This window comes from Myotis myotis, unplaced genomic scaffold, assembly GCF_014108235.1.
Source record: "Myotis myotis isolate mMyoMyo1 unplaced genomic scaffold, mMyoMyo1.p scaffold_m19_p_6, whole genome shotgun sequence".
Lineage (NCBI taxonomy): Eukaryota > Metazoa > Chordata > Mammalia > Chiroptera > Vespertilionidae > Myotis > Myotis myotis.
Genome location: NW_023416368.1, coordinates 81179151 through 81320071, shown reverse-complemented (window position 1 = coordinate 81320071; position 140921 = coordinate 81179151). Strand labels below are relative to the sequence as shown.

The following is a 140921-nucleotide window of genomic DNA, read 5'->3' as shown; positions in this document are numbered from 1 at the left end:
AGTCTCTGAGTTGGCGACGGAGGACGAGAGTTGCTGCACCGCCGTCTGATGTTGTCAGCTGCACACCAGCTGTGAGTCCTGTTTCTTTAACCTCATCAGTAACTTAAAATAGATATATATAAATATATTCATATTTATATATATATATATATATATATATATATATTTTAAAGAGGAAGAGAGAGATAGAAACATCAATGAAGAGAGAGAATCATTGATCGGATGCCCCTGCACGCCCCACACTGGGTATCAAGCCTGCAACCCGGGCGTGTGCCCTGATCGGGAATTGAACCGTGACCTCCTGGTTCATAGGTCGACACTCAACCACTGGCTGGGCTCACCCCATCAAGACTCGATTCCGTCCATTCCCCCCAGTTTTTTCCCAATCCGATCAGTGCAAAATGATGTAGTTCTGGTTCTGTTTTCCATTTCCTTGACTGCAATGACTTTTCCCTCTCCCTCCTCTTGGTAGACTGGACATGCCCAAGAGACACGGCTGTTGTCACCCAGACACAACACGGGTGTGTGTGATGCCTGGCCTGCCAGCCAGCAACTCAGCTCAGGAAGGAGCAGGAGGAGGCTGGAGAGAGGCTGGTGCGTGTGCTCTGAGCTGCTGGTGGGGCCCCCAGTCCCCACCTCCACCCCCCATCATCGCGGTCACAGCGTGTTCTGGTTAAATGGGGAGACGCGCCCCATGGGGCAGCCTCTGCATTCGCTGACTGTTGGGAGGTCAGAGGCAGACTGCCCACCGCCGCTCAGCAGCCCCCAGGCCCCGCAGACCTGGAGTGTGAGCGGGGAAGAACTGAGGCTGCCCAACCAGGCTGATTCCCCATTTTCCTACTGACGCCATGGGACCTGGAGTAAGTAATGTCCCCTCCCAAACCACCATGTCCATGTCTGTGAACGGAGCACTGACAGCCTTCCACCTCCCAGAGCGCCTTCATTTATTCATTCCTTGAGCCAAGCTCTGTTCTAGGCCTTGCAGTTTAGGGCAGTGAGTAAGACAGACAATATTACTATAGAGACGAGACAATCTGATGAGGTCACAGGCAGTAACCAATAGAGAAAATAACCAATTGTTTCGAAAGGGATGTGAAAGGGGAAAAACGCAGGCGAGAGAGTAGGAAGTGATGGGGACACGGTTCCTTTAGACAGAGTAGTCAGGGAGGGCATCTCTGAGGAGGTGACACTTGAGCAAAGATTTGCAGAGGGTAAGCAGAGACCCAGGTTGGGAAAGCACTCCAGGCAGAGGGAACAGCCAGTGCAAAGACTCTGAGGCAAGCCTGCGTGTGGAGAGAACAGGGAGGAGGCCCGTGTGGCTGGAGCAGAGTGAGCCAGGGGAAGAGAGGGAGGAGGTGAGGACAGGGAGGGGACAGGGGCAAGCTGTGTGGTGCAGTGGTTAGGCCTGGGGAGCCAAACCATTTAAGTCTCTGGCTCCTCAGTGGCTGGTGACTTCGGGTCCAGAGAAGCCCATACAGGTGCTTAGCATCCCCCAGCCTCACTTTCCTCATTTGCCAAGTGGAGGTGATGAAACCGTCAGTACCTGCTTCATAGAATAGAGGAGGGCCTGAGCAGGGGAGGAAGAGATTCAACCTGTGACTGCTTTTAAAAAAACACACACCGCGACTCTCTCGGGCTGGTGGTCCGGGAGGTCCGGAAGGTTGGTGACCGCTGCTGTAGACAATAGTGACACTTCCTGTGAGGGGCCCAATGCCTGACACGGCTGGTCTTGTCAGATCCTCACTTTAACCCCCTGTGGTCATGGACACCCTATTATTTCCACTCCATGGCTGAGAAAACCAAGGCCATTTCTTTCTTTCTTTTTAAATATAGTTTTATTGATTTCAGATAGGAAGGGAGAGAGAGAGATAGCAACGTCAGTGATGAGAGGGAATTATTGATCAGCTGCCTCCTGCACGCCCCCTACTGGGGATCGAGCCCACAACCCCAGCATGTGCCCTTGACCGGAATCAAACCTGGGACCCTTCAGTCCACAGGCCGACGCTCTGCCCACTGAGCCAAACCAGCCAGGGCCCAAGGTCATTTTTATTAGCATTCCACCCCAATGTTACCTGGGTTTCCTTTTCCCCTCTTCCTTTAAGAACAAGAATTTGTTGATGCCCCTTATCTCGGCTCCAACCACAAAAGTAACTAAACAGACTGAAATGTAGTAATAAACTTGGCTGTCATCTGCCCCAAGGAGCCAACATGTGTGTTTCCTTGTAGTCTTTTTTTCTATGCGATTATATACATTGTAATCTATTTAATGGCAGCCTACTGGTTTTTTAAAAAAATACGTTTTCATTGGTTTCAGAGAGAGGAAAGGAGAGGGAGAGAGAGCTAGAAACATCAATGATGAGAGAGAATCATCAATCGGCTGCCTCCTGCATGCCCCCCACTGGGGATCAAGTCTGCAACCCAGGCCGGGATTCGAACCCTGACCTTCTGGTTCATGGGTCGATGCTCAACCACTGAGCCACACCGGCTGGGCAACAGCGTTTTTTAATTGATTCTCTATTGTTAAGTGTTTAGGCTGTGTTTGAGGGGTTGCTATTATAGACAAGGAAATAACACCCTTATAGCTGCATATATGCTCACATTCACTATTATTTTTTTTGGAAAATGTCCTAGAATGACTAATCAGAGGGCAGGCATTATTATAAGCTTTTCCTCCTTTCCTCCCTCCCTTCCCTTCCTTTTCTTTTACTAATTTAAAACAAATTTATAAGAATCCTTACAGAGACCTCTTTGTATCAAGTCGATTTTCACATGCAAAACACACACAAATGAAAGAATAGTGACATACTTCCTTTTAGCAAAGTGGGATGGTCAAGGTTCTTGACGCAAAATATTGTGTGATGAAGTCCTTGCTGTGAGTGACCCTGAATGAGGGGACCTGATTTCCTCTTTGTCCTTAGAAATATATTCTTCCCTTATTGATTCTTTTTAAAAATGTTTATTTATTTTTTAAAAATCTTTACTGTTGAAAGTATTACATATGTCCCCTTTTACCCCCATTCCAGTCCTCCCCTGTCCCTCTGACTCCTTTTTTTAAATAACTTTTTAAAAATATGTTTCATTGATTTTTTTTAGAGAGAAAGGAAGGGAGAGGGAGAGAGAGAGAAACATCAATGAGAGAGGAACATCATCGATCAGCTGCCTCCTGCACTCCTCCTACTAGGGATTGAGCCTGCAGCCTGGGCATGTGCCATGACTGGGAATCGAACCAGTGACCTATTGGTTTCTGGGAAGACACTCAACCGCTGAGCCACACCAGCCAGGCCCTCAGTGACTCTTGCTTTTGAGATGTATCCGGGCTGTCCTCCTCTAAGAACTCATCCCCGGAGATATTCATCTGTACTATCAATTTCACCATCAGCCTTTGTCTCCAGGGCTGCTCTGTCTTTGTCCTCATTGTTTTTATTTTATTTTATTTTTTAAAAATACATTTCTTTATTGATTTCAGAGAGGAAGGGAGAGGGAGAGATAGAAACATCAATAATGAGAGAGGATCATTGATTGGCCGCCTTCTGCACACACCCCACTGGGGATCGAGCCCGCAACCCGGGCATGTGCCCTTGGCCAGGATCGAACCTGGGACCCTTCAGTCCACAGGCTGACGCCCTATCCACTGAACCAAACTGGCCAGGGCTGTTTTTATTTTTATTGCGGTGAAATTCCCACAATGATCATAGATTTGGGATGTGTCCTTTTGATGCAGATTGCCCAGTTCTCACACATCCCTCTGCCCCTGGGTTACCGCTGTTACTGTTTTGCTGCATTTCCTTCCAGTCTTTTTTCTGTTCATGTAGGATGTGGGTACCTGGTGTCTCCACATCTGCTTCATTTTCCCCCTCATTACAAATCTAATTTGATCAATCACTAAAGTGAGGGCAGGGGTTGTTGTCTTGGACACTGCGGCGCCACTGGTGCCTGGCACAGCCTGGCACATGGACACGCGGTAAATACGTGGTGGGTTCATTCATGAGCAACATCTCAAGACTTGCTTTATTTTGCAACGCAGTGTACTGACATTATAGGACTCCCCTCCCCCGAAGCTTGTGAATATGGGCATGAAAGGATCAGTACAGGCTCAAGAACAGATGACCCTTATTCAAATGGAGACTTAAGGCGCCCCCCCCCCCCCCAACCAGTGTCTCCTGCTGTCACACTCCTGCTTAGTGGAACCTCAAGGTATCACCACAGGGTCTTCTGGAAACATCCAATCTATTCTCCATTACAGTTGGGGAAACTGAGGCCCAGAAAGGGGAAACGTTCTGCCCAAAGAGCCACAACAAAATAACAACAAGAGGGTCCCTTTTGCTTTTAAAGGACAGTGACTCGGATGGTGACATTCGACTGGGATGTTGCCATTTGCAGTCACCTGGTTTTAGTGGCTCATCACTCACCCTTTGGGTTATTGTCTGCGCTCCCAGGCTCAGGCCCACTCTTGCTGAAAACTCAGGTCCTGCAGCCTCACGGGATTGAGACTAATAATACGTATTGTTTTTTGGAGCACTTATTGAGCACCTGCTGTGTGCTAGGCCCTGTGCTTCACGTACATTCTCTCTTTTGCCTGTGGCAACATTCTAGTAAGCTTGGCACCGTTATTACCATACCCATCTTCAGAGCAGGAAGACTGAGGCTCAGCGAGGAGGAGGGAATCGATTCAAAGGGTGCGAAGAGAGAGAGGGCAGCCAGGAGGGAGGCACAGCTCCTGCAGAGACTCGGAGGTGGGCCAGCAGATGGTGCACAAATATGATCAGAACCCTCTGGGCAGGTGCTCCCGCACCTGGTCTCCATCCTCCTCAGATGGCCCCAGGGGTTGGTTTGACAGACAAGGAAACGGGCTTGATCTAGAGAAGTGGTTTGCTTAAGCAGAGAAACCGAGGTCCAGAGAAGGGAGCGAGAGTGGGGGGCTCAGGTGAGGGGCCCGTGACCCACTGGCGAGGAGGGAGGCTCTCTGGCTGCCTGCCAGCTCTGCGGAGAGCCCAGGGGAGGTGATGATACATCTTCCCGTGTTGAAAATTAATAGGGAGGAAATTTATTTCAGTGCCATGTGGATGTACCTTTCCTGCTTTTCTCCCTCCCCCAGGCCACACACATGGTGGGGCGGGGGGATTTCAGAACGGGGGACAAAACAGGGAGCCCAGATTCAACAAAAGAAAGGGTGAACTCTCTAGAAGGACAGAGAGAGCATCGAGTCCCGTACCAGGAATAGGGAGGGGAAACGGAACCCAGAGGCGAGAACACAGCCCCCCTCCCCCCTCCCCCGGTCACCTCCGCGCAGTGTCCATTCCCTCAGGCCAAGCCCCGCTGGAGCCCCGTTGCCCCGTAGCACGGAGTCAGCACACAGGTGGAGCGCTCTGTGAAGTGCGCTCACACGCGCAGACACACCCAGGTCACACGGACAGAAACTGTGGCCCAAGGGGCTTGGGTGCATGACATGCCCAAGGTCACTCAGCCAGGGGTACTTGGCGCTCGGTTCTGCTTGCGACCCGTCTGTGATTTTTAAACTGCAGGCATCTCTCTCTCTCTCTCCCTCCCTCCTTCCCTCCCTCCCTCTCTCCCTTCTTCCCTCAGAACCATTTAAACGATTACAAAGATGCTATTTTTATCTCGGGGAAAATTCAATTATAGACATTGACCTTTATGTTTTTCCCCAGGCTCACGTGCTGCGGGCCCAGGGTGTGGAAGGCTTCTGTGAATGTTCGCAGAAGAGAAACGTCTTCAAAAGCAGAAGCAACTCAGAGGTAAGAGGAAGAGCAGAGGCCAAGGGTGCGGGCCCAAGGCCACAGAACCGGAGGCTCCAGCCCCCAGGGTGAGACCGCAGGGCAGGAATTCCCTTGTTGTTTCCACATTTGGGGGCCAAGGTCAGGCAAATCCAGACTGCATTAGTTTTGAGTGTGGTCTCTTCATGGGTTCCCCCCTCACCCCCACCCCCCTCATCATATTTCCTGTTTCCCTGGACACATATTTCAGGGGCTAGCAATAGCAGAAGCTCAATGGGTTGGGGCTTCCCTTAAGTATTTAATTATTCAACAAATACGTTGATCGGGAGTCAGACGCTGTCCTCGGTGCTGGGAGGAAATGGCCCACAGAACAGAATGAAAGTGGCCAGAGCTGATATCGCTGAGCTACTATTGTTGTAGGTAGGAATGCTATCTGTCCATCCATCTACCCCCCAACCCATCCACTCATCCATGTATCCATCTGCCCATCCAGATACCCACTCATCCATCCACCCATTTACCCACTTATCCATCCATCTACCTATCCATCCCTTATCCATCCACCCATCCATCTCTTATTCATCCATCCATCCCTCCCTTATCCATCCACCCACCCATCCACTTCTTCATCCACCTACCCATGCATCCATCCATCTATTCATCCATCCATTCATCATCCATTCTCCCATCCATTCATCATCTACCTACCCACCAACCATCCATCCATCCATCCATTCTTCCTTTCAACCCTTCTGTGTCTACACCTGCTGAGCTCAATGTTCTGTTCCCTCTCGGCCTGTCCTGCTAACTCCCCTGCCACCTCTGGCCATTCTCTTGATGTTCTCAAAGCAGGCCCAGGTTTGACTCCGTGCCGCCCTCCCCTACATCCTGGGCACTGCACACCTTCATCAGCCTGAGTTTGTTGAAAGGACCAGAGCCAGCCAGGCTGTCCCTCTTGGTCCCGGGCTCTGGGCTGTGCTGAGGGTGGAACACAGAGCTCCCTCCCACACAGCCCTTCTCTGCAGGACCAGCTCTGGGGTCCAGGCTCAGGATCCACAACATTCATATCAGCTGGAAAATATCCCTTTGGGGGGATTTTTCTGGCCGGGGAGCCAGGTTGGAGAAACAACCTGCCCATGCACCCCAAACTCCACTCGCTGATGTCCTCCTCCTTGATCAGAAGACCTCTTAGCGCCAGCATCAAATCTTTCTTTGAATTTTGAAATTTTTCTTGTTTCTGTTTCTCTCACCATCCCCTGAGGAGTGGACAGAACTGAATAGAGAGAGTGGAGACCAGCACAGAAGAGTCTTGTCCCAGCTCGGCCCTGCTTTCCTGCAAGAACTTAAGGCACGTCCTCAATCTAGGCCTCAGTTTCCCTAATGGTGGGATGAAGCAATGCTTTCTTGCAAGGAGGTGAGATTATACAGACGTGCCCACCTGTGGGGGAGGGGGGACCTTCAGCTGGTGCTTGACGAATGGCCTTCTCATCTTCAGGTGAGGAGATGTTTACAGACAGGACCCCGATGAAAATGACATTGCATGAGAGTTACCCACAGCCCCATGGTGGGCACAGCATGCTGGGTCAGCCACCTGGGTTCATGTCCCCGCTCTGTCATGGCGCACTGTGGGCAAGCTGTGCTCCCTCTCTGAGCCTCAGTTTCTTTATCTGTACAATGGGGTTACAGCCCCCCACACCTCAGGACTAAATGAGTTACACATCCAATGCCCTTAGGACATGTTCGGTGATTCGTAAGTACCAGCTGTTATTATCATTTCTATTGCAGCCCCCAGACATCAGCAGTCCCGGCGTCGTGATGTGTGGTCCTCAGATATTTTTCTATGCTTAGAAACAATTTGGGGATCATAAGTGGGATTCTATTTAAAACCACTTTCTCCCAACTGATTAATAACTGCAATAATAGTTAGGCCTCCTAACCCAGAGCTGGGCATTTATATTTCATTATATCCTCCTAGCAGCGTAGAAAGGAGATGTTTTTATTAGTCCTCATCCACAGAAGAGGAAAAGGGTCCTGCAGCGAAAAGAAAGTCTGGCTGCCACCCCAGATCACCCCGATGCAGAGGCTGGGTGGTTGGCTAGGCTGCCACTGCGGGGAGGAGGGCGCCCCTCCCGGGGCAGCCTGGCCAGGCTCCACCCCCGTAGACTTCCTCCTGAAGTCATGGCAACCTGCTCCTGTGAGATGCTAATTAAGGCAAATAGGAGAAGATTCCCACCCTGGACTCTTACAGAGAACTAGATGCCCAAGGTGTTCCGGGAGCAGCCGGGGCCTGAGGGACTCGGTTTCCCCAGGTTGCATCACTTGCTGGGAGGCTGGGTTCCTGTCTGGGAGCAGAGAGGAGAGGGAATGAGCTCACCAGTTTGGAGACTGTAGATGCCAACCATGGACCAGGTGCCAGGCACTAAGAATTACATGCACGATTCATTCAAAGTACAAAAAATACAGTCTTACATACTTCTTTGTTTGGATAGGGAAGGTGGGGCAGGGTATACAAGGTATTAAGAGTAAGGCTTGACGGCACCTGCCTTATGCCAAACCCTCTGCTCAGCACCTGATTGGTGTTAATTCATTCTCTCCTCATCCAAACATCCCTCTGGGGGGCGAATCACCATTTTTGTTTTGTAGGTGATGACACTGAGGCACAGAGAGGTTAAGTCACTAGCCCAAGGTCACACAGCTGGTCAAAGGCCAAGCTGGGCTTTCCACCACTGCCTTTTGAGGTATGAGAGTTCAGGGAGAAAAAAATTCTCCTCCCCACCCTGGGCCCAGTCATCCAGCGCCCACCCCTAGAGGCAGCCATTGTCACAGGTCCCTGTTCCTCCCGGCAGCGTGTGCGCACATAAGCACCTGTGCACTTTCCCTCCCTGCCTGCTTTTCTCACACGCGCGTGCACTCAAGTGCCGTCCTGCACTTTCCTTGCTATCACTTAGCAATACACCTTTGAGATCATTGCTCCTTGGTACCTGGCTTCTCCTTCTGTATGTTGCTGTCAGTGCCTCTTCTAAGATAATAAACGGACAGTTTTTAATATGGTAAAAGACACACAGTATATAATTTACCATTTTAACTATTTAAAATGTTAACATGTACAACTCAGTGTCATTAGCACATTCACAATATTGTACAACCACCACCACTATCAAGATCCAGAAACTTTCCATCTCCCCAAAAAGAAAAAAAAATTTAATGTTTTAATCCTCACCTGAGGATATGTTTATTGATTTTAGAAATAGAGGAAGGGAGAGAGAGAGAGAAAGAGAGAGAGAAAGAGAGAGAGAGAGAAAGAGAGAGAGAGAGAGAGATCAGTGTGAAAGAGAACCATTTATCGGCCGCCTCCCATCCGCACCCCGATCTGGGTATGTGCTCTGACTGGAATAGAACCCGCATGGGCAACACTCCAACCAACCAACCGAGCCACACTGGCCAGGGCCCGTCTTTGTCATTGTTAAGTTTCCAGCTATATGGCATTAAGCACATTCACACCCATGCACAACCATCCCCACCACCTCCAGCACCCACCACCCACGTTCTGTCTGTGGAGCTGACTCTCCTAGGGACCTCCTGTGAGTGGAATCACACGGTCTCTGTCCTCCTGTGTCTGGCTGATCTCACTGAGCACCATGTCCTCAAGGTTCATCCGTGCTGTAGCACATGTCCGAACTTCCTTCCTTTTTTGTTGTTGTTAATCCTTACCAAAGGATATATTTTTCCCATTGATTGTGAGAGTGAAGGGAAGGGGGGGAGGGGGAGAGAGAGAGAGAGAGAGAGAGAGAGAGAGAGACATCAATGTGAGAGAGACACATCGATTGGTTGCCTCCTGCATGCGTCCCAACTGGGGCGAGGGATCAAACCCGAGACCTGCTCTAACCACTGACCCACACCAGCCAGGGCAGAACTTCCTTTCTGAGGCGGAATCCCATTGTCTGGCTGGACCGGGTCGTGTGTACCTGTTTGTTCGCCCACGGACACCTTTGGGCTGTTGTGAGCAGCGCTGCTGTGAGCGTGCACGTGCAAGTTGCCTTCGGAGCACCTGCTCGCAGTTCCTTGGGGGATCCCACTGGGCTGTTATAGCCAGGCCCCGCGGACGGACAGTTGGGCCGCTTGCACTTTCCTGTTGCCATCGCAGGCAAACTGCACTCGGCATTCTCACCAGCGCGGGGCCGCGGGCAAGTCCCCGCATCTCTTGGCGCGTCCGCTTCCGCACCTGTGATATGGGCTGATCATACTCCCTCCCTCACAGGGCTGTGGGAGAACCAGCTGTGCAAATGGTGACACGGGGCTTGGAACAGGGCCTGGACTCAGTCGGTGCTCAATGAGCGCCCGTCCTCCTGGGACCGTCGGAAGTGCTTTGCTCTTCTGCCCCCTTCGGAGTGTCAGCTTTGGAAACTCAAGATCCAGGAGGCGGCTGGCTGATTGAATGTGGGTGGCAGGGAGGAGACCTATGGGAAGGAGGGCAGGTGGGTACTTCACAGGAGTGACAAGGGCCCAGGCGGCCCCGTGGGGCCTGGCTCACACTCCCACCTGTGCCCTCGGACACGCGGCCCGGGCATATGCCGGGTCCGGGAAGTATCGGCCGAGATTCACTGGACGTTATGAGCTCATCTGCCTTCCAGCACAGGCAGGAGAAGGGACACAGGTGGGGATGCCACCGTGACATCTGTACGGGTGCCTCTTCAATCAGACCGGCTCACCAGCCCCAGAAAGGCAGCTCTGCGAGGCAGCCGTGCTGGGCATGAGAGTGAATGAATCTGCTACTTGGTCCGTCCAGTCATTCATGCGTGCATATACTGGGCACTTACTGTGTGCTGGACGCTGTCCTACGTGCTGGGACCCAGCAGGGAACAGGTTAGCCGGTTGTGGTGTCTGGTGGCTCATACTCCCATTTGACAGATGAACAAACTGAGGCTCGGGAAGGCAGGGACTTGCCCAAGGTGACACAGTGCTAGCAGGAGAGACAGCCATTGAACAGGTAAATCATCCCTGACAGACGCATGGATTTTTACCAGATGGGAATTAGAACTGAGAAGGGAGTGAACGGGCAGAGAATAATTGGGCGTGAGCTCAGAAAGGGAGGTCAGGAAGGCTTCTCCGTGGAGATGACATTTAGGTGGAGCGCTCAGTGATGTGATGAAGCTGGGGGTTCAGTCAAGAGTTTGGGGGGCTTCCAGTCGAGATGGTGGCATAGGTACATGCTGTGCTTGCCTCCTCCCACGACCGCATCAAAATTACAACTAAACTGCAGAACAGTCATCGTGCAGAACCGCCCGAAGTCAAGCTGAACAGAAGCCCTGTAGCTAAGGATATACAGAAGGAGACACACTGAGCCTGGCAGGAGGCCGGAGACCTGGACCTGGCTGGCCCCACCCGTGTGGTGGTTAACAATCAAGAGGGATATCTGGAGGAGCAAGGGGCTCCAGCCGCCCCCCCCCCCCGCTTCCCCCCTCCACCATCCCACCTCCCAGCCCAGGGTAGTACCAGGAAGAGAAGTCCCCATAACTCCTGCCTGTGAAAACCAGGGGGACTGTGGCTGAGTGAGAGAGACCGAGGGCAGCTGGAGTCCCAGGCTTTCCTCTTAAAGGGCCTGTGCACAGACTTACGGGGACCCACAGCAGCTCCTAAGGCGCCAGGGACAGACAGGGAGAACGGCATTGCCTGGTGAGGACTTTCTCCCAGACAGAAGGCCGGGCAGAGGGCATTGTTCTCTTGCCGAGCCCTCCCCCGACAGAGCCAGCAGACAGGCACCATAGCTAAGTCTCCATCCATCTGGTTGACACTGTTCGCCCCCTCCGGTGATTTCCTGAGACCCCATCCAACTTGCAGGCCCTTTCTGGTCGCTTTTCCATGCAACCGGCCTATCTTGGCTCATGGTGTGGACTTTCCTAAAATCTCTCAAAAGGGCAGTACCCGGCTTCGATGTACCACAGACCTCTTGCTAAGTGACCCCTGGTCCGACACTCGTGGCAGCCAGCCTTGTTTGAAACGTGGCCTCTCCTGGGCACCTCCAAGCCCAGGACAAGTAGCAGCCTTCTGCAGATCACCCTGTGTCAAGGCCCAGTGCCCCCAGGCAGAGCACAGATGGTGGTTGACCTTGGCCTGCACCTCCCAGGAGGCCCCAGAGCCAGCGGACCTGGTGGACAGCTTTAGACCAACCACGCTGAAGCACCGCCTGACCACTCCACAGGCAACACACTCAAGGGGTGGACTCAGCAGGCACCGGAGCCCTGATCAAGCCAGTCCTCCTCCGTGGAGTCAGCCCCTGCTCATATAGTCGTGAGCAGTCCTCACAGCCCATTGGCCGGGGGTAAATCCCTCCTCTTGATGTACCTACAGCAGTCAGGGCTCAGCCCTAACAGGAGGGTGCACATAGTCCACACAAGGGGTGCACCCAACGCGCCCAGCTCAGGTGACTGGAGAGGCTGCGCCACTAGGCCCTGCAGGACTAGGCCCTACTGTATGAGGCCAAGGAGACATGGCAGCTCTACCTAATACACAGAGACAAACATAGATGGGCAGCCAACATGAGGAGACAGAGAAACGTGTCCCTGATGCGAGAACAGAACAAAACTCCAGAAAATAGAACTAGACAAAATGGAGACAGGCCATCTACCAGATGCAGAGTTCAAAACACTCGTTATAAGGATGCTCAGAGAGCTCCGTGAGAAATCCAACAAAGAGATAGAAACATAAAAAATGGAGACAGAAAACATAAAAAAGAACCAGTCAGAAATGAAGTCTACATTACAAGGACTCAACAGTAGATGAAGCAGAAAATAAAGTCAGTGATTTGGCAGATAAGGAAGCATCGACCTATGGACCAGGAGGTCATAGTTCAATTCTTGGTCAGGCCATATGCCTGGGTTGCAGGCTCAATCCCCCATGTGGGGCATGCAGGAGGCAGCTGATCAATGATTCTCTCTCATTATTGTTGTTTCTATCTCTCTCTCCCTCTCCTTTCTTTTCTGAAATCAATAAAAATATATTTTTAAAAGAGAGACAAGGAAGGACCCAGCAATTCCACTTCTAGGTACTTATCTGAAGAAACCCCAAACACTAAATTGAAAAGGCATATACATCATATGTTCATTGCAGAATTATTTACATTAGCTAATATGAGGAAGCAACCTAGATGTCCATCAATAGATGAATGGATATAGAAGAAGGGAAATTATACACACACACACACACACACACACACACACACACACATATACACACACATACACATACAAAGGAATATGACTCAACCATAAAAAAGAATGAAATCTTGCCATCTGCAATAACATGGATGGGCCGGGAGGGTACTGTGCTGAGTGAAATAAAACAGTCAGAGAAAGACAAATGCCAGATGATTTCCCTTATATGTGAACTCTAAAAACCAGAATAAATGAGCGAGCGAGCAGAATAGAAACAGACTCGTAGATACTTGCCAGGTGGGAGCGGGTTCGGGCTGCGGGTGGAAAAGGCGAAGGGATTAAGAAGTACAAACCGGTAGTTACAGAACAGTCATGGGGATGTAAAGCACAGCCCAGGGGTTATAGCCAATACTATTCTAATAACGCTGCGTGGTGTCAGGTGAGCACTAGATTTATTGGGGTGATCTGTGTGTAAGTTATATAAACGTCTAACCACTGGGCTGTACACCTGAGACTAATACAATATTGCACATAAACTGTAATTGAAAAATAAAAATTTATTTATTTATTTGTTAATCCTCACCCGAGGATATTTTCCCATTGATTTTTAGAGAAAGTGCAAGAGGGAGGGAAAGACAGAGAGAAATATCAATTTGAGAGAAACACATCGATTGGTTGCCTCCACCAGGGCCCAGGCCAGGGAGGAGACTGCAAGTGAGGTATCAAACCTGGGACCCTTGGTCCACAGGCCAACGCTCTATCCACTGAGCCAAACTGGCTAGGCTAAAAAAATTATTTTTAGAAGAGAATTTGGGAAACAGTGTGTCAGGCAACTGACACAGCCAGTGCAAAGGCCCTGGGGCAGGACCATGCTGGCATGTTGGAGAAAGAGTGAGGCCCATGTGGCTGCAGCAAAGTGAGCAAGGGGGAGAGGGAGGAGTTGAGGGCAGGGCAGGGGCTTGTGGGCCATGTGGAGAATGTGGACTTTATTAAGAGCACTGGAGACCTGTGGCAGAGAGGCAGGACCCAGTGACCTAATATTCTGATTCAAGCTCTAGAGAGACTTCTCTGGCTCCATGTGTGAAACGAGCTGACAAGTGCAATTAATTCATTCATTAATTCATTCATCTATCCATCCATTCATTTCCCTGGGGGCAAGAGCAGCCACAGAAGGCACTAAGCAGAACAGGGGCAGGATACAGTGTGTGTTGAAATGTTCCCTCTGACTGCTGAGTGGAGGGTGGAGTGTTGGAGTGAGAGGTGGGGATGGGAGTTAAGGGACCAGGTCAGAACTGAGTAGCAGAGGGAGGTCACCTCTGCCCCTTGTATCCCAGGGTGGTTCAGCCCGGTCTCAGCCTGAACATAGGTTGCTTCCCAAAGTTACCCCGGCCCAGGCACTAGCGAGATGCTTTGGCGGTACCCCCTCCTCCTCCTCACAGTTCCCCAAAGTCCCTCTAGTCCATGCCAGGTAACAAAGGAGGTAACGTGACCCCAGTCACCTGCAGACATAAATGTTGAGGTTGGAGCACCAGGCCAAGGCTTGGGAGGCAGCCAGGCACAGGGACAGCCCTCACTGTGGTTGGCAAGGAGCACCCTCCGGGCAGGCCCAGGTGGAGGGAAGTGAGTTGGGGCCAGGTGTGGGACACCCCTTCCAAACTGAGCCCCAAGCCCATCTGTCCCTGTGCCTGCTTGGCCTTATGCGCACTGCCACCAGGTGGGGGCGTAACTGGATGGTGGATGCCAAAGCTTGGAGAGCTCTGGGGACAGAACCCAGGTGCAAGATGCAGCCGAGGGTGTCTGCCAGATTTGGAGGACGGAGTTGGAACCAACCCTGGAGCTGGGTCTGGAGATAAAACCGAGTCGGCTTTCGCCCCTGGGCTACAGGGAGGGAGGTCTGGGGAGCCGACACCGACCATAGCCAAGCACGGTTGCTTGCTGGGCACGTCGCACACACCACTCAGCCCACAGAGCAGCCCCGGGACGGGGAGATTTCTGCTCTTTCTTTGCAGAGGAGGGGATGAAGCTCGGTGACCGGAGGGGACTTGCCTGAGGTCTTATAGGGAAGAGGCAGTTCAGCCAGAATTTGAGCCCTGGTCTGTCTGCGTGCAGGGTTCATCCCACTGTCTTTCCCAGGAGGGTGCAGAGCAGTGGCTCTCAACCTGGGCTGCACATTAGAATCGCCTGGGAATCCTTTTAAAATCCTGATTTCGGGGCCTCGTCCTCCGGAAATTCTGTTTCTTTGTTATGGGGTGGGGCCACAACATCAGTAACAAAGAAACAGAATTTCCGGAGGATGAGGCCCAGAAATCAGGATTTTAAGAAGATTCCCAGGTGATTCTAATGTGCAGCCAACCTTGGGATGGCAAATGCGACACACAAATCACAATATTCCCCTCGGCTGCCCGTGGCAGGCATCACTAACCAGTAACAAAACTATCCCGCGGAGACAAGATCCAGGCATCACTAATCAATTGCAGCACCCTTTCCCTGCAGAACTGGACACGGGTTCAAAATCCAGCCCCCAGTGAGCAACTTCCCATAAATGAGTGGGTGTGCAGTCGGAATTGTGAAGGGAACACAGACTGACAAAGGTTCCTTCCTCTTCCAGGTGGACAGATTTAATCCCATCCCTGTTAAAAATCCCTTTAGTTTCTTTTCATTGCCTCGAGGATGAAATCCAAATTCCTGGCCCTGCCTTTGATCGTGCTGTTCCCTCCTGCCCTCCGTGCCATCTCTTAGCTTTTCAGAGAGCTCCCCACAGCCAGCCACTCTGCTAAAGTCTCCCCAACTTCTACCCTCCCCCTATGTTACCACTAGAGGCCCGGTGCATGAAATTCGTGCACAAGTGCAGTCCCTAGGCCTGGCTGGTGATTGAAGCGCAAGTGTCTGGTGTGGAAGGGCAGACCCCCCGGGCCCCCACGCACCCCCCTCCACCTGAGTCACTGGGCCCCTGCCTGGCTCCCTCAGTGCCTGGGAGCCGGTCAGTGGCCCCACCACCACTGCTGGTCGCCATCTTCTGGGTGATCAGCGGGGCGATGGGGCCCCGCTCACACCCGCCTTGGCCTGGCGCCTCCTGCTCACCTGCTCCACCATCCTGCTGCAGTCCCTCTCTCATCAGGGCCTATCAGGGCTGGCAGTGCTTCCACTGCCACCTGCTGCCAGCACCACATCGCCCATGCCTGCCATGCTCTGTGCTGCCCCCTGGTGGTCAGCGCATGTCATAGTGAGCGGTCGAACTGGTCGAACTCCTGGTTGAGGGGACAATTTGCATTTAGGCTTTTATTATATAGGATGCTTTTGTTTCTTTGTAGCAATTGTCACAATTTTCAACATCATCTTTATTCCTCAGTGTGCTTGTCCCTCCCACAAGGCAGGGGTGTGGTCTGAAGTGTCTGGAACCTGGAATGGGTGTGTTGGGGTCCTCGCTCCCAACTCCAAGGGGAAAGAATCTGATTGGCTCAGCCTGTGCCCTGGTCCACCTGTCAAGACAGGAAGGTGGGGGTCCCAGTGTGAACGAGGCAGGGGGTGCTGTGTTAGTGAGGTGGAGGGTCAGGGCAATTCTCAGGAAAAGTCCATGGGCTGGGCAGACACCCCACTTGGGCTATGAAAGCAACAACCAAAACAGTAAGAAGAGCTAATAATAGCAGCCAATAGTCATAGCCAATATTACAGTGTTAACATGAAAACATTGCTCATATTTGGCAGATGGGAACCTGAGACTAGGAGACGGAATGCGATGTGCCCAAGATCACACAGGGAGCACTCAGATGTTCACTAGAGACCTCCCCCCCAGGAGGAGATACGCTCCTCAAGACCCGGCCAATAGGAGGACGCCCTCCACCCCCTCCACCCCCACCCCCACATAATGTGCAACAGGAAATGAGAATCCCTTCCCCAGGAGAGGAGCCCGGGCCTTCCTATCTCCTGAAAGGGCCTCAAGGGCAATTCCCTCCCACAGCATCGCCATCCTCCGTGACCTTCATTCCATCTTGGCATGGCCCCAGGAACATGTCGGGCTTCAGCTTCGAGCAATTACGTTCTCTTTGTGGCTACTCTGCCTCAACCCGGCGCCGACAGCTGTGGGTGAAGTTTGCGTGTGGAGGACAGGAAGTGTCTATCTTTATATTCCGGCATTAACAAGCCTCTGTCACATGGAAATGGCATTTTATTTCTCCTCCTAATAAACGAGAATGTGTTTTTTTAGCTCTTCCGCGATCACTTGATTCTCAAGTTTGAATTGTTTGGAAGCTTAAAACACGTCTGACTACATCAACACATTTTAACATTTTCCTCTCCTGAATGAGAGAAACATAAAAAGGGGAGAAAAAAGGGCAAACGCTTTGATTATATTAACAGGAGCATGGAGTGAAAAAATAGGGAGGTGACTGTGCCACTTTCTCTGCTTGGAACCTCACTAAGAGGGGTGGGTTTAATTCGAAAACTCTGATAAGCTGGAGCGCAGGGAGGAAGCAGGTAGGATAGTGTATAACATGTGGCTTTCATTGAGGACTTATCGAGGACTTAGTGCAGTGATGGCGAACCTTCTGAGCTCGGCGTGTCAGCATTTTGAAAAACCCTAACTTAACTCTGGTGCCGTGTCACATATAGAAATTTTTTGATATTGGCAACCGTAGTAAAACAAAGACTTATATTTTTGATATTTATTTTATGTATTTAAATGCCATTTAACAAAGAAAAGTCAACCAAAAAAATGAGTTCGCGTGTCACCTCTGACACGCGTGTCACAGGTTCGCCATCACTGACTGAATGCGTGCCAGTTGCAGTCCAAGGTGCAGAAAGAGCAGATAGCAAGCCCTGCCCCCCTGACATGGAGAATGTGTGGGAGAACAGGAGTTAAGCAGTCAATTACATAATTAACATCACAGTTTATTTATGTATTTACTTATTCATTTTTGTTAATCCTCACCTGAGAATATTGTTTCCATTGCTTTTCAGAGAGAGTGGAAGGGAGGGGTGAGGGGAAAAGAGAGAGAAACATCGATGTGAGAGAGATGCCCTAAGTGGGGGGTGGGGTACAAACCCACAACCCGGGCACATGCCCTGGACCCAATTTCAAACCAGCAACCCTCAGGTCAATGGGCCAACGCTCTAACCACTGAGCAACAGGCCAGGGCTATTTTTAATTTTTTTAATTGATTTGAGAGAGAGAGAAGAAGGGAGAGGGAATGAGAGATAGAAACACCAATGAGAGAAATATTAATTGGCTGCCTCCTGCACACCCCCTCCTGGGGATTGAGCCTGCAACCCAGGCTTGTGTCCCGACTGGGAATCAATCTGGTGACCTCTTGGTTCATGGATTGGCACTCAACCACTGAGCCATACCAGCCGGGCCATCACAGTTTAAATGTAAACCCCTGGACATGGGAGGGGAGGGAGCACAGGGGGGAACCTCATGTAACTTCTCAGCTGTCCTATTAAGGACGAAAAGCAAAGCAGGTGAGTGGGAAGAGCATTTCTGGCAGAAGGAACAGCATGTGCAAAGGCTGTAAGTTGGGAAGGAGCTGGCCTTGGTGAGGAGCAGAGAGATGTTGGCTGGGCCTTGCAGGTCCTGGTGAGGAGGTGAGTGTTACTCTGGGAGTCCTGGGAGTTTCCTGAGAAGCGTCAGATTTGGAGCATATGAGGAGGAATCAATGGACGAATAATTGAAAGGGAAAACATCCATTGGATAAACATTTATTGAGCATCTGCTGTGTGCCAGGCTCAGCTAGGCGCTGGGGCCACAGGAGCAACCAAGATAGGGGATAGGGCCCTTGTTTTCCTGATGAGGAAACCAAAGAGCATATAGACAACATAGATTGTCCAGGGCCACAGAGCTGCCAAGTGGCAGGAGTATCTGACTCTAAACCTTGGGAATCATCTGTCCCCCAATTCTGGTCCCTAAAGTGAAACTGGAGGGCTGCCTGGAGGAGGAGAGAAAGTGGTAAGGGGAGGAAGGAGAGAAGGAAGGAGGAGGAATGAAGAAAGGTGGAGACTTTCTGAGCAACCTACAGAGAGTAGGACCAGGGCCAGAGGAGGGAGGTGAAAGGGAGACAGAGTAAAGGAAAAACTAACCCTTGGCATAACCCCAAACCAAGGTGGTTCTGCCATGCAGGGAATGAGTGTGCAAGGCCAGCCTGTGTCAGGGAGCGGTTTCCACTCTGCGAAATCCCCTGACCTCCCAGGCCCCTCACTGGGAGGGCAGAGGGGACCCTGACCTGAGACTCCAGGGCAGCCTTGGCTGAGCGCGACTCAATTCTCAGAGTCCTGGTTTCCAATCCAGGCTCCGCTGTGTGGGTCTAGGCTGGTCCTCAGCCTCTCTGTGCCTCACCAGAGCCAAAACAGCACAGACCTCCCAGGAAAAACATTGGGGACTGTGTCTGGAACAGAGAGTGCACCCTGGAAATGCTGATTTTGCTGACACTTCCAGCTTCGGTCATCAGGAGCTGTGGCTGCTACTAAGGGCTGGTTGGGATCTGGCACACCTGGGGAGGGCTGGCAGCAGTAATTTCGCTGTGTTTCCAACTCAGCCCTCTGCAGACTCCTGCTCAAGTGCTCAGGGCAGAGTGGGCTCCTGTTTACTGGGCATTGGGGGCACAGGCTGCCCGGCCTGTGGGTGAGGGGCTCATGCGCCTCAATCTCATCACACAGCCCTTGGGGCAGCAGCCGCAGGAGTCAGAGGACTCGGGGCTGTGTGTACACCGCTGACGAGTGCATGCCTGGGGCCCAGTCCGGGGACTCCGTCATCTGGGTTAATGATTCAAATGTGCCCCCATTTAGTCCCTGCAGGTCATCTAGACCAAGGGTCACTTCGCCTCCCAAGTCTGTCCCCAGTCTAGCTACTTTCCCCCCTAAGCTGCTTGCATCCTGGTCCACCCTGTCATCACCCAGCTGGGGCAGCGCTGTCACCTCCAACCTGGTGTCCTAGCTCCCTCCTAGCTCCCACCCTCGCCCACCATGGTCTGTCCTCCCTGCGGCCGCCACCAGAGGGCGCCGGTGAGCACTTTAGTCAGGTCCCCTTCCTCCTCTGCCCACTCCCTCCCAGCCGTGGGCAAACTAAGGCCCGCGGGCCCGGATCCGGCCCGTTTGAAATGAATAAAACTATTGAAAAAAAAGACCATACCCTTTTATGTAATGATGTTTACTTTGAATTTATATTAGTTCACACAAACACTCCATCCATGCTTTTGTTCCGGCCCTCCGGTCCAGTTTAAGAACCCACTGTGGCCCTCGAGTCAAAAAGTTTGCCCACCCCTGGATAAGCCCAAGTCCTCCCTGTGGCTCCTAAGGCCTTGCGCAACCTGCCCTCACCTCCTCCCTCTACACCTCCCCCCCAACTCTGCCACACACACACACACACACACACACACACACTCACTCACACACAGACACACACATAGGCCTCCTTGCTGTTTCTCCAACACACCAAGCACCGTCCTGTCCCAGGACCTTTGCACGGACTGTTCCTGCTGCCTGGGGTGTTCTTCACCCACCAGCACTTCTCACCATAGGTTTATTCATCTGGTTTCACGTTCATCTCTCCTGTTAAGAAGGCAGCTTAGGTGCCCGTAATTGTCTGACGGATGCATTGATAAATTTAGAATGAGCTGAATCAGACCTGGGGCCAGAAGCCCAGCCCTGTCTCTCCCAAGCTATGCGAATGCCAGTACATCCTTTTCAACTCTGAGCCTCAGTTTGCTTGGCTGCAAAATAGGGAGAAATCACCCTGGGGAGGATTCGTGCTGCTCAACTGCCTGGGAAGCTCTCAGCCTACCACCCAGCACACGGCAGGTGCTCATCAGATGGAAGTTTCTGTTGTGCTATGTCCTTGACCTTCCCCCTTCCTTCAGCAGCCTGTTCCCAGCTTAGAAACAGGTCTCATGTTTTGGTTTCTCTCTGTTACAAGAAAAGTTATGTCCTCTTAGGGGACAAGGACAGTGACCCTAGGTTGGGGGGTCCGTGCACTGCTTCTGAAACACTGTGAGTCTCTGGGGCACAGGAAAGGCACCCCCCACACACACACACACATTTGAGGGCCCCAGAGTGCCAGGCACCCGGAGAGAAGCTTGATGGGTAATTGGGACGCAAGGCGAGCAGATTTATTTAGCACTTCCCGTTTTATCCTGCACGACATCTCCGCTGCCAGGACGATCCCACTCACAGCGGCATGGTTGGGTGGGAGCCGCAGAGGGTGGCAGGTGGAGGGCTAAGCTCTAGCAATGTGGGGGCATCCTTGCCCCCTCCATGTCTTGGCCAAGCTGCCCCCTCCCCGAGGCTGGGTTTCCTTTGGAGGTGTGAAGTAACACTATAGTATCTAGTAATTGCCTACTACGTGCCAGGTACGTCTCTGATAACTGCACTTGATTAAAGGCAACTAGAAGCTGCTCTCGGATGTTTGTTAACTGACTTAGTGACGTGCAGAGTGGTTAACACAGCCTGGGCAGCAGTGCCTGGCAGTGGCTGCTGCTTGATTGGATTTTGGGAGGGAACCATGTGTACAAACTATAGATAGGTAAACTGGGGACAACTTTATAACGTCCTGGGGTAAAATACACACCTTTTGGATACACACCTTGTGGTTGCCTAGTGATGGGGAGAAGAGATGTCACTTTGATCCCACAATTAGGACTCTGACCTCACCCTGGCTCCCCCCAACCCCTCCCCCCAAGCTCATAGCCTTCTAGCTCTGCCCAGAATAAGCCCGTTCCCCTTCAGCCAGGACTCCCCTCCACCCCACCCCCACCCCCAGCTGTGGTGCAGTCTATTCCCAAGAAGCACCTCATCTGGGTACAGTATGCAAATGAAGTGAGCTAACCCTTTTCACTCTCAGGAAGGTCCCACACCTGGCAGCTTGGCTCAGTGGATGGGTTACCAAGCTTCCTGCCCATCCCGGCCTCCAGCCCAGCTGTCACAGGGACTTAAGACCAGGGGCTGCTCCAGCTGGAAGGGTCCGTGGAGCCTCCTGCAGGTGCTTGTAGGAGTCAGGGAAAATGTGGAATGACAGGAAGGGCAAGCCCGAAGTAGGCACAGCCTGGGAAAACTGTCCCGAGGCAGGACTGTCGGAGGAAAGGGGACAGCTTCTGTCGTCAGGCTGGTCTTTGTTTCAGACTTGTCCCTGGGCCAGTGACGTCACCTCACAGGGCCTCTCAGCTTGAGCTATAACTTACACAGCATACAGGTCACCCGTTTAAAGTGTACAATTCAATATTTATAGTATACTCCCAAATGATCAACCACCCACAGTCTAATTTTAGAAGATTTCATCACCCCAAAAGAAACCCCAAAAGGACTCATTGCCCAATCTACGATCATGAAGATTTATGCCTGTTTCCATCCAAGAATGTTATAGTTTCACCTCTTACATTTAGGCTTAGGATCCATTTTGAGTTCATTTTTATATATGGTGTGAGGTAAGGGTTCAATTTCATTCTTTTGCATGTGAATATGCAGTTTTCCCAGTGCCACATATTGAAAAGACCATTCTTGCCCCACTGCATTGACAACCTTGATGAAATCAATTGATCGAAGATGTGAGGGCTTATTCTGGACTCTTAGTTCTATTCTATTGACCTGTATGTCTATTCTGATGCTAGTACCATGGTGTCTTGATGACCATAGCTTTGTAATAATTTTTGAAACTGGGAAGTGTGAGCCCCTCAGTTTTGTTCTTTTGTAAGATTGTTTGGCTATTCTGGGTCCTTTGAATTTCTGTATGAATTTTAGGATCAGCTTTCCAACTGCAAAAGAAGCCAATAGGGATTTTGATAGGGATTGAGCTGAATCTGTAAGTCTTAACAATATTCCATCTCCTGGTCCATGAACATGGGTTGTCTTTCCATTTATTTAGGCTTTCTTTCAACAATGTTTTGCTGTTTTCCTAGTATAAGTTATACACTTCTTTTGGTAAATGCATTTCTAGGTATTTTATTCTTTTGATCAATTGCAAACGGAATTGGTTTCTTAATTTCATTTTGTTTGTTCATTGCCACTGCATAGGAAATAAAATGGATTTTTGTGTATTGATCGTGTATTCTGCAGCCTTGCTGAACTTGTTTCCTAGTCTTAATAGTTTTTTAGTGGATTCCTTAGAATTGTCTACACACTCAATTATGTCATGTGCAAATAGAGATAGTTTTATTTCTTCCTTTCCAATCTGGATGCCTTTTATTTCATTTTCTTGCCTAAATGCCGGGTTAAAAATTCCAGTAGTTTGAACAGAAATGGTGAGAGCAGACATCCTTATCTTGTTCTTGGTCTTAGAAGGGCAACATCTAGTCTTTCACCATTAAGTATTATGTCGGCTGTCATGCCCTTGAAGTGTCAGGCTGAGGAAGTGCCCTCTGTGCCTAGTTAGTTGAGTGCCTTATCATGAAGGGATGTTGAATTTTGTCAAGGGCCATAGTCACAATTTGAACCCATGTTTCTCTGATGCCAATGCCCCAGCCCTTACCTGCTACACTAAATCAGCAGACTCCCAAAGGAGCCCCCCATGGGACCCAGTAAAGAGCTGATACTCAGCAAATGGGGTGCTCCCATGCGCCCCTTTTCTCTTTAGCATTTGAAGTGAACTTGGAGGGAGAAGGAGAGGGAGAGGGGGAGGGGGAGGAGAAAGGGAGGGAGAGGGGGAGGAGAGGGGGAAGGGGAGGGGAGGGGGAGAGAACCGTCTTTAATTTGAAGGAAGTGTAATGGTGGTGGCATCTCTGGCACACCAAAGTCACAGGGATGTTTTAGACCTGTCTCACAGGGATGTAAGGCTGGGTTCTATGCAGACAATCCTGAACTTGGCAGGAGGAGTCCTGTTTGTACGGGGCAGCTGATGGCTTCCCTGGAGTTGTCTCAACAAAAACACACTGGAGCTAATGACTAGGTTCTGGGAGTCACTGGGGGTGGGCAGGCTGGGCTGGAGGAGGAGGAGGAAGAGGGGGAGGAGGAGGAGGAGGAGGAGGGGGAGGAGGAGGAGGCTGGGAGCCGGGGAGAGTTCCCCACCCCAAGCAAAAGATGGAAATGTCCAGTGACTGAACTTTTCACCCAACGAACAATGAGTTACACCCACTGCTGGCAGAGGTTGAGACCCAGACCCCCTCCCGACCCCAGCGTTTTGCAGTGTGGAACTTTGAGGTTCAGCCATGCCCCCCGGGGAGAACATTCTCTCCTTGGTTCTCTTCAAGCTCTGGCTTGCAGGACGTCTTGGTTTGGTGGGACTGAATCCTTAATGCCTTTCTGACACTTGTTGACCTCCTGCAGCTGCCCGGAGGCTAGCACAATATCAAACTAAAATGTTCTGTTCTCCTTGTATTGATCTTTATGGTCACCTGGCCAGCCATCCTGACTTTCCCACTGACACTGGCCGCATTTATCAAGCAAGTCTTTCTTGAGTCTATACCTGGTGCCAGGTGCATGGCGTTATGCAGCTCACTCCACTCCCCCCACAACCCTAGGAGATGGAGAATACTTCTATCCCCCATTTATAGATGGGCAAACGGAGGCCCAGCTAGGGTGGGGAGACAGACAGAAACTAAGCAAACTGGCCCAAATACAAAATCATCCCAAATGATAATAAATAATCTGGTCCCAAGATGAAGGGTGAGGAGCATCCAGCCTTGGAAAGAGCAGGAGGAACAGCCAGTGCAAAGGCTCTGAGGCTGGATTGACTGATGTTTGCGAGAAACATTGAAGAAGAAGAGATTTTGTCTATCTCTTCCCCTGGACTATTAATGCCTGGAGGGCAGGAATTTGTGTAACCTGTTTTGTTTACTTCTGTGTCCCAGAGCATAAAAAAGCCTGGTACAGATTAATGGCCCGAAGGGTTGGGTTTCACAGGCACACACTGTACCGTATTTATACCCATTTTTCTTTGTTGCTTGAAAGAAATAAGTAGATGTGGTTGTCCTCTTTTATTTTTTCTTCAATATTTTTATTGATTTCAGAGAGGAAGGGAGAGAGAGAAACATCAATGATGAGAGAGAATCATTGATCGGCTGCCTCCTACACACCCCCTACTAGGGACCGAGCCCGAAACCCAGGCAAGTGCCCTTGATGGGAATCAAACCTGGGACCCTTCAGACCGCAGGCTGACACTCTAGTCCACTGAGCCAAATCAGCCAGGGCCGGAAGAGTAAGGCTCAGAGTGACTTGTTCAAGGTCCTACCCCTTAATAGGCAGAGCTGGGACTCATGCCACATCCATCAGCCTGCAGTCTCATTTCACTCTGCCTCCATTGAGCAGGCAAGGCCCGAGCGCCCATTGTGTATGAGAAGCCATACTCAGAGTGTGTGGGACCATCCACTTGATCCTTCAAAATGGGGCTGTGTCCCCACTGCTCGGATGATAAAAACCGAGGCCAGATTGCCGATGGCTAGGTCATGGAGCTTGGAAGGACAAAATAGGCTCTGCAAACCTGGCCGCTGCACTGGCCGCTGGGAAACTCCAAGCTTAATTTAGGTCCCTTGTTTAATTATTCATTCTCTCCTCTCCTCCTATTTATGACTTCCGCCTTCTCATTTTGTTCCCCAGTTAATGCCTCTTGTTTATATCTGCATCTTTGGCCTGGAATGAATGAATCAACGATTTTGGAAGAAAAAACCTCAAATTCTAAACTTGAGTTCCTTTGTGGGTATGAGGCCCTCTTCAAATACATACCTTGAAGAAATAAAATTCTTTCAACATGTGGGACACAATGACTCCACGTGCAATCTTGTTTGGTGTCAGAGCACTCACATCTCCCATGGTAATCCTTTCCTTTTATTTTTATTTTTGTCTTGTTGTCTCCTTATCCCATTTTCAAGCATCAACTATGGCTAGGCAGGCACCTTATCACAATTCATCCTTACACTTTCTCCATGTGAGCAGGAGGCTACCTTGCCCATTTTACAGATGGGCAACTGAGAACCAGAGAGGGAAACCCAGTTTGCAGGTGGCAAAACCCAGCTCAGAGTCCCACACAGCTGGTAACTTCCTGAGCTGGGGTTCCTGTGGTGGTTTGTCTGGACTCCAGGGCAGCTGACGATGATACTTAGGTAGAATGTTTGTAAAGTGTTTACTCTGCAGGAAATGCTCCCTCATCCATCCCCTCATTCATTCAACCAATACACAGGGATCCCAGAGTCCATGGAGTCACATCCTAGTATGACCAGAAAAAAACCAGGATGATGGATAGAGAATGGAGCGTGAGATGGTTGGTGGCCCAGGTCAGGGAGGGCTTCTCCGAAGACTTGCTATTTGAGCAAAAATGAGGTCTTGGAGGAAAACCACTTCAGACAAAGGAACAGCACGGACAAGGTCCCTAAGTCAGGAGTGAGCAGTTTGTTTAAGGAGCCAGCTTGTTTGGAGCATGGAGCTCTAGGGACAGAGTCGTGGGTGCAAATGCGGAGAGATGGCTGGGTTTTATTCGAAGAGCACTGGGAGCCTTGGCGGAGTTTCCAGCAGGGCATGGCAAGCACCATGGCCTTTGTGCCAATAGCCCTGGGGCTCACGCGCCAACCGGTGATCAGAGCGGTCCCTCGCGCTAACGCCGCCGCCCACGTGTCACGCGAAGCCCCGCGCCCCACGTGCTCCCGCGGCCCTTTAAACGCCCGCGGCCACGTGGCTCAACTCCGCGACCTCATTGGTCGGGGGGGGCGTGGCGGCCGCGCGGCTGCGCAGTGACGCGCGCGGGCCGGCCCCGCCCCACGGCCGCCGGCGGTGGCGGCGGCGCTGGCGGAAGGGATGACGTCACCGGCTGGAAGGGGGGCGCGCGAGCCGGCGCGAGGGGAGCGCGAGCCGCAGTGAGTGTCCTCGCGCCGCCCGCCCGGCAGCCCGGCCGGCGCGCGCATGCCGCGAGCCGCTGGCGCTTGGGCTCCGCTCGGATCCCTGTAACAGCCAGGATGTGAAGCGGGGCAGAGCCGGGGGAGCCCAGCCCAGCCAGCCTCCAGGTAAAGGGGGGAACAAAAATCCCGAATTACCCTAAAATTGCGGGCGCCCCAATGGGGGTCTCGGAGGCAGCGGAGTGGGCAGCGCGCCGGCTTTGTGCTGGGGAAGCCTGCACGGCCATTGTGCTCGGAGGACGCTCCGCTGCAGCCGGCTGCATGCCCAGTCGCTGCGCCCCGCCAGCTGCGTCCGAACAATGCCCCCGAGGGCCGGACTGGGCGGGGGCGACGGGAAGGCTCCGCGGGCGGGGCGGGGGGCTTCGCCGCGGCCGGGGAGGGGGCTGGGCTGGACTCGCCCGGAGCGCGGCGTTGGAAGCTGCCCAGCGCCGCCGGCTGCATCACCCCGGGCTGCGGGCGCAGGGGTACGTGCGTGTGTGGAGCGGGTGCTGGCCCCCTAAGCACCGGCGAGGGACCCCGGGCGGGCCCTGAAGGCAGGGGGCGCTGTGCTGGGGGCTGGGGATGCGGGTGCGCGGGCGCCCCGGAGTGGAGACCAGCCCGGGACTGGCGGCTCCAGGTGGGAGCAAGGGAGGACCCGCAGCTGCGCCCAGCTTGGCTGCTTTGCAACGCCTTCCCTCTCCAGTCCCCATCCCCTGGAGACCCCCGACTCAATGCCGTCTCCCTCGAGCGCCTTCCCGGCCTCGTCTCTCCTTTGAAAGGAGAGCGCTCCTCCATCACCCCGGCCTTGCCCCACCCTTCTGCCGCCCTGGCTTCCCCTTCCAGCCCCCCGGGCGAGGCGAGGCTTAGCCCCCAGCCCCAGGGACTCTAGCGGGCGGACGAGCGTGCGCCCGGCACCCGACCTCCCCTGGGCGCCGGGGGTCCCGGGAGAGGAGAAGCCGCCCCTACATCGCGTGCCGGGGGGTTCTGCACGCCGCTGGAGCCCCCTGGGGGCTGGGAGGAGAGGGTCGGTGACGTCATCCAGGGGGGCGGAGTCGTCGGAACGGGGTTGAAGGGGGCGTGAGGGGGATGGGGTTGCCCCGAGGGGAGGCTCCCCGAGTTCCAGTGTCCGCGCCCTGGCTCAAGGGTTTCGTCTAAGCCGCGGCCAAGTTCACTGCTCCTTATGGAAACCTTTCAAATTCAGGACCCCCCCTTAGTCCTTACCCTCACAAATCCAGGAAACTTACCCCCCCCCCCCCCCCACGGAACCTCCCTAAATCAGGGAACTCCCCGTCAACCGCTTTCTCTTCAAAATTTTCAAATCAGGGAACACCCCGCAAACTGGATATTCTAGCCACACCCCCCAATCTGGAACCTCCTCCAAAGTGACCCTTTCCCGGTTCCAACGCCTCCTCGAGTAGCTGCGTAAATGCAGCGTTTGAGAGGCCCCTTGCTCTGCAGCCCTTCTTCAGATGTAGCCCCCCCACCCACCCTGGGGACCGTCCCTCAAATGAACGAGCCTCCCCAGCGCCTCCCTCTGAGGGGCACCTCCCCTCCCTCGCCTGGGCTCAGCTGGGATTCCCCGGCTCCCCCCGTCTCCATCAGGGGGAGTTCCCGCTCTGAGCATGGGGCCCCTCTGCCGCTAGTCAAACCCCTGGACAAACAGCCTGGGAGCGGGGCTGGTGGAGCCGGGGGGCTGGTGTCCAGGCTGGGCGCTAGGACTGTGCGAAGTGGGACAAAGTCCGAGGGTTCTGGAGGGTCCCCGGGATAGGGATCCGCCCGCTCTGGGCCCCCAGTGGCCTCCATCCAGACTTTGATTGCTGAGGTTCTGGCTTTCTTTCCATGTCCCCCATTGTAGTTTTCCCTGGGGTGCAGGGGACGAGGGCCCCTCTTTGTTTGGGGCACACTGCTTCCCTGACGAGCCGCCTTCCAGGAGAGGAAGCCAGCCCTCCCCAATACTCCGATGATACCAGCTGCTGCTGCTGAAGCTTTATTAATGGCTGAGAAACCCAGTTGATTCTGCCATTTGCATAGCTCCCCTCCCCCTCCCAGGGTCCCTTTCCTTTGTGCCCCCTCCCCCTGCCAATCTCGCCTGCCTTCTGCCCTTCAGCGCTTTTCTTCCTCTGCCAGCTGATACTTTGGCTGAGGATGGTAGGCAGCTGGGGCTAGGGGTGGCTGCGTCCTGTGCCCCCAAATCCCAGAGACCACTAATTTGGGCCGATGTCTCTGGCTGGACTCCCCTGCCCCCTCCCCCCCCCCAAGATGCCCTTCACTGGGCATCTTTTGCTGCCTGTGCTGCCTGCTGTCCGTCCAAGTCTCTATTCTTCCTCTTCAGGAAGCTTTATTCTGCCCTGTCCCCGGGGCCGTGGGGTGGGGGTGGGGTGGGGGCACCTTCACCATGACTCTGCACTTATTCATGGGGCCCAGCCCCTTGGGGGCTGCCACCCGCCATGCTCTGTCACACTGAGACTTGGTATAATTGGGCTCAGGCAAACAAAACATCGAGGGAGACCTGGCTTGCCTGGTGAGCTCATGCGTTTTTCTATTCTTGCCACCTGGGCTGGTGACATCGACCCCCCAGGGGGTAACTGTCATGTCAGTGGACTTTGATAGCCTGATCCACCCGCTTTGGGAGATGGGGGATGGGCCATTCCGGTGTGGCCCAGGCTTGGCACTGGGGGGCAATGCTGGGGTGGTGTGCCTGGCTCCCCAGGGAACCCTCTTTCTGCAAGGTCCTTGCAAGCCCCTGATCTAGGCCTGTGGTGGGTGCCAAGAGGGGGGCACTGAAAACCAGGTGCCTGCCTGCTGCACAGAAATCATCGTCCGTTGACCATGCTTCTGTCTTCCCCCTCAGAGCCCTGCCTTTTCCCCTGCTTCCCGGGGGATTCCGGGCATCTCCACACGTCCGTGGATCCACTTGGAGACACGAGGCGTTCTCCCAGCACGGGGACCGCGGCCCAGGGAGCGGGTGGAAGGGAGACGCTCCCTGGGTGTCAGGGGGGAGATTTGGGAGCCATCACTATCCACCCATTTTCTTCTGTATCTGGGTCGCACAGAGTGTGCGCCTCTGGCTGGCATTTCCCGGGCCCTGGCCTGGTCAAGGAGTCAGATCCACCTTTGCTGGACAGAGGTACTCCCAAGGATGACTCAGTTTCCCCTCCTGTTTTCGGGATCAGCATTGAGCAGCATTCATTTCACAGGCGTGAGAGCGCAGCGCACACTTCCAACTGCCGCTTCCAGCATCCGGGCGCCAGGAGACCTGTGGCTCTGCTGATTATGTCTGCTGCCACATGGCCTGAGCGAGGTGGCTGGGCAGGGACGGGCAGGGACGACGTGACTCTGAGGCACAGCGTGACGTTTCCACCCGGGCGCCCTCTGCCCTGCGTTCACCTGCTAACCGTGACTTTAGTACCTATCTCGACCGTGCGAGGGGAATTAGAGCGGGAGCATGGGAAGAGTTCCGGGTGGGGAGGAAAACCCTAAAAATAAAAATGGATATTTATAAACCCAGCAGGTTTGGGCAATAATTGACGAAGCTTAATGTTTTCAGCTGAGAGCAATTTCCCCCACCCGACTGCATTAGGCTCCATTTGTGGAGTCACTCAGAGCCAGCTGAAGGTTCTTGAAGAGTGCGGTGGGCTTGGCGGGCGCCTTGCAGGCCGGGCTTCTCTTTGTGTTTGGGGGGGGTCTCGTGCTTCTGGGGGGGCGGGCTTGGCAAGGGCACTGAGAAACCAGAGTCTCCGGCTTCTCTTCGTCCAGGGCAGCCTCCCGGAACACCCTCTGGTGGTGGGCATCCCCTTTTCCAGAATTTGCAAGGAAGCGGGTGTAGGCTGCCCTTGCCCTGTCCTTCTGTGCAGCGAAAGATGCCGGGGGTGGGGTATTTGGAGAGAACTCCCCCCCACACACCTGCTCACCAGGTAGGGTGGCTCCGTCTTCAGTGGGGACAGGAGGGGACTCGATGAAGGCTTGACTGCTGTGCCTGTACAGGATCCACGTGCCAAGCCAACAAAAACCCGCCATGGGTGCTTGGACAAAGGCACATCATTTCCTGTATGAGGGAGAACCCGGGTACGAGGGTTTTCCAAACGGTGTTGAAATGTTGTCTATTTCCACCTGGTCTGGGACCAGAAAGCTGCCGGCTCGCAGGTTGGGGAAGAGGGGAGTTGAGGTTCAAGTGCATGCTACCCTATTGCGAGGATGACGGACAGTCCAGAGGCGGGCAGGTCTTAGTGCTGAGATACTCAGGAAGTAGTGACACCTGGGTCTCCTAGCCCTGTGGTTCAGTTCGTCACCTCCTCTGCCTTTCAGAAGCTCAAGGGTACGGAGTATAATATGTGGGTTTATTTTTTCCCTTTCTTTTTTGCTTTAAGGAAATAAAAGACACTCAAAAAAAAAAGAGGGGGGGAGAGTCCCGAGGTACCATTTCTGTCTTGTCTCTGGCTGATATTTCTGAAGTGTTGTGTGTGTGTAGGGGGTGCATGGGGAATATGAAAAAATCAATTGGCTTACACTTCTGCAAAGGCGAAAATTAGCGAGCGGGTGGGAGTGACTCACGGATAGGGCCTGGACTTTTCATTGCTTTATTTTTGTCTCCTTGTCCCCCCGCCCCCGCCCCCTTCTCCAAGGAGCTGCCGATCCCCCTTGCCCCTCCCCAGGCCTGTCCCGGCTGGACCTTGGGGCTGGTGTGTTTGGCCTGGCCTCGGAATCCCCGCTTTTCTTTCCTGGAATCAAGGCACCCCCCCAGAGTTGCCGAGGCCAAAGGGGTCCCAGACCTGAAAATCCTTCCAGTTTTTTGTCTAGCATCCCTTTTGGTTCCTTCTTGGTCCCATGGATTCCACTCTGGGGAGGTTTCTGGGTTGCGGTGACCCTCCTCCCCCGAAAACGTGTGAACTGGAGCTGAATCGCAAAATGTCATTTTTCTTTCCAACAGGCAGATTTTGTTCAGAACGCCCTGGGTGGTCCCTGCGACTTTTGAGATTTTCTTTTTTTTTAATCTTTGCTGTTAGCGCCTTGCAGTAAGGTTGGGAGTCCCCGGTCTTCCTACTGGGGCAACTGAAAATCCCCATTTCTTTCCCGATTCTCTCCTTCCTCTCTCCCTCGCTGTATGGCCTCGCATCTGCCCTGTCACCTCTTTGTGCGGAAACCTTCTCGCTTGCAAAATGAGGTTAGGCCTCTGGCTTCGGGGTCAGAGCCCTGACTTCTACCCCATACCCTGCTTCTTCTGTGCACACTCAGGCTGGTTAGCTGACCTCTGTGTTGCTTCATCTCCAGGATCAGGGCAGTCACAGCCTGTTTCTTGGCGAGCTGGTACGTGAGTGTGTCTGACGTAGCCCCGAGGCGTGGGACCCCCGGAGGGAGGCGGGTGGAAGGGGTAGGGGGATGGGGCAGAGAGGGCTTGGGAAGATGCTCTGTTGTCCCGCTGTCGTGTGGGTAATTGAGTGTTGGTGGAAATTTAGGGGTTCCGGGGAAGCAAGGTCGGCGCATCTGTGTGTATAATTTAGTGCCGCTTACAATTAACCCTGTGATCGGCAAATGAGGGGGTGTCGGGGGCATAATAATGGCTGCTCCGACGTATTTGGAGTTGGCGCCCGTGTCGGGCCCTGTGCCGAGTAAGCACACGAAGCAGATCCTCATGTCCTTAACCTTCACACCCCCTGTGAGCGCAGTGGCTGTGCTGGGAGCCCAATTTCTCAGGGAAACGAAGACACAGAGAGGGGTCTTCCCCGGCCTGGGGTTGCACAGCTTGTAAGTAGCAGAGTGAGAAATTGTACCCAGGGCCAACGGATGCCAGAATCTGAAGTCTTAACTGCTGCAGAGTCAGGTGCTCTGCCCAGTTGTCAAAGAAGTCATTTTAATGACATTTCACCTGCTGGGGGCACCTGAGAATGACTCTGGAGGCTCTGGGCTCCCAGTTGCCTTCCTCAGAGGGTCAGAGAAGAGCTTGGATGCTGGGCCAAGGCTGCCTGGGTTCAAATCCCAGCTTGGCCACTCGCTGGCTGTGTGACCCGAGGCAAGTTGCTCACCGTCTCTGTGGTTCCATTTTCACATCTGAAGAATGGAGAGTAATAGTACCCACCAAGCAGGTTATTGGGAGGATTACATGAGTTAATATGTATAAAGCAATGCATTGTGACTTAGTGGGGACCTGCCTTGCGGGGGCTCCCTGGCGGCCCCCCGTCCGTCCCTGGGGTTCAGCACGGGAGAGATGTTAGGATGACTCAGCCACTGCAAACTGGGGCGTTCCCCGTCGCTGGCTGCCTAATCAAGGCTGCCCCACTTCTGTAGCAGGACCGGGCCGGGCGCCTGGCAGGATCCGAGCCGCGGGAGGCCAGGGGAGGCTGGTGTGGAGAGGGCAGGCGGCTGCTTCCGAGGCTGTGGGTGCTCCTGAGATCCCAGGCGGTGGCCTCCGACCGCCCGGATCCAGGGTGGCTTTGAGCAAGGGCGGGGGCGGTCAGGGACACGTCACAGCTGTAAGGTCTCAGCTTTGACCACGGCCCCTCTGAGGGGTGCTCAGGAGAGGGTCAGTTTACAAGCTTGATGTGCAAGCATTCATCCGTTCATTCATTTGCCGATTCATTCCTTCAGCCAGTCAGTATTTGAGGGAATACCAGCTGCCAGAGAACTTGAGAGCCAGACTCTGGGTTCAAATTCCAGCTCTGCTGCTCACTGGCTATGGGCCTTGGGCTAGTTACATAAGCCGTCTGTGCCTCAGTTCCTCATCTGTAAAATGGGTGCTTTGGCATTGCTTCACTCAGGATAGGGGTATTGTGAGAGGCATGTGAACTAAGCCTGGCAGAGAAGGCACTATGTAAGTACTTTTTCTTTTTGAAAAATAATAGCAAATTAAAACGAAGTTCTGAGACTACAGCAGGGAACAAAGCAAGCTGGGTCCCTTGGGCCCTGCGGTGTTTTGGGGGCGCTAGTGAGCACATAAACAGGGTTCTGAGGCTGAAATCCGGTGGCACCTAGTATTTCACCTGACCACTGTTTCGTCTGGGGGCACATGGAGAGCCTCTCTGAGTTGAAGTTGGGGCAGCAAGGGCAAAGCCGGGGGGTGGGAGGCACCCACTTGTGTGGCTGGAGGTGAGGGAAGTGGAAGTGAAAGGTGGAGGGCCCCACTGGAAGGTGGGCTGGGTCCCCTCACACTGTCTGGAAGGGAAAACTGAGGCAGAAAGGCAGCAGGAGCATCATTCTCAAACCCACTGCCCATCAGGGCCCAGCAGGTAATGCCAGTGGGTGGTGTGGGCCAGGCAGGCTCCCCCAGCCCCTTGGGCAGCCCCGAATGGCTCCATAGCCAGATCTGCCAGTTTTTCTGAGAAAAACCAGGAATCTAGATTTTATATGAAATTGCCCTATTTTACATCTTTGGATCTTTTTCTTTTTTTTATTGATTTCAGAGAGGAAAGGAGAGGGAGAGAGAAATGGAAACATCAATGATGAGAGAGAATCATTGATCGGCTGCCTCCTGCACGCCCCCTACTGGGGATTGAGCCTGCAACCCGAGCATATGCCCTTGACTGGAATCGAACCCGGGACCCTTCACTCCACAGGCCGACGCTCTGTCCACTGAGCCAAACCAGCTAGGGCTGGTTCTTTTTCTTAAAGCTCCTCCATTTGCTGATAGTGTTACCTTGAACCACCTTACTTGCCATCGCTGAGCCTCTGTTTCCTGGGCTGTAAAATGGGTTTAAGATTGGAAATCACTTCGATGGGTTCTTTAGAGGCACTGGCCCGATAACTCCCGGGAGGGCCGAGAATAGGGCCTGGGCCAACGTCCGCGCTCGATAAACGTTGGCTCTGATTATATTAATATTGGTCATAACGATAAACTTGACTTAAATTAAATGCTGAGCAGAAGGAAGCGGCTGGCCCCGTGGGGCAGGGCTGTGAATTATCTCCTGGCTGCAGGACCCGTTCCTCACACTCTCGTCTTTTCCGGAACATACCTGTTTGCTCTAAAGGCCGGGGCATGGGGGTCACCAGCGTCATTTGTAGCACTTATTGGAGCGGTTTGCAACCAGGGGTGAGTTTGCTCCCTGGGTGGCACGCGGCTTTGGAACATCTGGGATGGTTCTGGCATCGAGTGGTGGTGGTGGTGGTGGTCGGGGGGGCAGGGAGGCTGCTCAGCACCCCCCATAGGGAATGACCCGGCCCCAGTGTCATCAGTGCTGATGAGGAGACAGACCCTGGTTCATGCTCAAGTTCCGCAGCAGCCTGAGAAATCAGGCTGTGGGCTTGTCCGTGGATGTCCACCTCCCACGCTTCGCAGGGTCCTGCTGGACTTGAACGCTGAGATTGCTGATGGGTTCCCTGTGCACCTGTCCTGGCCCCATGGCCCGGGTGATTGTCACAAGCGTGTAATTGCCGTGACGTGTGATCTAGAAATGGGGAGCAGTGGAGGTTTCTGGCGATGGCGCTGCATCTGGAATGTGGAGGGGCTGTCATGTCCAGGTTTGTTTCTTTCCCTTTCGTCCCACCTGGTCCTGGGGGCCTGGACTCCGTCCCCACTGGGGAGGGGCTTGTGGAAACGTGAGACTCTGATTTCAAATTCTGACACTGACCTTCCCACGCTGTGTGAGGCAACCTGTGGTTCTGACCACCAGGCCTTGATTTTCCCATCCGTGAAATGGGGACAAAGCTTGGCTGCTGGGTCACTGGGGACTAAGTGGTGTGATGCTGATATGGTGCCAGGCACCTGGGGTGCACACTTCGGGGCTGAATGACTGTGTCCTCCTCCCCCGCCCCCCATCTTCATGAACAGCTAGGGCAGTGGTTCTCAACCTTCCTCATGCCGCGACCCTTTAATACAGTTCCTCATGTTGTGGTGACCCCCAACCATAAAATTATTTTTGTTGCTACTTCATAACTGTAATGTTGCTACTGTTATGAATCGTCATGTAAATATCTGATATGCAGGATGTATTTTCATTGTTACAAATTGAACATAATTAAAGCATAGTGATTCATCACAAAAACAATATGTAATTGTATATGTGTTTTCCGATGGTCTTAGGCGACCCCTGTGAAAGGGTTGTTCGACCCCCAAAGGGGTCGCGACCCACAGGTTGAGAACCGCTGAGCTAGGGGGATGAGGACGAGCTCCAAACCCACGGCTTCCCAGCAGTTACAGGGAAGGGAGATCGCCTCAGCAGACACGAGCCCCTGTCATGGCCCCCACACTGCATCCCTGGCCTTGGGCTTCAGCTTCTTGGCATTTTCTCTTTTCATCCTTAGAACGGCCCTGAGAGGGGCGGCTGTGGCCCCGCTTGTGGATAGGGACATGGAGGCACACAGTGGGGGTGAGAAACTGGAATGGCTGCAGCCTTGTGTCGGGGCTGCCCCTGCCCCAAACCAAACCGAGGTGTCATTTCTGTGCTTGTGGAGGTTCAGGAGGGTCTGCACTTGGTTTACTGCTTTGCTGTTACTGAAATTCTTAATAATTTTCGGTTGCCCTGCGGTTTCATGTGGCAGTGGGCCCCGCAATTATGGAGCAATTATGGAGCCAGAAGGCTGCTTCCCATGGCGGTTGGGAGCAGAGCAGAGGGAAGGATGTTGTTGGCCAGGTCTGGGTTCCAAATCTGTTTTTGCCTCTCACAAGCTGTGTGCCTTTAGGGAAGTTGTGCCTTTAGGGAAGTTGCTTTACTTCTCTGGATGGCACACCCAAACATCCCCCTTGGCAACAAAGTCCTGCCGGCCTCCCTACCCTCTCCCTCTCCCCCTCTTGCTCATTCTGCAGCCACCACCATCCCATACTAATTGTCCTAGCCCCACCTCAGTAGCTCAGACAACCCTGCTCAGCTTACTCTGCCCTGGGCAGGGAGGCTAGGAGACCGGGAGTGGAGGTGCTGTGTGACTTTGGCTACTCACTAGCCGTCTCTGAGCCTCTGCATGTCTGAGGTGTCTGGCACAGAAGCAGTGATGAGTGGCCATTGAGAGCCAGGGATTTTGAGGATGGGGGCCAGGGAACCTCAAAATAGTCCAAGAGATTTCCATCTGGGAGAGGCCCAAATGAGCCGAGACTCCAAAAAGTGCATAGCAGCCAGGCGAGGTGATTTTAAGACTCAATTTGATACCTTTTGTGTCTAGCCAGATTTCTGGAGAGGACACAAAGGAGGCCCCCAGGAATGGGCCAGGCTTTCTTTGGGGGATCAGTTTTGACATTTGAAGAACCCACATTGGAGTCTTGACTTGGCCTCATGTGTGGTGAAACCCTGAGCCAGTGGATCCACCTGCAAGGGCCTCAGTCTGCTGGTCTGTAAAATGGGTGTGAGACTCTCTTGGGTGGTTAGAAGGATCCATACCGTGGATGCTGGAAAGTACTGGCACAAACATTGTACAGTACCATGTGATGGTTAAGGCCTTTGGGAGCAAATTGGGAGACCTGGGTATAGGGTTTTGGAAGATAGGGTTTGGGGGAGCTGGGGAGCTGTTGGGCCAAGTCTGACTTCTCTCAAGGGTGTGGAGTCATGCCTAGAGCCTCCTGCTGCAGTGCCAAGAGCAGGCTGGCAGGAGCCAACAGCAAGCCCTGGGCAGATAAAACCACAGGCCAGGCTGACACTGCGATTGACGCTGGCAGGGGCCTACCCCAGAACCACCTGAGCCATGGTGGGGAAACTGAGTCACACTAGTGTGGCCAGAGTCGTGGGAGGTATGGGGGCGGGGGTCAGTTCTGACCTTCTAGATCTGTGCTGAGGTCACCCTGCAGGCTGCATCGAGACCTCTGGACTCCCTGTCCAGTGCTCTGCCGGACACCACCCACATTTCAGTCACTCACTATGACATGTGCTTCTTGCCCTGGCTGCCTGGTCCTCCTAATGACTGAGTAGTTTTCTTTAAACCCATTCTCTTTAAAAACTTAAAAGACAATTCTTTGTCTTAACTCGTGGATGGGAAACTGGAATACCCTTGACATAAGTAGGTGGAGCTTTACAAAAAATGTGATGGGAGGAAAAAAAGACATTAAATCATTTAGCTGCTACCACAGGCTTAGAGCAGAGGCCGAGGGCTACCGAGACATTAAAGCCACATCAGACGCACCGCACCGGAGACTTCCCACCTCCGGAGGCTGTGAAACGCCTGGGATGGGAGCCGACCCCTGCCGGTTGAGTCATGGCTGCCGTATGCGGGCGGCTAGAACCGTTTGGGGGTCTCCCAGCCGCGCAGGGAGGCCAGGCCCCCTCCTGCCTTCCAACTGAGCTGCTTGGACTTTCTTGTTTGCATCTGAGTATTTCCTTCTCAACGGCCTGGGGAGAAGGTTATTTCTCCCTGAATTCAATTAATGAGCCTATTAAAAACTATTTATTTTCCCTGACAGTTGTTTACTGTGGAGAAGGAGATGAATTGGTCAGGCGTCCTCGCCAGGCAGGCAGGAGGGAGGATGGGGATGCCTGGTGCCTTGGGCGCTGGTGCTTGGGGAGTGCAGACGACGCGACGCGTGGGGTGCTGCCTTTGGGGGGCCTCCAAAACGCAGAGCCTGGACTCGGGCTGCGGGCACTGTTCCTGACCTTGGAGTGTTTGGGGAGGTGGATCCCGGGGTGGGCGTGGAGGCGGGTGGCTGGCCCCAGTGACCTCCATCTTCACTTTCCAGGCCAAAGTGTCCCAGATGCACTGGTTTGGAACCTAAGCCCTGACCCCACTGGGCCATATGATTGTGGCAGGGAGTCCCAGGATCCCTTCTCTTCCCCAAAGCAGTTGAATCCTATGACTTATCTGGGCACATGGGCACCTGGTGAAAAGAAACATTTTCCATTGTACTTGAAGCTATCTGTGCTTTATGATTCAATTCTGAGCAGCGGGCTAAATAAGCAGGAATTCCGGGAAATGCCTTCAAAGGGAGGTGGTGCTTGCTCCCTTTTACCCCCCGGCTGGAATATGGATGTGATGGTAGGCACTCAGGCAGCCCTTTTGGACCATGAGGCAGGTATCATGGATAAGAATGAGGGAATGAAAGAGATGGAAGGAGCCTGGGCCCCTAGGGTTGTGGGGTGGGCACAATAGCCCTGAAAGGCCAGCCTCGGAGCTTACTTGATGTAAAGAGAGGTCCGCCTCTCCTGTGAGTTTTTTGGCACCCGCAGCTCAACTTCATCTACCAGTAGCAGTACAGTGCGCCGCAGTGAACGGTGCTTTTCTTATCTCCTTCAGGTCTCTTCTCTTCAGATTTCCTTTTTTTTTTTTTTTTTAAATTGAGTTTTAGAGAGGAAGGGAGAGGGAGAGAGAGAGAGAAACATTAATGTGAGAGCAAAGCATTAATTGGCTGCCTCCTCCATGCCCATACCAGGGATGGAGCCTGAAACCCAGGTATGTGCCCTGACCAGGAATCGAACTGGCAGCCTTTGGGTACACAGGATGACGCCTAAACCACTGAGCAACACTGGCCAGGGCTCTGCTCACATTTTTTTTAAAATATATTTTTATTGATTTCAGAGAGAGAAACATCAGTGATGAGAGAGAATCATTGATCGGCTGCCTCCAGCACACCCCTCCAGTGGGGATCGAGCCCACAACCTAGGTATGTGCCCTTGACCGGAATTGAACCCGGGACCCTTCAGTCCGCAGGCTGACGCTCTATCCACTGAGCCAAACCGGCTAGGGCTCTGCTCACTTTTAAGTGAGGCCTCCCCTCACCTCCCTATTAAGATTTGCAAAATTGGCCTCTCTCCCCAGCTCCCCAGCCCCCGCTCCGGCTCTGCTTTTACTGGAAGCATTTGTCACCACCTCCATGTTGTCTGCATCTTATCATCTGCCTCCTGCCCTGGCTGGGGCTCCCCAGGGAGGCGCTGTGCCTGTCTTCTCTGCATGTCCACAGCAGCGCCTGTGCACAGTAGGGCTCAATGCCTATATTTTGCACAAACAGAGCGCTGGTCACAGGGGAAGACATGAGGTCTGAGGTCTTCCACCCGCCTGGCGGGCGCGCCCACACTTGCACCAAGCGTGGCTCCCGAGTTCTCCCTTTTCACCCTGCCCCCAGCCAGTTGGCCGGTCCAGGCGGGCCGAGTCGGTCCCAGTGGCTGCGCCTGATCCTTTCTCTCGCCCCCATGTTCTCACCTCAGCCTCCAGAAATAGCCCCTTTAAAATAGCCGTGTCCCTGCGAGCCTTCCGGGGCCTCTGCCTGCCCACGGATGTGACGCCTTGCTGACGGGCCGGTCTCTTTACTGCTGTGGGATTTTTAAAAATATAGTTGGTGTGAGGTTGGTTTTTTTTTTCTTTTTTCACCCCTCTTTTATGCCTGAAGAAGCCCTGTCATTCACAGGGCTGCTTTCCCATTCCTGATACTTGTCATGTAGGTTTTGCTCTGTGTGTCCCTGTGACTGTTCCATCGAGGCATGGCCACTGAGGGCTGTCTGGTTTGTAGAGCCAAGAGCTTCTGCCATAGGCTCATGCCAGCTCCAGCATGACCATGTGGCCCACAGTCCTAAAGACCGGTTGGGAAGCCCTGAGTTTGAGTCCCAGCACTGTCTCTTGCTGGCTGTTTGACTTTGGACAAGTGCCAGAACTTCTCTGAGCCTCAGTTTACCTGTCTGTGAAATGGGGGCATCTCAGGACTTAGGCAAATGGCTAAAGTTCTCTGGGCCTCAAACACAGCTAACACTCTGTAGAAGTTATAGGCATTTTCTTATGTTTTATTCTTGACATTTATTGAGACTGTGTAAATGAGTGGTTAAGAACTGGACTCTAGCACCAGGTGGCCTGGGTTCAAGTCCCAGCTCTATTCCTTATTTGCTGTGATTTCACCTCTCCTGGCCTCACTGTCCCCATCTGTAAAATGGGGATACTGATGACCCCAGCCTGCCAGGGTCCTTGGCAGGATCCAATGAGCTACTAAGGGTGAACTCCTTAGAGCAGCGCTGGACTCAGAGTGAGGGTGAGATGGCGCTGGTAAGTAATATGTTTATTTGCTAAATATTTATCAGGGAACTTCCGTGGGCCATCTCTTCCTGGAAGCGGGATCAGGGAGATGTACGCTTCTCCAGTCCAGCTGTTGGTTTGACTTCCAGGTCCTGGCTCAACCTCAAGGTCCTCCTCTCCCACCAGGACAGGGATTAAACTGGCGGGAGGGACATGCCCAGCCCAGGCCACAGGCCCTGTGCAGGGGCCTCTGCTTCCTGTGTGTGCTCAGCAGGTGCTGGGCCACCGGATGGCTCGGACTGGAGCTGGAGGCTCAGGAGAGGGGGCAGAGGGCAGGGTCCAGGGCTGGCTCAGAAACAGGGACAGGAAGGGCCCTGCTGGAGGAGGCGTGGATGTTTCCGATGCCAGCCTAGCGGCTGGTTCAGCTGCTGCCACTGCCTCCCCCACAGCTGTGCCTTCAGTCATCCGGGGAGTCTCGCAGACACCTACTGTGTGCTGGGCTCTCTGCGGGACCCAGCTGGCGAGGAAGTGCTTGCTGTTGTGGGGCTTGTGTTCTGATCACAGAGACAGTAAGCAAAATAAAATATGTGTCATGTTAGATGTGATAAGAGGAAGCAAGAAAGGAGAAAAAGGGATTTGGGAGTGGAGGGATGAGGGTTGTCATTTTAAATGGGATGGTCGGCACGGCTTCATTGAGGAGGTGACAGTTTGAGTAAAGGCCAGAGGGGGGTGAGGGAGGGAGCCAAGTGGATATGTGGGGGAAGAGTGTTTTGGGCAGAGGGTATAGCCCATGAGAAATCCCGGGCAGGGCCATGCCTGGCATGTTGGAGGAGCAGTAAGGAGGCCCATGTGGCTGGAGCAGAGTGAGTGAGAGGGAGCAGGCAGGTTGTGCAGGGCCTTGTGGACTGTGGGGAGGACTTGGGCTTTAACCCTGGGGAGGTGGGAGCCCTGGAGGGATATGGTCAGAGGAGTGTTGGGACCTGACGCAGATGCTCACGTGCGCCCTCTGGTGGCTGCTCCGGGGAGGACGGCCTTTGGGGGCTGCGGGCAGAGGGCAGGGACAAGGGCAGAAGAGACTGCACTGCTCCAGGTGGGTGATGATGGAACTGGACCAGGTGGAGAAGTGGTAAGATTTGGGATAGAATTTGAAGGCGGACTTTTTGTGAGTCTAATCTTCATAGGAGCTTTGAGGGCGAAACTCAGACCCATTTGACAGATAAAAACGCCGTGGCCCAGAGAAGTGAAGTCATTTGACAGGTGTCACACAGACGCTGCACAGTGACAGGGTAGCCAGGCAAGCCGGCCGCTGCTGGGTCCGGCTGGGGTGCAGCTTGCTCCCCAAGTATTTAACAGCCATCACTTCCCCCTGACTTATAGATTAACCACGTGCACTTAAAGGCTGTATGAGTTTTGTTTTCTTAGTTGAGGGGTTTGCCGGGTGTCACACCCTGTCCTGTTGTAGGAAAATACATTGCAAGTGCTATGAGCCAAGCAGAACAGTGCAGAACTGGCTCTTCTGTTAGACCTCAGTTCACAGTCTGCCCTCCCTGAGTTCTTGCTTAGCTGTGTGACTTGTGGCCAGTGTCCAGCCTCGCTGAACTCTCATTTTCTGTGACATTTGTTTGTTTGCGCAGTAATATTTTTTGAGCGCCTGCTATGCACCAGGCAGTTTTAATCGGGGTGGTTATCCCTGCCTTGATCACTGTGGCCTCCAAAGTGTCAGCTGACAAACCACAGTGCCCGGGCCACGTGATGCGGGCAGGAGCCCCAGCCAGCGCTGGTGCCTTCCGTGGATCCCTTCAAGGGGGTGTCGGCAGCTTGGAGGGAAGCCCCGGGGCAGCTGTCCATGGGAGATGCTAGGTTGCTGGGGCCTGGCAACACCGGGATTGGTGCCGTGCACAAAACCCCAAAATGGCAAGTCTGGGTTGAAAAGCAGTTCAGAGGAGTTTTAGGGAGACTTGAACCTTCTAGTTTACTTACAGTTTCCATTTTGTACCTAGTTCAGGAAGGAAAAGTCCTCAAAATCTCTGTTTAAAGAAGTTTAAAAAGTTCTTTTAGCAGCTATCAAATGATAATTCTCTGTGATAAGGAAGTCGTGTCCAATTTAATTGGCAGTGTTTTTTCTTTCTCTTATTGGTAAGTACTATAACCGTGCACCTTAAATTCAGTGAAGCATGACAATTGCCAGGCCTGGAACTGGGATGGGGAAGGGGAATAAAGGATGGGAGGGAAGGTCAGGGAAGGCTTCCTGGAGGAGGTGGCTGCTGATCTAAGATGTGGAAGTTGAGTAGGAGTTAGCTGGGTAGTGGGGAAGGGAGGGTGTTTAAGGAAGAAGGAACAGTGCTGGCAGACTTCCCTTCCTGTACAAAGTGGAGCCCTCAAGATGAAGTTGTTTAATTTTGCGTCCTGCACTGGGCCCAGCACAGAGTAGATGTAAATGGTTGATGCTCTCTGTCCCAGATCTGGAGGATGACACCCACGGGGGTGTTGCTTTCCGGTGCCTGTGTTTTGAAAGACCCGAGACCCAGAGGTTTGGGTCTGACTGAAGTCCTTCAACAAGCTGACTGTTGAGCCGGGGTAACCTTCTAGGGTTCACACCCTCTGTCCCTACCCCACTACTAATGAGGCTTCCGTCTCAGGCACACAGTGGGCCTGCAGCCTGAAAGGGAAGAAACCCAGGTCAAACTGACTTTAGTATAAAAGCAGATGACAACAAGTGAATCTAAGAATCAAGTGAATAAATAATGTGATGAACAGAATGAACTGGTGATTATAATAGAACCAGGGACATAGAAAGGGAATGGACTCACTATTCTTGGTGGGGAAAGGGGTGTGGGAGATGCGGGAAGAGACTGGACAAAAATTGTGCACCTAGGGATGAGGACAGTGGGGGGGGTAAGGGCAGAGGGTGGGGTAGGAACTGGGTGGAGGGGAGCTATGGGGGGGGGGGAAGAGGAACAAATGTAATAATCTGAACAATAAAGATTTACTAAAATAAAAAAAAAAAAAAAAAAAAGCAGATGAATTGGGCCCTGGCCAGGTAGCTCAGTTGGTTAGGGTGTCATCCCGATACCCCAGGGTTATGGGTTTGATCCCCGGTCAGGGCACATACAAGAATCAATTAATGCTAATGAATGTACAAATAAGTGGAACAACAAATCAGTGTTTCTTCTCTCTGTCTTTTTTGTCAATTAAACAACAACAGCAGATGAATTGACTGGCTCTTGTAACTGAGAAGGCTTGTGTTAGAAGATACCACCTTTAGGCATAGCTCAATCCAGGGGTGCAAACAGAAGAAAAGCAGACCCAGATTGCTTAAACCACTTGCCTGAGGCCATAGAACAGCGGTTCTCAACCTATGGGTCGCAACCCCTTTGGGGGTCGAACGACCCTTTCACAGGGGTCGCCTAAGACCATCGGAAAACACATATGTAATTACATATTGTTTTTGTGATTAATCACTATGCTTTAATTATGTTCCATTTGTAACAATGAAAATACATCCTGCATAGCAGATATTTACATGACCATTCATAACAGTAGCAACATTACAGTTAAGTAGTAGCAACGAAAACAATTTTATGGTTGGGGATCACCACAACATGAGGAACCTGTATTAAAGGGTCGCGGCATTAGGAAGGTTGAGAACCACTGCCATAGAACTAGGAGGAGGTTAGGCCAAAATTCAGACTCAGAGTTGCTGCGAATGTAAAGTCTGTGGCTTGGGAAGGCTGTCCCAGGCCAGCGGGCGACAGCTCCATTTTACAGAGGGGGAAACCAAGGTTCCTAGGTGGGAAATGATTTGCTGAAGGTCACCCAGTAAGGAAGGAGCAGGGCCTGGAACTGAACTCTCATCAAACCTGTGGTCTCGGACCTCTCACCACACGGCTCTCCGCAGACACAGGTCTGATGGTAGGTTGGTCCCACGGAGGCAGCGAGGGAGACAGGTTTGCGAGGGGCCAGGCTCGCCTCTCCCCACCCAGGAATCGCCCCCACAGGCCCACGCCTGCCGCCCACCCAGATGGATATGACATTTCCTTTGCTCTTGATGAACACATCACGGGTGACAGGCGGGGAGGTCCCCGCTGGCTCTGGCTCCATGCCAGCCGCGGGCCCTGGCCAGGCCTGCCCATCGCAGTCACAGGAGGAAATGAGACTGGCAGCCAATTGTGATCCTCCGAGCCAGGCCTCGCTCCCCGCGGCCCAATTCCCTCTGTGTTTGCATTGCTTGCTGGAGCCCTCCCTCCCCTCCCCAGCAAGCGCCCGACTGACTGCTCCACAACTCCCACCACCTCCACCTCAGCCCACTTCGCCCTTGGGCATCCATGGCGTTTATAGGGCACCTCCTACGTGCCAAGCATGGAGCTTGGCTGCGGGTGGGCATTGCCACCACACATCCCGCTCGGCCACACCCGAGCTGTGTGATCTCGAGCAAGTTTCCTGACCTCTCTGAACCTTTGTTTCGTCGCTGTTTCGTCGCATGTGAAATGGAGAGAATTGGGCGAGGTATTATGTGTAAAGCACTTTGAACAGCGCCTCGCGCGTGCTGCGTGGTCTTCAGCATGAGCGAGTATTCTCACGGCCGCTGTTATTTTAGCACTAGCAAACGCCGCTCTGCTCGTCTCCCTTTTCCACATGTCCTTCGCCCACGTTAGCATCCGCCGATCCCGCCTGGTCATCTACAAAGAGTGCTTACGGCCTCCGCTCGGTCACCAGCGAGCCAGTGCAGGCCTCCTGTGGCAGCTTTGTGGGACAGGCATGTTTTTCTTCTTTCTTTGGCTGCTCCCACCGGGCCAGTGCCGCTGCCCTGCCCTCCCCCATCCCTCCAGGGATGGTTCAGTTCTAAATTTTTCTTTTGGACCCCGAGAAAAGCCTCTGCGTGTTGCAAAAGCAATCGCCGTGCTTTTTCTGGGCCCAGGCCCCGGCTGGGGGTCCAGGTTCACCAGTGGAGGCTGAGTGAGCGCCTCCTGGGTGCCAGCCCCTGAGAACAGGGTGGGGCAGAAGACAGAGGGGAAAATCCATTCCTCCTGGAGTGTAGCCGGAGGCGGACAATGCCCCGATAAATAGGCGAAGCATTTGTTAAGGGCCTACTGCATGCCATGCTTTTAAGGAGAATGAAGCTGGGGAGAGGGGTGGGTGGTAAGGAGGGGCTGTTGTAGCTACTGAATCAGGGCAGGCCTCTCTGAGGAGGTGACGTTTGAGTAAAGACCAGCAGGAGGTGAGGAAGTAGACGATGCGGAGTTCTGGAGGGAAGGTGTTTCCGAGGCTGCCCTTTGCCTGGGTCCTAAGAAGAACAGCGAGGGAGGCAGAGAGAGGAGGAGAGGGTGGGGCAGCTCCTGCAGGGCCTGGTGGTCTGAGGGCAGGACTGGGCTTGTAGCTTAAGGGAGGCAGGAGCCCTGGATGGCTACGGGCAGAGAAGGGATGGGACTGGGCTCAGGTGTCCTCAGGTGTATTTTTACCACTGCAGGGAGGACAGACTGGGGAGCGGAGGGCAAGGGCAGAATCGGGGGGACGAGCGCGGGGGTGACTGCACTAGTCCAAGTGGGAGATGATGGGGGCTGAACCAGATGGAGGCAGAGGAGGGGGAGTTAAGTGGGTGGATTCTGGAAGAATTTTTCACAAAAGCCAGTGGGATTGGCCAAATGTTTGGGGGAGGGCGGGATTGAAAGGAATAAGGATGCCTTTGATCTTAGACCTGAGCATCTGCAAGGACAAGAGGGGCAGGCATGGGGACCCCGTTGGTGCAGGACAGCCACCAGAGGGTGGAGGGGCTGAGGAGGCCTGGTGTGGGCCTCCTGCCGTGGTGGGTGTGATGGGGCCCGTGTCCCTGGGCTGCACACAGGCAGCGCCCTCAGCAAGGCACATTCTTTCCTCAGCCTACGCACAAATAGCGCCCAGCTGTACCTTTGAGGTAGGATGGGGCTTGGGTTGGGGCTTTGCCAACTCCAAGCTCTGCTGGGGCTCTTGGGGCAGAAACTCAGAGATTCACGGAGGCCCCCACTTGGGGATATAGGGGGGTCCTGGTTTGCAGACCAGGAGGCTGAAGCCCAGAGAGGTTAAGGCACTGGCCCTAGGCCACACAGCACGGGGCAGGGGTTTGACCCCACTCATGGGCCTGCACTCCCGCCCTTCCCCTCTTGGCTCCTCTTTTTCCTTCTTTTCTCTGTGTCTTCCACTCCCTGGGTTCCCAGTTCAGCTCTTGGTGGCTTCAGGCTCCCCTTGGCCCCAGCTGGGCACTCCACTCCCACCTCCATGCGCTCTGGGCCCAGGGGCTGGTGCCAGGTGGGCCTGAGGGACTTGAGCACCCTCTGCCTTACACCCAGGGTTCCCTCTGTGTCCCCCTCTCCCCCACAATCCCACTAATGATGGAAGAGGAATGTGAGAGAGGGAGGGAAATTATATACACACGAACATATAAAAATTAGTTTAGGATCTGGGCCAAGAACCACTTGCGCTTGGCCAGGCATTGTGGGTAATTCATCGCCGATTACCATAAAAGCCAGAGCCTGGCTGACAGGCGGCTGTGGGGCTTTTGTTTAAGATTCTGATGAATATATAATTTCTCTCCAGGTCTGGAGCCTGAGGTTCCTTCCCCCACAGCGGCTGCAGGTCCCCGGCCACCCTGCCCATCTCTCCCTCTGCTGAGCACTCCCCCAGGAGGGTTGTACACAGGCTCCTGCCCTCCAGGAGCCAGGCTGGCCCCCTGTCCATTGGTGACACGGCCTCAGGGAAGCGTGGCTTGGCAGTCCATGCCCACCTCCAGCCCCAGCAATCCCAGGCCTTGCAATGCGGCCCTCTCCCTGGGCCCAGTTCCCTCCGTCCTTCATGCCCACCTACTGGGCTTCACCTGTTGGCTTGACCCTGCACGGATGCTGGGGACACTGCGGCAGATGAGATGGGTGGGGGCCCAGGTTCCTTAGGAGTCTGGGCTTGGACATTTATCTGTGTTTAAAGATTCCCAGGCGATGCAAATTAAAACAACGAGATAACCATTTTTTTGCCCATCCTCTTGGCAAAATTGTCTGGAGCTTGGTAACATCCAGAATGCCACCGGCAGGAAAATAAATAAGCATCTCCCCTTCGCAACATCTTTAATTTTTAATTTATGTTTCTGGCCGGATAATGCGGACGCACGGGGCACAGTTGAGATGCAGACGAGTGCACAGTGGAATGCCTCTGCTGTCCCCCCAGGTCCTCAGTTCCCTCCCCCTCTCCTTCCCCAGAAACAGAAGTCGGAACATTTTTTTTCTGCGAAGGGCCAGATAGTACATCTTCTCCGCCTTATGCGATGGAGAGTCCATCTCTACCACTCAACTCTGCCACTGTGGCAAGAAGGCAGCCAGAGACAGTAGCCAGGTGAATGGGCGTGGCCCTGTGCCAGGAAAGCTCTATTTGGCCTGCGGGGTGTGGCTCGCACCTGGTTCTGCACCGGTCCCGTAGAACTTTTGGTGCCGCGATAGGAATGCTCCCTACCTGTACTTCCTAATAAAGTAGCCACTAGCCAGATGTCCTCTTACGCGTTGGAAATGTGGCCAGTGCAACTGAGGACTTGGGTTTTAAATTGTATTCCGTTTTATTTCATTTAAATAGAAGCAGACGCGTGCAGTCATGGCTACCGTTTTGGACGGTGCGGTTATGCAGAGCTCTTCTTCGGTGGGCGGGTAGATTTATACTCCTCTGTTTAGCCAAAGGGCAGCATCCTTTACGTGCCGTTCTGTACCCTGGTGTTTTCTTCCCCCTCTTAAAAATACCGTGCCTTAAAAAGTAATTTCATAATTGTACATCTAGCTTCCCCCTTCCAAGGATATTCTCTGTCCCCCCCCTCCCCCCCATTGATTTTTGGAGAGAGAGAAAGGAAGGGGAAGACGAGAGAGAGAGAAACATTGATGTGAGAGATGCATTGATTGGTTGCCTCCCGCAGGCACCCCGACCGGGGCCAGGGATTGGGCCTGCAACCGAGGTATGTGCTCTTGACCGAGTCAGTCTGAGGGCTGATGCTCTAACCACTGAGGAACCCCATTCCTTTTCACAGCTGTGCCACTAAGCTCATCACACTAAGAAATGCGAATGTTTTGTGGCATTATTTGGCCCCTTGGACTGCTGCATATTTAACCGATCCATTATTAATGGGCACTTATGTTATTTCAAGTCTTGCTGTGAGGATTGTTCTACATGTGTCATTTCAGGGGCGAGGACTGTCTAGTGTGTCATTTCAGGAGAACGTGTCTATCAGATACATTTCCGGAGGTGGTGTTTGCGGGCTCAAAGGGAATGTGAAGACATCCCTACACCTCTCAGCATTGAGAGAGAGACAAATGCTTCCCCAGGGGCCTGGGAGGCCGGGAGGCAGAGATGCAGCATGGCCTCGGGTGAGCAACGGGTGATCGTAATAAATGGGTCCAGCCTCTCTCTCTCTCTCTCTCTCTCTCTCTCTCTCTCTCTCTCTCTCTCTCTCTCTCTCTCTATATATATATATATATATATATATATATGACAGGCTGGACCACATATATTTATTCATTTATTTCAGAGAGGAAGGGAGAGGGAGAGCAAGATAGAAACATCAATGATGAGAATCATTGATCGGCTGCCTCTTGCACGCCCCCTACTGGGGATCAAGCCCCCAACCCGGGCATGTGCCCTGACCTTGGCAGCCTTTTGGTGCATGGGGGACAACACCCAGCCAACTAAGCCATCCCGGCCAGGCAGGCACGAGTAATTTAAAAGAACAAATACTCCGTCTTCTTGCAGCTTGCAGTTTAGTTGGGGGAATGGAGAATGAACAAAGCACAGAAGAAAAAACACATCTCATGTCAGGGTGGTACGCTGCTCTAGGAAAGAAAAATCAGAGAAGGGGAAGGGAAATGCTAGCGTGGAGGGCAGAGTTTGAATAGGGGGCCTGGCAGCCTTGGTGGGAAGGGTAACATTTGGACAGAGGTGGGGGGGGAGGGAGGAGCCGGTGGCGTCTGGGGAGCAGGCGGTCCTGTCGGGGATGTGCAAAGCCTGGCGCTGAGTCCTCCTGGGATAATTGCTGAGGCCTCGCCACTGCCTGCACCTGAGCCGCTGTCCTCACCCGTGCTGTGCCTCCTGTGGCTCCCAGTGCCGGGGCAGCTGCTAGGAAATAATTAATAATAACAATAATAATAATAATAAAATATATTTGGGAGCCAGTGGTCCGTCCTTATGCCTCCAGGTGGCTGCCAGTCCCTGACCATGTGCAGCTGTGAGTCGCAGATGGGCTCGGTGTGAGGTGCCACGAATTCTGGGACTGTTACCTCCAAGTGAAGTGGGGGTGAGGGCTGGGGATGGGAAACGCAGGCTCAGATGAGTGGCTGGGGGAGGAGCTACGAACCAGCTTCGGTTCAGGTCCCTGCTCTGTCACTTCCCAGTGCTGAGAATTTGGGCTCAACCTCCGTGCCTCAGTTTCCCCAACTGAAAAGTGTGTGTGTGTGTGTGGGGGGGGGGGGGGTACTATTCATTGAGGGATTCAGTGAGCTGTTTGTGTGTGCCTGGCTTTGGGGAAGAGAGAGGAATAATAGCCAGTGTTCCTTGAGCACCTACTGTGTGCCTGCCTCAGTTTTGAGTGCTTTGCCCGTAGTAAGTGCTTAAAGAACATTTTCAGGTTTGGGGGGAGATGGGCTTGGGTTCAAATCCAAACTCCTGTCTAAAGATGTCACCTTCTCCCTGGGCTTGAGAGCTCTGGGAGGTGAAGGTTTGGACCTGCACCTGGGCTCACACAGCAGGCCCCCCCCCCCCCCCCCCCAGCAGCCAGCTTCCTAGCCCCTGTCTTCTCAGCTGTGGGAGGTGACAGGGACTTGGCCCAAGGTTCCTATTCTCACCTCTTCCATTCTGTCCAGTGCTACTTAGGCCTCCTCTCCCCGTTTCCCTTTCTTCACATCTTTTAAATATCACCTCCTCCTGGAAGCCTGCCCCACTCTCGGGCCAGAGGAATCCCCCGTCACAGATCTGATCTTTAACTGCTCCGGCCCCTGTGTCCCGCCCCCACAGGCCGGTGAACTCCGTAAGATGGGCTGGGGCTGCCTGGGCCACTCCGTGTCCTGCTGCTCAGCCTGGGGTACAGGGGCTCTATTAATGCAGGTGGGGTGTGGAAGGAAATTGTTATCGGGCGTGATGATTGTTCATGCCTCTCGTGTATTCAGTTCTCAAGTGAAACGCTCTCTAATCCCTTACCCCTCTAGCCCCGTTTCTCAGCTACCAGCCACCTCTCTTTCCCTGGAACTTAGTGTGTTCAGTCCCGCCTCAGGGCCTTTGCGTATGCTGTGCCCTCTGCCCAGAACGCGCTCCTTACCCCCGTCTGTGCCTGGCTGTCTGGGTCTGTCACTCTTCCTCCCTAGAAGAGAAGCCCTAGGCGGTTGTCGGCTTTGGTCCCAGCTGTGTCCCCAGAACTCAGGGTAGCTCCTGGTGCAGGGGAGATGCTGAGGTTTGAGTAGCGAGTGACCAAGTCCGGGTCCCACCTCACCCTGCCTCTGGGACCTCGCCGGCCTTTCCCTCAGTTTTCCCCCTGATCTTCAAGACCCTGAACCTACAAAATCCGCTTCAGGCACTAAAAAACCCCCAGTCTTCCTCTCCTCTCTACAGGTAGGGAAACTGAGGCCCAGAGAGTGGTAAGAACTAGTTCAGGGCCACGTAGCTCACCGGGGACGGAGCTGGGAAAAGAACCTTATCCTCCTGCCTCCTGTGGACAATGATTTCTAAAGTGTGGGGCTGCCCCAGAACGAGGCTGTTTTGGGGTGACCCGGGGAGCAGGTGTCCGGTGGCACAGAGCTGCACAGACTAGCAGTGACTCCCTTTGGGGTTCATCTGTAACAGGTCAAGGAGGAAGAGTCAGGTGTAGGGCGATCTTTAACACCAACACCTGCCCATCCAACCTCTATAACCAGATCCTTTCAGGCTGCTGCCTTTGGCAACAGTATCCAGGGAAAATGGAAGAACTGTGTACATATTTTCATTGTAACAGTTTTTCTGGTCAGTTTGAGGCTAGGCAGGTAGAGCCATGCATTATGGAGTAGTTCCTAGTTTTACTGGATTCTAAAGTAAATTAGGTTAAGGCCGTGATTTCCAACCCTTTTCATCTCGTGGCACTAATTACTAAAATTCTGCGGCACACCAAAAATATATATTTTTTTGTTGGTCTGACAAAAAACAGGTATAATTTTGATTGATTTACCAAAAAAAAAAAAATAAATTGCCTACCTTTTATTACTCCAAAGTGACTTTAAAAAAAAGATCAGGTGCCTATACTTGTATTTAAGGATTTCTGGTACCAAGAGTTAACCAGTTGGACATAACCTTATTATGCGATGTGACCCTTAAGATGCGGCTCTGGTGTGTGACCTACATATCTGTGGTTCAGGACAGGCCGTTCACACCCCCACCTATTGTTGTTTTGCCTGCTGTCGTTTTTTTCATTTGATAATCTACGGGAAAGAGGTCAGTGCCCCTGAGTAAATTAGTCAGGTATTGCATGTTTTCAAAATTCTTGGGGCACACCAGTATGCTGCGGCACATTAGCTGAACATCACGGGCTTCAGGGAAAGGCATGGGCCAGCTGAATGTCAGATCGAGGGGCCTGGGCTGTGGTAGAAGTCCTGAGCAAGGAGGGGGCTGGTTTAGAGCGCTCCAGCTACTCACTGGGGAGCTGCTGATCGTAGAGGCACATTGCAGGGAGCATGTGGCCAGAGCCATGGAAGCGGCCACAGGTGGCTCAACGTGGGAAATGGTGGTGGGCCTGGTGGGGGCCCCAACCTAGAGGACCATGCCTAGCAGGGGCCCTGACCCTTCTGCTCACGCCACGCCCCCCCCTCCCCACACACACACCCGTCCCCTCGCTTCTGGAGGGGTCCGTATGTTGGCGCTGGGCTGCAACAAGGAGTCTGCCGCTGGCCAGGGCAGCTTTTTATAAATTTCTGCCCTTGGGCCTGGAGTAGCAGCCCCCAGAGAGTACCTGGGTTGCAACGCAGATAGACCCCGGTGCTAATCCAGCTTGTGGACCTGTGGCTGCAGGTGGCCTGTCCTGCAAATCGGCGCCTCCAGCTTTGCAAAGCCTCTTAGCCATTCATTTGTTCATTCATTTGTTAGCAGTGGTTCTCAACCTTCCTCATGCTGCGACCCTTTAATACAGCTCCTCATGGTGTGGTGACCCCCAGCCATAAAATGATTTTCGTTGCTCCTTCATAACTGTAATGTTGCTACTGTTATGAATCGTCATGTAAATATCTGATATGCAGGATGTATTTTCATTGTTCACGACCCACCCGTTGAGAACCGCTGGTTTAGAGAGCATTTATTGAGCACCTACTCTGCCAGGCCCTGGGACCCAGCCCCACTTTCCTGGCTCCCAGTTTCCAGGAGAGCCGTCCGCAGAGCTTTCTGTGGTGATAGAAATGCACTGTGTCCCCTGGGCCGGCCAGTGTGGCTCAGTCGAGTGAGCGCCGTACCATCACTGAAAGGTCACGGTCCAGGGCACATGCTCTGGTTTCAGACTTGATCCCCAGCAGGGCTGGTGCAGAGGCAGCCCATCAGTGTTCCTCTCTCTCTCCCCTTCTCCCTTCCTCTCTCTCGAAAATAAATAAAAACGTGTATATATTTTTAAACAGAAGTGCACCAGATCTGCACCAGTACCTTGGCCCCTGGCCTCAGATGCAGGAAGCTCAGCCAGTGTGGCTGAGGAACTAAATTTTGAATTTTGTTTAATTTTATTTAACTAGTCATACCTGGTCCCCTCAAGGAGAGTGCTGATCTGGACAATAAACAAGGAGTAAGTACAGGGTGGGGCAAGAGTAGGTTTACAGTTGTTCATACGGAGAACAATGCGATAATTAATAAATAATAATATATATAAACTGTCTCACGTACTCACAACTCTAAATCTACCTTTGCCCCACCCTGTAATTTCAGATGAAAGCCAGTGCCAAAAAAAGGAAGAAATAGAGGAAGGTGTGATAAAGGGTGATGGGGGTGCTACCTGGATTGTAGTGAGGTCAGTGAGGGCAGTCGGGGTGCCTGCGAGGAGGTGATGTTTGAGGGCGGCCTGAATGGTGAGAAGGAGACAGCCATGAAAATGTGGAGGAAGGGTGTTCCAGGCAGAGGGAATAGCCTGCACAGCGGCCCTGAGGCAGGACTGTGGCTGGCGTGTTGGAGGAGCAGAGAGGAGGCCGTGTGGCTGGAGTGGAGTGAGCAAAGGGGAAAGGGTGAGCGGGGAGGGGATGGGGCAGATGGTTCAGGGCTTTGTGGGCTGTGGGCAGAGGAGGGACAGGACCCAGGACCTGACTCAGCACCCTCTGGCTACTGTGGGGAGAACAGACTGTGGGGAGTGGGGCAAAAGCTGGAGGGCCAGGGTGGAGGTGACTTAGGTCCAGGCAGGCAGTAATGGGACTAGACAAAGAAGGCACATGGAGAAAGAGGGTCAAGTTCGTAAGGAATTTAAGAGGGAGACTTGGGCATAGTGTTTCCAGACCAGCAGGGTGGGCAGAGCAGATGAGGGGAGAAGAGTCAGGGCTGGCCCCTGGGTTCTAGCCCCAGCCGCTGGAAGGATGGAGCTGCCATCAGCTGAGAGGGGAGAACATGGGAAGAGCAGGTGCATCTGGGTCCAGCTGCACCTGAAGGCACCTGGATTTCTCTGGGAGGAGAGGAAGGTGGCTGGGCCTGGGGAACCTGCAGGTGAAAAAGGCAGGTGAGGAGCTGGGACCTGCCTGTAGTGGGCAGTGTGCCCACTGTGGTGTAGCTAGCAGGCAGATGTGGCGCCAGGACCGTGATGTGAGTGTGGGTGAAGTAGGCTCCTGGCCGGTTGGCACACGCCCACTGCCCCAGGTCATGAATACTGTGCTGGGGAAGGAAGCTGTCCAACCAGTTTCTCCCTCGCTCTGGATCCCAAGGGTGTGCAGTTTGGCGGTTGCCTGTAAATGAAACTTGGAGGGATTTTGGCCCCAAATGTGAGGACAATGGGACAGATTGGGAGAGGGATAGGCGTGTGTGTGGGGGGGGGGGAGGGGGGCGGGAGGGTCCCTACCTTGGTGTGTGTGGTTTTGGCTGAGGGGGCCCCACATCAGGGTGGGTGTCAAAGGCTGTAGGACATCCCAACAGAGATACTTAATTGGTCGGAACTTTTGTGCAGGAAGTGACAGGCCACTGGTTTGTATGTGGATGCCCCTCCCTGTGTTGTTTGTAATGTAGAACAAGTAGGAACTGATTGAACTCCGTGGGTTGGACACAGAGAAATGGTCTTACGATGGTGATCTCCATTTTCAAAAGGAAGTGCCAATGTGCACACATAGAAGCCGAGAAGGACACGGTTGGCCTCAGGACCTTTGCACTTGCTGTTTCTCCTGCCCGAGAGTCTGTTCCATAGGTGCCTGTATGTCTGATTTGCTGACTTCACCAGGTCCTCTGAGAAGTCCCCTGGGCCCCTCCGGGCTTCTGGAGCCCCATTGTGCATTTGTTGTGGTTGGGATCTCTTAGCACTGACCAGCATTGTGCTACTGACAGTGTTGGTTTCCCTATGAGTGTCTGTCTTCCTCACTTGCCTTGAGGGCAGGGGTGCTGGCTGTCATGCCCACTGCTGCGTCCCCACTGGCTTGGCACACAGTAGGTACTCAATAAATGTTTGTGGAAAGAATGAATGAAAATGACCACATGCTCACATTTTCTCTCCAGGAGAGGCTGCAATATGGGCAATTTTTATATTCTTCTTTATGCTGATTTTCTCTAAATTTTCTGCTGCGTGCGTCTATTTTATAATTAGAAGAAAAGTTATTTTGAAAAAAAAAATTACCCCCCAAATGCAGCTGCAGGGGCTGACGTGATCGAGCCCCATGCGTCTCCCCAAGGACAGTTCCTCCTGGTGCATATAGAGGACATAACTGCACGTTCGGGAGCTCCTGGGGTCAGCCCTCAAGAGCACTGGGAGGGCAAAACAGTCAGGGAGGGCTTCCCTGAGGTGGCAGCTCTTCGCCTTCATGGTGCTCAGGCCCAAACCCTGGAGTTGTCCTTGCGTCCCTGCTTTAATCTATGCCCCATTCTCCTTTAGGAAATTCTGTTGGCTCTGCCTTCTTAGTCTATCCAGAATGTGCCCACTTCTGCCCTGCTCCCTTCCTGCGCTCCCAGCTGATTCAGCCCCCTCATTGCTGGCCTGAATATGCGTAGTCACCTCCCCTCTGGACCCCCCTAACCTCCTACAGTATATGTCTTTGCAGTGGACAGAGGGCTCCTGTGAGCACTTGATTTAGTTCCTGCTCTTCCTCTGCCCATATCCCTCCAGGGCTCCCACCTCCCAAGGGGTAAAAGCCCAAGTCCTTCCTGGGGGCCTACAAGGCCCTGTATACCTGCCCCTGTCCCCTCCCTGCCCTCACCTCCTCCCTCTATCCCCCCTCACTCTGCTCCAGCCACACAGGCCTCCTCCCTGTTCTTCCACCATCCAAGCATCCTGTCCCAGGACCTTTGCATGTGCTATGCCCTCCCCTATCGCACTTCCTCCAAGCATCCATACCTCTTTCACGTTCTCTCACTTCCTTCAGGTCTTTGGTAAAATGTCACTTCCTTACTCCCTGACCTTGTTTAAGACTGAAATCCCCTCCCCCCCGCCCCCACCCCTGCTCCGTCAGACATACAGGCACCCCTGCCCCCCCCCCCCCCCCCCCAGTTTGTCTGTCTTCATAGCACTTATTGCTAACTGATCCTTGGTTATTTTATTTCTTCTGTTTCCCTTCCATTGCCCTCGCTAGAACATCAGCTCCATGAGGGCAGGGATCTTTGTCAGACTTAGTCACTGCTATGCCCCTAGTGCCTCAAACCAGTCATGGCTCATTACAGTAGGTGCTCAGAAATTGTTATTTTAAAGGGGTGGGTGGAAAAAAAAAAAAAAGGAAAAAGAAAAGTGGGCGAAGATGCCTGCTTTGTGACGAGGGTGCTGTGCGCTGGGCCCCTGCGGAGAATAAGGTTGGTGAGGAGGTCCTGGCTGCTGATGTGAAGGTTTGCTGAGGACCCGCTGTGTTCCACGCATGCCCTCTGCTGGGTGCTGGGACCCAGTACAGGGGTGTGCTCTGATCAAGACAGAGACCCCGCCCTGCCCTCAGAGGTCAGTCTGGTGGCAGAGGCAGGCCTGGGACCAGGCAGTTAAATAATGGGGTGATTAGAGCTGTGACTGGGGACATTCAGGTTGCTGTGTGGATGGAGTCACCCAGCTGGGGTCGCCCAGATGCAGGCCCCGTTCCTCGCCCACATCTCTCCACCCTTACCTAGAAGGTGGCTGTGTTCCCAGCCCATGTGCTCACTGCCGTGCTTGGAGGCAAGAGGTCATCTCCAAGGAGACATGGGCAAGAGGCCCAGAGAGGGCAGGGCTGGCTGGAGAGGGCGTTGCAGGTCTTCAGCCACCATCCCCTGGGGCCTGGACAACCCAGAGACCGGCACTTCTGCCCCAGGCGCCCTGACATCTCGATTCATTGAGCGCCTGTTGTGGGCCTGGTTCTTAATAAAGTTGGGAAAACAGGTTCTTCCTTGAGGTCACATGGGAGAGCTTGGATTCATTCCTGAGTGAATGAATGAGCCCTGTGCCTGGGCCATCAGCCTGCAAATGCAAGCAAAGCACCCACTGTACTCCTGGTGGCATTTCCTGAGGGCCCACTGTGTTCCCTGCCAAGCAGGAGGAGGTTACACTGCTTGATTTCACATCCATGTTGACACAGAGCACCTCCCGTGTGCGCCATGTGGTGCTGGGGTGCCAAGTGTAGCACCCCGTAAAGTACCTACTGTGTGCATTTCATAGTTGGGCTGTGGAGAGGGGAGATATTGGAGTATCTTGTGTTTAGCAGCACCTACTATGTGTTCTGTATGGTCCACATCCATTCACAGAGAACCTACTGTGTGCTTGGGGCTTTGGGAACTCCAGGGCAGGCCTTCCCAGTGCTAGGGGAGGTGGCATCATACACTCTATTTTGCAGAGGGGAGAACTGAGGCACAGGTTGGGAAAGGGGCAGATTGCCCAGGAGAGGTGGGGAATAGGCCCTCCCTGGCAGCCATAGCAGGGCATGGATAGCCACCTTGGGAAGTGAATTGTCCCTAAACCCTTATCAGGGCCTCCTCTGAGCTGCCACAGCTGCCTGCCGTCCCGGCAAGCCCGTCCTTTGCCCCACTGTGCAGTGCGCTTATTGAGGGTGGGGCCTCTGTCCAACCCCGCTGTGTCCCTGGACGCTTTAAATTTGTAGCAACTTGTCCATTTCTCCTCCCCCAACCTTGCGCCACTCCAGGCCTCCTGCAGCATTGTGGGTAAGGGCTCATCCTCTGGACCCAAACCTTGGTTCCAGTCCCTGCTCTTTTTGACCTTGGACAATGAACCTCTCTATTCCTCCGCCAACCCCTTTGGAAATGGGGGTGATGTTGGGTGAGGTGAGCAGGCACAGCGCTTAGTACACACCGGGAGTTCCATACCTGTGAGCTAGGGGAGTCCTCCCGAGCACTAATGGTGGGACGGGGCCAGGGCTGGGAGCAGATGGGGAGCCAGCCCCTTGCGATGCCCTCCGCTTTCCGTTAGGGTCTCCGCCCCTCCCCAAACGCCTCTCCAAGCTCCCAGAACCCCAGGGGCCTCTGCGTTCCCTGTCTCAGCCCTGGAGTTTTCAAACCCGCACCGGGGCAGCAGCCCGGCCGGGATTGGCTGCCTGGGCGGGGCCGCCCCTCCCTCTCCCCCTCCTTCCCACCCACCCCTCCCTGTGGATCGGGTGTCTCCGGCCTGGCACGGTGGCCCCATCTGTTTCCAATCTGGGCCTGCGCTCTCCGCCCCTTCCTCAGGGTTGTGCCTAAGGTGGGGGCCTCTGCCACGGTGTCCCCATTCATCCCCCCCAGACCCCAACCAAGGGGGTTAGCCTCTTTGCGCCTGCACCCCTCCCCCACCCTCTGGGGCTCTTTGTGAACGTGGGGGCGCGGCCTCTGCCATCCAGCTCAGACTGGGTGGGGCTGCTTCTGCCCCTTATCCGACCTCCAGTTTTTGGGTGTGTTTGGGGAGCCCTCTGCTGTTTGGGCTTCCAGTCCCTCCATCCGTTGCCATGGCCACGATCAGCACCTGGAAGGGGAGGGGGAGCAGGATAGGGGTTCCCTCTGTCATCAGGTTCCCAACGGGGGGGTGTCTCAGGGTGTTCTCTCATGCATGTGCATGTGGGGGTGCATAGTACCCTCTGGAAGGCTTTCCCCGCACAGGAACCCCCTGGAGGCTTCCAGGGCCCCCTGATGGGGCTCCCCCGCTGGTCCCCCGCCCCACTTCCGTCCGGAGCCCCACCCCCGGCCCCGCCCCCAGGCCGAGCTCTTAGGGCTGCGGCCTCTCCCTGCGCGCGCGGCGCTAGCGCTCTGAGTGGACGCCGCTCAGAGTGGACGCGGGACCGGGGACCGGCTGCAGCGGGGCACCCCGATCTCTGAGCTGAGCCACGGGGTGAGTGCACCTGGGGTTCTCTTGCTCCTCTAGGGCCAGTCTGCGCTGGGCTTTGTTTCCCTCCTTGTCCCCCCCCTCTAGGCTCCCGGGAGGGGAGGGGGTACTCCCGCGTTCCCCACTCACCCCCTCCCGCTCGGGCCTGGCCCAGCCACGCTCCAGAGTCGGCGCCAGCCCGCGCTGCCCGGTGCGCCCCGTTCAGGCCTGTCCCCCTCACTTTGGAAAACTCCTGACCGTTATGCTCCGCGGGGTCCCCTCCCCCCCGACTGGCCCCCAGCCCTTCTCCTCCCCCACCTCCTGGGGGCGGAGCCAGGCTGGGCAGCCTGAGCTGCCAGCCCACGGCTCTCTGCTGGGGGGCTTCTGCCTCCTTCCTCGGGGACCTGGACCTTGGAGGAGGAGGAGGCGGCTGGACCATGGGGGGTGGGAGTGGGGGGTATGTGACTGAGATCTCTGCTCTTAGTCACCCCTAAAACTCACGGAAAGTTTCTCCATCTGTCCCTGCGCCCTTCAGGTCTGTGGATCCCAGGTTGACGCTGTGTCTCGTTGGGGCTTTAATAAACTGAGGGGGTCAGGGCAAGCACATCAGTACCCACCTTCTCACCTCCGGTTCCTGACCCCAAGCTCCATGCCTGTGTACCTCCCGCTATCGGCCGACCAAGCCTCTGCCTCAGCAACCCCTTTTATTGCCTGAGAGTCCTGCTTCCCAAGATTCTCCTTAGTCCTGGGCCGCTCTTCAGAGGAACTTCCTCAACTCTCCCGCCAGGGGCCCAGCCCCCCATGTCCTGCCTGCCCCTCCCCGAGTCTCACTCCTACCCCTTAAGGCTCAAGCTGACAGAGCAGATGGAAGTTGCAGCTGGCAGTGTTTGTGCCGGCCTCCGCTGCCTGCAGTGTCTCCCTCTTACCTCAGTTTCCACTTCTGCAATGGATGTGACCACAAGAATGATGTGGGTAAAGTGCCAGGTGGGACCAGGCATGCAGTAGGCATCCAGTACATGCTGGGGCCTTGCCATGTTCTCAGGGTGGGGAGAAGGCTCCCATCCTGGAGGATGACAGGCCCATGACGGGAGCAGAGCTGTGAGGGGAGACACAGGGTGCTGGAGAAGCCCAGAGTGGGTCCTGATCCAGCCTGGGGCATTCAGGAGGGCTTCCTGGAGGAGGTGACATGATAAGTGTGAAGGCTGAGGTTTGATGGGGAAGGAGGAAGGATATGCTGGGAAAAGGAACAGCATACACAAATACCCCTGTGTGAACCAGAGGCCAGTGGGGCAAGCAAGGCACTGGGGTCAGCAGATCCGGATTTTAATGGACGTAGATGAGACCCATGGGAGGTTTTATAGCAGACACAGCCACTCCCAGCTGCAGGGGTGTAGGTCAGAGCTGAGCTGAGGGTGGGTCCTGTGGCTTCAGCTTGAAGGATGAGTTGACAGGTGGGCCAGCTGGGGAATGGTGTACCTGTGAGATGGACTCAGTTAAAAAAGGCCCAGAGGCCCTAGGCAGACCACTGCATTGTGGGAACAGTGGGAACCTTTGGGAAGGTCCCAGAACGCTGAGCGGAGGAGCTGGGGAGCCCTGGAGGGTAGGGGTGCACCAAGATCTTGGTATCTCAAGCTCCTTTACGAAGCCAGGGGACATGCTGGTAGGAGCGAGCCTGGCAGCCTGGGCACTCGGGGAGTGCAGGCTCTGGGTTCGAATGAGAACCAGTCTCTGATTTCGAATCCCAGCCCAGCCCCTTCCATGCTGGGTGACCCTTGGCAAGCAGCAGCCCCTCTATGAGCTTCAGTTTCCTCAAATGTCAAACAGAAGGAAGCTCAAGGAGCATGCCAGAGGGCTTGGCACACGGGGACACCTAGCTGGGGTTACTGATTCCCCTGCTTTGGGGCTCGCCCTTCCACTCCTGATCCTGGGACAGCCCCTGAGACAAACCGATAGTCAAAGGCAGCTCCCTCGCCCGAGTTCTGGAAGGTGGTGGGGCCGGCCTAACTCTGAGCGTTTCCCAGTGGGGGGCGTGGAGGCCCACCAGTGACTCAGAGCTAGAGCTTGGACCCTGCTGGGCACTTTGGGGGCACAGTTATCCAGCGAGGCTCAGCTCCTGCCCTTGAGGGGCTTTGGGGCTTTGTCCTGAGGAAAGTCTGGCCCAGAAGGGAGGCGGTGGGGAGGGAGAGCCTAGGGGTGGGTGTGAGGGTGGAGAGGTGGTCCAGCAACAGGTGTCCTCGCCCCCATTGCCCACTGCCAGCATCACCAGCTTCCCTTCCCCAGGCCAAGGCCGTGGGAGGTCTCCTGAGGGTCAGAGATGCGCAGGATGAACACTCAGGTGGGGCAGAGAGGGGCCCTGGGCAGCCTCAGGCCCCAGGAGACCCCGCCTCGGCCTGTGTGCTTCGCAGTCCTGGGTCATAATCACCCCTTTATGCTCCCTGCTCTGCGTGGGTACACAAGGCTGGCTCATGGATCGCGTGACCCACGCCCCGGCGCCTGGCTGGAATGGGCGCCCACTCTTCCCCCATTATCACAGGCTGGGGTCCCCCAGTGGCTGCCCAGCAGACTGTATGAGGCCCTGAGAGGGTCGTTCACTTTCCTGAGATCCCAGTGGCCAAGGAAGGACAGTCATGTGATTAAATATGGGCTCTGGACTCAAGGTCCAGAGGAGCCAGGACCCAGCTGGGGACCTGGGGCAAGTGCCTAGGGCAGGGATGGGCAAACTTTTTGACTCGAGGGCCACAATGGGTTCTTAAACTGGACCGGAGGGCCGGAACAAAAGCATGGATGGAGTGTTGGTGTGAACTAATATAAATTCAAAGTAAACATCATTACATAAAAGGGTACGGTCTTTTTTTTCAATAGTTTTATTCATTTCAAACCGGCCGGATCCGGCCCGCGGGCTGTAGTTTGCCCACGGCTGGCCTAGGGCCTCCTCTATGAGCCTCAGTTTCCTCATGTTTGAAAGGGGGCATACCCCTCCTCCCCAAAACTGGCTGTTGGGTGGTGGACAGCTCAGCACCTGGCACAGAGAAAGCTCTCAGCTGACAGCTGGGCAGGACCCTCCCAGGACCCTGGTTCCAGGTCCCGGGGCTGCTCCTTTCCTTCCTCTCCAGCCCTGGCCGAGCCTCATTTGCTGCCTGTTATTCCCTACAGCTCCCACCAGAGGCTATTCCCGCCTTCACAGCCCCACCATCTTCCGGGAACTCGGGCACTGTGGTATCCCGCAGCCCCAACGCGCCTACCTCGGTTTCCCTTTCTTGACAGTGGCAGGGCTGGTGCCCCAGGCTGCTTTCCTGAAGGAGGCGCAGGGAGACTTGGCTGGATGCCAACCTGGCCACGTCTCTTCCTGCCCAGAGCTGCCTGGGGCTCCTTGCTGTCCTGTGTTTCTGCCCTAATCTCTTCCCATCTCTCTCCTAGGGCCTCTAGGTACTGCTTCTTGCTGTTTCTTGTTGGATGACACCCACCCCCATTTCCATTCACCTTTTAGTTCTTAGCCAAGTAATAATATTAACATTAAACCTGGAGGCAGAGAGATCCAGGCAAGGGAACAGCCAGTGCAAAGGTCCTGGGGCAGGACCATACCTGTTTGTTGGAGAAACAGTGAGGAGGCCATTGTGGTTGGAGCAGGTGAGCGAGTGGGGAGAGGGCAGGGAGGGACAGGGGCAGGTCCTGCAGGACCTTCTGGGTTGGGGGAAGACTTGGGCTTTTACCCCAAGGGAGGTGGGTAGCCCAGAAGGGCTGTGGACAGAGGAGGGATGGGATGTGACCCAGGTGCTCACAGAGGTCCTTTGGCTTTGGGGTGAGGACAGACTATGGGGGGTGAGGGTGGCAGTGCGTTGGCTCAGGTGGGTGATGATGGAGCGTGACCAGGAAGACGCAAAAGTAACCGTGGGCATATTTGGGATAGGTTTTGAAGGCAGAGCCGACAGGACTTGTTATATTCTCCCCAGGTCCCTTGCAGATGACCCCACATTCGGGTCTTAACCTCTGTCATAGCAAGTTCCTCCTGAGTTCACGGGGGCTGAAGAGGCACTGTCACTTTCTATCTCCTGAGGGGTGACTGACCCTCTCCTCTCCCATTCTGTCCTGGGTGCCCACCCTCATTCCTACTTCATCATCCAGGCCTCGAAAGCTCCCCATGCTGTGTCCTCTCCCTCCCCACACCAGACCCCAGCAGGCTGGGTTAGAGGGAGTCGGGAGCTCCTGGCCCCTGCCGCCTGCACCTGGATTAGCCCATCCTGCCCGGACATCAGAAGGCACGGGCCCAGCAAGGCCGGGACTGCAGGAGCCAGGGGGTAATGGGAGCTGCCTGTTTAGAAGGCGCTACCCCTGGCTCCCGTGGGCTGTGGAGAGTGGGGGAAGCAGCTGTAGCTCAGGCCCCTACACTGGGCCTTTCCTGCAGGTGGCCCCTGCCCTTGCCAGCTGGTATTCTAGGTGGGGAGATGGAGGCTGGAATAGGATGTCACTCCCTTGGGGGCCCATCATAGGCTGGGCAGCCCTGCATTCGAGCCCCTCCGTGCTGCAGGCTTGCTGTGCTGCCTTGGTTTCCCCAGAGGCTTGCTGAGGGCCCACTCAGCTAACCAAAGCGGTCTGGGCCTGAGCCCTCTCCCCAGATGTGGTCAAGCAGATGTGCATCTGTAGGTGGGGCCAGCTGCTGTGGTCGGCCTGGCCTCAGCGGGGCCTCCACCTTCCTCATCGGCCACTTTTACTCTTAAAGGTCCCATGGCTGGGGTACAGAGCAAGGGGCTGTGCTCGAGTTCCAGTTTCTCCAGCTGCCCAGTCCCCAACGGGTTGTGTCTGAGTGTGTATTATAGTCTGTGTACATGCCTGTCTGCACGTATGTGTGGGTGAGGGGATCTGGCTTTGTATGTCTGGATTACTGTCTGGCTGGGTGGAAGCGTGGTGTGCTGTGTGACCTGTCTCTGTAGCCTGACTGTGTGTACGCATCTCAGTCTGGGGTCCATGTGTTAGTTTACCTTCCCGTGTACCGCAGATCTCTGACCTGATTCCATATTTATATTTTGCTGCAGCCCAATCATATACCTGTATTGCTTGCCTGACTGCCTGTGTGTGTCTGTTGTCTGGCTGTGTCTCTGATCTGACTGTGCTAGTGGTCTGACTGTGGATGTATATTGTCTGCCCCACCGTGACCCTACCTGTGTATTTTGTCTGTGTTTGTCTGAGGCCTGATTTTGTTCCTGTCTGTGTTTGTGGTCTGACTGTGTGCAAGTGTTCTTTGCCTGCCTGTGACCCTGTGTGAGTTTCTTGTCTGCTGTGTGTCTGTGGCCTCTGTGTGGACCTGTGCAACTCTGATCTGCCTGTGCTGGCGGCCTGGCCATGTACGCGTAGTCCCTGCCCCACTGTGATGCTGTGTGTGTATGTTATCTGACTGTGTGTGTCTGAGATCTAATTTTGTGCCTGCCTGTGTTCGTGGTCTGACTATGCGCACATTTTATTTGCTTGACTTTGCGTGTGGCCCCATCTCTGTTGCCTGACTGTGCAGCCATCTGTGGCTGTCTCTGGTCTCCCTGTCTGTCTGTGGTCTGACTGAGTGCCTGTCTGTGGTTTGACTGAGTAGATTCCTTCTCTGAGTCTGTTCTGACTGCACGTCAGTTACTAGTCTGACTGTGTGCAGCTTGAGCCCCTCTACCTCCACCCCCCATCCCAGCTTCCTCACCCTCTACCCTGGGTCATGACCTGCCACCACCCAGTCTCCCCTGGGGCCGCTCCATGGCTGGGCGAGGTGACCGCAGCAGGGTATTTTGGGAGCCAGATGATAGGGGCTGCCCCATCATTATGTGGCACTCGACCCTGTGGCCATGGACCAGACACACCCAGAGTGCGGCCTGGGGTGGGTGCAGGGTTGCCCTGGCCAAAGGGCCTTATCCTTGGGTCTCTCCCTGCCCCCCCAACCCTCTGCCGTGACTCTGGCCAAAGTGGAGACTGGGGAGGGGGCCAGCCAGGGTTCTGCTCTTGCAACAAGGGATCCTTCTGCCTTTAGAAGAGTTTAGGTTCTTGTGGGAGAAACAGACGCTGAGTGATTACCATTCCATTTAATTTACCAACTAGGGTATATGTTGTGGAGGATGGTCTTAGTCATTTCTGAGGCCGTGGGATGTGGAATGGGGTGGGGGGCTGACCCTCGAGGGGCAAAGAGGGTTCCAGGGGAAGTGACAACTGAGCTGAGACTTGTCATGTGTTGGGAGGGAGGGGACAGCATTTCTGGCCAAGGGCGCAGCAGGGGCAAAGGCTTGTAGGGGAGACTGGGCTCAGGCGGTGTGGCTGTCAGCAGGAGCGGCTTCCTCCGGGGGCGGCGGGAGCCACAGCAGGTGGGAAAGCAGGGCAGGACCAACAGGTGTGTGCTTGGAGGATCTGACGTGGCCAAACGGGCTGGGTCGTAGGACATGGGCAGGGTTAGCTGGAACCTCATCCTTCCGGAGTTCCAGGCTATGTGGGGGAGAAATTGGGTGTTCAGAGCACATACTAGAGCTGGTGTTCAATTCTGGTTTGGGGCTTGGCTGGAGTCAGGGCTTCTGTCCAGATCTGGGGTTCAGTCTGGTGTTGGGACTCAGCAGGGTGTGGGGGCTGTTGCAGTTTGGGCTGCTGTAACGATACCAGAGACTGGGTGGCTTATAAACAACAGACATTTATTTCTCACCGTTCTGCAAGCTGGAAGTGCAAAGTCAACGTGTGGGCAGGTCTGGTGTCTGGTGAGAGTCCAGCTCCCGGTTCATAGACATTGGCTTCTTGCTGTGTCCTCACAGAGTGGAAGGGGTGAGGGAGCTCTCTGGGGCCTCTGTCATCAGGGCACTAATCCCATTCAGGAGGGCTCCACCCTCATGACCTAATCTTCACCCAAAGGCCCCGCCTCCTAATACCATCACATTGCGGGTTAGGATTCCAACATGTCTTTGGGGCAGGGACACAAACGTTCCTGTCTGTAGTCGGGGCTCAGCACTTTCTCTCCACCCGTCATCACCCTAGGTCCCTCCCCCATCGTCTGTAAATCCTGTCTTCCCCATCCTGTGACCCTTCTGCTGCCCCCTTCCTCCTGCTGCCTCCCCCAGGAAGGCCTCCCGGATTCCCCTGCTCCCCTCTCACGGCCCCTCCCTTGTTTCTGCAGACGCTGCCTCATCTGACGATTGGCTCAGCTCGACTCCTCTCTGTGAGGGACTGGGGCCATCCCCCCCTCCAGGGTGGAGGTTGGAGGTTGCAGGTCACTGCCAAGCATGGCGCCTGCCTGGGGCCCTGGTGTGGCGTCTGTGATTGGTACCGTGGGCCTCCTTGTGGTCTTGCTGGTTGGAGGCTGCGCAGCAGAAGGTAAGAGCCCGGCGCAGGGTGTGCGGGTGTCTGAGCACGCATTTATGTGTGCCTGTGGGAACGCTTGTCCTCCCCGGGGCTCCTGGTTTTGCCAAGTGGACCCTCTGTGCTCCATGAATGTTACTGAGTAAAATGCCTACTATGCACTGAGTCCTGAGAGATTCAGAGGTAACTAATAACGATGGTGTTATGAAAGCAATAACAGTAATGATGATAATGTCTGCTTCCCCAGCATCGACTCTGTACCAAGCCCAGAGCTAAATACAGACTTACCTGCTTCATCTCCCTCCAGCCTCTCAAAACCCAGCATGCCAATTCTATTACCTTCCATATTTTCCCATGAGGGAAACCTAAGGCTCAGAGTAGGCAGGGACTTAATTGAAGTCCCTCACTCCTGAGTGAGCCAAAGAGTTACCTTTCCTTGCTGCAGGTAGAAACACTAGTACCCAGGTGGCAGACACACAGGCATCCAAACCTTTCCAGGAAGGGCCAGGGGAGGCTTCTTAGGAAAGAGAGGGCATTGGAAGTGGGGCTTTGTGGGTTTGCAAGGCTGCGTTTCTGGCAGTAACATGAATAGGATGAGAGTCAGTTGTGGGCCCAGCACCAAGATCTGACCCATGGGGACACAGTGTCAGACCAGAGGGAAAGAAACGGATCTTTGATCAGGCTGGTTTTGCTGAAGACCTGCTGTGTGACCTTGGGCTAGTGACTCAGCTGCCGTTTTCTCCTTGATTGAATGAGACTCATAACATTATCCCTGTCCCAGCATTCTTGTGACAAAGACACATGATAAGCCCTCTATGCTGCGTGGCACATAGTAGGCCCACAATCCCACGTTACCACAAGCATAGTAGTTATTGCTCCTAGGTAAGAACACCAGAGACACACACAGCTGTCTCGTGCACTGGTACTTTTTCTCGTTTTCACATTGTTTTTTATTAAGCGCCTAACACCTCAGATCAACCACCATAATCTGATGAGATGAATGCTGTTATCACCATCCCGGTTGTACAGATGGGGAAACTGAGGCACACCCAGGTTACAGTACCGCCAAGAAATGGCCATGCTCAGATTTGAACCTGGGCTGCCTGGTCCCAGAGCCTGAGTTCCCCACCTTGGTATGAAACTGCCTCCAGTCCAAAGTCCGGGCATGGCTGGGCTGTGATGTGTGCAGTCCCCACCAGGGCAGGGCCTGCGCCTTCCTGGGTTCTGTTCCCTGAAGTGGGAATGGCCTCTGTTATCAGGGCACTAATTCCATTCAGGAGGGCTCCACCCTCATGACCTAGTCATCACCCAAAGGCCCTAAGAATTTTTTAGTTTTTCATTCATTATTTAACAGGGTTTCTCCCTGTGGGCACTGCTGACATTGAGGCCTGGTCATTCTTTGGGAGGGGGCCGTCCTGGCTACTGTGGGGGGTTGAGCACCATTCCTGGCCCCACCCACTCGATGCCAGGAGCACCCCCAATGTGACAACTACAGATGTCTGCCGACAAAAACGTCCCCTCCCCCAGTTGAGAACCACTGATTCAAGTACACTGGTTGGATTAATACATATTTACTACTCGCCATTTTGCTCCACTGATAATTGCCAGCTTTGGCCTCATCCCCGTTTTCAGGTGGGGAAACTGAGGCCACAAAGTGGCCATTGTGATGAGGGATGGAGATCACAGACTTCTAGTCCTGGGCTCGAATCCTGGCTCGATCATGTGACCTGGGAGGGACTGTGTTCATTCACATAAGCACCTACCCTGTGTCAGGCACCAGGTTAGACACCGGAGACAAAGCAAACATCTTACCTCCTTAGGAAGCGGCTGATCTGGCCTGGGAGGGAGGACGGTGGACATGCCCAGGAGCAAGATAAGCGGGGGATGAGGGCATGGGGGGGTGGGGGTGGGGTGGGAGGGGAGGTCACAGTGAGTAGGTGTCATCTGTGCAGAGGCTTGAAGGAGCTGAGGAGTGCAGCTCCCAGGGACCTGGGGAAGTGCCCCAAGCAGAGGGAATAGCCTGTGCAAAGGCTTGAGGCAGGACCCGGCCTGGTTTGTTGGAGAAACAGCCAAGAGGTCTGTGTGGCTGGAGCAGGGAGAGGAAGTGAGGGCAGGGAGGGGAGGGGTAGGCTGTGCAGAACTGTGTGGGCCTGGGGAGGCCTGGGCTTTATCTCTAGGGAGGTGAGCTGGAGGGCTGTGGGTAGAGGAGGGGCTGCAGCTGACTCACTGGCACCCTCTGGTGGCTCCTGTGGGGAGGACAGACCATTGTGAGCGACCTTAGGAGCTGAGGGACCAGGTGGGCGATATGGGTGTGACCCAGGATGTCAGCATCTGGCGTGTAGCAGGAGCTGGCTCAGTGGGTGTTCCCTTTGTGAGCCCGTAGTTACTATTACCGTGTGACTTTAGGCGTTGGTAGTGGGCTAGATGCAAACCCAGGTCCCCATCTTCAGGGCTGGGACATCGTGACCCCAGTAGGTGGGTCTGTTTAGCAGGAGCCCTGCCATCTGGGGCCCGGCAGGGGGGCGATGGGCACCAAGATTGGCACTGCCGGCTTCAGGGATTGGCCGAGGTCCTCGAGGAGAGATTTGAGGTGGGGGCTGTCAGGCTGCACAGAGCCTGGGGGAGCAGCCAGCGCCTGGACGAGGGATTTCTGCTGTGGAAATGGCTCCTGGTCCTGTGGGGCCTTCCCAGGATGCTGTGGGCCGGCCCAGGCAGAGTTGAAGAGGACAGTGGGTGGGTCTCTGGATCTGGCACCAGATTCTTCTCTGCGGAATCTGAAGTGGAAAAACAGAAATCAGGCCTTTCCCAGCCTCCGTGCTGTTGGCATCAACACTCGGAACCTCAGTCTCTTCATCTAAGAAACGGGGCATCTGGAGTGCTCTCAGTAATGAAGACCCCGTTACCAAGCCTGCTGTTTGCAGGGCTTGGGAGCCAGATAGGGCCGGGTTGGAATCCCAGCTCTTTGCCCATCACGAGCTGGGTGACCCCAGGAGGGTCACTCACCCTTTCTGAGCCTCCGTTTTGCCCGTCTGTGACACGGGCAGAAGAATAGTGCTCAGCCCCACCAGGCCTAGCGCAAAATGAGCGCTTGCTGGCACAAACTGCAGCTTTACCCAGTGCATATTTCTTGGGTCCCGGGCTCCTTTGCCAAGAAGAGGAGGGGAGAGAAGGAGAGTATCCAAGCGCCCACAGGAATTTTCTAGTGGTGGATGCAGTGGCTAGAGAGCTCTCCTGGGCTGGCCGGGATCTTGGCGCCACCGGGAGAGGCAGAGAAGGCGTCTGGCAGGGAGGGGGAGCCCAGGAGCGAGTAGGCAGCTTCATCGGGCCTGGCGTTAATACGCGTCAAAGTCAAGAGCCCCCTTTTCTCAGGGGTCACTGGACACAGAGAGGAGGTATGATAGGGTCCCGGAGAGTGGGCTGCCCGTACCTACCCTGCCCTGTGGCACATAGCCGGGTATTTCAGCCCAGTAGGATCAGGGCCGTGATGGGGACACCAGGCAGTGGTGGCCCACGACAAAGGGGTTCTTGACCCAGCCTGCTGCAATCTGAGAAGGCTCTCAGGGTAGGTGCTGGCCCAGCTGAGGTTGGAGCTGCCAGACGAAGGGAGGAGAGGAGGAAGGGACTCCAGGGGGGAGGAGGAGCAGTGCTCCCCCTGGGTCCACTTCCCCAGATTGGTGGGTGTAGGGGGTGTCCCCGCTCCGATAAACAGCTGTGCCTCCCGCAGCTGCTCTGCCCTTCCGTCCAGCGGTTCTGAGGGAGCATTTTCCCAGAAGTGAGACTCCTGACCTGGCCGCAGTGATTTTCCCCGTGACTTGGCTGAGGGACCCCTATGGCCCCAGTCACCATTCCTGAGGCTCAGAGGAGGGGCAGCCAGCAGCCAGGGCCAGGGAGGCGGCCAGCCCAGGCTCAGGCCCAGCCCAGGGCTCAGTGCGGAGCAAACATCTACGTCAGGCTCAAGGCTGGAGGTGAGAGGAGCGAAGATGTCCTGGGACAGAGAGGCCCCGGTTCAAATCCAGGTGCTCCCCTTTCTGAGCGGGGTGACCTTGTGCAGGGCTGTTAGCCGTCCTGAATCTGTGTAGTCCCGTCTGTACAATGGGATTACCAGTGACTGCCTCGGAGGGATACACAGGAGTCGGATGAGGTCACACTGGCCACACGCGGTGGGTCTGCCCGTTTTCAGGGGAGATGCCAGCGTAGACACATGTCGCATCAGTGGGAGCCGAGCCTTGAACGAGGGAGGTGAGGCCCGTCAGGTCACTGATGGGCACTCTGTTTTGCCCAAGCCCAGCCGGAGCGGTGAGAGGGGTAAACTGGGCGCCCGGACGTGGAACCGGAAGCTTCCTTGCGCTTTTTGGTGCTTCTGAGCAGCTAGATGTTTCCAGCGGGAACCTGGTGGCCACTGCTCTCTCCGCCGGTTTTGAGGGCTCAGAGGCCCAGTATTGCTATAGTTGGAGTTGTTCAGCCCCTTTCTGCCTCTCCTCAGACCCCAAACTTTTACTTAATAGTTTTCTTTAATTAGCTTACCTTTTTATTCAATCCTTTAAAATTTTTTAAAATTCTCTTTAAATAGTTCTAAATCTAAAAATGGTACCTCCTTCCTCCTGTGTCTAGCCACATGGCTTTTGTCTCTGGAGGAAGCCACTATTTCTAAATTCATTCTCTCTCTCTCTCTCTTCCCCTTTTCATTTTTTCTTCTCACACAAATGATAGCATTCACTGCACTTTTTTAGCCCTTTTTTTTTCATTTCATGATATGTCTTGCTGTTTTTCCCCTAACAGTTCATTTGAAAAGCATCCTTGTTTCTTTTTTTACAGCTGCATAGTATTTCACTTCATGCTGAGCCCAGTATTCACTTAATCACTCCCCTTTGGTTGGGAATATGGATTACTCCCCTCAGGACCTCGTATGCGCAGTCCTTGAGTCTGCCGGTAAAAATCCAGCAATAACTGAATTCGTTTTATGAGAGACCTTGTAGTTGGACTGTGAATGGAAATTCAGTATCCCTTTGGGCAATTCAGAGGTTACTGTGAAAAGTCAATAAAAAGGAAACAATGTTATTAAACTCTGGCTGGATACTGCCACCTGTCCTGGGCACAGAGTTGAGGCTTCTAAGGATGTTACAGACATAGTAGTTCCCAGGTGACACTTTCGTGGAAAGACGATGTCAGATCATTGTGAGGGGCAGACAGCGTGGGCACCGCGCCAGCCTGTTTCAGACCCCTCCTCAGCTGCGTGTGTCTGAAGCAAGTGTCTTGTGTGGTCAGTGCCTCGGTTTTCTGATGTGTGAAATGGGAATTATGATGGCCTTGCCCCTCAGCACTGTCAGAAGGATTAGGTGGCACTCAGATTACTAACCTGCTTGGTGCCTCAGTTTACCCACATGTCTCACTAGGGGATTAGACCAAGTATCTCCTGCCAAGTCTTTTCCAGACTAAAGACCCATCAGGGTTTGGCTAGTCACCACTGAGGGGCCTCCAGGTGCGGAATTTGGGGACCTCAGAATCTCGGGGGGTCTCCCCTTCCACCCTCCCCTGTGCACTGAGAGTGTAAACCCACATGAGGCTGTGTCCACATACAAGTGTGTGTGTGTGTGGCTGCTGATCCAGGTGGTGGTTGGTGAGGCAGGGCTGTGCAGACCCCGGGGTACCCACAGGTACCTTGCAGGGGTGGGGGTGGGGGCGGGGGAGGAGCAATCAATGGCTGCGTTTCTTCACCGTCCTCCTCTCCAGGCCTCCTGTTGAGCTTATGTGGTAACTCCGTGGCCAGGCAGGGGGGCTGAGGGGACATGTTTGCATGGCCCCATGAGGTCCTGGCCACTTACCTGGGCTCACTGGAGCCCCTCTTTTTCCTGCTCTATCCCCAGAGCCCCCCAGGTTCATCAAAGAGCCCAAAGACCAGATCGGCGTGTCGGGAGGTGTGGCCTCCTTTGTGTGTCAGGCCACGGGTGACCCCAAGCCACGGGTGACCTGGAACAAGAAGGGGAAAAAAGTCAACTCGCAGCGCTTTGAGGTGAGTCAGGGGTGTGGGGAGGTAGCCTGGGGCCGCAGCGGCTCAGTCATGGAAGTTGTCACAGAAATGTCCCCCCGACGTAACACGGACAGCCAGGGCCGGGCAAGCCGGGCTGGGCACCCTCTCCAGCGGGACCCTTCTCCCACTCACTCCTGCCATGTGGCCCCCCCGCCTGCCCAGTAAGGGCCCTGCCAGGCTGGCTTGCTCTGCCCCCTTGTGCTGTGTGGCCCTGAGCAGGGCCTTGCCCTCTCTGAGTCTTACCTGACACTCAGACTCACAGCCAACACCACTGCTCACAGAAAGGAATCTGGACACAGGCACATGATTAGACAGGCATGTCTCCACATCCAACACACCTTCACATGCCAGTCATACATGCTCAATGTGCATGGCACACACCCATGTACACATAACACTCTTTACTTGTACATACCCGGGCCCAGTTTTCTGCCTGTAGTGTATACACGTAGGACGTCCTCACACAGGTGTGTACAGCCCCCAGCTCCCCTCCCTGGACCCCTGGGACCCCAGCCTGGCCCTGACCTCTCTTCCCTGCCCACGGCAGACGATCGAGTTTGACGGGAGTGCGGGGGCCGTGCTGAGGATCCAGCCGCTGCGGACGCCTCGGGATGAGAACGTGTATGAGTGCGTGGCCCAGAACTCCGTTGGGGAGATCACGGTCCACGCCAAGCTCACTGTCCTCCGAGGTATTGGGTCTCCCCGTGTCGGCGGGGAGGCGCTGGGCCCGAGGCTTTGGGGACAAACACCAAAAGCACCTGTGAAAGTCTTGCTTTGGCTTCTCTCTTTGGGAGACCTTGGTCTCTCTTCTCTAGCCCCGAATACCACTGAGCCGAGAGCCTGCTGATGGGATTTAGTAAGCATTTGCAGCAAAGAGGCGCCTTCAGAGACTAGAGCCATGCTCATTTTTTATCTTAGTCATGCTCTTCTGATTACAAGAGGCTGACTGAACCCAAATGGGTCAAGTAAGAAAAAGTTCATTGGTTCATGTCATGAAAATGTATGTGTCCAGCTTCAGGTTCAGCTGGATCCAGGAGCTCATACAAGGGTTCTCAGAGCTCACGCTCTGCCTCCGGGCTGATTCTCTTCTACATATATCCCCAGATGCCTCAGTAACTCCAGGCTTCCAAGCTCCCACCCAAAAGGGAGGACCAAATAGCCCAGGACGCGTGCACCAGGCCCAGCTTGCCCATGCCTGAGTCTGACTGTGGCTGGAGGAACAGAGGACTCCGAAGGGCAGAGCTCTCCCTGGAGTCGAGGGTGTGCCAGTCCCTTAGACGGGCAGAAACAGCTGCACACCCCCCCCCCCCCCACACACACACACTTCCTCATACACTCACACGAATCCTTTGGTAACACTCCTTCAGTAGGCTGTTTGCTGGTCTTTCAGGTGGGCTGGGGGTGGGGCACAAGAAAATGGCTTCCTCATTATAAACCAGCAGCATTCAGACAGCCTTGCCACAAATCCCTGCCCAGCTGCTCTCTACTGCCTTCTCTTTCGCAAGGCGGTTTTAGCCCAGGGGCCTGCAGCTTGAGTTCAAATCCTGGCGCTGCCACTCTGAGGCTATGTGACCTTGCATAAGTTAATGAACCTCTCTGGGCTGCAGTTTCCTTCTCTCCAGAGTGGGATAATAATGATGCTCAGCACAAGGGATGGTTTCATGGATGAGATGGGCGGTCGCTACAAGTGCGAGGCTCATGCAGTGCTACTTGGGGAATGAGCACTTGACCAAGTCTATCTGTCTGATATTATTATTATTATTGTCATTGTTATTCTCATTTGAACAAGCCAGCTTGGCCACCAGCCATCTCAGGTGGGTGGGTTGCTCCTGTCACCTGCAGGGACACCTTGGCCCTCAAAAGTATGAGCCACAGTCGGCAGTTAAGTGGGAGGTGGCCCCACATGTGGCTCTTCCAGTGCCCTCCAGGGCGGCAGCGCAGTGGTCAGCTTGGAGCCCTGGGAGGAGGCATCCCATTGGCCCAGGGCACTTTGTCCCTGACCCTGGTGTGCGGCCTCTGCAGGGTCCTGCGCTCAGAAGCTCTGCTGTGACCATCTGGAAACCCTTAACTTTTAAACTAGAGGCCTCATCCCTTCATGTGGCCTGGGTCCTGGAGCCTGTCCTGCAGGGGAGGAGGGAGGGGGGAGGAGGGCGGAGGGAGGGGAGAGGGGGAAGGAGGGAGGCGTCCCAGGCCTGGCCCGCCTTGCTCCTCCCAGCAGATATTTTTGCCCTGACCTTTCTGGGGCATAGCGGGAACAGCCTGCCTCCCCGTGCCCAGTGCCGGCCTCCATTGTAAGCTCTCAGAGAGTTAAGAGAACAAACTGTGAATCTATTAAGTGCCCCGGGCGTCTGGGAAGGCTACGTCTCTGGTCTCTGCTCCCCGCCCCCGTCAAGGCCTCCCTGGCTCTCTGTGCTCCAGCTGCTAGAAGGACGCGAGCTTGGCTGGGCACGCGGCCCAGGTATTTGACCCAGGAGCCTGGCCTCCCCGGCCCCAGGCCCTGAGCCCCCCCACCCTCCGCCCCCTTTCTGAGCGTGGAACATCTGAGCTGCTGGGCCGGCATCCCCGCCTCTCCCTCCCTCCCGCCCGCCATCTCATTGTGGACTCCACTCACGCCTCCCACGCTGTTGTTTTAATTAAACTCCGAGGAATAGGGCACAATGTGGTGCGTGATGAACAATTTTGTTTAATTAGGAGCTCGCAGTAACGTCAGGCGGCCGCGGCCTTCCCCGGCACCCACGTGCCTGCTCCCACCCTGGCTGGCTGCCACCCACACATGCTCAGGGGGGCCCCAGCAGAGCTGCGTGCACATGGGAAGTGCTAACATGTGTAGGCGCGGCTGCATACGTCTGTGAACATGCATGCACACATATGGAAACAGGAGCACAGGGCTGCAGGCAGACCAGCCTCCCTCATGCACAGGCCAGCTCCACGCGCCAAGCATTGAGGCCCTGTTGTTTGGGCATCAGCCTCTGGTGCTGTTCTCGGTACTAATGAGAACCACCTCTGGGCCTGAACCACCTCAGACAGGGTCCTCCTGCTCCCGATAGCTCCAGGCCTGGTTTGGGGGTTCTGCAGCTGCCAACCCAGCCTCCTCCGGGCTCAGCCAGGCTTAGGTGCTAACCCCGGCCTGGCTGTGTCCTGCCTGTATGACCTGGCACAGGTGTGTGTCTGTCTGAGCCTCGGTTTCCCCCTCTGAAATAGGCCCTCTCTCTGAGGAGGGCAAAGGGAGGCACCTGCACAGAGCCTGGCACGTAGTTAGCGTTCAGGACTTAGGACCGGGGCCACTTGCCCTCCCTGCAGCGCCCCCTGCATAGGCCGCAACCACAGCCGTCTGTTCCGCGGAGGGAATAGGGTGCTGTGGCTCCGTCCAGGGTGGCTGTGCCAAGCCCTACCCTGGAGGGGTGGCGCGTGATGACTGGGCCTTTGCCCTGTTTTCCCATCTCTGTCCTCAGAGGACCAGCTGCCCCCCGGTTTCCCCAACATCGACATGGGCCCCCAGCTGAAGGTGGTGGAGCGGACGCGGACGGCGACGATGCTGTGTGCTGCCAGCGGCAACCCTGACCCCGAGATCACCTGGTTCAAGGACTTCCTGCCCGTGGACCCCAGTGCCAGCAACGGGCGCATCAAGCAGCTGAGATCAGGTGAGTGCAGGTGGCAGGAGGATCTGGGAGCCATACAGGGCAGCAGGGGGAGGGCAGCATCTCCAGGGCCCAGGCCCTGTGGGCTGATGGGAGGTAGAAAGGCGGAGATGGGGGGCAGCCGTGGAGGGCATTGACGATGGGTGTGTCTTCCAAGCTGGACCAGTGGGGATATAATGGGGCACAGACTGGCAGGGTGATGGAGCTGTGGTAGATGATAGGAGGAGAGTTCTTTATTGCTGAGTGGGTACATAATGGGCCGTTTTGCACAGTGAGTTCCCAGCGAGGCACAGAGGACGGTGGCTGTCTGCAGTGCCCAGCAATGAGGACACAGGGGGACAGACAGGCAGAGAGGATGGGAGCCACGGAAGGTGGCCTAGGGAGAGGGTCTTCTGTGCTAAAGTAGTAGGCGTCTCCAGAGGACAGAGTGAGGCATAGGCAGGTAAGGTGTGGGGAACCATGGGGAGCTGCAGGCATAGTGTCTCCAAGGCGGAAGCAGTAAGGAAGCTATGGGCAAAGGCAGGCAGAGGATGGTGGTGAGGTCTGTCTTTATGGGGCACAGACAGGCAGCCTAGCCTACTTGTCTAGGCCCGGGCTGGGCTAGGGGACCTTGGGGCAGAGCACAGGCCTCAGTCACCTCAGGGATGGAGCACAGTCGTCTCGGCATAGCACCCACGTGCCCCATCTGTGAGTCCACGTGTCTGGGGGCTGTGTGTGTCTTGTGTCCGTTTTCCCATGCTTCACGACTCGTCCATGTGTTTGTCTGGGCTTCCTGTGTGATCTGACGTGTGGCACATGCAGCCATGTCATGTGTGATCTGACGTGTGGCACATGCAGCCATGTCATCAGCACATGGTTCACCTTCTCCCTCCCAGGGCAGAGCTTGTCTGTGCACATCTCAGCCACACGTGTACCCATGTGACAGTCCCTTCCGTGCACCTGTACCCAGTGCAGTCCCCCCACGTGCACGCATCTCGGGCCACAGCCCCCTAGTCCTTGTGCGTGCAGACGCGGGTGGTAGGGCTGTGCCCGTGTGCACTCACGCATGTTTCAGTCCGTTGTGGGTCCACACGTTGGAACACACCTCTTTTTGCTTTCTCTCCCCTTCCTCTGAGGACTCCGCCTGGGAGCCACCCGTGCCTGAGGCCTCCCCGTCGTTCTCAGTGCCCCTTACTCACTGCCCGGCCACATCTTCCCAGGAGCCTGTCCGCCCACCCTCTGCTTTCTGTTTCCCTCCCCAGGGAAGACCCAGGCCCTGAAGAAGGGCGGACATTAAGACCAGTATTTCTGCACCTGGGAGAGAGATAGCCTGACCCCGCCTTCCCCCGACATGGCCGGAGATATTTGCAGCTTTGGGGGTTCAGCTGGGGGAGTGATGGCAACCTTGGGAATCCAGTTGCTTCCCTGCTGGCTTCCACCGTCATCTCCCCTATAGAGTGAAGTGATTAAGAGCATGGACCTCAGGACCTGATGCCGGGGTCAGTGTCAGCTGTGTCCTAGAGCAGGTCCCCTCTGGGTCTCGGTCCCTGGCGCTATTATGAGGGCCCGGGATGGAACGCCTGGCACGTAGTAGGTGCCCAGCGAACATACGCTGCTTTGTGGACCCTAATAAATCTGCTTACTCTGCCTCTCCGCACCCGTACCCACGAGTTTACAGGCGTCTGCACAACCACCCGTTAATGATCCTGTTCTCTCTTTCTTGTCCCTCTGTTGTAAACGTTCAGAAACCTTTGGTAAGTCTCATTTCTTCACCATGTCAACAACTAACGTTCCCTCTGTGTCCCCCGTCCCTTCCCCTCAGACTAACAGCCACCGTGACCGTAACTGTGACCCACTCCACGTGGCATGTTTACTAACCCAGCCCTCCCCCGCCAGGCGCCACGGAGCTGCAGAGACAGGAGCCCAAAAGGGAAAGAGGAAAAAAGGCCACACGGGGCATTCCAACCCCAGGTTGGGTGCTGAGGGGAAATCAGGAGCTTTGCATACAACAACCCACCTGCCCCATTCTGGGCCTTGGCACTGCTGGAAAAAGGCAAAGTGACAGAAGCCCCGGGGACTGGGGCTGCAGTGAGACGGGAGTTTTCTAACTGGGCTGATCATGGGCACTGCTCATCCTCTTTTCCCAGCATTTAGCCTGAATTCCCTGAAACCAGTTGCTGGGCTAATTCTTACTAAGGTGAGAATGACTGGTAGTGGCCCATGATTTTTCCTTCTTATGTTTCTTTGGCTACATCTTTTTCCTCTCACTACAGTGGCCATGGTCTATTTGGGCATCTTGGGAAGAAGTCCTGTTTGCTAGCCTCTAGCTTCTACCATCATAATCTATGTGTAGTGAAATAGCCCAAAGCAAGGGCTGACCCAGACTCCCAACTGCCCTAGATTCTAGTTCTCCACATTGCAGCCTTAAGCAAATTCTTATTTCTTCTCTGTAAAGAGGAGAGAGTGGCCTTGTCAAGTTGAGGATTTTGTAAGAGAGAACATGGTGGTTCCAAAAAGTTTAGGTAGAGAGCCCCCAACCTGATAGGCTGGATAGCTGAGTTCAAGGCCCACTCCTGCCTTTGACTCATGGTGTGACAATTCCCTGGCCCTTCTGGGCCTCAGTTTGCCTATCTGTAAAATGGGCCTGGGCTTGTTGTTTTTCTTCACCCTCAACATCTCTGCCCTGGCCTTAGGGTCCCCTTGTCCTCAGCAGGGTTATGAGCTGTCACTGGGGGAGTTGGGGAGATACCCTACCCCTTCCCCCCCGAAAGATGAGCAGAGGGTGGGACACTCTAGTCTGGGACCTCCTTTTTTGTCTCCCGAGTTGTCTGCCCCCGTACCCACGTGGACACACACACAGCCCTTTTTTCCTCTTTTCCTTTTGGAAGTAAAGGAGACTACAGGCCCTCCCTCTCCCTTTGACCCCCTTCACTACCCTCCCCTGTCTTTCCTACTTGGCCTGTCTGTAACACCTTCCCTTTGCTTTATTAATGCCCGGCCCTGGGGCACTAACCCGTCTTCCACCGTCTCTAACACGATTCCTGAGATCCCTACTGCTCCCTACCCCTCCCAAGAAGGAAAAAAGGAAGGGAGGTCATTGACCTCCCTCCCTCCACCCAGAAGGAAGGCAGCCAGCAGGCCTGGCCCGGCACAGACCTCCGGGGCCTCAATGCCCTCCTTCCCCAGGAGTGCCTGCCTGCCTGTGGGAAGCCCTCCTGACTGACAAGCCCTCAAACCCACCCCGCTCCTGGGAGTCTTGCCCCCTCCCCTCGGCGGGGTCTGCAAGGTCCTTAGACCCAGGCTGGCTCGGCTCGTGGCCTGGCCTGACCTCCCTGGGGCCCCCGGCCCCCAGGACTGCCTCCTGTCGTTCACCTGACTCTCTCTGCTTCCCTTACAGAAAGCACTCCGATCCGAGGTAAGAGGCTCTCTACTCACCCACCCACCCACTCATGCTCTCTCGCTGCCCACCCCGCCCCCCAGGCTCCATGGGGGGCTGCCTCAGGCCCCCCTCCACATGTCTCCTCCTCGACACCCTGCCCAGAGTTCTTCCATTCTCTGTGTCTATGTTGCTGTCTGTGGCTCGAGGGCTGAGTCCGGCCATGGTGGCTCCTCAGGCCACCTGGCTGCGGGCGTGGGGCCGCCTCCTGCTCAGGCGCCTCCCATGCCCACCCAGAGTGGGAGAAGCCAGATTGAGACCATTGCTCTGTAAGCAGCCCTTCCCATCGGTAAAGTGAGTGTACCAGCACAGAAGGGGTCTCCCAGCTCTGCAGCTTGGATCTGGGGGTTGCAGCCTGAGGGATCGGGGAGACAGGCAGTCTCAAAGGCCTGACTTTAGCCCCAGAGAATAGACTAGAATGGGCCTGGATAGGAGCCCTAGGAAGGAGTCCGTGTCTGATTCGGTTTTTCTGCGAAATGCAATGTGAGCTCGGGCAGCCTCTCTGCCCTCTCTGGGCCTCTGTGGTAATACTTGCCTTCCTGCTTCCCCAGAGCCTTGAGGTTGGGGGAAAGTAGGAATGTTAATGGGGCAGACCCTCCTCCGCTTCCCAAGTGACGTGTCCCGTGTCACTCCCCTGGGACAACCACGAACAAAGCTAGGAGGCGGGGTCTGCTGGGAGCTTGGACTGGATTTCCGGACTCTTGGTGCCAGGGACCCTGATCGAAGCCTGCGATTCTCACCCACTTGGAGATACTCACCCGTCTTCCTTTACAGGTCGCTGAGCACTCGGGTCCAGGCCTGTGATTCAGACCCGCTCAGAGAGGTTCTCTCATCTTTACTTACTTGTGAACGTGAGGGTGTGCCCTCGGTGTTGGCTTCAGGATTCCTCGGGGAAGTCCTGGGCTCACTTCCATTCACTCACGGGCACTGCAGGGCTCGATCGCAGCCTGTGCTTTAAGTATTCTTGAGAAGTTTCATTCATTCTTGTGTTCGTGGGAAGCGGCGTCTGCTTTGGGCCTGTGATTTCTGACATGCTGAGGGGAACTCGGCCCTGTTTTCGTTGGCCTCGAGGGCACGCGGAGCTGTGATTTGGGCCTGTGGCTTTAAATACGCTTGAGAGAACTGGCCTGTTTCAATTTCTATCCGCTCATGGCCAACAAATCCTTTGAGTCAGGCTCAGTGGTTCTCAACCTTCCTAACGCCGCGACCCTTCAACACACTTCCGCATGTGGTGGTGACCCCCAACCATAAAATTGTTTTCGTTGCTACTACTTAACTGTAATTTTGCTACTGTTATGAATCGTCATGTAAATATCTGATATGCAGGATGTATTTTCATTGTTACAAATTGCACATAATTAAAGCATAGTGATTAATCACAAAAACAATGTGTAATTATATATGTGTTTTCCGATGGTCTTAGGCGACCACTGTGAAAGGGTTGTTTGACCCCCAAAGGGGTCGCGACCCACAGGTTGAGAACCACTGACCTATCGGCAGGGGCGACCCAGTCCTGAAGTTTTGTTCAAACGCTTTAAAGAATGACAGCCCTGCCTCTGTTGACTCCGGGGCCCGTGTTGCACACACGTGAGGAACCCAGACCTACTAGTAGGTTCCCCTACACACGGGCACTGGGTACAACCAGCACAGCACCCCAGCTCCCGGTTCCCACATCACCAGGGTGGCCCGTCGGGTCCCCAGGGTCTCGGAATGACCGCTGCGGGTTGCAAATGCTAACCCGTCTCTCCCTTTGCCTGGGCAGCATCACTCCCTGCCTTTGCAAACACACCTTCATGGCACACGCTCCCCCGGCTCGTAGTTCATGTTGGCAGCCGTTTATGAAGCCCCAGCCCCATGACCAGCCGCTTTTACGGTGACAGTGGTGTGTTCGGGATGGTATGGGGCTAGGCACGGGGTTGGGGGGCGGGGGGAGACGAGCCAGGGGGCGCTGGCTAACGCAACTCTTTCGTCTGCCTCTCCGGCCCAGCCAGAACAAGAGCCGGGCCAGGTGGGGCTCTGGGAGAGCCCTCTGAGCACCCCTGGGCCTCCCCTGACTGGGCAAACTCTCTCCCCTCTCCCCACAGGGGCCCTGCAGATTGAGAGCAGCGAGGAGACCGACCAGGGCAAATATGAGTGTGTGGCCACCAACAGCGCCGGCGTGCGCTACTCCTCGCCTGCCAACCTCTACGTGCGAGGTAGGGAACGCCGCATCCAGGCCGAAGGCAGGGACCCGCCCCATCCCATCCTCCTCCTCCTGGGGCTCACAGCCTCTGGGCTCCCCTGTCCCCTGCAGACCTGAGCAGGAGGGCACCCGTACCCAGTTGAGGCAGCACCTTGGCCAGGCGGCTCCCCTCTCCTGATCTCCGTTTCCTTGCCTATAAAATGGGGCAGTTAAGTCCCCACCCCCGTGCCTTGTGATGGACGCCCGAGTGGGGTACCGGCCTTGGAGGGGGGTAGCAGGAGGGAACAGGGCAGGGCCTGGTAGGGGGGGTCGGGTCAGTCTTGAGCCTACAGGGCCGGGGGAGTCTGCAGGCCTCTGCCCCACCCGCCCGCCTGCCCCAGTCAGCTTCTTCTGTGGTGTGTCGTGCGTGCCTCCCTTGTCATGTGCTCGCTTCGCTTCTCCAAAACCCGTGACCTCGTAACGCGCCTCACTGCCCCCCCCTCCAGCGCCCTCCATCTAAGAGTTGGGGAGGGGTCTTCGAGGGTGCCCCCCCATGCTGGCCCTCAGCCTTCCTAGAGCCCAGTGCTCTCTCCCAGTCACCCTCAGAAGGACTCGTGGGGGCCAGAGCAAGACCAGGGCACAGCAGGCACCTGCCCCCAGCGCCGGGTTCTGTCAAGCCAGCCAGGCTTCTCCCGCCTGAGGCATGGGGCTCTTGCCCCAGCCCTGTCCCCACCCCCCCAGGAAGCCCCTGGAAGCATCTACACATACTTCCTTTGGGGTCCCTTGGTCCCCTCAAAGACCCTGGGGGCTCCCGTGCCCCCAGATGTGTCTGTGACCCCCTTATCCCTGTGCTGCTTCTCTTCGGTCCTTTCAGAAATTTTAATCCGCCTCCTCCACTGTTTCCGTTCCTCTACTTCCCGCCTCCCATGGATGCTTCTGATCAGATTTGTGGTAGAAACAGCTTCTGCCTGCCTGCCGTTCAGACTCAGGGCTGTCCCAGCTGGCTCTGTACCCTTGACGCCAGCACGGCCTCCTCCAGGCCTCAGTTCCCCGTTCGACACACCAGGCCCTGCCATGCTTCACCCGGGAGGCGGGCGGCTCCTCCCTCGCCCACAGCCCACCAAACACAGCCCCACCCAGCACACAGCCCACCGGCTCGGAAGCCGCTCCTTGGTTCTGCACCTTGGGTTTTGCATCTGCTCTCTGAGGAGGAGGCTGCATGGAGGGAGGGGACGGGGACGCGGGCGGGCGGGCGGATGGGCAGGCAGGGGGCACGCATTTGATCTGCTGCCGCGGCCCCTCTGGTGAGTTCTAGTGCGTCCATGGCTCCAACTGACTGGTCTTTGTCTAACCTGCTTATTTTTCTGCAAACACCTGGGATGGGGTGTAGCAGTCTGGCAGAGCTCAAGCAGGGTGGGGGCGGGCCTCTAGCCAGGCTATGCCGAGGAAGAGGGGCCCTTGTGTCCTCAGCCCCCCAGAGGTGGGGTCCCCAGCATGTGCCTCCTTCCTTTGGGGGGGTATCCAGCCTCCCAGTCTTTGCCTGGGTCTCAGATGCTCCATAATTGAACTTAAAAAAAGAATTGTGGAAGGCAAGTATAGATCGTGTTTGTCAAGGAAGGAGTGGAGGAAAAGGAAAAAGGTCATTGCTGTTCTTCTTTATTTTTTAATTTTATTTTTATTTTTTGGTTTAAAGAAAAGAAAACAACAAACGATTGCAGCTTTTAGCCTTGGGAAGTCCTCTTTTTACTCTCTGTATCTCCCCTATTTTTTCTCTCCTCCCCATGTCATTGTGTTCTGCATCAAACCCCCTTTACATCCCTCAGAGCTTCGAGAAGGTTGGTGTGTTTTTTTCTTTTTTACTTTCTTTACCCACATTTTTACATTCTGAAAGTGACACACACACACACACACACACACACACACGAAATACACACAGACACACACATGGACACACAGACACGCACATGGAAGAATGATAGAGAAATGAACTAAAAAAAAAAAAAAAAGAACGGAATGCGAATAATAAGCGCAAAGCAAACAAAACAAAACAAAAAACCGCCAAGCGTGAGCAAAAATCCAGAAAGACACGAAAATCTCAGCCGCGCCCAGCCCGGCCTAGGGCAGGCCGCACACATGCGATGCTTGCATTGTGGTCGCCTCTATGCATCCTGTTGGTAATGTTGTTGCTAAGTTTTTTGCACTCCTCGTCGTCATGGTAACTTGGGCCTGATGCATGCTGGGAGAATGTAAAAATTTCTCTGCATGCCACTCTTGTCGGTTCGGTTTGGTGAATTCCCAACGCCTTCTGTTGGAGTGTTTCTCGTCTTCCGTTCCGTTTTTCTCTTTTGGTTTTCTTCATTTTTCTTTCTTTGTTCCTTTTGTTTAATTATGAGGTTTTTTGTTTTGTTTTGTTTCATTTTGGGGTGGGGGGAATCGTTATTTCCCCCCCCCCTCCCATCCCTTTCACCCAGCCCCCTCCTCCTCCGAAGCGTTTTGCCTTTGGTTCTGTCTTGTGTTTCTGTGCTATTTGATTTCGGTTTCTTGGGCTGAGCTGTTCTGTGGTTGTTCTCCAAACGCATTGTGATTTACAAGCCAGTGTTCCTGTCCCGACTACCATCTGGGAGGGTGGAAGTCCCACAGCTGGGATGCTGGGCAGAAAGTGACCGCCGGGGTTCAGGGGGTGGGAGCATAGACAGATGATGGGAGGTGGCCATAGTTGGTGGGGTGTGTGGGATGAGCAGCCCCATTTGCCTGACCCTCCCCCGCCAGCCCCCTTTTACCCAGACCTGGCACCTCAGCCTTGCCAGGCAGCAGTGTGGGAAGGGGACTTAAGCAGGCAGGTTCCCATCGTCTGCCTTGGCATGAGACCACCTCCCACTCTCCCAAACAGCCCCCCAAAAAACAGGCACTTGCAGTACAGCTGAATGGGCCGTCGGCATTTTGAGTTCTTGTTCAATGTAGTGACAAGTCCAAATGTGGGGCGTGGCTCCCTTAAACCGGACCATCCTCCCCAAATGATGCATGCTTGACACTGAGGCAGCATTCAGAACAGCGGCTGGTGTGTGACTTCGTGGGGCCTGGCTGGGCACAAACACGGAACCGCCCCTCAGAAGTGTAGCCTGACGGACTGGGGAAGTACTTCGCCAGTATTCCCGGCCTGCGCCTCCCCGGCAGCGTCCGCGGATTCCCCCACCACCTCGCAGGCTCTGGGTCTAGTCACAGGTGTCTTTTGTCCAGACGTAGAGCACGGTCACTTTCTGAGCCCTGAGCATCAGAACTGTGGAATTCTGGAGAAAACCCAAGGGAACTTTGGACACAGCCTCTCCGCCCCTCTCTCTGCCTCCCCGATTCTCTCTGCCTTTCTCTCTGTCAACTCTCTTTCTCTCTGTGTCTCTCTCACTCACAAACCTTCCGCGATGCATGCTCCCATCATTTGCTCCCTCCCTTGAATAATGGCAAGCCCTCGAGAGTCCCACTCCAACCCCAAACCAGCCTCCAGTAATATCCACTTAGATTCCTAATCTCCAGCCACGCCCCAGCACAGATGATCACTGAGGGCAGAGGCAGCCTCTCTGGGGTCCCCTTTTCCCCCTCTTGTCCCTTCACTTAACTCCCAATTATTAAGCCTAGGGCCAAGTTGGCAAGAGGAGTTTGGATGCAAAAAGAGGAGATGTACTTCTCTTGTCTTTTTTAATCCACGGTGAGAGCGTCAGGCTGACCCTCAAGGAAGTTCCAAAAGATGGAAGAGAGGGGTCTCCCAGCTCCTCTACTAAAAATCATGTCCCAGTGAGTTGGAGCTGAGGGTCTCTGAAGGCCACTTGGACTTTGGGGGCAGTATTGCCTAGTGGTGAGAGCACAGACTCTGTGCTCCAGCAGACCCGGGTTCAAACCCTGCCTCTGCTTCCTGGCTGTGTGGCTTTGGGCTAGTCACCATTTCCTCATCTAAACAGTAAGGATCATTAGTATGCCTAGCTCACTGGGTAGTTGGGAGGATTCCATCCAGCTAATTAACGCTCCTCAAGTGCCCTGTGTAGTGCGTGGCACAGAAGAAATGGCTGGTGGGGTTGTGGTAGAACAGGGAAGTAGAGAGTTCAAGCAGATGATCTGGACCAGGCACTGGCCTTGTTTGGGGACCTCAGTTTCCCTGTTACGTCCTTCACAGACCCCCTGTTTGCATAAGAGGGCTTATGGGAAAGTGCTTTGAGAAGGGCAGAAGCTAATTCATTCGCTCAGATCTCATTTTTTGCTAGTGCTTTTCTGAGGCCATTTCATGATCTCATTTTCTCCTGGCTCCAAACCCGTTCCCGTGAGGTCAGTGGCCTCCCCAGAGCACGTCTCTCCTCCTGTGCCCTGTCATTCCCCCAGGCAGTTCTGTGGCCACAGTATCAGAAGGGGGCAAAAAAAAAAAAAAAAAAAAAGGCCCAGTGTGGGTGCTAGGCTACCCTTGCAGATAAGACCCAGCCCACCCCACGAGATGGGGGCCACCTGGCACATTCTGCCCTCAAGGCTACGAGCATTTACATTGTTGCCAGAGCAGCCAGCCCTGGGAGTTAATTGCAAAGAATGTCCAGATCTAACTGTTTTTTTTTCAATTCACAATCTCCAGCTTTGCTGATCCTGGGTTGCTTAGGGGGTGGACTATTCAGACTTGCCCTTCTCCTGAACTTCATCTCTGGGATCCAAAGGCCCAAAGTCAAAACCAGGCCCATTTTGTAATTCAGCTGGCAGCTGCACTCCCAGAACTCCCCTGGGGAGGTGCAGCCAAGGCTTTTGACAAGCTGGGAAGATGCCAGACTCTATGCTCCCTGGCTGTTAAAGTTGTTTTTTCTCTTTAAAATTGTAAGCCGAGAAGGTGTGAATTAGTGGCCAAAGATGGTGTCTTTCCCGCTTGGTCTAGCGACGGAGCTTCATTGAACCACGATGCACAGGACCCAGGAAATGGAGTGCCACACAGCCCTGTGGTGGGGACACGCAGGGAGAATGCAGAGCAGCTGGAGGGAGGCCTGGGGAATAACTTTCACTTTCCAGGGACTTAAGATTAGGGTTTTGGAGGAGGCCCATGTGGGGCTGGCCTCACCTACCGCCGGTCTCGAATGCCGAGCTGAGAACCTGGGGCTCGGTGCCCATCACCAGAGGGGGATCTAGATTGCCCAGTGCTGAGGTGTTCCTCAGAACCTTTCATTTGAGACCCGTCCCCCGGTTTTTTCATATCAACTCATATTACGGAATTTTATAGGACAGATTGTTTTTAAAATTAAATTTCTGGCACTCAAGCCATATAATTAGTGGACATGACCTCTGAGTGCTTCCCTTACCTCTTGGCCCCCCGAAACAGGAGTAGTTGAAGATATTGGTCCAAAGATATTGGGCCTGGAACCCCTCTCCCCTCCTCTATCTCCAGAAAGACTCCCCGTGGGGAGTGCTGGCCAGCTCCCCAGTCCTGCCGATTATACCCAGCCACGCTGCCCCCAAAGGCCCGGACTTGACCCTGGGGGGTAGGTGATGGCAGATCAGGCCCCAGCCCTTCTCCTCATCCCACCCTACCCCTAGGAGAGAGGGGGCTCCAGGGTGGACTTGGCGGGCGGCGGGAGGGAGGCGCTCTGCAGGAACACTGAGCTCTAGACCCCTCTCGCCTGCTGCCTGCCTCACACTCTTTGCATTGCTGTTTCCTCTGTTTTTTGGTGGGGGTGAGGGGACCCTTAGATTACACCTCGTCATCCGGAAAGCCCGCGTCCCAGCTGCAGCAAAGGGGGCCAGGGGAGCCTGTCGATTGGCCAGATCTCATCCCGTTTTCTGCTAGAACACAGCAGCAAAAAGGACGGGGGAGAGAGGGCATGAAAGAACAAACACCAATAGAAAAATCGATAGTGCAGCAAAACGTCCACTCAAAACTTTGCCAACTTGCCAAGGCCGCTGGTCAGCCCGTGGGCCAAGGGTCCAGCCAGGTCCCTCCAGGCCTCGCATGCTACCTGATGGCGGAGGGAGCTGGTGGAGGGAGGAGGGAGGCAGGATGGTGGGGGGCTGGGGGGCAGATGCCTAGGGCAGGCCGTACCCCCCCTCCCGGGGCTGCAGGCTGAGGGTCAGTGGAGGGGCTGAGAAGCGGGACTGTTCATGAGGCCTTGGAGCCCCTCCCTCCTGACAGGTGTAATCTAAGCTTCAACCCGCGGAGGCTGCAGAACTTGTGGCGTCTCTCCCCTGCCCTCCCCACCCTCACCCTCATTTTGGAGTCCAGAGGAGCATCCAGTAGCTCCTCTCACCCCAAAATGCCCAGCAGAGCCCCCCCACCCCCACCCCCTCGGAGCTGCGGCTTGCTGAACCATGGAGATGTCTGACACTGTCGAGTTCCCTACCTGGTGCTTCAACCAGATCACCTCACTTTTGAGTTTCCCCTTCCCCTCTCCCCCACCCTTCTCCCCTGAACCCCACTTTTGGTTTTTGAGTTTCTGCCTCTTCCTGCTTGGGGGAGGGGTCGTCTCCCGGTTGCTTTGATGGTTTTTGAGTTGTTTTTCCATGTGAATCGGGGTTTGAAGCGACCCACCCCCTCCCAAACCCGCCACCCCCCCACCGCCCACCTTCCTGACCCCTCACCCACGCGGGTCCCCCCGCTGGGACCCCCCGGCTACTCGGTGATGAGAAGAGCTGGAATCGAGAGCCAGCTGGAGCGTGCTGAGGACCAAGGCTGGTGTGGTCCCCTTATAACCCGCCTGGACCCTCCATTCAGGTCGGTAATTGGGGGCGGGGGTCCCGCGGGGCCGCCCTGTCCCATGGGCTCCGCGCCCACCTTACTTTCTCACCCGCACCTCAGACTCGCAGCCGGGGGTGGAGAGATGACGTGGGTGGGTGTCAGCACCAAACTGGGCAGAACACAGGGTCAGCCGCCCGTCCTTGCCAGCGGGGAGGATGCCCAGGAACCTTGCGAGACCCCCATGGTCTGCGTCACCTGGTGCCAAAGGGCAGAGTCCTCCCCAAACTCGTGGCAAACCAGCCCCCCCTGAGGAGAGGATGGGGTGGTGAGAAAGCAAGTGGGCAAAGTGTCTTAGGCGTCAGCTCTTAGAGCTATTGGCAGATCCGTTTAGCCGATGGCTGCCGGCCACGTCGGGGATTCTAAGCACTAAAATTACTGTGGTTGATAAATGCCCTCCCACATTTCACTGACTTACAGTTAACAACCTCACACAGCCAGTCTTTTACATATTCAAGATGTATGCCTTGTCTGTACTTCTGAAAAAAAAAAAAAAAAAAAGGTACTTTCCAAATTGTGATATTTCCTGAAGGAAGATTTAAAAAAAATTTTTTTTTTGTATTGATTTCAGGGAGGAAAGGACAGGGAGAGAGAGACAGAAACATCCATGTTGAGAGAGAATCATTGACCGGCTGCCTCCTGTACGCCCCCTGCTGGGGATCGAGCCCTCAACCTGGGCATGTGCCGCAACCGGGAATCAAACCGTGTCCTGGTTCAGAGGTCGATGCTCAACCACTAAGCCACGCCAGCCGGACATGAGGGAAGATATTTTAAGATCAGATGTGAACAGGGTCGCTTGGGCGGGATGTTGAGCCTTACAGAGGGATAAATTGGGCTCACATTTAATCTTTAAATTCTAAAGCCGGCGCTTAACGCCCTTTGATGTTCCAGCAATCCCTTTCCGTGTAAGCCTTTCACTGACGGCCCTGGGCGTTGATTGTGGTGGTGGTTGGTTAGTATCCAACTGGTGGTCGCTGGGCACTATTCCGCTGACAGGGATGGGGACTTTTGCCCTCGTTGGTGTCCTCAGTGGGTAAGGACACACAAGGTTCCAAGAGCCAAATGCCAAAAAGGGACACTGGCTATGGTTCTGCTACTTTCCACGGTGACGGGAGAGGAGGCTCGCTGTATCGCTTTATCCGCAGCAGGCGCCGGGCGTTCCTGGCGCTGCTCTCCGGCCCGCCACTTCCTCTGTGTCTCCCAGCTGGCCCTGGCCCCTCTCCGAGCCTCCACTCCCTCATCCACAACCGAGCATCAGAACATTTGCCTCTCAGTGTTGCTGGGGATCAAGCGAGATAGGGATCCAATAGAAATTCTTACTCTTTCCTTTTTTAAATGCTTTAATTCTAACCCATCCCCAGACTCTCCTAAAGCAGAGGATCGAATTGGTCTTCCCAGCGGCCTGCTGAGCTCTGTCCTAGGCACCGCCCTAGGCAGCCTCATGACCTCAGGATGTCACTGATGTCTCCATGTTGCAGATGGGGAAACTGAGGCTCCAGGAAGATGAGGGGTCTTCCCAAGGCCCCAGGGCTCATTCAGCCGCTGCCGTGCCCCCACCTCTGCCCTACAGGCCTCGAGGAGCTGGACTTATTGTGCAGTTAGTTCTGGTCCGGTTTGTTCAGCCCTAAATGAGAAGTGGGCCTCGAGGGGCTTTATCGAGGGGGCTCCGGTGGGGCCGGGCTGGTTTGCCCCGAAAGTTCTTTCTCTGCGAGGATGTCACCTCTGTGGCCGCCAAGGCTCTTGGGTGCTTGGTGGGGGGGCCAGACCCTGTGTTCTGCCAGGGGTGGGGGGCACCTCCCGGGGGAAGCCACAGCCCTCCTCCTTTCAGACCCCGATTTTCAGCCCCACACCCATTCCATGTTGTTGTTGTTGTTATTTTTCTTCTTGCTTTTGGGTGTTTGGTTTTGGAAGAATTTTTTGTTTGGTTGGTGTTTTGGATTTCTCCTTTTTTCCGCTTTGTTTCTTCATTTGTTTCTCCTGGTTTGGACGTCGATGCTGTTTTCTGTCCTTGATTAATTAGCTCCCCGCGCTCATCCCCCATCGTGTTCTGTTTCCATGACAACGCAGCGTCGGGCATCCCACTCGTATGCCTCGCTGTGGATGCTGGTGGCGGTGGCTGGCCTGGACCACGTCCGCTGGCTGGCCAGACCCCATTTTCTTCCTCCAACTCCCCTCACCCTCCACCCAGCCCTGCCAGAAAGCTGCCCCCCATCTCAGAGCCCTCACCCATCACACCCCCAGTCTGTCAGCATGGCCCCTCTGTCTCCCCTCCCTGCCCTGCTCCCACTCCTTCCCTCAGGGGATGCCTTCCACGTCCTCCATCCTGTCTCCAGTGTGACTCTGGACTTTTCGTGGGGCTTCCTTTTCCGAAGGGCTGCCAGCATCTTGGCCCTACCCCCTCCTCCCCACAGAGCTCCCCCCTTCTCTCTGCCTCCATTCAGGGATTCAGAAAACAGGGGTTGGGGTTTCCACTGGGAACCCAGGCTGCAAGAGGAGGATCCAGGCTGCCTCCCTTTATCCCCTACAGCGGCAGGCCACACCCCCTACCCACACCCTCTTAGGGTGCAACTGTACCCCTTTACCATGTGAAAATTAGAGGCAGGTTGGAACGCTGAAAGTCACGAGGCCCTGTGTTGCCTTTTGAGACTCCATTCTGCCCTCTTCACAGTTAGAGACCAGACTCCTTGGCCCACCCAGGGCTGGGGACCTGCCCACATGACTTCCTGAAGGCCCGGGTCTGAGCCAGGAGTAAGCTCTTTCTGGCTGGAAGGCTTTACCAGGCTGCCCTCAGTCCTTCCCACGGCGTGTGCCGCCCCAAGGGGCAGCAAGCCATTCGGAAGTTCAGGTGCCTGTGAGCACGAAACCCCTTCCTTTCCCCACACCCCAACCCAGGAACCTGTCCAACTTCTGAAAATGGAGCCCCCGAAACGCGTCCTGCTGCCTTCATGGTCTGCGAGATGGGGACCGAAGGCTGCATCCGCTTCCCCACTAAGAAATGCACAGGACATGTCCCCGTTTTCTTCAGCGTTCAAGTTCATTCCCCACATTATTATTATTATTATCGTTGTTGTTGTATTCTGCCAGGGCTGTGATGTGACAATGTGGCAGATCACATTGGGTCACATCCGCTAGAATTAACATGCAGCATTGAAGTGGGCCCCCTCCCTCCTCCTCCGTTCTGTCTCTCCCGCCCTCTCTCTGTCCCTCTCCCTGTATTCTCTCTTTCTCTGGCCTCCCCCGTCTCTTCTCTCTGGCACCCACATGAGTATGCACTCAGGCCCCTGAGACCCAGGCCTCTCCCATGCATTCGCTCTCTCTCCGTTCCTCTTCCTGCCTTTCTCTCTCTTTTTCTCTCTTTCTCCTTCTCTCGACCAATCTCTTTTGCATGCTGTTTGTGACTCTGAGAGCTGCATTTATCAATGGAAACTTGTGAGATCCGACAGAAGCTTTTAGAAGGGTTTCTATACCCAAAAACCACAAAAATTTCATTAGAGTTTCTCATCTTTTCCTGGAGGGCCCCCCCCCCCCCCGGGGAAGTGGGCGGGGCCCCAGACACCAGAGGGAAGGGGGGGACTGAGATTCCTGGCCTGTGCCACCTGGTTCCAACTCTTCCCCTGACCTCCCCTCTTCACTCTGTCCTTCCCAGAGCCCCCCGCGTGCAGCCAGGACCCTCCGAAGCTCCCCACTTGGGAGAGCGAGTTGAGGGTCTACTCCCTGAAGCCACATCTGTCATCAAAGATGAGAAACAGCTGATAAATTTTTGTGTTCGTAACTGTGCTGTGACCAGTCCCTCTGGTCTCTGAAACCCTGTTGCTATGAAATAATGCTTCATGTCTCTGATTATATATCGATATATCTCTCTTGTTTGTGAAGTACCTTCCTTTGAAGTTTTGGTTTCTTTGTGTTGGAATTTGGTTTTTTAATTTGGTTTCTTTGTTTTCTTTTCATTTGGAATTTTTTAAAAAAAATTCAACTGGGGAAAAGGAAACAGCCCTGTTTATATTTAAATTGTTTTCCACTTTTTCCCCCTTTTTTTTTCTTTCTTTCCTTCTTCCTTCCTTTCTATCTTTCTTCTTGCTTTTCTTTCTTTTTCCCTCTGCATTCTGTCTCCCCCCCAACACCCAACCCCACGCATCTCCCTCCTGCCCCCAGTCCGCCGTGTGGCTCCTCGATTCTCCATCTTGCCCATGAGCCACGAGATCATGCCAGGGGGCAACGTGAACATCACCTGTGTAGCCGTGGGCTCGCCCATGCCATATGTCAAGTGGATGCAGGGGGCTGAGGACCTGACACCCGAAGATGACATGCCCGTGGGTCGGAACGTGCTGGAACTCACGGACGTCAAGGACTCCGCCAACTACACGTGTGTGGCCATGTCCAGCCTGGGCGTCATCGAGGCTGTGGCCCAGATCACGGTGAAATGTAAGCAGGGGGCAGGGGGAGGCAGGTGGCCCCCTGAGGCTGGTGCAGGTGATGGGGTGCAGGTAGAACACCTCTGAGTTTTGGCTTTGGGCCTTCGTGGCTTTGAAGGGGAGAGTTCTGTGGTCAGATGTTTATTGCTTATAAATTATTCTGGGCCTTCCCCCATGGAGTGAGGCATGGTCTTGCTCTGCTGACCTCACAGTCCAAAGTAGGAGACACCTGTGTATCCATGTAGCTCTGATACGGGCTGATCAGGGCTGTGATGGGGGCCACCTAGTGCCATTCACACCCCCAGAGTAAAGGCCCCATTTCCCAGGAAAGTTAGGTCAGGGAAAGACTTTAAGTTGAAAGGGAATAAGCCAAAGGAGACGGAGCATCATTTTAAGAAAAGGAATAGCTTATACAGAGACTCAGAGGGAACGGGAGGGTCAGGTGTGAGGACTGCAGATTCTCCCTGTGTCTCAGGTTTGTGGTGAGATTCAGAGGAAGGTACCCACAAATATTTTTCTAGCTTTAGAACAGGGGCCAGCAAACTGCAGCCCTCAGGCTGAATCTGGCCCTCAACTTGTTTTTATGAATAAAGTTTTATTGGCACACACCCATTTGTTCATGCCTTGCCTATGAAAGCTTTCTGGCTACAAAAGCAGAGCTTAGTCTCAACAGAGGCCTGCAAAGCTAAAAGTATTTACTGTCTGAGCGTTTGCAGGAAAAGTTGAATGAGCCCTACCTAGGTCAGCTGGTTTGTTGGTCATTTTGCCGAGGGATTGAACTCTTGATGAATGCGTCCTGAGGCCGGTGTGGTGTGCCATCTTGGGACACGCGGGAGAGAAAGCCACAGTTATCCAGGTGCTGAGACACAGCTGCCAACAATACTTGGGCCCTACTGGTGAGGAGGACAGACACATGTGAAAATGAGATAGCCTGTGTGGTGATAGGAACTGGGCAAGGTAGCTTCTAGCCTCGGTGGTGAGTGAAGGCTTAGGGAATGGTTTTGGAAGGAGCTGGCCATGTGGCCGTCTGGGCTTTCCAGGCCCTGGAACAGCAAGTGTGGGTGGGAACAGACAGGGCCCTGTGGCTGAGCAGAGTGAACCACAGAGCGGGCTGCGGACTCGGGGCCGCCTGTGTTTCCTTCAAACGTGAATATTTTTCTTAAACAGCAAATATTCTTTTTTGTTTAATATATTTTATTGATTTTTTACAGAGAGGAAGGGAGAGAGAGATAGAAGAGTTAGAAACATCGACGAGAGAGAAACATTGACCAGCTGCCTCCTGCACATCTCCCACTGGGGATGTGCCCGCAACCCAGGTACATGCCCTTGACCAGAATCGAACCTGGGACCTTTCAGTCCGCAGGCCGACGCTCTATCCACTGAGCCAAACCGGTTTCGGCAGCAGATACTCTTTGGAAGTAAATATTTTCCGCTTTATGGGCCATCGAGCCTCTGCTGCAGCCACTCATTTCTCGCGTCAGAGTGGAATAGTGGCCCTTGGTCAGCGCTGCTCCAATAAAACGGTATTTACAAAAGCAGGTGCCAGCCTTCGGACCGGCGTTTGCTGACCCCGGCTATAGCTGACGGGATAGGGGTCCTTAGGCCCGATGTCACTGCCAGGGAGACCCAGGCTCAGAGGAGCAGTCATGTAGCTGAGAGTCACACAGCTTTCCGGGCCTGCAGGCAGCACACCCGACTCGTGACCATGCCCCCCACCCGCAGCTCTCCCCAAAGCCCCCGGGACTCCCGTGGTGACGGAGAACACAGCTACCAGCATCACCATCACATGGGACTCGGGCAACCCAGACCCCGTGTCCTACTACGTCATCGAGTACAAATCCAAGAGCCAGGACGGGCCGTACCAGATCAAGGAGGACATCACCACGACGCGGTACAGCATCGGGGGCCTGAGCCCCAACTCCGAGTACGAGATCTGGGTGTCCGCCGTCAACTCCATCGGCCAGGGCCCCCCCAGTGAGTCGGTCGTCACCCGCACGGGCGAGCAGGCCCCGGCCAGCGCGCCGCGGAACGTGCAGGCCCGCATGCTGAGCGCCACCACCATGATCATCCAGTGGGAGGAGCCCGTGGAGCCCAACGGGCTGATCCGGGGCTACAGGATCTACTACACCATGGAGCCCGAGCACCCCGTGGGCAACTGGCAGAAGCACAACGTGGATGACAGCCTGCTGACCACGGTGGGCAGCCTGCTGGAGGACGAGACCTACACCGTGCGCGTGCTGGCCTTCACCTCCGTGGGTGACGGGCCCCTCTCGGACCCCATCCAGGTCAAGACGCAGCAGGGAGGTGAGGTGCCTGCAGGAGGTGTGGCTCCTGTGGGGGCAGCAGGATTCGGGGTCCCCGCAGTGTGCCTTCTGACAGGCAGCTGGCTGGCCGCGCCTGGAAGCCACAGGGCGGTTTGTTGGTCCCACGCGGCTCTTTAAAATACCTTCATGCCGGCGTTTCAAAGCAGGAAGTTGTCCCAGAAAACCCACATTCCTGGCTTCCCTTGGAAAAATCTAGTTTGGCTTAGCCCACCGGGCTGCAGTCAGACACCCGATAGCGCCCCACGGCTGCGTCTGAACAAAGGGGTGCCGTTTCCAGACGGTCTTCACGGCTGGGCCCGTGGGGGTCTGAGAGCTGCATGCCGCCCGTCTCGAAATACCCCAAAGGCAGTGGGCTGGGCTCCGGCCGCTCAGATAGAAGGACCGGGCGGGGGCGGGGGCGGAGGGGGGTGTTGGGAGTAGGGGGGCACCTAGGTGTGTGGGACCCCAGCTCTCTGCAGGTTTCTGGTCCTTTCCTCATGGGCTCAGGCTTTCTGAACCCCAAGTCCGGGAAGACTGAGGCAACCCACGCGAAGGGACAGGAGGGTGGGGACTCTGCCCCCACAGAGAGGAAAGGATGGAGCTGCACATTCCCAGTGGCGTCCCCACCACCTTCTCTGTCACTTAATTTGCGGGACGGGGAAGGCGCTGGGTGATTTGAAAAGGGGGTTTGTAAATGTTTTTCCATTGGACGCAGAGAGCGGGGCGAATTGAGGTGGACAACTGACAACAAGAGGGCAATGGGGGTCCCCTGGGAAAATAGGAATAGTGAGAACAGTGGGAGAACATTCTGGAAGCATCAGAGACAAGCAGCCGAGCTCCACGGGACTCTGAGGAGAAGGCGGCCACCGGGCAGGTTAGGTGCCCCAGGGGTGAACCCTCCCCGCCTCCCCCATCTCTGTTCCTCTGCCTCCCCAGTGCCCGGCCAGCCCATGAACTTCCGGGCCGAGGCCAAGTCTGAGACGAGCATCGGGCTCTCGTGGAGCCCCCCACGGCAGGAGAGCATCGTCAAGTATGAGCTCCTGTTCCGGGAAGGCGACCACGGCAGAGAGGTACCGGGGAGGGCAGGGGCCCGTGGGGGGCGAGGCGCAGGGCGCTCACTGGGCCCCTCGCCTGCTTGCACTTCCTCCCATGTCCCCCTGACGTCTGGGTGTCTCTCTCCCCCCGCCCTTTGCCCCCCGTGTTGCTAATGTCCCACCTCTCTCTCCTTTCTGTTTCTCCATCTCTCCGTGTCCCTGTCTCTTCCCCCCTCCCCTCTGCCCCCCTTTTCTCTCTCTTCTCTCCTGTGTCTCACTCTCTACATAATGCATCCGTGTCTGTCTCTGTGCCTCTCCATTTCCCTTTTTTGTGTCCTTTTGTGTTTCTGTCTCGTTCATAATCTCTGTCTGTTATGCCTGTTTCCCTCTCTCTGTTTCTCTGTGTGTGTCCGTTTATGTCTCTCTTGGCATTTCTTTGTCTGATTCTCTGATTCTCTGTGTCTCTCTCTGTGTATGTCTCCATTTCTCCTGTGTCTCTCCCCGCGCCCTCTCCCCGGCCCCTGCCCCGGCCCCCAGGTCGGGAGGACCTTCGACCCGGCCACAGCGTTCGTGGTGGACGACCTCAAGCCCAACACGGAGTATGCCTTCCGCCTGGCGGCACGCTCCCCACAGGGCCTGGGCGCCTTCACCTCGGTGGTGCGGCAGCGCACGCTGCAGTCCAGTAGGTGTCTCGCGGACCCCGCCCTCATCTTCTGGGGGGACCTCGGCCGACGCAGATAGCCTCTGCGCATTGACCCAGGAGGAGCCTGCTGTAGGGGGTGGGGGGCGCCTCTGGCTCGTCCCCTCCTGGCTCCTGGACCTCAGACATGTCCATAGCGCTGCCTTGCTTTCCCCACCAGGGCGATGGGTCCTACAGGCTCTGGGACCCGTTTTGTGGTTTTGCCCTTAGTTTGGGAGGAGTTGCTGACTGCACCTCTTTCCCTTCCTCTCCCTGAGGTGGGACTCATTAGAGGGGTACATGTGGCTGTAACAGCTCACACCCAGGTGGCCCTTCCCCCAACACAGGGTCTTCATGACCAAGGACAGGGGTGGCGGGAACCAGAGCCAGGGAGAGCACGGCCCAGTTCAGGGCTCTCAGATTCCTAGAGTTCTTTGCTGTGCCTGCCCGGCCTTCCTGTCACAAGCAAGTTCCCTTTTGGCCAGGACCCTGCAGCCGGGAGCTGGCTCTGGGCCACGCCGTGGCCCCTACACCGCCCTCCCTGCCTCCTCCGAACCCAGGACCTACACAAGCCCCTCCTGCTGTGTCCCGCCTCCCTCTCTCCTCTGCTCTCTCCTCTCTGCTCAGCGCAGCCTGGTGTGGCCTCTGGTGTGGCCTTCGTCGCGGTGGCCCTCCTCCCCTCCCACTTCTCAGTCAGTCGCTTTAGCCACCCAGGCCTTGCACTGGAAGCGGCCTCCCTGTTCACACGTTCAAGCCCCGCCTGGGTGTGTGCACCTAGGGGGCGTCTCGGGTCAGGGTGTCAGCTGCTGGGATCAGGGGCCTTGGAGATGAATCACCCCCTCCCCCCAGCCCTCCCTCCCCCCCCCAACCCCCCTCCATGCCGAGCTGAGCGCTCTGCAGGTCACAGGCGTCTGGGCGTGTTTGTGCGTGAGGCGATCAGTGAGGGTGTCCTGTGGCTCGGGTGGCCACGTGAGAGACTGGCACGGGTGCCGCGAAGGTGAGTACACGCTGGTCTCAAGCAGGTTCACAAAGACGGCCCACCCTGTGTGCTCCCCACCTGCCCAGCAGCTCTGGGCTGCACAGACAGCCCAGAGCCCAAATTCACACACACCCCCAATCCACCCCACAACCAAGAAGCACGCCTGCTCAGAAATCTTACTGTTTTTCATTACCCCCCACCCCCCGGCACAATGCCTGGCACACAGTGGATGCTGCGTAAAAGGCAACTGCTTTTATCTTGACGATGCCCCGAGTCCCGTGTTTGTATTTCTGTCCACACCCACCCCCTCCCAAGATGCTGTGCAGGTTGGGCCGGATTGTGAAGGAGGCGGCCTCCAGGGTCGTCAACAACGCAGCTTTGGCCCAGCCATGTGGACTTCGGGGGCGGCCCAGGACAGGGACCAGGGGCTGGGGGAGAAGGGACTCTCCACTTCTGGCCCTGAGACGGGTGGGGCCTGAGAAAACTACAGCCAAGACTCAGGGCCAGGCGTGTCCCGGGGGCTACGGGCTGCTTAGGCTGAACTCAAGGGTAGGTGGAGGCCAGACCACTCAGCCGTGGGTCTCCCCAGACACCGTCCCGCCGCCCGCCTCGTCGGCACCTGTCCGGAGCTGCCGCGGCCGCACTGGGGCCGGAGCAGGGCTGTAGGCCCGCTTGCGTCTGGAGACCCACCCAGAGCTGGGTCTGGCCTTGTAGCTCAGCGTCCGCCATTCCCTCCCTCGTAAGAAAGTCTCATAGATTAGCAGTTGGAGTGGAAGGTAGGTAACCAGACTGGGAGTGCTCTGGAAGGCGTCCTTCTTTTGTTATGGTTTTCCTCATCATCATCACGTTCACTGTTGTTTTGTATTTTATTATGGTTTTGGTTTTATTTTTCCTCCCCCTTTCTCAGCGAATCCATTCCTTCCGGCACATTCCCTGAGTGGTTTTTTTTGCTCCTGCCTGATTCCCTTGGGCATTTTTGGTTGGGGTGGCTGGTCAAGAAATGGGGGAGGGGACCCTAAGTGTCTGTTTTTGAAGGAGGGACCCCCAAGTGTCTAGTTCTGGCCTTTCACTTGAAGGGAGGCTGGAGAGCGATTCTGGTTGAAGCCCTGGGTTCTCTCACAGCCTGATGGCTTTGAAGACAGGGCTTCCAGTTCATCCCTGGATCCCCGGGGGCAGCACAGGGTGTGCATGCAGGAGATACTCTATAAACACGTGTTCCGTGAACAGAGAGGCTGGCGTGATGGTGAAGGTACTCGGTGCAAGGCCAGTACATCAGGCAAGGCCAGTGACTTTCTGGGCCTCCCTCTAGCAAGGCTGACTCTTGAGTCCTGGGCAGCTGAGGGAGTGTGGCTCCAGCCACCCTCAACTGGCCTGAGCTGATAGAAAGTCCAGGCTGAGTCAGTTTTCCCAGCCTCAAGCTGAGAGAGTCCGTGGAGAACAGCTGAGCCCAGATTCATATCCTTGCCACGTGCCCTTGGGCAGGCAACTTGCCATTTCCTGGTCTCAGTTTTTTCATCTGCAAAATGGGAGGTGATATATAAAAAGCACCAGTATGGGTGGGGGCCTGGCACACAGTAGGTACTCAGTCAGTGATAATAGAAAACCAAGCAGCTGTGTTTTGAACCTGCTTTCCCCATCTGTAACATGGGGTAGGGCTATATTATTGCTGTTCCTCTAACACACAGTAGGTGTTCAGTAAATTAATGTGTTAGATAGTAGGGGTGATAGATCTAGCTCCCTAGGAGAGTCATGAGTATTAAATGAAGTATGATCAGTGGGGTGCATTTTGAGTCTATAAAAGACTTAGGGTGCTGAGTGTGCAAAATAGGTGCATAGAACTTGAGTTTTATTATCAGTAATGCCCATAACACAGGGCCTGGCCCATTGTAGATGCTCAACCCATGGAGACTATTACTGTTATTTCATAAAGCCTTTTAACACACAGTAGGTGCTTTATATGTGGGAACTGTCATTGTTAGTACATTGCCTAGCACACAGTAGATGCTTCATATATGCAGCTGCTGTTTTTAATCTAAACACGGATTGTCACAGTGCTGGCATATAGTTGGCATTCAGTGAATGAATGGTATTAGCAGTTTGTCACAAGGTTAATCTCATGCCAGGTGCACAATAGGTACTCAAAACATGGAGGCGACTATTCTGCAAAGCCTTTGTTTGACACAATGTCTGGCATACAGTCAGTGCTCAATAAGTGGTACTTTCTTAAAAGAGGTTGGCCTGGCACTAGGCACAAAGTAGGTGCTCAGATGGGAGCCATTGTCAGTCTGAAAGGGTCCAACATGGTGCTGGTGCACAGATTTTGCTCAAAACATGCAGTTATTATCTGCAAAACCTTTGGCATCATGTGTACAAATAGATGACGCTCAATAAGAACTATTACCATCCTATCTAATAGAGAGGGAATATGCTAATTGACCTTCATGCCATCATAAAGATGGCAGTGCCCACAGCCAATAAGGAGGAAATATGCTAATTGACTGCCCCGCCCTTAAATATGGCGACACCAACAGCCAATAAGGAGGGAATATGCTAATTGACTGCTCCGCCCTCAAAGATGGCGGCACCCACAGCCACAAGATGGCCGGCAGGGGAGGCCAGTTGGGGCGACTGGGCCAGCAGGGGAGCAGTTAGGCATCGATCAGGCTGGCAGGAGAGTGGTTAGAGGGTGATCAGGCAGGCAGGCAGGCAGAAGCACTTAGGGGCAGGCAGGCAGGCGAGTGGTTGGGAGCCAGCAGTCCCGGATTGTGAGAAGGATGTCCGACAGGGATTGGGCCTAAACCGACAGTTGGACATCCCCCAAGGGGTCCCAGATTGGAGAAGGTGCAGGCTGGGCTGAGGACACACACACACCCCCACCACCACCACCACCCCCCCCCCCCCCCCCTCCCCCAGTGCATGAATTTCATGCACCGGGCCTCTAGTTTTTATATAAGGCCCTTGGCATAGTGTCTGGCACACAGTAGGTGTGCTTAATACATGGGAACTACTGTTATCCAATAAAGCCCTCAGCATACAGTAGGTACTTTGTGTATGGGGACTACTACTGTTACTGCATTAACACAGTTCTTGGCACACAGTAAGTGCCTAAGAAGTGAGAACTATTGTTTTATAAGGCCCTTAGTACAGTGCCTAGCACATGCTAAGTGTTTAATATAAGGGAATTGTACTGTTTTTCAATTAACCTCCTAGCACAATGCCTGGCACACAGTAGGTGCTGCATAAAAGGCAACTGCTATTTTTATCTTTAGAGGGCTATTATGATGTCCAGCCCATAGTAGCTGCTCAGTAAATAAGACTTACTGTTGATCTGTAATGCTTGGTGTAGCGCCAGATGCACAGTAGGGGCTCAAAACAGAACTCTGACCTTTAAAGACCTTGGCACACAGTAGGTGCTAAATATGGGCTGTGTTCTCTATAAAGCCCTGAACCTAGGATCAACACAGTAGGCACTTGCATTACTCTGGTATAGTCCTTGGCATGCTAACTGGCAATAGTTTGCTCAAGATATTGGCATCATTGGTTGATGTAAGCCATGAGGTAGCCTCTAGAGCAGTGGTTCTCAACCTTCCTAATGTCGCGACCCTTTAATACAGTTCCTCATGGTGTAGTGACCCCCAACCATAAAATTATTTTCCTTGCTACTTCATAACTGTAATTTTGCTACTGTTATGAATCGTCATGTAAATACCTGATATGCAGGATGTATTTTCATTGTTACAAATTGAACATAATGAAAGCATAGTGATTAATCACAAAAACAACATGTAATTATATATGTGTTTTCTGATGGTCTTAGGTGACCCCTGCAAAAGGGTCGTTCGACCCCCAAAGGGGTGGTGACCCACAGGTTGAGCACCACTGCTCTAGAGTCTCTGGTAGAACAGGTGTTCAGTAAATAGATGCTTTTACTGTTAACCTATGAAGCACTTAGCACCATGCCTAGCACATAGTAGGTACCCAATAAATGGAAATGGGGCTTTTACTGCTGGTCCCTGGCAGTATTGTTCTCCTGGCGCACAGTAGGTGTTCAGTAAATAAATGTGCTTACTATTACCCTATGAAGCTCTAGCCCAGCACATAGTGGATACCCAATAAGTGTGGCTTTTATTGCTATTACCTAGCATAGTACCTGGCGCACAGTAGGTGTTCAGTAAATAAGTATTTTACTATCACTCTGTGAAGCCCGTGGCATGGTGCTTGGCACATAGTAATTACCTAATGGATCTTTTTTTTATTATTCTCACTCGAGGACATGCTCTTATTGATTTTAGGGAGAGAGGAAAGGAGAAGGGAGAAAGAGAGAAAGAAACATGGATGTGAGAGTGAGGCAGTGATAGTTTGCCTCCCACATGCACCCTGACCAAGGATTGAACTGCAGCCTGGGCATGTGCCCTGATTGGGAATCGAACCTGAGACCTTTTGGTGTATGGGACGACACTCCAACCAACTGAGCCATACTGGCCAAGGCCCTTAATAGGGCTTTTATTGCTTTTCCACTTGTCACAATGGCTGCCACACTGTGAGTGCTCAATAAATAGGGCTTTTATTGTTATTCCCTGGCAGTGGTATCCCCCTGGCACACAGTTAGTATTCAGTAAATTAATGCATTTACTGTTATCTGATGAAGCTCTTAGCACCATATGTGCCTAGCACACAGTTGGTGTCTAATAAATGGGGCTTTTATTGCTGTTCCTCTGACACACAGTAGGTGTTCAGTAAATTAATGTGTTTACTGTTATCCCATCCCTGGCACACAATAGGTACCCAATAAATGGAGCTTTTGCTATTCTTCTGGCACAGTGCCTAGCAACACAGTAGGTGTTCAATAAACATTTTACCATTATTCTATGAAGCCCTTGGCACATTGTAGTTACCTAATAAATGGGACTTTATTGCTTTTCCACTTGGTATGGTGGCTGGCGCATAGTAGGTGCTCAGAAAATGGGACTTTTATTGCTGTTCCTCTGGCACAATATCTAGCACCCAGTAGGTGTTTGATTAAAAAGTACATTTAGCCTGGCCAGTGTGGCTAAGTGGTTTAGCATTGACCCATGAACCAGGGGGTCACGGTTCGATTCCTAGTCAGGGCACATGGATAAAGCCTGCAGCATAGTGCCTGACATACAGTAGGTTGTGGGCTGGATCCCCAGGAGGGGACGTGCAGGAGGCAGCCAATTGATGATTCTCGTCATTGATGTTTCTGTCTCTTCCTCTCCTTTCCTCTCTCTGGAATCAATAAAAACATATTTTCAAAAAGTACATTTACTATTCTATGAAGCACTTGGCATGGAGCTTGGTATAATATAGGGATTCAGTAAATAGGTTGTTTTTTTAAAATCCTCATCCAAGGATATGTTTTTATTGATTTTAGAGAGAAAGGAAGGCGGGCGGGCGGGGGGTGGGGGGAGTGGGGGAGGTGAGAGAGAAGCATCAATCGAACCTGCAACCTAGGTATATGTCCTAACTGGGAATCAAACCCACAACCTTTTTGGTGTACAACGTTCCAACCAATTGAGCCACCTGGCCGAGGCAATACATAGATGCTTTTGCTGTTATTCTGTGAAGCCCTTGGCACCATGCCTGGCACACAGTAGGTGCCTAGGAAATGGGGCTTTTATTGCTATTCTACTTGGCATGGTGCCTGACACATAATGTGTACCCAGTAAATGGTGCTTTTATTGCTGCTCCTCTCATCACAGTGCCTGGCACACACATGTGTGCTCCGCAGGGACTGTGGCGGCCCACTACCTAAGACCTACTATGTGTCAGATAGGTTCAGTCACATGAGTGAGTGCAGTGTTCTTGGCCAGCCCTCCCAGCCCCACCCCCACCCACCCATCTCACCTTTGGTTGACACCCGCCTCTTTTGGGTTCGACTTCTCTTTGCTTTGGTCCTGTTTTGTTTGTTATCATCTTCTTTTTTATTTTCTCTTTCCCATCTTTTGTTTCCCCGTCCCCTCCCTGCCCATCCCGCTCCCTTCCCCACCCCGACGTTCTTCCCCCTCCAATAGAACCGTCTGCCCCCCCTCAAGATGTTAAGTGTGTCAGCACACGCTCCACGGCCATTTTGGTAAGTTGGCGCCCGCCACCGCCGGAAACACACAACGGGGCCCTGGTGAGCTATAGCGTCCGCTACCGACCGCTGGGCTCGGAGGACCCGCAACCCAAGGAGGTGAACGGCATCCCCCCGACCACCACTCAGATCCTGCTGGAGGCACTGGACAAGTGGACGGAGTACCGCATCACGACTGTCGCTCACACAGAGGTGGGACCAGGGCCCGAGAGCTCGCCCGTGGTCATCCGCACCGACGAGGACGGTAAGCACCGCCCTGGCCTGGGGACCCCTGCAGGCCCCAGTCCACCCCGCCCGGGAGCCTCCTGTCTGGAAAACCGGGCTGGCTGGTGGCCAAGAGGTAGAAGCCACTGTCATGAGAGGGAGACGCGAAGCAGCTCTCACCCCGAGAAACCCCGGGCTCCTTGGCTGGGAATTCTCTGCTCTAGACCTTTGGGCACCATTGGCTCCCTGAGCCTTGTGCCTGGAAAGTTGAGCTGGCACCCCCGCCACTTGGTCCAGTGGTCGAAACCGTGGAACCAAAGTGTAAGAAGCAGCAAGTAGCGCTTGCAAAAAATCTATGGTCCCCTCACCCCAAATACCCACCGTTTAGACTTCTCTTGGGATGAGCCAGGATCTGCGGCTTCCTGGGTCTGACCCATCCTACCTAAGTGTAGGCTGACTGTGTGCTGATAACATTTAACCAGCAACTACTGGGAGACAGACTGATCTGTGCCGTTGGTCAAATTCTGGGGTGTCAGTATCCTGCCGCGGCCAGCTGCAAGGTGGAAAGTTTTAAGCTGCAAAATGAGATGGATGCCAAGGGCCTGGGGCTCGATGAAGCGAGGAGCTTCCCCAGTAACACCGAGCCCCTTTGAACCCGGTTTGCTTTCTGAGCCACGGGCCGCATTGTGTCGGATGCTTGGGGAAGAGATGAAGCAGCTCTTCATGGGGGGAGGGGGGGTCAGGCTCCGACCTGGGGGCTGGCTGAGAAGGAGCCCCAGTGCCCAGTGGGGGCCGCACTGCCTGGTTCAGACCCTGCTTGGCCTCTTTCTAAGCCTGTGACCATGGCATCCACTTTCTAGGCCTCAGGTTCCCCATCTGTACATGAGGAAAGAGCCGCTATGTGGAGGCAGGCTGTGAGCACGGCGGAGTGTGCCTAGGCCCTTAGAACAAGGCGTGGGTGCCCTCTCGTGTCATGTGGCCTGGGAGGTAGCCGTGGGCACTGGGGCTGCGCAGTTGCCCATCTGTAAATGGTGGTGTGCGCTTCGGGCGCCCAGTTAATCAGCAGCCACTTGTCACCCCGGCATCGGGCAGCTGCCCGGGGCAGGGCCGGGCGCCCCAGTAACGGCACCCCCCACCCTCCCCTTCGTTCCTGCTCCCCTCCTCCCCCTGCCAGTGCCCAGCGCGCCGCCGCGGAAGGTGGAGGCGGAGGCGCTCAACGCCACGGCCATCCGCGTGCTGTGGCGCTCACCCTTGCCAGGCCGGCAGCATGGCCAGATCCGCGGCTACCAGGTCCACTATGTGCGCATGGAGGGCGCCGAGGCGCGGGGGCCGCCGCGCATCAAGGACGTCATGCTGGCCGATGCCCAGGTGGGCGGGGCTCTGGGGCGGGGCCTGGGAGGGTGGCGTTCCAGGGGGGTGGGGATGGGCCCCACCCCTGTGCTCCTGCCCTCTCGCTGCTTCTCTCTCTCTGGCCGCCCCGCTCATCTCCTCCTCTCTCCCCTGCCGCCTCCTCCCACGCTCAGTGGGAGACGGATGACACGGCCGAATATGTAAGTAGTGCCCTCTGGCCACTGGCGTGCTCTTCCCGCGCGGGCCGTGCCTTGCTGTTCTGTGACACCCACCCCTGCACGCCCCTTGTCAAAGGGTCTCCTCCCCTGGGTCCCCGATGTACCCCTCTTGGAGCCAGCAGTCTCAGTTTTCACATCAGGCAAATGGGCCCAGCAGCCCCAGGGGCACCTGCGGGGGACCCCAGAGGGGTGACCTGGACACAAGACAGAGGTCATCTCTTATCCTTCTTACCTGGGTGGCCCCTAGATCCCAGTAACACACATACACACACACACCCCACTTGCAGTCCTCTCCATTTGCACAAGCCGTTCTGAGTCCTGGGATGCCTTTCCTACGGTGCCCACCCACTCCTCCACCCCACCACCTCCCTGTCGGACCCAGACCAGAGCTGCTCACTTTCCAGCCTGGCCTGACCCTTCTATCACCGCCGCAGGCTTCCCTGACCTAGAAATTTCTCTCTCTGCTCAGAGTGTCCATTTCATTCTGGCCCTTGAGTGAGGGCGGGGGCAGGGGCCTGGGGTTAGAAAGGAGGCCTATAGTGCCACCGTCTTCATCCTTCCAAGCTTGTTCCGGAGGCCCTGGGCCCGGCTGGGGTTGCTGTGTGACTCTGGGCCAGTCGCCGCCTCTCTGGGCTGTCTTTCTGCCTTTCATACAGAGGCCACAGGCTCTCCTGGGAGGGTCAAATGTGAGGCTCAGGGGCAGGAGACCCTCTGTTCATGCATCCCTGCCCCCTCCTCATGATCTTGACCTGGGGACCCCCCTGAACTCCCAGGCATGCTGGACGTGTTTGTGGTGTGCATGTGTGGGGACATGGACACGTGTGTGATGGTGTTCATGGGCGTGTGTGCAAGCAGGGTGTTCTGGCATTGGTTGAACAAGCAGTCATTGACGGAGCACCTACTGTAGGCTAGCTCTGAGAGAGGTGCTGCAGAAGTGACAGCTCTGAGCCTGCCCTCCCTGGGGTCACAGTCCAGTGTGGGAGAGGGGTGTCATGGGAAAGAGATACAAATACGTGTAGTTACAGCACTGGCGGAGGCCGGTGTAGACTGGTGTAAATGTCAGCTCTCCAGATGGGTGGGTGGGGCCGCCCTGATCTGTAGCATTTGGCGTAAATACTCCCACCACGTCAGTTTCAAGCTACAGCTAGGTGTGCACGGGCTCATGGTTGTGTAGTTTTCTACCACAAGGGACAAGTGACCCAATAGCCTAGTGGTAAACATAGTAGGATAGTTAGGACGGGGGTATTGAGTATTTAATACCTTTGAGCTTTTAAAATTTTTATTTTTATTTAATTGTAAGTTTACATAATTTACTTTTATATATATATATATATATATATATATATATATATATATATTTTATTGATTTTTTACAGAGAGGAAGGGAGAGAGATAGAGAGTTAGAAACATCAATGAGAGAGAAACATCGATCAGCTGCCTCCTGCACATCTCCTACTGGGGATGTGCCCGCAACCCAGGTACATGCCCTTGACCGGAATCGAACCTGGGACCTTTCAGTCCGCAGGCTGACGCTCTATCCACTGAGCCAAACCGGTTTCGGCCTAATTTACTTTTTAATATTGGCTGTGTTTAATAACTGGCTCACAAAATTCCTGAACATTTGAATATTGGCTCTCGTGAGCTGGTATAGGAAATTCCAGCACACCAATGGTCGTAGTGGAGGCAGGGAAGAGCCTGTGCAAAGGTCCTGTGGCAGAACCGGGGCTGGCGTGTTGGGGGAGCAGTAAGGAGGTCCTTGTAGCTGGAGCGGAGTGGGTGAGGGGAGAAGGAGGTGAGAGCGGGGAGGAGATATGGCAGGGATTGCAGGGCCTTCTAGGCCATGGGGAAGACTTGGGATTTTACCGCCAGGGAGGTGGGAAACCTAGAGAGCTGTGGGCAGAGGAGGGATGGGACCAACTCAGATGCTCACAGGCGCCCTCCGGTGGCTGCTGCAATGACAGACTCTGCGGTGGGAGCCTAGGGCAGGGGCAACTCCCTGTTCAGTGAGGCTGCGTGTGCCCATCTCAGCATGGACCTGCTCCGTCGGCGTCTCTGCATGAGGTTGTGTGCACGTCTTTGTCTGAGGACCAGGCCCCGCGTCCACCTTGTTTGAGCCCAGCCCTGGAAGGAGGGTGGACAGGGCTGGTCTCACCCTGCTTGCCTCACTGACGCCACCCCTGCCTGCAGGAGATGGTCATCACAAACCTGCAGCCTGAGACCACCTACTCCATCACTGTAGCCGCCTACACCATGAAAGGCGATGGCGCTCGCAGCAAACCCAAGGTGGTCGTGACCAAGGGAGCAGGTATGAGGCCCCTCCCCCCAAGGCTCCTTTGCCCCTGGAGTCCCCGCAGCGAGCGTTCTTGAGCCCATGTGGGGAAAGGGTGTGCTGGGCAGGGGGAGCCGCCAGAGCAAACGGGGTGGGGGCTGCTCAAGGGGGCATTCAGGGCCCAGCAAGGCCCAACTCCATCTCCTCGTCATCACTCTCTTCCTTAGCTACTTGGCTCCATCCAGATGCAGATGGTTAACAGCCACCGCTAACGCCCTCATCCTCCTGGCTTTACCCGGCTGCTCCCTCTGCTCAGACTCCCTCTCTTCCTGGCTGTCTCCTCCCCATCCTTTAGGTCGTTGCTTCGTTTCTACCTCACCCGGAAGCCTTTCCCACCCCACCCCTATCCCACAGTCTTGGTCTGATGCCTCTTCTGGGGCCCCCAGCACCCTGTCATGCCTCCGTCATGGCTCTGATCCCCTGTCATTTGGGGGTGGTGTCCTCATCGCTCCAGCTACCCCAGGAAGCCGCCTCTCCTGGCAGCCCTGCCTCAGTTTCCCCTTCTGGCTCCGCCCATCAGGCCCAAGGTTCTGTTTTTGCCCCAGCCACCATTGAGCTGAGTGAGGAGAGAGCCGTAGCTGTGAAAATGTAAGAGGGCACAGCCCAGGCAAAGGAGTGTGTTTGAGAAACAGTAGAAAGGCCTCCATCCCACTCCCCACACCCTTCCTCTCTCCGGGACACTCGTACACCTCTGACCACACAGTCTGACATTCAGGCTGGACACAGCCCCTCTCTGCATTGCTGCCAGCCCTGCGCATGCTGTTTCCTGAACCTGGTTAGTCTGTATATCCTCCAGGGTCCAGTGCCCATGTCACCTCCTCTGAGGAGCCTCCTATGGTCTCTCAGGGACATTGCATTAGAGCTGTGCTTGCTAAGCCGAGCCTACCGCAGACACTGTGACTGCTCATAGCACATTCCATTAAAGGTCCTGATAAGTCCTGCAGTGGGGGGGGAAGCCTGGTTTCCTTTGCAGAGCCCAGCTTTCCCCCTTCTCTGCCTGACCCCAAAACCTCTCTTGGCTCATTCATCGCTACTTAGACTGTGAAAACCATAAGGCATGTGCAGGATTTGGGCACTGCTGTGTCCCATGGGTATTAATCAGGTACCAGCGAGGGGCAAGTAAACAAGGCAAGAAATGTCTGGCTTCCTGACTAAAGGAGGAGATACATAGATGAGGCCACTGTGACGTCTGTGGGTGTTTTCCTTTATTGGGGTCTCCTTGCTGTTCCTTACGCTCACCCAGCACAGGCCTGCCTCAGGGCCTTTGCACTGCCATTCCCTCTGCCTGGAACACTGTTCCTTCTAGACCTCACTGCGGCTCCCTACCTGCCTTCTTCACCTTGTCATTTCTCAGGGAGGCCTCTCTGAGACCCACTTTTTAAAACTGCAACCCTACCCCGTGCTCCCTGGCGGGCAGGCGGCCACTGATGCTGGCCCTGTGTCCCCACAGTGCTGGGCCGCCCCACCCTGTCGGTGCAGCAGACCCCCGAGGGCAGCCTGCTGGCACGCTGGGAGCCCCCAGCTGGCACCACCGAGGACCAGGTGCTGGGCTACCGCCTGCAGTTCGGCCGAGAGGACTCGTCACCCCTGGCCACGCTGGAGTTCCCGCCCACCGAGGACCACTACACGGCATCGGGCGTGCACAAGGGGGCCACGTATGTCTTCCGGCTGGCAGCCCGCAGCCGAGGTGGCCTGGGCGAGGAGGCGGCGGAGGCCCTGAGCATCCCGGAGGACACGCCCCGCGGCCACCCGCAGATCCTCGAGGCGGCTGGCAATGCCTCGGCCGGCACCGTCCTGCTGCGCTGGCTGCCGCCCGTGCCCGCGGAGCGCAACGGGGCCATCGTCAAGTACACGGTGGCGGTCCGGGAGGCCGGTGCCCCGGGCCCCGCCCGCGAGACTGAGCTGCTGGCAGCGGCCGAGCCGGGTGCTGAGAACGTGCTCACGCTGCAGGGCCTCAAGCCCGACACGGCCTATGACCTCCAAGTGCGGGCCCACACGCGCCGGGGCCCCGGCCCATACAGCCCCCCTGTCCGCTACCGGACGTTCCTGCGGGACCAAGGTAGGCGCGCGGAGACCCCGCACCAGAGCCGGACCGGGCCTTGCGCCCACCCCCGCCCCAGCCCCCTCCCTCTCCCCCGCCAGGTAAGTGGTCACTTTTCTGCTTCCTCGTGATGCTCGAGGCGAGTCTGGACCCCGAGGCTCTGGCGTTGGCAAAGGTGGGACGTGCCTCGGTGGCACCACCATCCCCCACCCCTCTTCTCCTCTGCCTTCTCTCTGCAGCCGCGCCGTCTCCCCCAGCAGGGTCTTGGGACAGGGCCAGGCAGGGCCGGGCCAGGGCCAGGCAGGAAGGCCACGGGCACAGCGGACAACAGGGAATGCCTGGGCCGCCCCACCCCACCCGCCCGCCCGGCCCTGCCTGGCACTTACTGGGCTTCTCTTCTGCTCTCTCCCGCTGGACTGCTGCCTGGTAGTCTCGCCCAAGAACTTCAAGGTGAAGATGATCATGAAGACCTCGGTCCTGCTCAGCTGGGAGTTCCCCGACAACTACAACTCGCCCACCCCCTACAAGGTGCGGCCCCCGCAGGCGGGTGGCGGGTCCGGTGTAGAGCGTGGCCAGGGTGAGGGCTAGGTCTGGAGTTGGGGCTTGTTGGGGTGGTGGGGTTCAGCTGGACTCGGGGCTGAGTGGGATTGGGCTTCACTGGGGATTGAGGCTCCGTCTGGGGTTGGGGTTCACTTTGGGATTAGGTCTCAAAGTTGGGACTCAGCTGGGATTGAAGTTTAATCTGGGATTAGGGCTCAGTAAGGATGGGGGCTCCAGTGAGAGTGGGGGCTCAGCCTGGGGTGAGGGCTCAGCTGGGATCTAGGTTTAGTCAGGGTTGGAGGTCAGCCCAGACCCCACTGAGCCAGCCCCGGCCCACAGATCCAGTACAATGGGCTCACACTGGACGTGGATGGCCGCACCACCAAAAAGCTCATCACGCACCTCAAGCCCAACACCTTCTACAACTTCGTGCTGACCAACCGCGGCAGCAGCCTGGGCGGCCTCCAGCAGACGGTCACGGCCTGGACTGCCTTCAACCTGCTCAGCGGCAAGCCCAGCGTGGCCCCCAAGCCCAACACCGACGGCTTCATCATGGTGTATCTTCCCGACGGCCAGAGCCCCATGACCGTCCAGTATGCCGACGTCCCAGGGCCCCTCGCCCCCGTTAGCCAGCCACCATTCCTCAGCCAGGGTTGGGGCTAGGCTGGAGCCGAGGCGTGTCGGGGTGGTGTTTATAAGATGGGGGTTCCGCCAGCCCCGCCTGTGTGGTCCCCACGGAGGTCCCGTGCTTCTCACAGGAAGAGTCACTAACTGTGGCCTGTGTCTGCTTCTCCAACGTCTTCTGACACCCTGTGTGCCTGACCTACTGGTTTTGGGGTTCCCAGATTGGTGGGGAGGCCACTCTGCACAGACTCTCGGCCCCTGGGTGTGGCGGTAAGGGGCAGAGGAGACGTAAGGGCTCCAAAAATGTGTGGGCGTGGAAGCTGGGGCTTTGAAGGGTGCATAGGAATTCAAGAAATACAACTGCACGGGAAAGGCTTTGTAGGCAGAAGTCAGTGTGATCGATGGCCTGGAGGGTCAAACATGGCTGGGGCTGTAGGGCAGTAGACCCCATTGTAGGAGCAGAAGGGAGACTCCCCACTCGGCCCCCGGAGGGCAGCTCTGTCCGGTCGACCTACAGGCGGCGCCCCTCTGACGCTCCTCTCGTGACAGGAACTACTTCATTGTGATGGTGCCACTGCGCAAGTCTCGCGGTGGCCAGTTCCTGACCCCACTGGGCAGCCCGGAGGACATGGACCTGGAGGAGGTGAGGGCCAGGGCCCAGCCTGCCCGGGGCATGTCCCAGCCGCCCTGAGCCCCGGGGGTCCCAGCCGGCCCTGAGCCCCGGGGGTCCCAGCCGCCCTGAGCCCAGGGGATTCTAGCCGCCCTGAGCCCCGAGGGTCCCAGCCGGCCCTGAGCCCAGGGGATTCCAGCCGCCATGAGCCCCGGGGGTCCCAGCCGCCCTGAGCCCTGGGGATCCCAGCCGCCCTGAGCCCCGGGGATCCCAGCCGCCCTGAGCCCCGGGGGTCCCAGCCGCCCTGAGCAGCCCACGCCTCTGTTTCCGTAGCTCATCCAGGACATCTCCCGGCTGCAGAGGCGCAGCCTGCGGCACTCGCGCCAGCTCGAGGCACCCCGGCCCTACATCGCGGCTCGCTTCTCCGTGCTGCCCCCCACCTTCCAGCCCGGGGACCAGAAGCAGTATGGCGGCTTTGACAACAGAGGCCTGGAGCCCGGCCACCGCTACGTTCTCTTCGTGCTCGCCGTGCTGCAGAAGAGCGAGCCCGTGAGTCCCCACGGTGTCCGCCCCTCCTAGCCACGCCCGCTGGGTGAGGCCGGCCCCAATGCGGCCTCAGCCCCGGGCCCTGACCTCGGAGCCAGACACCGATCCTCCCAGCTTCCTGGGCCCAGGGAAGGACTTGAAGTCGGGGGAATGCCAAAAGGAAGGCGTTTTAGAGGAAGGAACTTGGGAATTGGGGCTTTGGCTGGATGGGTAGGAGTTCAGCCAGAAAGGGCACCGCAGGATCTGCATGTGCAAAGGTCTGGAGGCACAAGAGGAACGGAAAGGAGTTGAGAGTGGCAGGCGGGGGTGGGGGGTGCCAGGTTGGCAAGGGCCAGGGTTCTCAGGAGCCAGAGGCAGGTGGGGAGCCTGGGAGGGGCATCGGGGTCTGTGGAGGAGGGACGCTGATGGAGGTTCTCTCCACCTGTGTGCGCAGACGTTCGCTGCCAGTCCCTTCTCAGACCCCTTCCAGTTGGACAACCCGGACCCCCAGCCCATCGTGGATGGCGAGGAGGGGCTCATCTGGGTGATCGGGCCCGTGCTGGCCGTGGTCTTCATCATCTGCATCGTTATTGCCATCCTGCTCTACAAGAAGTGAGGCCCCGCACTCCCCTGGACAGAATGGGGTTCCCGGAAAAGGGGGGTGTCTGGGGGGGTCATCTCAGAAGATCATCACGGGAGCCCTCAATGGTATCGATGGGGAACCCGAGCCCAGAGGTTAAGCTGCTTGATCAAAGTAACACAGTCCAGCAGGACGGGTTCACACCGGCCAGAGGCTTGACCCCTCTTAGTCCCCACAGTCCCCTGAGGGGGAAGGTGTGGGGCAGAGGCTGTCAGTCCAGTTTAATGACGATAGCGGCCGCGTGGGCCCGGTCTCAGCTTGGACAGGGAGGGTGGTGGGCCCGCAACCAGGATGAGCCCTGCTTCCTGGGTGAGACCGAGGCTCGGAGAGGTTAGGAAAGCCATGCGCCATTACCGAGCAGGCCCATGGCCAGCACACCCTCACCTGTCTTCTTTCCCTCCTCTCCTGTGCCTGCTTTTGGGAGCAGCAAACCTGACAGGTAAGAACTGGCCCTCTCTTCTAGAGGCCCAGGGAGGCTGAGGAGGGGGGTTGGGGGGGGGCCTGGCTGCTCCTATCCTATAGTTGCACACGTGTGTACACATGACCCTGGGAACCCCAGTCGTGTGTATACACAGGGCCTGGAGAGTGTTCACACGTGCATACACGTCTGTGGGCACATGCTGGCACTCGCCGATTCTTCTCTCTCCTCCAAAGTAAACGCAAGGACTCGGAGCCCCGCACCAAATGCCTGCTGAACAACGCCGACCTCGCCCCCCACCACCCCAAGGACCCCGTGGAAATGAGGCGCATTAACTTCCAGACACCAGGTATGTGCTTACCCCAGGTGCCAGGGACAGCACTGCCCGGGGAGAGGGAGCTGCCTGCGGCGACCCTCCCCGGCCTCGCCAGACTGTGCTCGGTGCAGCCAGTTCCCGATTCCCAGCTTCCTACCTGCGCCAGGCTTGGAACTCTCACGGGTCGGTTCTGCTTTACAACCAAACGAGGCTTTTGCTGTCTTCTGTGGGGAGCTTAAAGGACGTGTTAAACCACAGAGCCTTCCTCCTTTCTTCTGGCAGAAAGAGCTATGCTTCTGTTCACACCTCTAGTCTGAAGACCACTTGGCCTTTTCCCACACTCCCTGGGATGTGCCCCTAGCGAGACACTAATTACACCTCCCACACGGCCCGCATCTCCCCTCCACGCCACAGATGCTCGCGCGCCGTCTGCCTCCGAACAGCTCCCTGTAGATGAGTAAGATGCAGCTTAGGTCACCTCCACGCCCGGTGGGAAACGGAATCCGCCTTGTCCGTGATCATCTTCACGTACAGGAACCACGCTCTCCCGCCTCCTCCTTCTGACCGGCTCGTGCCAGCTGCTTCTAACCAAACAAGGGGATTTTCGTGTAACTGATGGTGGCTGTTCCTAACGTGGCTCCCTCGTTCCCGCTACCTGCGCTCTGGAATCTGCTTTCTGTTTCTGACTGGTCCATATTAACTCGGTTTCCAACCAAATAGGGATTTTAAACATATTTAACGGATGGCTGCCGTCCTCCGTAGGAATCACGGAAGGTCGCATGTGGCACCTCTAACGTACTCCCTTCTCTTATCTCTCCGGTGGCAGCTGTTTCCATTTAAATGAGGGTTTCAAACTTGTGTGTTTAACTGATGGCTGACGTCCTCTTAAAGTTCATGGCATCGGCCCCTGTCCTTCCTCCACCCTCAGTTCTCCCTCACCATCCTGCCTTCTCCAAACCCCGCAATGACCCACACAGGGACCCAGGGCCAGAGGGGTGTGGGTGACGTTGACGGAAGAAACTAAAACTGCGGGATCCTCCCAGAGTCGTGGCTAAACACCGGGCAGCGGAAGCAGCCGCTGCTCCGGGTCCTGGGGTCGAGCCGCAGCGCGTGTCCCTCGCGGCTGACGTGCTCGGCCCTGCGTCTGTCGGCAGCCGTGTGCGTGCACCCAGCACGGGGTGGGGGAGGCAGCGCCCCGCGTGTTTTCATTTATTTATTGTTTGCTGTTTCTGCAGATTCAGGCCTCAGCAGCCCCCTCAGGGAGCCGGGGTTTCACTTTGAAAGTTAGTTCCTGTGTCTTTCTGTTCTCGGCTCCCTTCCCCACCCGCCCCTCGTTTGTTTTCATCTTTGGTTTCTCCATCCCGCCACCTCTCTCTGCCCACCTGTCCTGCGCTGGCTTCAGGGGAAAGGGGTCTGGCCCACTGTGCCCTTAGCGTGCTGGTGGTGACTGTGTGCAGGGGTGGGGACAGGTACGTAGGTGAGACACATACGAACGGAAGAACAGGAGCCCACCCCTGTGACAGGCAGGGAGAGCCACCAGGCAAGTGGACACCAGCCTCACACTCCATAGGGGGGGCTCTTGGAGACCCCCGGGGCCCCCACCAGAACAACAGGTGTTCACCAGCCGGCCTGGCAACGCTTGACCCGTTTGACGTAGCTGCAGAGTGCGAGTGTGAGCGCACAGGGAGCACTAGCCACACAGGGAGCACTGGCCGGGGCGTGGAGACGGGTCTGGCAGACCCAGATACCAGGAAGAAAGAGCCAGGCCCACCCCACTCCCTCCAGGCCCCACCCACCCCCAGGGGCGTGAAGATCAGGGCTGTCACCCATCCATGTACAGGATGAGGACACGGGCCGCAGCGTGAGGGGCGCAGTGCCTGCCTCGGCCGGCGGAGACACTGCCTGCAGGCCCTCAGCTCTCCTGGCAGAGGACCCGTTGGCCCCCGGACCCCAACGGGCAGAAAGGAATGTCTCCCACCCCGGGGAACAGTGAGGCCCAGCCAGCTGCCATCGCTTCTCCATTTCTGTGTCACCCGCCTGCTTCCTGCCACGAGGCACCAGGAGCTGGAAGTCCTCCAGGGCACCCCTCCCCCGGCTGGGTGGGGACGGAGCGGGAGGACCGTGTGAGCAGGGGTGCGGGCGTGGCCGGGCCTGCAGCCCCCGCTGCTCCACTCAGATCCTCGGGCCACGGTCCCTGCACCCGCCAGGCCCTCTAACCACGGCTCGTCCATCGCAGACTCACACTGTAGAGCACCCCACCCCTGGCCTCGGGCTGGCCCCCCATGACCGGCTGCCCCACGGGGTCTGCTCTCCCCACAGGCATGCTTAGCCACCCGCCTATCCCCATCTCAGACATGGCCGAGCACACGGAGCGCCTCAAGGCTAATGACAGCCTCAAGCTCTCCCAGGAGTACGAGGTGAGCTGAACCCTCCCCCCAGCCCCCCCCCAGGCCTTCCGATGGCCACCTGACACCCCCACCTCCCCTTCCCGCAGTCCATTGACCCAGGCCAGCAGTTCACGTGGGAGCATTCCAACCTGGAAGTGAACAAGCCCAAGAACCGCTACGCCAACGTCATTGCCTACGACCACTCCCGCGTCATCCTCCAGCCCATCGAAGGTAGCACGCGGTCCCTGGCCATCCTGCCCTCCTCCCCCCCGAGTGCCCACAGCCCCTGCCCCGCCTCCAGGCCATGGGGCAGACAAGCTAGGGGGAGGGGGGCTCGGGGGAAGAAGCCTGATTCTGGGCTCAGGCCTGGTCCAGCACCAGAAACCACGGGGGGTTGTTAGCTGTATATTTAAGTGATGGCTGCTATCCCTTACGTGTTTCCACCGGCCACTCCATACCACTCCGCTCAACTGGAGCCGCTCTGCACCCAGGGACGGAGGGCAGGGTCTGGGGCATTTCTGTGGTCCCAGGTTGGAGGAGGGGGTTGCTCGTGACAGCTAGAGGGTGGGGCCAGGGATGCTGCTCCACGCCCTGCCGGGCCCAGGACGGCCCCACAGCGCACGATCCGGCCCCACTTGGCAGCAGTGCTGAGGTGGGATCCCCACGATTTGCTGGGGGACAGATCGGGGTGCTCGGAGAGGGCTTCCAGTTGGGCTCATGGAGCCAGCCTGAAAGGACGGGGCACCCCCACTGATCTCCGGCTTCTCGCCCGGGCCGTAGGCATCGTGGGCAGCGACTACATCAACGCCAACTATGTGGACGGCTACCGACGGCAGAACGCGTACATCGCCACGCAGGGGCCGCTGCCCGAGACCTTCGGGGACTTCTGGCGCATGGTGTGGGAGCAGCGCTCGGCCACCATCGTCATGATGACCCGGCTAGAGGAGAAATCGCGGGTGAGGCCTGGACCCCGCCCCCCACCCCCAGAGTCCCCAGCCAGCCCAGGCTCACACTCACCTCCATTCTCCTTTCCGGCACAGATCAAATGTGATCAGTACTGGCCCAACAGGGGCACGGAGACCTACGGCTTCATCCAGGTAACGCTGCTGGACACCATCGAGCTGGCCACGTTCTGCGTGCGGACCTTCTCCCTGCACAAGGTGGGCAGGCCAGGCTGGAGGCTGCAGAGGGAGGATGGGGGGGGGGGGGGGCGGGCGGAGAGGCAGAGGAGGAAGATGGGCCCAGCTTCTGCCCATTGACCCAGGCTGACCACATTCTCATGAAGCCCATTTTATGGATGGGGAAACAGGCCCGGAGTGGGGCACCTCGTGTCCCTGGCCACAGCAAGAGGACAAAACTGGCAGAACCCAGTTGAGCAGTGAATCTGTTATCCTCCTGGGCCTGGGACGGGTCCTGGCAGAGGTCGCTAAGCCCTGCCCTTATGGGAGCTTAAGTCTGGGGTGGAGCCAAGCTGGAGGGACCCTGCAGGCCTTGGGCAGTCAGGGCTGGGCCAGAGGTAATCTTAGATAAGTACTTGCCTGAAGGCTGCTCGCCATAACGCGGTTCCCCTGTCCTACATCGGTGGTTCGCCATTGCAGCAGCCTACCATCAGAGGGGAGATTGTCGTCACGGGGAGCGGAGGTGCTTACCACACCACGACCCTCCCTCCACTCAGTCAGGTCCTCTCAGCATTGAGCACAGGCCTGGCCCGAGCATCAGAAAGCTGAGAGGATGGACCAGGGGAGGCAGTGAGGATTCTTAGCTCATTCACACACGCCCAGCACTTGCTGTGTGTCAGGCCCTGACCTGGCACCAGGACACAGCAGGGACCAAGACAGATGGAATATCCTGACCTTGTGGGGCTTAGTCTAGTGGACAAGACACAGACCAAAGACATGCAAATAATAGATCTTTTCTTATTAAATGTATTGCCGTTGGTTGATAATACGTTTAGGGCAGCGGTTCTCCACCTGTGGGTTGCGACCCCTTTGGGGGTCGAACGACCCTTTCACAGGGGTCGCCTAAGACCATCAGAAAACACATATGTAATTACATATTGTTTTTGTGATTAGTCACTATGCTTTAATTATGTTCAATTTGTAACAATGAAAATACATCCTGCATATCAGATATTTACATGACGATTCATAACAGTAGCAACATTACAGTTATGAAGTAGCAACGAGAATAACTTTATGGTTGGGGGTCACCACAACATGAGGAACTGTATTAAGGGGTCGCGGCGTTAGGAAGGTTGAGAACCACTGGGTTAGGGCGTCTGTCCGGGTAACATGACATCTCTACACTCCACTGTGCACTCACCACCGAGTCCCGTCGCCTCCTGTCGCTGTGTATTTGACCCCCTTTATCCTTGTCCCCCACCCCCTTTCCCCGTTGGGAACCACCATTCTGTTGTCTGTACTTAAGAGTTTGTTCATGTGTTGCTTCCTGTGCTTTCCCGTCTGACTGACTTCACGTAGCATAATATTCTCAAGGTCCACTCACGTTGTCACCAATGGCAGTATTTGGGCTTCGCTTTTGGCTGAGTAGCATTCCACTGTGTGTACGGACCGCGTCCTCTGTACCCGTTCATCCTTCGGAGGACACCGCGGTTGTCTCCGTGCCTTGGCCACCGTGAATAATGTCGCAGTGAGCGTAGGGGTACACAGATCTTTGTGTGTGTTCAAGTTTTTCAGGTAGATCCCCAGGAGAGGGGTTGCTGGGCCAGGTGGGTTATTGTTAATTTCTTGAGGAGCCTCCATCGTGTTTCCGTAGTGGCTGTGCCAGTTGACATTCCCACCGGCTGTGAGTGAGGGTTCCCTTTTCTCCACAGCCTCTCCAGCACTTCCTGTGACTTGTCTTATTGGTAATAGCCATTTTGACAGGGGTGAGGTGGTACCTCCTTGTGGTTTGGATTGATATCTCCCTGGTAGCTAGTGAGGTTGGGCATCTGTATGTCCTGGGAAATTGTTCAGGTCCTCTGCCCATATTTTAATGAGGTTGTTTTGTGGTTGTTGAGTTGTATGAATTCTTTATATATTTTGGATATTAGCCCTGTATTGGAATATCACTTGCAAATGTGTTTCTCCCATTTAGTTGGTTGCCTGTTTGTTTTGTTGATGGTTTCTTTTGCTGTGCCGAAGCTTTTTCGCTTGACGCAGTCCCATTCATTTATTTTTTTTCTTTTACTTCTCTTGCCTTTGGGGGAGGGGAGGTCAAGTTCACAAAAACCCCTCTGAGCCCAAGGTCCAAAAACGACAAAATCTCATGTGTAGGGTTAAAATAAAGGAGAGGAGAGGAATAGAATGTGTACTGGGGGACCTGGAAGAAGTGAGGAAGGGAGCCATGAGATGTGGAGAAACAGCATTCCAGGCAGAGGGCACAGCTAGTGCAAAGGCCCTGGGGCAGGACCATGGCTGGTGCATTGGAAGAACAGTGAGAAGGCCATGTGGCTGAGTGAATAGTGGGGGGAGAGAGAGGAGTTGAGGACAGGGAGGGGATGGGAAGGTTGTGCAGGGCCTGTGGGCCATGGGGAGGACTTGGGCTTTCACCCCAAGGGAGGTGGGAGCTCTTGAGGGCTGTCGGCACAGGAGGTATGGGACCTGACCCATGCTCACAGGCGCTCTCTGGCTTCTGGGGAGGTGGCACCGGCAGACTGGAGGGGCCAGGATGGCAATGGGGAGGACTGTGGTGATTGCCATGAGGGGGTGAGAAGTGGGCGGGTGTGGGATAGACTTTGAAGGCAGTGATAGTGTTGGCCGGTATGTTGGGTGTAGAAAGGGAGTCACGCCGAGGGTGACATTGAAGTTGTGGTCAGAGCCCCTGGAAGGATGGGACAACACCAGCTGAGATGGCGGGAGCAGGTGGAGGGAGAAAGTGGGGGCACAATGTTGGCCCAGTCCTGTGAGACAGACATGAAGCTTTCTTGTGGGGACCCTCTGTGTCGGGGCAGCTGGACCCCGAGTCAGACATGGGCGCAGGGGTCGGAGGCGTGTGGGTGGTGGGCTGTGGTGACAGGTGTGTCCCTGTGGCTCCCAGAACGGCTCCAGCGAGAAGCGTGAAGTCCGCCAGTTCCAGTTCACAGCGTGGCCGGACCACGGGGTGCCCGAGTACCCAACCCCATTCCTGGCTTTCCTACGGAGAGTCAAGACCTGCAACCCCCCCGATGCCGGCCCCGTGGTGGTCCACTGCAGGTAGGCGGGTCCCCGTGCCTGCGTCCCGCTCCCGCCTGCGCCCCCCGCTCCCACCTGCGCCCCTCTCCCACCTGTGTCCTGTTCCCACCTGTGCGCCCTGGTCGCCCTCCCCTCCCCTGAGGACCCTGGTCGCCGCCCTGTCCCCGCAGTGCCGGGGTGGGCCGCACCGGCTGCTTCATCGTCATCGACGCCATGCTGGAGCGCATCAAGCCGGAGAAGACGGTGGACGTGTACGGCCACGTGACGCTCATGCGGTCCCAGCGCAACTACATGGTGCAGACCGAGGACCAGTACAGCTTCATCCACGAGGCCCTGCTGGAGGCCGTGGGCTGCGGCAACACGGAGGTGCCCGCCCGCAGCCTCTACGCCTACATCCAGAAGCTGGCCCAGGTGGAGCCCGGCGAGCACGTCACCGGCATGGAGCTCGAGTTCAAGGTGGGAAAGGGCCGAGGAGCGGAGACTGACATCACCCCCAGCGATGGGGACAGGGTGTGGGGTGGTGATCCCTGCGACCGTGGTACCCTCGGGGCTCGGGCCAGAGGCTGTTCTGATGCCAGCCCCGCCTCCTTGCCCCCCAGCGGCTGGCCAACTCCAAAGCCCACACATCCCGCTTCATCAGTGCCAATCTGCCTTGTAACAAGTTCAAGAACCGCCTGGTCAACATCATGCCGTACGAGAGCACACGGGTCTGCCTGCAGCCCATCCGGGGCGTGGAGGGCTCCGACTACATCAACGCCAGCTTCATCGACGGCTACAGGTACCCGCCTGTGCCTGGCGACACCGGGCCTCAGAGGGTCCCAGCCTGGTCCCGAGGGGCCTCCGTCCTCGCTTGGGAGTCAAGCGGCACAGACACTGCCCGCCTCGCCAGGCACAGCTGAGGCGGAGGGAGGGCGTCGTCCAGGCTGTTGGCTGAGGGCTGCCGTCCGTAATGGGGTCCGTCTTCCCTTTTACACCCATGGTTCTGTCTGAGCAATTCTGTCCCCCAGGGGAAATGTGGCCAAGTCTAGGGACTTTTTTAAAACATGTAAACTTGTATGGATTTAGGAGAGAGAGAAACGTCGATGATGAGAGAGGATCATTGATTGGCTGCCCCCTGCATGCCTCCCACCGGGGATCGAGCCCACAGCTGCAACCTGGGCATGTGCCCTGACCAGGAATCGAACCCTGACCTCCTTGGTTCATAGGTCGAGGGTCAGCCACTGAGCCACACGGGCTGGGCTAAGGACGTTTTTGATTGTCGTGATTTGAGTGCGTGTGGAAGGGAGAGGTGGCTACCACTGGCATATAGTGGGTGGGGGCCAGGGATTTTGCCCAGAACAGTGCCCATCACAGAGTGAGCCAGCCTTGAAGGTCAGTCCTGCTGACGCTGAGAAACCGTGGCCAAAGGAAGTTGTCTGGGCAGAAGGTACCACTGTGCCAAGGCCTGGCTGGGAGAGAGGACTTGGCCTGTGTCAACGACCCAAGTAGTTTACTGGCACTTGAGGGAGGTGGCGCGGGCAGTTCTGCGAGCTGGAATGTATCCCGAGGCTGAAGGCTTTCCTGTGTGTGAAATGGGGTGACTGGGAGGGCCGAGTTGGACGGGGAGGCGGCCCACTGGTCAGCCCGGCCCAAGGAGGCGGGCACGTGGCAGGTGCGGCTGCCGAGGTCCTGCTTTGCTCCTGACCCATCAGGAGCATCAAGCCAGCGCCAGGCCTCGGCCCGGGGCCCCCCACCAGCCTGGACTCACCGCCCCCCCCCCCCCCCCCACCCCACAGGCAGCAGAAGGCCTACATCGCCACGCAGGGGCCGCTGGCGGAGACCACGGAGGACTTCTGGCGCATGCTGTGGGAGAACAACTCCACCATCGTGGTGATGCTCACCAAGCTGCGGGAGATGGGCCGGGTACGCGGGGGACACGGAGGGCGGGGCGGGGCCGGCGGCACCGGACAGGGCTGACCACGGACGCCATCCCCTCGACAGGAAAAGTGTCACCAGTACTGGCCGGCCGAGCGCTCCGCCCGCTACCAGTACTTTGTGGTGGACCCAATGGCGGAGTACAACATGCCCCAGTACATCCTGCGGGAATTCAAGGTCACGGACGCCCGGGTGAGTGCGGGACGGGTGGGCGGCAGGGACCAGACCCAGGCTGAGCTCACTACCTCCCTGTTGGTCTGGAGACGGCGTCCCAGTTGGGGGTAGAAGCAAAGGCCCGGGACAGGAGTCAGCACGGGGGGCGGGAGGAACAGTGAGCTGACCAATCGCTTCTGTCGCCAGGTGGGTGGAAGAGGACCGTGCCCCTGTGCTGACCCCATCGTGTCCCCATTTGAGCCTGTGGGACCCGCTCACTAGGGAACACGGCCCAGGGGGTCATGTGAAAGGGAGTGAGGGGGTGTCCCCCGGAAGCAGCAGCCTGTGGAGAGTGTGAGGGGCTGGGAGCCGGGTGGGGGATCTGCTATAGCTGGTGCTGGGGTGGAAACTGGGGCTGTGGGATGGGAAAGGGTGGGGAACCACGGGACTCGGTGCTGGGAGTTGGCACCACCCGGCAGGGAGAAATGACAAGGCAGAGGGGATGTTGGCAGGGGTGGGGGTGGGGGCTGGGAAAGGGCAGGCGGGGGCTGCCAGTGGCTGGCGAAGCCGGAGTGAAGGAGCAGCATCGTTGGTCGTGGTGCTGGTGCTGCTGGTGGTTAAGATGGGGCCAGTGGGTTGCTGGGATGTGGTTGGAGAATCAGTGGAAGGTTGTACTGTGGGACGGGGAGGAGGGCAAACAAGGACAGTGCTGGGAGGAAGATGGGACCGGAGGATGGAACGTGTGGGTAACGGGATGGAGAGCGTGGCTGTGAGGGTGACGTGTTATCAGCAACGGACGGAGGGAGATCGGAGAACAGCCAGGCCCGGGGGCGGGTGATGATGGAGAAGAAAATCGATGGGAAATGGCTCTCAAAGTCAAGAATGACGAGCGCTCAGTGCAGTAGACAGTGCTGTGCGGGGTACAGACGGAGGAGGACGGGGCTGGAGAAGGCCGGTGCCAGGTGAGGAGGTGAGAGAAGGTCAGTGGAAGGCGGTCCCCTCCAGGGTGACTCCGCGAAGGGTGGGCTGTGGGAAATGGTGCTGTTGGGTCGTGAAGAATGGAGGATGGGAGAGTGAAGACGCGGACAGCGCTGCTGGGTGTGGGGAGGCCGGGTTGGAGGGAAGGAGGATTGGGGTGTGGGGAGGGAACGGCAGTGGAAGGGGACGTCACTGGTGGTCCGGGATGGACAGTCGCCCGTGGGGGTAAGACAGGAGGGGTTGGTGGTGCTCTTAGGTGATAGAGGGTGGGGAGCACAGGGGCCCCACTGACCTGCGGGGATGTGCTCCAAGACCACAGTGGAAGCCTGAGCCTGTAGCTAGTACTGAGCCCTGGATATACGACGGTTTCCTCATACGTACGTACCAGCTACACACAGTAAGAGATTAACAGTAGCTAACAAGCGCTAGTGATAAAGTAGAGCAGCTATAACAAGCTATTGTGACAAAAGCTATTGAGTGGCTTTGGGGCCACGTGAAGTGAGACTTGGGTCACTGGAACGTGAGCTCTGCGGTGCCGCCACAGTCGATCTGAAGGCCAGGACGGCCGCTAAGCGACTGACGGGCGGGAGCGTATGCAGCGCCCACACACTGGGCAAAGGGACACCCCGTACCAGGCAGGACAGAGCAGGGCGTGAGGTTCCGTCACACTCCTCAGTGTCACACCATCTAAAACTTACCAACTGGGAAATGCCAGAAATAAGCAACTCCTATTTTGGACCCTAGTTGACTGCGGGTAACTGAAAGCGTGGAAACCGAAACTGCAGATAAGGGAGGGGCTGCTGTCATCTGTGGGGGGGCCCGGGGGGGCAGGGGGGGGCGGCTCGGGAAGGAAGTGAGGAGTTGGAGCGTGGATGGTGGAAGGCGCCTTTGGGTGGTGAAGGATGAAAGACGATGGTGTGGGGAGGTGCTTGGAGCCAGAGGACGTGGGGGTGGGCGGGGTGGGTGGTGCAGGAGGGGGGATGGCCGGGCGGGGAGGTGCTGGATGTCCTCTGGTTGTGGAGGCTGGGATGGCGGTGGGGAGTGGACAGTGTCCATGGGAGATGGTGACATTGGATGGTGACATAGATGGGAGGAAGGTGTTGCTGGCAATGAGACTGGAGCATCTCGGTGGAAGATGGTGTGTGAGTCCTCAGGGCGGGCGGGGACGGGTGGGGGATGGGACGGGAAGCGGCCCTGCCTCCACGCACCTCAGTAGCGAGGTGGGGCTCTTCTCCTTTCCAGGACGGCCAGTCGCGGACCGTCCGGCAGTTCCAGTTCACGGACTGGCCGGAGCAGGGCGTGCCCAAGTCGGGGGAGGGCTTCATTGACTTCATCGGCCAGGTGCACAAGACCAAGGAGCAGTTCGGCCAGGACGGCCCCATCTCCGTCCACTGCAGGTGCGCTGCTCCCCGAGCCCAGCCCACTTTCTGGCCGGGGAAACCGAGGCCCGAGGAGGGTAACCGTCAGCCTCGGGCGGTCCAGTCTGAGCTATTTCCATGCCTGGGGAGCCGGGGGCCCCGCGCCCCTGCCGCTGAGCTGCCCTTCCCCCCACAGTGCCGGCGTGGGCAGGACCGGCGTCTTCATCACGCTCAGCATCGTGCTGGAGCGGATGCGGTACGAGGGCGTGGTGGACATCTTCCAGACGGTGAAGATGCTGCGGACCCAGAGGCCGGCCATGGTGCAGACGGAGGTGAGGCGGGCGGGGGAGACGCCCCGGCTGGAAACTGTCTCCCGGGCCTCAGTTTCCTCCTCTGTGAGGTGGGCTCGTTGTGAATGGGTGGCCCTCAATGCCTCCTGCTTTGGGCTGGAGGGGCTAGTCAACTCTCGACACAAGAGCAGATTGAAGTCCAGAGCCAAGAAGTGTCCCCTGGAGTGGACGCAGAGGGGCCCATTCCAGTCCCAGAGTCGCAGCGAGTTTATGGCTCAGCCAGGACCCTAGGATGGCCACGGATTCTGAGATCCCACTGCTCCCCGACCGGGAGACTGAGCGCCGAGTGGGGAGGGTCTTCCCTGTGACCGCACTCCCGTTGGGCCTTTTCACGATGTCCCCAAACCCTTCTGGAGAGATGGGCGGAGTCAGACTCCCAGCCCAAAGGGGCAGGTGGCGGGGGCGGCTGAGCAACCAAGTCTTAAAGGATGTACATGACCTTCAGGCAGAGACGGGGGAGGGCGTTCGGGTGGAGAGTCAGCCCATACAAGGGACACACACCAGGCGGAGGAGGGTGGCGGCCCTGGGGCACCCGGGGAGCCTGGGGAGGCGACAGAGCAGGAGAGCCCTGACTGAGCCCGTTCCCCCCGCAGGACGAGTACCAGTTCTGTTACCAGGCCGCACTGGAGTACCTGGGAAGCTTTGACCACTATGCAACCTAAAGCCATGGTCGCCCGGCCGAACTCCAGCGGTTCCAGACGCCTCTGCCCGAGCCGGGTGGGGCCCGGGAGGCCTGGACCCCGGAGGCAGCGTTTCTACACGGTCTCTGGGAACGCCGCGGCCCCTCGAGCCCCCCGTGCGGCCCCCAGCAACCTCCCTGGCACCGGCCGCCGCCTTCAGATACTTGCCACATTCCTCGTCCCTTCTGATTCCAAAATGAGCAATTCCGGGGTGGGGGGAGGGGGGTGGTGAGCAAATGGGGGTTCTCCCCAGAACCAGAGGAGGGCAGGGGCCACGAACTTGACCCCTCGTCCCCCCCAGGTAGCCTTCCAGCCCTGCACTCTGGGGGCGCCGGGCTGGGAGGGCAGAATTCAGCTTTCTTTTCTCCGTGTAACTATCCAGTGACATTTTCTTTTTTTTTAAATAGCGTATTTTTTTCCCATTTTTTTTAAAAAGAACAAACTGAAAAAAAAAAGTGACTCGCAGTCAGTGAATTTAAAAAGAAAAACCTTGCTTATTCCTGTTACCTTCACCGTCTGTTTTTTCACGGTAGGAAACGTTGTGTGGCGGCTGCGTCCGCCAGCGCGCGCCCGACAGCTGGCCTCGGCTTCTTCCTCTTTCCTGCCCTCAGGAGCCCTGCCTCACTCGAGAATAGACGGCCTTTTGCTCCTGGTTTTTTTTTCCCTTTTTTCCCCTCTTTTTGTTTAATGATTAAATTCTCAGACATATCAAGGACAGTTCTGAGGGTGGGCGGTGGAGGGGTGGGCACTGCAGCCCGAACCCCCCACCCCTCGCCCCGAGGAGGAGGCACGAACAGAACGGGAGGTCCTGCCTTTTCGGGGACAGGGAGGCTGCGTGCTGCCCCCGTTCAGGGAGCCTCCCCCCCCCCCCCCCCCCGGGACTACGGGGCAGTTTTGGGGCAAAAGCAGAAAGGACGGTATCCCCCACCCCTGAGCAAGTGAGCTTTCCTCTTTGTACAAGAGCAGATCTGCCGTTGCTCTCGACACTGTTTATTCAAACGGAAGCAGCTGGGTGGTTTTCCCACCTCTGTGTATGTAGATATATCGACTTTGTATTAAAGGAAGATCGTCTGAACTCGGCCGTGGGTGGCATCTTTGTCGTGCCCCGGTCTGTCCCATCTTGTCCCGGGGCTGGCCGGGGCCTGGGAAGCTGTATCCTCATTCCGTCGTGTGACAGTCCAATGAGGGGCGGGGCCCAGAGAGGTGGTGTTGCTGGTCCAAGATGACAGTGTCTAAGGGGCTGGGATTTGAACCTAGAACCCACGTTCTGGTCTTACAGGGCGGCCTCCTTGATAATAGTTATTCTTGTTGATTATAGTGTGACGACCATTGAGCACCTACCAGGAGCCAGTTCTCTGAGATCGGCATCATCAGCCCAATTTACAGATGGGGAGACTGAAGTTCAGAGAGGGGCAGGCACTCACCCAGAGTCACACACACAGAAGCTGGAGCTGGGGTTCAGGGTCTGGTCAGTCTCACCTGCAGCCACGCTGCCTTCTCCAGAAGGGCCGGTGATGGAGCTGAGCCCACGGAAGGCAGCATTGGGTTAGGAGCACTATTCTTAGCCGGTGAGTGGGCCCATCCTCAGAGCCAGGGTCAGGCCCGGGGGATGCAGGGGGAACCATTTCCTGTCTATACCTTGACTAGAAGCCAGAGATGGGATGAAAGACGCGCTCCCCGCTCCGGTCACACACAGGCTCCAGGGATGAGAAGGGTGGTCTTAGTGAGGATGGGCCCAGGCTAGGAAAGGGTGGGTCATCCCTTTAAGAAACCATCAGGTCCAGTATTCAAAAATACGTATATAAAAGATGTGACACCACCATTCATAAACTTAGTCAAATAGATTGATCAAATTCTATATTCCCCAAATTCTCAAATATTCATGGACCATCTATGAAAAATCAGCATTTAGAAAAATCAGCCGTGGACTCTTTTTTTGTTTTTTATCCTTACCCAAGGACCGTGGTTGGCAAACCGCGGCTCGCGAGCCACATGCGGCTCATGAACTGCGGTTTGCTGAGCCGCAAGTTTGCCGACCGCTGCCCAAGGACATGGGTAAGGATATTTTTGGAGATCGGAAAGAAGAGAGAAACATCAGTGTGAAAGAGAGACATCAATTAGCTGCCTCCTGCATGCACCCCGACGGGATCGAATCCACAACCTGGGCATGTGCCCTGACCGGGAATCCGAGCCTGCAACCTTTCAATACACCGGACCGTGCTCCAACCAACTGAGCCACCTGGCCAGGGCAGCAGTGGACACCTTTACAAATTCCAAGAAACAAATATTAAATAAGATAACCTGATCTTGGCACCAAGGAGTAGATTATGTAATTAAAGTCTGCCTCCCCCAAAAGACCCAATGCAGGAAATCTTAACACATTGTATGCAGGAAACGTATTTATACGTTTTACATATTTATACGTTCTACCAGTGTAGTAGCGCGGGACACGTATTAATACGTTTTTTATGGACTAGCGGTAGAATGCGGGTAACGTATAAATACGTAAACTAAAGTTATCGTAATTTTACTGAACGTTGCCATTTGCACAAAAAAATAGCAAAAATGGCCCGCGCCACCTGTTAGCGTGCGATAAAAAGTACCCGCAAACAATGTGTTAAAGCATGGGCTTAAAGAAAGAACATAAAGGAGTGTATTATGTAATGAAACCTTTGGAGTGCAGCCAAAGAGGTGCCCAGAGGAAAATGTATAGCCTTGAACACATGGTTCAGAAAACAATAAATTCAGAAACTTAGTGAACTTAAAAAACAAATGTTCCAAGCTTTCAATTCAAATAACTAGGGAGTAATAGAAAAAATCCTAATAAAAAATGAAAGTGAAAACTAACTGGGAATTTTTGAGGTACTTTTGTATTAACAAAAAACATTTAGCTCCTGACTTCTGAATTCACTCTTCTTAGTGACAGATTGTGGGGCAAAATGGACAGGAAAGTCAGACTCTTACCTAAGTTTGGTCCCAGCCGAATCATCTGAGATGATTACTCTGCCCAGATAACTCCCACTCCGTCCTCAAAGCCCCATTCTAAAAGCCCCTCTGGTCTCCCTAGCCCATGACTCTGAAGTGTCTAAATAGGAGATACCTCGCCCTCCTTACTGGAAACTGGACAAAGAGGATCTTCAGGTAAAATTAATGTGTGTGACCCTCAGTTCTCTGGTTCAGCCCTTGAGATACTCATGGCTGTGGTTGGAAGTAGATGGTGGTGGGCAGGAATCTATCTGAGGGCTTCCTGGAAGAGGAGGACCCTTGGGAATTGTCTTAACCTACAGGCATGATCACCAAGACACTAAATATCTCCAGATATCTTGGCCCTGCCACAGGAGACCATAACATGCACCCCATTTATTGAACACTGATTGTATACTGGCCACAATATAATTTTATGCAATAAAGTTATAAATCCTTCTGATAATGGATAAAACAGGCGCTAAGAGGTCAGGTCTCTTACCCAAGAGGATGCAGATGGTAAGTAGTAGAATTGGACATGGGTCCAGGTGTGCCCATTTTCCATGGTCATAGTGAAGGAGTTCAAGGCATCTGTGAGCTCTGCCTGCCCACAGTCAGTATCAGCCACACACACCACAGCCCCAGGCTGGGAAGGACGGAGCCCACCTCCCATCGCCATGGATCTGGCAGGGGCCACAGCACCGTAGTGCTCTGTTAAGTGCAAATGCCCTAAATACACTATCTCTAACAATGAAAAATGTTTAAAGCAAAAACACCCACAAGCCCACAAGGAGGAATGGAAAGAGTCACAGTGGTGCTAGAGATGGAACCTAACTCAGGAACAGAAAGAGCAAGTCCTCAAAATAAGGATCTTGATGAATAATGTAATAGCAAACCTGATCAAATAGGTATGTACAGGACTTTATGCCCAACAAATAAATGTACATTCTGCCCAAACACAGAGCCATCATGAAAACAGAACATGTATTAGGTCATAAAGGGAAACTCAATAGTCAGACTTAATAGCCACAATGCAATCCTATATAATCCTATATAATAAAGAGCTAATATGCTAATTAGACTGGACAGCAGAACGGCCAGTGGGCGGGGCTGTGAGGCAGCTGGGGCTGTGAGGGTTGAGCCCCTTGCATGAATTTCTTGCATCAGGCCTCTAGGAGAATTATAAATCACTGACATCTAGCTCCTGGAATCCACATAATTGTAAGTATTAAAACAAGTAATGAATTAAAGATAAATTATGTAAGTTATAAAGTATTTAAAGCTGAATGAGGAGTCTGCTGCCAATAAAAACCAGTGCGATGCAACCAAAGATGTACTCAGAGGTATAAAGTCAACTGCTTTTATGGGGGGAGGAAGATCACAGAATATAAATGAAATAAGCAGCCACAGAAGTACTCAGAGGCAAATATATAGCCTTATGTGAATTTATGAGGAAAATACCTGAAAATAAACTAAAGCTTTCAACTAAACGTATACAAAAAGAACAAACCCAAGGTAAGTCAAGGGAAAATATTAATAAGACAGCCAGAAATCAATAGATGGGAAACTATGGCAGGCACAAGAAAATAATAATATAAAAAGCCGAATCTTTAGGAACACCCATAAAAGAGGCAGACCTTCGGCAGGAAGAAAGAAGACACAATATTAGGGATGAGGGGACCAACTACTCTTACAGAGGAGAGATTTTAAAGGGTGTGTATACCATTAAAGCTGTAAAAGGATAAAATAGAAAAAAATTTTTAAGAAATCAAAATTAAGTCATTAAAAAGTGAATAATCTTAGAAATTATTGAAATGATGGTCAAGGATTCATCCCCCACACAAAACACCTTCACAGATGGTTTTCCAGGTGAGTTTTGCCAAATCTTCAATGAAGAAATGATTTGCATCTTTTATAAACTGTCGGCTTATGGGGGGGAATAGGTAGGACTCTGTACGGGGACAACCTGCGGTGGGAGTAGCACATCCCTCTTCCGTGTCAAGGTGCGAAAAGGCTTCGAAAATACCCACTATGCAAATCCAGCATCTTAAAAGAACAGGATGTTATAACACAATAGGGAAGGAATTCTGGGATGCAAGAACAGTGTAACATTGGAAAACCTACTCAAGTCAGACTTAAACTGCTAGACTGGAGAGCAGCCAGTAAGTTGAAGATGGACATAAGCGTTGCCTCACTCTGTGGACTCTTGCAGATGTGCCCAGGAGACATACAGGTGCATCTAGAGTGGGAGTATTTGTTGTTGTTGTTTAAAAAAGATATAAAGTACAATATATTTATTTTATTTTATTTTATTTATTTTTTATTATTAGTTAAGGTATTACAAATGTGTCCTCATCCCCCCCATTAACCCCCAACCTCCCCCCCCACACACAAACTCATGCTCCCATCCCCCTGTTGTCCATGTCCATTGGTATGGCTTATATACATGTATACAAGTCCTTCGGTTGATCTCTTCCCCTTACCCCCGCCCTCCCCTACTTTCCTTCTGGGGATTGATAGCCTGATTGCTGTTTCTCAGTCTTTGGGTCTGTCCCTTTTCATCAGTCTATGTTGTTCTCTATAATCCACAAATGAGTGAGATCATGTGGTATTTATCTTTCTCTGACTGGCTTATTTCACTTAGCATAATGCTCTCCAGTTCCATCCATGCTGTTGCAAAAGGCAAGAGTTCCTTTTTTTTTTACCGCAGCATAGTATTCCATTGTGTATATGTACCACAGTTTTCTAATCCACTCATCTGCTGATGGGCACTTAGGCTGTTTCCAAATCTTAGCTATGGCGAATTGTGCTGCTATGAACATAGGGGTGCATATATCCTTTCTGATTGGCGTTTCTGGTTTCTTGGGATATATTCCTAGTAGTGGGATCACTGGGTCAAATGGGAGTTCCATTTTTAGTCTTCTGAGGTAGCTCCATACTGTTCTCCACAGTGGTTGCACCAGTCTGCATTCCCACCAGCAGTGCAGAAGGGTTCCTTTTTCTCCACATCCTCTCCAACACTTGTTGTTTGTTGATTTGTTGATGATAGCCATTCTGACAGGTGTGAGATGATAACGCATTGTCGTTTTGATTTGCATCTCTCGTATAATTAGTGACTTTGAGCAGGTTTTCATATGTCTTTCGGCCTTCTGTATGTCCTCTTTCGAAAAGTGTCTATCTAGGTCCGTTGCCCATTTTTTTATTGGATTGTTTATCTTCCTTTTGTTAAGTTTCATGAGATCCCTGTAAATGTTGGAAATTAAACCCTTATCAGTGGTATCATTGGCAAATATGTTCTCCCATGTAGTGGGTCTTCTTGTTGTTTTGTTGATGGTTTCCTTTGCTGTGCAAAAGCTTTTTATTTTGATGTAGTCCCATTTGTTTATTTTCTCTTTAGTTTCCATTGCCCTAGGAGCATTATCAGAGAAGAAATTTCTTCGGCATATGTTTGCGATTTCGCTGCCTGTGGATTCCTCTAGTATTTTTATGGTTTCCCGTCTTACGTTTAAGTCTTTTATCCATTTTGAGTTTATTTTTGTGTATGGTGTGAGTTGGTGATCTAGTTTCATCCTTTTGCATGTATCTGTCCAATTTTCCCAACACCATTTATTGAAAAGACTGTCTTGACTCCATTGTATGCTCTTGCCTCCTTTGTCGAATATTAATTGGGCATAGTGGTTTGGGTCGATTTCTGGGGTCTCTATTCTATTCCATTGATCTATATGTCTGTTCTTGTGCCAGTACCAAGCTGGTTTAAGAACGTGGCTTTGTAATACAGTTTGATATCTGGTATTGAGATCCCACCTACTTTGTTCTTTCTCAGGATTGCTGCAGCTATTCGGGGTCTTTTTTTATTCCAGATGAATTTTTGGAACGTTCGTTCTAGATCTGTGAAATATGCTGTTGGTAATTTAATGGGGATTGCATTGAATCTATAAATTGCTTTGGGTAGTATGGACATTTTGATGATGTTGATTCTACCAATCCATGAACACGGTATATTCTTCCATCTGTTTATGTCTTCCTCTATCTCTTTTTTCAGTGTCCTGTAGTTTTCAGCATATAAGTCTTTTACCTCCTTAGTTAAGTTTATTCCTAGGTATTTTAATTTTTTGGGTGCAATGGTAAATGGGATTGCTTCTGTAGTTTCACTTTCTGTAAGTTCACTATTGGTGTAAAGAAATGCCATGGATTTCTTAGCATTAATTTTGTATCCTGCTACATTGCCGAATTCATTTATTAAGTCTAATAATTTTTTGATGGAGTCTTTAGGGTTCTGTATGTACAGTATCATGTCATCTGCAAATAAGGACAGTTTTACTTCTTCTTTTCCAATCTGGATGCCTTTTATTTCTTCTTCGTGTCTGATCGCAATGGCTAGTACTTCCAGTACTATGTTGAACAGGAGTGGTGAGAGGGGGCATCCCTGTCTTGTTCCTGTTTTTAGGGGGAATGGTTTTAGTTTTTGCCCATTGATTATGATGTTGGCTGTGGGTTTGTCATATATGGCTTTTATTATGTTGAGGTACGATCCCTCAATTCCTATCTTGCTGAGAGTTTTTATCAAGAAAGGGTGTTGGATTTTGTCAAATGCTTTTTCCGCATCAATTGATATGACTATGTGGTTTTTCTCTCTCAATTTGTTTATGTGATGTATCACATTTATTGATTTGCGGATATTGTACCATCCTTGCATCCCTGGGATAAATCCTACTTGGTCATGGTGTATGATCTTTTTGATGTACTGCTGGATCCGATTTGCTAGGATTTTGTTGAGGATTTTGGCATCTATGTTCATGAGGGATATTGGCCTATAATTCTCTTTCATTGTATTGTCTTTATCTGGTTTTGGGATTAGGGTGATGTTGGCTTCATAGAATGAGCTGGGAAGTGCTCCTTCCTCTTGGATCTTTTGACATAGTCTGAGAAGGATAGGTTTTAGTTCTTCCTTGAATGTTTGGTAAAACTCCCCTGTGAAGCCATCTGGCCCCGGGCTTTTGTTTGCTGGAAGCTTTTTGATTACTGCTTCGATTTCCTCCATAGTTATTGGCCTATTGAGATTTTTAGATCCTTCCTGGTTAAGTTTTGGAAGGTTGTATTTATCTAGGAATATGTCCATTTCCTCCAGGTTGTCTAGTGTGTTGGAGTAGAGCTGTTCATAGTATTTTCTAACAATCCTTTGTATTTCTATGGGGTCTGTTGTTATTTCTCCTCTTTCATTTCTGATTTTGTTTATTTGGGTCCTCTCTCTTTGTTTCTTGGTGAGCCTGGCTAGAGGTGTATCAATCTTGTTTATCCTTTCGAAGAACCAGCTCTTGGTTTTGTTGATCTTTTGTATTGTTTTTTTGGTCTCTACGTCGTTTATCTCCGCTCTGATCAAGTACAATATATTTTTATGATAAACAATTTTTAATTGGAACCAATTTTATAAAAATTGGAACCAACTTAAATATCCACCAGCAGGAAAATGTATAAAGAATTCAATGTGATGGAATACTATACAGTCATGAACATGAGGCCATTAGGACTCTGCCCTACAACATGAGTGGATCTCAAACACGGACCAAAATAAGCAGGCAGCAAGGAGAAAAGGTCGTGTGGTTTCGTTAAAGAATACCTTCAAACACATAAAGCAAATACGTAGTAGTGAGGACTAAACAGATAAGCAGTCAATATACAGTAACTCAGCTATATGGCAATACTACCGAGAGCAATCTACAGATTCAATGCAAACCCATCAAAATCACAACCGAGGCCCAGCGCCGGCAGGAGCAGCGGTGCAGCCGGGCGCCTGCGCGGTGGGCCCCAGCCGGGCGGAGCCAGCCTGGACGGCGCGGACGGCAGGTGGAGCTCACCTGCGCAGACAGGGACTCCCTGTCGGGAGATGCGCCCTCCGACTTCAAGTACCGCGTGCCTGGCAGGCGGAGCTTTGCGGGTGCAGGCAGATCAACTCCAACTATTTTTGTGGTGGCCCTCAGCCACGCAACCCCCACCCCACGCACCCCGGCAGGACGCAGGGGGGCAGCCCTCAGACCCGCGTCCACCGCAGAGCCACGGAGGCTCCTTCCACAGCTGCCATAAAGGTGCACAGAGCTTCCCCACACCCCGGGCGCAGGCAAGCCCGAGGTCCCCCCGGGGCCCCCACCTCTCCGCGGCCCGGGCAGCCCGATTACAGAAGGTGGTCGGCGCAGGTCACTCCCAGCGACGGAGACAGGTCCCCCGAAGTGCCACCCAGGGAGCCCTTGTCAAGGAGCAACTCCCGCACCTCGAGTCCCGCAAGCCTTTCTTACCTCCACGGGGTCATGCCCCCCACGCAGAGCTTTACCCGGGACCCCAAGTACGTCAGCAGCAAAGCTCTGCAAAGACAGCCCAGTGAAGGCCCTGCCAGCTAGGCCCCCGGCATCCTGCCCATCACTGAACACCGGCAGCAGGTCCGCTCGACACACTGGTACCTACTGCCTGAGAGACGTCCGCACCTGGGCAGATAGGAAACATTTTCACGGAAGCAGAGGAAGCGAAGGCCAGCACCCAAAGCAGCCCTTACCTGCTGGCGGCAGGGTCGCCTCGGCCACAGAGAAGCTGGACCCCGGGACCAAGTGGATGTGGGTGGCCTCCTGCAGCGTAAGCACTTGTCCTACGTGGTTTCTCCACAGCGCAGGCCACCGGTCGGCAGAGGGTCCACGGGAGCAAATGGTTCTCAAGCAGTTTTCCAGTTTGACTGAGGTTCACGGGAAAATGTTTCAGGTGCAGAATAAACTTGAACTCTGTGAAGAGAGAGGGTGAGAGGTGCTGTCATGCTGAGGACCTCCGATGTCCTTGGCCTGGAGAAAAGTCTGTCCAAGTCTATAAAGATTTGAAGGGGGTGCTTTTAGATACGCTCACATCACAAACCCACATCGTAGACCTATAGGTAAACTCGCGCTCTATCAGTAGCCGGTTAACCAGTTAGTTCCTATCTCAGTGATGTGCTTTCAGCATAAAACTCACGCTGGACTAGGACTCCTGATAGACTGAAAACTGAGCCAACGGAAGAAAGCACAGCATTTAGAATCATAAAGAATTACTTTTCCCACTGCATGGGAGAACATATTGTCAATGATGTTTCAGATGAGGGTTTAATCTCCAACATTTACAGAGAACTCATACAACTTAACAAAAGGAAGATAAATGACCCAATCAAACAATGGGCAAAGGACCTAAATAGACACTTTTCAAAAGAGGACATACAGAAGGTGGAGAGACATATGAAAACATGCTCAAAGTCACTAATCATCCGGGACATGCAAATCAAAACAACAAGGAGGTACCATCTCACACCTGTCAGAATGGCTGTCATCAACAAATCAACAAACAACAAGTGCTGGCGAGGATGCACTGCTGGTGGGAATGCAGACTGGTGCAGCCACTATGGAAGACAGTATGGAGTTTCCTCAAAAAGTTAAAAATGGAACTCCCATTTGACCCAGTGATCCCACTTCTAGAAATACCTCCCAAGAAAGTAGAAACACCAATCAGAAAGGACATATGCACCCCTATGTTCATAGCAGCACAATTTACCATAGCAAAGATCTGGAAACAGCCTAAGTGCCCATCAACAGATGAATGGATTAGCAAACTGTGGTATATCTACACAATGGAATACTATGCTGCTGTAAAAAAGAAGGAACTCTTACCATTTGCAACAGCATGGATGGGCCTGGAGAGCATTATGCTAAGTGAAATAAGCCAGTCAGAGAAAGATAAATATCACATGATCTCACTCATATGTGGGATATAATGATCAACATAATTTGATGAACAAGAATAGATCCAGAGACAAATGGCGGAGGCAGGGGGGAGTGGGAGTTGTGGTTAGAGAGCAACCGAAGGACTTGTATGCATATTAGCATAACCAATGGGCACAGACACTGGAGCAGTGGTGGCTTGCCTGGGGTGGGAATGGCTGGGCGGCCGGGGGGATCACTTGGGGAAAAAGGAGACATATGTAAAACTTTAGACAATAAAAAAAAATAATAATTTTGCTGAGTAAGTTTGAAGATTCCTGGCTCTTTGGTCGTTATATTTTTTATATATATATATATTTTTTATTGATTTTTTACAGAGAGGAAGGGAGAGAGATAGAGAGTTAGAAACATTGATGAGAGAGATACATCGATCAGCTGCCTCCTGCACATCTCCTACTGGGGATGTGCCCGCAACCCAGGTACATGCCCTTGACCGGAATCGAACCTGGGACCTTTCAGTCCGCAGGCCGACGCTCTATCCACTGAGCCAAACCGGTTTCGGCGAGGGTCGTTATATTTTGTTTGGTGCACTTTTGCAGCCTTTTCCATGGGGAGTTGGGGGCGGGGGTGTCCTTACTGTGGCTGTACCTGCCTGGTGTAAACATCGCCCGAGACCTGAAGATGTGCAGATGTCACTTCCTTTGCTGCAGGGAGGACTAGCGGTTTACTAGCAGTTATACTTCCACCTGTACGTGTCTCACTGCTTGAAAAACTAGGAGGTAGTGGAACATTTTCCTTACAGTTCCTGCTTTGTCCCACCCACACAACGGCCACGGTCGCCCTGCCTCACAGGAACAGCAGCCGTGGTAGGCCCAATGCAAACGGTTCCTTTTAAGCAAGAATGAAACACAGCTGTGTGGTTGGAGTTACTGTGTGGGAACATGTGTTTTGGGGGTTTTTTTTAGACGATTAATAAACACATACAACACACGCTGGCCTTGTGCTGCTGGTTCCCACTCAGTATTCCCTGGGGCTTGCTTGCTGTTGAAGGAAAGCCTTCTGACCAAGAGCGACTATGTCATAGGAGAGTCGCATCAGCACCGGCTGCTTTCAGTCCCACCGCGGGCAGCTCCTCACTCACACTGAACCCCCAGCCTCCGCGTGCTCCCCCGCAGCGAGGCCCCCAGGAGAAGGTGCTCCCTGCGCCGCGCGTTACCGCGATGTTCTCGCAACGGTGAAACCAGCCGCTTACAGTTCCACTGCTGAGTGACGGAGCTGCTTAACGCTGATGTGCTCGTCCGAACTACAGGCAGGTCAGAACATGCTTTAGGAAAATGCGCTGATTTCTGCATTACGTGCACAGGATTGGACAAAGGATTTTATTCATTTTTGTTGCATTCTTTTGAATATTGTCTTTTCATTTCAATATAAGTTATAATACTTATTTATTTTTAAAAAATCACAACCATCTTTTTTCTCAGTAGTGGTCAAGCCGATCCTCAAGTTCAAATGGCACTGCGAGGGGCCCAGGACAGACAGTACCATCTTTACACTGAACGACGACGTTGGAGGACAAAACTTGCAGTAATGAAAGCACTGTGGTATGGGCATAAGGATAGGCAGACAGGTCGATGGAACAGGACTGCAAGTCCAGAAATTACCACATACATCTATGGCCAGTGATTTTTCTACCAGGAGCCAAGATCATTCGATGAAGACAGAATGGTCTCTTCAACAAATAGCACTGGGACTGCCGGGCAACCACAGGCCACAGGATGAACGTGGACCCTGCCTCACATCATCTACGGAAATCAACTCAACATGGGTCGGAGACCTACACGTCAGAGCTAAACTGTAGACCAGGAAAGCTCAGCGGCCGGCCCAGGCGGCGCCTCGCGGCCTGTCACTGCGGGGGAGGGAGGTCTCCACTGGAACGGACCCACATGTGGTGACATAAACATATGGATCAGCTGCTTCACTGTTATGCCCAGAATTCAAGATCCCCAAGAAACCATGCCAGGGAGTCAGTCCGATGCAAAAGCAGAAGGTCCTTTATTGAGTTAGCTAACCCGACCCGGACCTCCAGTCGAGCAGCGACCGGAAACCGAGTGCCACCCATGAGAAAATCAGGGCTTTAATAGTGAGGGGAGGGGAGCTGGCTGTGGCCCTGCCGATTGGCCAGGCGCAAGTCGGGTCTTGTTACACAGGATGTGGTCATCTCTATGGCGCGCACATCCCTTGCTTGTCATTGGTTAGTTCAAAGAAATCCGGCGTGACCAGCAGGGGCCTGGGCTCGGGAAGAAGGCACTTTTCTGAGCACATGGCCTCTGCCCCATCATTCCCCCCTTGTCTTGGAACTTCCGGCTCAATCATGAGACGGACTGCACTTTTATTTCACCGTCGCTAGGGGCCCGTAGTGAGCACACAGAACTATCAACTGAGCTATTTTATACACTTAACAAATGGTCCGGTGGAAGGGAAAGAAACCATTTTAGCTTTAACAACTTCTATTGAAATAGGATTTTTCTTCTTAAAATTCCTCCATGGCTATTAAAAAGCCAAATAAAGATTAATTTATTTACTGTCCTGATGTTTGCATAAACACAACAAGAATGGTAACTGACTACCTTTGCTGGAATTTCATGGTTGAACCTTAATGTGCCCCGTAGGGCCAGGAAGCCAAGCCATCCAGCTGCCATCAGGCCTGCCTGCAGTATCTGCTGAGTTAGGTGAATCCCTCACCTGTAGCAACTCCACCTGAGCCCATGCTCCAGGCTTTAAGGCCCATCTCAGTAGCCCTCCTACTCGTTGCGGCCCAGAGTGTGTGGGGGTTCTGCAGGGATGCAGAGGCATCTTTACTGCTCCCCTTCTACTCTTACCAACCGCCAGTGATGGTAGGGCATGGGCCTGACGCTCCAGCGCCAGCCGTCTTCAGGGCTCCCAGGCAGGATACCAGGCTTTCTTCGTGGCATTCTTAGTGGCTTCAAGTCTTTAGAGCTCAGATAGGGCTCTTTAAAACATGATACTCCAGTCAAAGTTTTCCGTTAATAAAACCACTACTAGGCACCAGTCTTACTGAATCTATGCAAAGAAACGTACTTACTTAGCATTGCCAGATTTTGGAGGAATTACATAAGGAGAAAACATACTGATTTACTCTAAGATTTTCTGACTTTCCTTGCTAATTTCTTTTCATGGATTTAAAACAAAACAGTAATTGTTGGTCCATGCCTCAGACTTTCTAATCTAAACAGGCTTTTTCCAGCTTTACTACCCCTGACATGGGCATGGTGACTCAGGCCTGCAAGACAGTATTACAGGCTGTCAACTGTTAGCTGTCTCTCAACAGAGACCAAAACCTGATGGGCACCCTTCCCTGCCCAGTTGGGCACTTGTCCTCTTGGCAGCTAGACACCCTTTACTTTTGGGGGTCACCCCACACAGCTCCCTTCCAGGACAGCCAACATACATTCAAACCTGCAAAAGAATCAAAGGTTAATATAACATATCAATACAATGAAACATAATATTGGCATCATGGCCGCTTCAGGTAGCCAAATCTACCACTAAACATGTGATCCTATAAATGGTCCTTGTCTCTTTGGAGCCATATCCATGAAGATGCAGGCATTATCTAAGTGTATTACACAGTATTGTGGGGGCTCCTGGTGACAGGAGCGATCGCGAGTCATGTTACCGGCATCAGCACTCCGTAGCTTGAGCTTCAGCGGATTGTGTTGATCTTGATCGATCGATGCTCCATTTGGTGATGAAGTCTTTCCGGATGGACCCAGGTCGTGACGCCGTCTACCTTGAGAGCGGTGGGGGTCTTCAGCACCACAGTGTAGGGACCCTTCCAACGTGGCTCTAGGGTCTCCCAGCAGTACCTTCTGATATAGACCCAATCTCCTGGTCTGTGCTGATGAGGAGTTGGGGTTGGGCTGGTCTCATAGATGGCGTGGAGGCGCGACCAAATGTCCTCGTGCACCCTCTGGAGCCCTCTCAAGGAAAGAGATTGTTAAAGAAAAGCCACCCAGTCCTCACCAGTCTCTGAGTCAGATTCCTCCTCTCTTGGAGAACTTCCAAGTCCTGATGGCTTCTAGGTAACCCTGTTTATCAGTTACAGCACTCTGCTTTTTTTGTCTTTCTACCGGTTCCCTTTGTGGCAGAGCAGCAACCAGGCTTCTTTCAAGGGAGTGCGCTAGAAGTGGGTATCAGCCCCTCCTTTGCTAGCAGCAACAGGTACCAAACTCTTTCAGTACATTTGACCAGCTTCATTCCCGCCCACCTTTACAGATTCTAAGGTCCATTGTTTTCCTTTAACCAGCAAGCTAAATGACACTGGCCTGTATTATTTAATTCAGCACAGGCAGGGGGAAGGGACCATGGAATCTCTGCCCTGAGGAACTGTGAGCCCCACCCTTAAATGTCCCAATCAGACTAGAAAAGTCACAAATATCTTTTAAATCTACCCCAGAATTCCAAAATCCCAACCTAGCACAGAATATATTTCCACACTTACATAAACAAATACAGTCTTGGGATCTTGAGCAGGTAACAGGAACACCGCCCAAGTCCCCTGATGGGGGCCTGACAGGAACAGATGTGGGGGCCTCCCTTTCCCACGTCCCAGGATGGGATTCTTGACCTATGTCTCATCCAGATAGAAACGGTACTCATATTGAACAAGGAAATCAAGACTAAATAGACATGATAACTAGATACAT

The 140921-nt window shown here is 54.6% G+C and overlaps 1 protein-coding gene and 1 pseudogene across 12 annotated transcripts; both read left to right on the top strand.

The window, feature by feature from the left end:
• The first annotated feature begins 26552 nt into the window (after positions 1 to 26552).
• On the top strand, positions 26553 to 126581 carry PTPRS (protein tyrosine phosphatase receptor type S). Of its 12 annotated transcripts, XM_036313478.1 has the most exons (37): positions 26553 to 26790; positions 66033 to 66229; positions 72079 to 72224; positions 72790 to 72931; positions 75695 to 75883; positions 81380 to 81490; positions 83280 to 83291; positions 92351 to 92620; positions 94333 to 94914; positions 95850 to 95983; positions 96485 to 96629; positions 103638 to 103696; positions 103829 to 103943; positions 105078 to 105271; positions 105427 to 105453; positions 107659 to 107776; positions 109251 to 109859; positions 110272 to 110369; positions 110721 to 110974; positions 111555 to 111648; positions 111949 to 112164; positions 112595 to 112752; positions 113208 to 113219; positions 113435 to 113547; positions 114750 to 114797; positions 115834 to 115931; positions 116009 to 116132; positions 116682 to 116857; positions 116942 to 117061; positions 119940 to 120094; positions 120244 to 120529; positions 120673 to 120851; positions 121849 to 121975; positions 122054 to 122179; positions 124361 to 124515; positions 124673 to 124808; positions 125420 to 126581. In XM_036313478.1, the coding sequence occupies exons 2-37, from the start codon at positions 66139 to 66141 to the stop codon at positions 125486 to 125488; spliced, it is 5688 nt and encodes a 1895-aa protein (XP_036169371.1). In that variant the 5' UTR covers positions 26553 to 26790; positions 66033 to 66138; the 3' UTR covers positions 125489 to 126581. The 12 variants fall into 12 exon arrangements, with proteins under 12 accessions (XP_036169371.1, XP_036169364.1, XP_036169366.1 ...); XM_036313471.1 differs by having other exon boundaries at positions 103638 to 103943; XM_036313472.1 differs by lacking the exon at positions 26553 to 26790 and adding an exon at positions 58807 to 58936 and having other exon boundaries at positions 103638 to 103943.
• A 1995-nt stretch (positions 126582 to 128576) lies between these two features.
• On the top strand, positions 128577 to 135192 carry LOC118658529 (annotated as a pseudogene).
• The last annotated feature ends 5729 nt before the right edge of the window (positions 135193 to 140921 follow it).

Excerpts from the sequence above, each read along its gene's own strand:
- PTPRS (XM_036313471.1), top strand. The coding sequence starts at position 66,139 with ATGGCGCCTGCCTGGGGCCCTGGTGTGGCGTCTGTGATTGGTACCGTG. Across the intron at positions 72,932-75,694 it reads CAAGCTCACTGTCCTCCGAG|AGGACCAGCTGCCCCCCGGT; the intron begins GTATTGGGTCTC and ends CTCTGTCCTCAG. Across the intron at positions 75,884-81,379 it reads CATCAAGCAGCTGAGATCAG|GGGCCCTGCAGATTGAGAGC; the intron begins GTGAGTGCAGGT and ends CTCTCCCCACAG.